Raw genomic sequence first — 144,179 nt, forward strand, 5'->3', positions numbered from 1 at the left:
TATATTGATGGGTCTTTTATGGGCTTTTATAGAGAGACCGCAAAAAATAATTGGGTCAAAATAAAGCAACATTGTAGGAATTGAACACAAGACCTCATGTCTAGCTCTTCGATGTAACAACCAAAAATTTATGCACCTTTCATATTTACTAATCCCAACTCACTCTAAATATACGAATTAAGCAAATCATGTTTAGGGCACGCTAATTAAGCGAATGAGCTAATAAAAGAAGGATTGTGGGCTTAAATATAATATTTAAATGGATGTGACTAATTAAAGAAAGTATTATGGGTAAACCAATGGAATAACTATTAAAAAGATTATGGTCTTAATAAATTCTACATGAAGGATTTGAGGTAAAAAGGAAGGATCTATAGGCTTCAATATGTTGGGGCTACTAAATTACTCCCTCTGTTCCTAAATATTTCTCTTTCTAGATATTTTAACAAGTGATTATGTACAGAGTAAAATGAGTGAATCTACACTCTAAAATATGTCCATATACATCCATATGTGATAGTCCATTTGAAATATCTAGAAAAAAATAAATATTTAGGAACAAACGGAGTAGAAAAGGAAGAATTTGATTCCCGACTAAAACGGGTGAGGACATCATGGTAATTAATGAAAGGATTTATACTTAAATGCCATTAACAAAGGATTGTATTTAAATGGAATCAGTGGTAGATTATGCCCCGCGAAGAAAATATGAACACGGCTAAATTGCAACGTAGTTTTTTATGTTCATTTCGTAAAAGGATGTTACATTGCAAAATGTTCTTCATAGTGAATCCGATGTTGTGGGACATTATGCTTGCATAAAATTTTGCCCGTTGCAACGCACGAGCATATGTGCTAGTAAATTGTAAAAGCGTATTATGACTGGACGAAAGTGTATTGTGACGGTGAACCCGACAAACTCAACCCGTGCTTTATTATTAACTAGCACAAATGCCCGTGCGTTGCAACGGGAGAAGAACAAAACCATACTTCCTGAACCCAATAGCTCAAGACCCTTCCCCCTCCTCCTCCTCCCACGACCGACTACCACACATGATGACATCAGTAAACTCTTTGAAATCTTGCACACTGCCACATGATAAACACACATGAAAAGATGTGTTGTGCAAAAACATAACCATGAAAGGATTTTTTGACGTTGCTTAGTGATGCCCCAAAAATATCGCACTATAATAAAAATAGTAAAGTCTTAGTATAATATTCTTGCTTCATTACGGAGGCAACAAAGATTTCCATGAACTAGTGTTGGCTAGGTTTAGGGACCGGGTAGCATAGCGCTATTTGTGTCCAATGATATTAGAAGCATTTTTTGCGGGGCAATGATATTAGAAGCATTGTACAAAGATCCTCCATCAGTGCAGAGTTTGTGTTACACACAACATGGAGTCCAACTGCTTGTGCTTTGGTGACCAAAATTATTTTTATTAGGAGCACTCTAAGAGTTTGTGATGAGCGCTAGCGTGTCGAGCAGAAAAATAAGAGCAAATGTTTTGTTCTCAGAAAAATATTGTACATGACCAACAAAGAATGAGTCATGTTTATTATGATTTAGACATAGTATTTTTTTTTGCATGTTAAACAACTCCAACATAATTTGCTTTTGAGTTATAGTTTGACGTGTCAATTCAGATATAAAAAGTAGTTCAACTTGCCTGATGCCGTTGTATTGGCATGCACGGAGACGTTTAGTGCCATTTGGAGATCCTCTCTTTCCTTTTTTTAGTTTTATATATTTTCCTTCCTTACCTTATTTATGGGACAGTTTCCATTTTTTCTTTGTCTAGAGATGAAATACCGACCCTCTTTCTTTCCTTATTCTTTCCATCAACCCGCCCTCTTTCCTTCTTTATTTTTCTCTCTTTTCTTCCTTATTCTGTCTTCTTTCCTTCTTTGTTTTTCTCTCTTTCCTTCCTTATTATGAAAAGACTTATTTCCTTCTTTATTGGTTCCTGAGATGGCTCCTTGATACCGAGAGAACTCGAAGATGTATATAAATTACAAAGGATTATACTTAAATGTCATTAACAAAGGATTGTATTTAAATGAAATCAGTGAAAGATTATGCCCCGCGAAGAAAATATGAACACGGCTAAATTGCAACGTAGTTTTTTATATTCATTTCGTAGAAGGATGTTACATTGCAACATGTTCTTCATAGTGAATTCGATGTTGTGCGACATTATGCTTGCGTAAAATTTTGCCTGTTGCAACGCACGGACATATGTGTTAGTAAATTGTAAAAGCGTATTACGACGGCATGAAAGCGTATTGTGACGGTGAACCCGACAAACTCAACCCGTGCTTTATTATTATTAATTATAATAATAATAATATTATTAAATTATTATTATTATTATTATTATTATTAGGGAAAGATTTCAGCTTCTTGCAACGTCTTTCAGCTCCGCGACGACGCGACACCCCACGATCCCCCCGCCAACCGCGGCTGTCTCCCTGCCGCGCGGGCCCCGCCAACCGTCATCCACGGTAGGCCACCTCGTGTCAGTCACGCAACGAACGTTTCGTTCCCCGACGACGGCTGCGTTCTGAAGCGACGTGGTACCCGTCTCTCTCTCTCTCCTCACAGCGGTCACTTGCTGAGCAGCTTCTAGCTACCTTCCACGCTACTCAAGCTGCTGCGCGTTCCGCCGGCGATGCCCAGCTCCCGCCGAACCACCGCCCGCGGCGGCGGGGCCGCGCCTCCGCCTGCACGCGGAGACGCAGAGGACGACGCGCGGGTGCCGCCCTTCACGGGGAACAACACCGACCACAACCCCCGGGAGCTGCGTTCCTGGGCCCGCCGCACCGGCTTCCACCCCTCCGCCTTCTTCTCCGGCGAGTCCGCGGTCTCCAACTCCTCCACCGCCACCGCGCGTCCCCCGCCGCCTCCGCCTCCCCCGGCATCCTCCCGCCGCCCGCCCCGCCCTCCCGCGGCTGCGGAGGACGACCCCGATCCCGCGCCGCCGCTCGACCTCGACCGTCGCGGCCACCAAGTCCGACCTCGCCGCCGCATCGACCTCCGCGGCGAGCTCGAGATCCCGCCCGCCGCCGGCCCCGTCGAGGTGCCAGCGCAGGCAGAACCGGCGAGGAGGAGGGACGGCGTCGAGCGCCTGCTCGGCGAGAGGGCGGCGCTCAATGTGGGCAGGAGCGCCAACGGCGTGCGCGCCGACGTGGATGCGGATACGAGTGCGAGGAAGAAGGCGGAGGAGGCGGAGGCGAAGCGAAAGGCTGAGGAGGCAGAGGCGAGGAAGAAAAAGGAGGATGAGGAGAGGGACGCGGAGCTGGCCGCGTACTACCAGCAGCAGTGGGCCAACGAGGAGGACGGTGTTGCCAACGGTGTCCACGGCGAGGAGACGGCGCCTCTTAATCGGCCATCAGGGCTCCGCTGCGGCGTCTCCGAGAACCCCGGGTGGGGTGAGTTCCCTGCTCTTCTGCTTCAAGCTATTCCCTGCGTTGCACTAATTTAATGACGAATAGAGAGATGAATTTTAGTCTTTCTGATTGTGATAGTAATGTCCGAGGGGTCATGTATCATCATGTCTAATTGTTACCTAGGAGTTATTGTTAGTGCCTGCCACATAATGTATATAAAGTTACATCAAAGTCCTTCATCGAGATGATCCTTATCCTCTGGGTATGCAATCTGCTATGCCTAATTAGACAATGTATGTATGTTTGATTAACTGGAAGTCTGGAACCCCTTGTTTCTAGACACTCCACTTGATTCAAGTGTTTATTCGCTCACTGTATTTTGGAGCTTGATTGTAGCACAATGTTTATTACACAAGCTGCTTTGAGGGGTTGTGTGATCAGACAAGCACAGATTTGCAGCTACAGCTGTCCAAGTCAGCTTTATTGGACAAGTAATAATTGCTAATATATATGTTTCTGTAATCATTTTATATTCCGATATAAATATATACCAAAATGGCTGAAAATAGGGAAAGAAAACTTGCTTAGTTATTTTTGTTGTGTCATCTGTTTTTCTTGCGACTTTAACGTGATTTGCTCTATTATTTCTATTAATCTGGATACTTGTAATGCATGATTTTTACATATGAACCAAACACAAATTTAATCCATTCTCCTTTTGCTTTTGGTATCTATAGTGACATTTAGCCAGTTATCACTTTCATCAAGCTTTAAGCGGCGCACCGGAAGTGTGGGAAGCACCGCATGTTTGCGAAATGTTTACGAAATGTTAAAGTTTTGCCCAGTCTGCATCTAATAATTTTGTTACCTAATAATACTCTTGTTGGCACAGTTATCTCAACATAATGCAAGGATATCAACGGCTTATTGCTTCGGCTTTATTAATTTATCCCCTAGATATCCAAGTCAAGTAAATAAATTCCTTGGGCATCAATTTAGGTCTCGAGCATCTTCTGTGGGTTCATACTTACTTCAACTTTGAAGTGGCATTCTAATATTTAAAATCCACTTTTCCGCTAGCAGACGGCCTGATTTTACATTATTACAATTTCTAAGGATGAAACAGTCTGCATACTGCAGGGCACACATTATTTAACTTCATTTTTTATCAGATCACACAATTGAAAACCCTGTGCTGTAATGCAATTCAAATTTGGCCTGCTATTCCTTACTTTTGGGATGAGTTTTGATGTCAATCTGATGGAAACTGCAGGGACATTTATTAACTTAATTTTCTTTTTCCATTACAGCACTCCTCGTATTTTATGGCATACAACACTACTTGTCAATAGCCGGTTCGCTTGTTTTTATTCCTTTGATATTGGTACCAACCATGGGTGGATCGGATGTATGACCTCCCCTTCCTTTCTTTTATCCTTATTTGCGTTTAGCTGTAAAACTGCCTTGAAATAATATGTTCATTTCACGTGACAGGTGGACACAGCAACAGTCATTTCCACCATGTTATTAGTGTCTGGTCTTACAACAATACTTCATACTTTTCTTGGTTCTCGGCTTCCATTGATTCAAGGAAGTTCTTTTGTATATTTGGCTCCTGCATTGGTGATCGTGAACTCTGAGGAGTTCAGAAACCTTAGTGAAGATGTATGCTCAAATTCTAGACCCTCTTTACTTTATCTGCGCATTCTTCCTCAAGCATTTTCAGATAATGCAATGGACACATTACTCCAAATCTCATAGAATGAAAACTCACCTGTTCATGTTTATGATGGCAAAACATTACGTCTGTATAATACAACATTGAACCTATACATACAACCTGTGGTGGTGAAGTGATAAGGAAGTAGGCATAATTTTTCTGCCGAGCTGTTCGGCTGAGGTTGCAAAGTGAGAAGCATGTATGCTTTTGATATCCAGTTCTAAAAGTTCAAATAAAAATCACCTAAATTTGGTAAGCTGCCGTAAATGTTTGTGAGGGAGGCACATAAAAGAGTTATTTCACAAAGCATGGTGTAGAAAATTTACTGATGAATATACATTAATTGGGCACTTAATTTTGAATAATGAAAATTTGAGTACCATAAGCATGCATACTGTGGACTTAGTGGCTAGTTGCAAAGCAGGGTACCATGGTTATTTGGTATTTCCTGATATGGAAGCATATCAAATAGCTGTCACCCCTTAAATAGAACCACAATAAGGTCTAGTAGTGAGCGCCTTCTGCATATATCCACATCACCAGAAATCTAATGTGACAACCAACATTATAGCTCTGTTCTCATTTAAGGGTGTGGTCTGTGTTCTATTGGTGAGGACCAAGTCTTAATGTGAAACTACATGATGCAAGCACAGTCCACTCCAGATATCTTATTTCCACAACTTGTCTCCAAGGTAACAGAAACCACACCCTTAAAAGAGATATCTGGAGTGTACTGTACTTGCATTATGTAGGTTCACATTTAGTGGCATATGAGATTCCACACCAAGCATTTATGTGCTGGATTGGATTTTCACCTAAGTGAGGATCTAGCATTTTATTACTACAAGCAAAAGTTTCACCCTTTGATCTTTGGACCAAGGGCCTTTTATCATGCATCATCTCTCTCAATTTGGTATTCATCCTTTATGACATGCAGAAATTCAAGCACATAATGAGGGAGTTACAGGGGGCTATACTTGTTGGTTCAGTTTTCCAAATAATTTTGGGGTACAGTGGTCTCATGTCACTGCTGTTGAGGTATGTAAAAAAGGTCATCATGAAATTACCAGCCTAGAACATATGTCTAATTGTGGTATTACAGATTGATAAACCCAGTCGTCGTGGCACCAACTATTGCTGCAGTGGGTTTGGCGTTTTTCAGTTATGGTTTCCCTCATGCTGGTAGTTGTGTAGAAATAAGCATGCCCCTCATTGTATTGCTTCTTCTGTGCACCCTGGTATGCCTGCGAGATTCTCTTCTTTTTATCAAGTAACCATGCACATTATCTCATTTATTTTATTTGCTTCTGTCATTTCATATTTCTAGTGTCACCGTTGCCACCGCAGCTGGTTTGTTCTTTAACTTGTATTGCTCCCAATATCATACTGATCACTGCCCTTCTACATTGCAGTACATGAGAAAAATATCCCTGTTTGGAAACCATATCTTCCTCATCTATGCAGTACTTCTCTAATCCTATCCCTGCATGTTCATTGTTGTGCCGATAGTTTACATCCATGAACTAATGTTTTGCTGCCTTCTAACTGCACTGGAATCTGTTGTTGCCAGGTACCACTCAGTGTTGGCATTATATGGGTGTATGCATTCTTCCTAACTGCTGGTGGTGCATACAACTTCAAGGGCTGCAGTTCAAGTATACCCAGTTCGAATATATTATTGGATTCATGCAGAAGACATGCAGAGATTATGAGGCGTTGTCGAACTGATGTTTCTAATGCTTGGAGAAGTGCTGCCTGGGTGAGGGTTCCGTATCCATTGCAGTGGGGCCCTCCTACATTTCATTTCAAAACAGCTATCATTATGGTGATAATTTCAGTGGTTGCATCAGTTGATTCAGTAAGTAGTTTTTGTCAGTGGACTAATAAAAGTAGTTATCCTTCATCTCGAATAAGTAATGATCGAAGTAACACCCGCTGGTACTTCTGCAGCTTTCCTCATATCATGCTGCTTCGTTGCTAGTCAATTTAAGCCCTCCAACACGTGGAGTTGTTAGCAGAGGGATTGGCCTTGAGGGGATTTGTACTTTTATCGCCGGACTATGGGGTACAGGAACTGGGTCGACAACATTAACAGAGAACATCCATACCCTTGACACAACCAAAATGGCCAGCAGAAGAGCTTTGCAGCTTGGGGGAGCCTTGCTGGTCATTTTTTCTCTCTTTGGTATGGTCTAATATTTTTCTCACGACCATTTTGTCGTTGACTAGTTGTAGACTGCTTACATCTGAATTCCTTGGCTGCAGGAAAAATCGGAGCTCTCCTTGCTTCTATCCCTGTTGCTTTGGCCGCCTCTGTTCTTTGCTTCACCTGGGCTCTTATTGTCGCACTTGGCTTATCCACATTGAGATATACCGAAGCTGTAAGCTCAAGGAACATGATAATCGTTGGTTTTACCCTGTTCATCTCCCTGTCCATCCCCGCATACTTTCAGCAATATGAACCCAGCTCCAATCTCATTCTACCGGGCTATCTTGTTCCGTACGCTGCAGCTTCGAGCGGACCAGTTCGCACTGCCAGTGATGGGGTGAGATTTTCTCTCTGAACAAGCTGGATAGTGGTTAAACCATCTTCGCTGTAGTTAACCATGAGCTGACCTAATTCTCGGGGTTGTTCTGCAGCTAAATTATGCAGTGAATGCTCTTCTATCCATCAATGTTGTGGTGGCTCTAGTTGTTGCAATAATCCTTGACAACACGGTGCCGGGAAGCAAGCAAGAACGAGGGGTATACATCTGGTCAGATCCTAAGTCCCTGGAGTTGGATCCTGCATCTCTGGAACCTTATCGGTTACCAAAGAAGATATCATGCTGGTTCAGATGGGCCAAGTGCGTTGGCTTTTAACATAGCATGGCTCCACTCCCCTGCACTGGTAGTGCCTGCTGGGAGGTAGGGATGCAAAGATGCTATTCAGGTAGGGCCTTCTAGCTACTGCTCGTTCTGGGCTTCCGTCTGGAGCTCACTGCATGTAAATTTAAACGGTAATGATAATTGGCAACCGTTGTTCAGGAGGAAATTCCCAGTGAACGCTCTCGTAACCACAAGACCCAGATTGCACGGATGGCAGTTTCTCAAGAAATTTGCCTCAAAACAAATGAACTGCCATGCACAACAATAAAAAAGTCGTCTTGATCATTCGCAAAACGTTCCTTGGGGATTCAGGCCCAAATTTAAATTAGTTATGGATTGAAGGGAGTAGGAAACTGTAAAGCACGACTAAAATTTAGCAGGTCGATATTTTCCTGGAAGTTGCAGAGTCGATATGAATGCTTGTTCACAGGGAACAGAAAACACATCTCTGCAGTTTACAGTAAGCTTGTATAGCTAGGGTACAACAATGCTTCGATGATAGTTCTCATCACGTTTGAGAATGCTTGATGAGTCTGGCTTACTACATGAGCACCCTTTCCGATTGCACACTGTGCGGAAGGGGTAGTTCAGGTTATTGCACTCCGGACAGGTCCAGCTCCATTCTGGTGCATCTTTGTCTTTGCGAGGCGACGAGCTCGAATTAGGTCCCTGCAGGAGGACGATGAGTTAATGTACATGAGATGAGAAAAGGACAGTCTGGAGAGGAATTAGACCATAGGCCACCAATACATGTACTTGCATAATGTTTGTCTAGCGATACAATGATCAGAGCACAAACATAAAAGCACAATACCTACGAGTGATGCAAACCATATCGCTGGATTTTGTGGGATGGTTAGAAAAATAGCGTCACTTATGACCAGTCTCAAGACACAGGAAATGATGTAAAAAGGAGTATTATGCTTACAGGAGTCGGCCTTGGTTCTTCACATTTCTTCATGTTGCAAGTGTTTCTGAAGGCAAAATTTACATTACCACACTTGGGGCATTCCCAGTCACCCTCAGACAGTCCATCTGGGCCTATAAACGGTAACTTCCATAAGAAACAAACCGTGAAACAAACCAAATAATCTCGTTTGTTGCATCACTTTATGTAAACATCATGAACAAATCAGTCAAATTCAGAAATTTCATTGAAAATAACCACAAAACACTAATAAAGGTCGGAGGCAGGAAACCAGAACAGATTTGTTGCAAAAGAAAACAATCAGTAGAATATAGAGAAATGGATGGGATAACTTACCTCCACGTCGCTTTCGTGAAGCAGTGCTGTCATTATTTTCCACTAATGCTCCATCAGGCCATGGGCTAGAAACCTCCATGCACACATGGTCAGATACTCCCCAAGATCAGAACCAGTATACAAAGCATAACACGTTGTATGGTTGATAGGGAAAACAAACCGGCATTGGAGATCCTCTAAATCCATAGCCGTATCGACCCAACTCAGGTCCGTGGGCATAACCCATCCCTACAACTATCAACAAGAGGAATCATAGGCCATTCTAATTAAATCCTGAAATGACTGCAACTAACATTCATGAAAGAGATACAGACCCCCCATTGGACCAGGTCGAGGATATGGTCACCCGAAATGGAATGAACGCCATCTTTCTTGGGATGATATTCGCAATCTACATAGTAAGGGTAACCACCCCTGGGTGGTTTTGAGTGATTTTAATGAAATTTTATATCCGTCGGAAAAAGAGGGTGGTATGGCTAGACCACTTGGTATGATGAGAGAATTCCGCGAATGCCTAATGGATTGTGGGCTGGATGACCTAGGCTATACGGGTGACCTGTTCACTTGGAGGAGAGGCGAAATACGTGAACGCCTTGATCGAGCGGTCTGTAATATAGCATGGGCAAACAAATTTTCACGAGCGGCAGTGATCAACGAAGAACATGTTCATTCTGACCATCGCCCAATCATACTAGATACGAATTAGTTGGATGAAAAAAATCTTTAAACAACCAGAGGGGCGTGTTAAACAGTTTGAAGCCAGGTGATTGAAGGAAGAGACGGTCATTGAAATTGTTAAGGCATCTTGGGAGAAAGCAAAACTTGCAAGTATTGGACCTTCACTTGTTGATAGTACGAGAGCAGTACATGCCGATCTGCATACCTGGGACCAAGAAACTCTAAAGGGACCAAAGGTGAGAATTAGAAAATTAAAAAAAGAATTGGAGAGATTAAGGCGTGGCCCATTGAATATGGAGTCTCGATGTCGTCAGAAGGAAATTATTGTGCTAATTGAAAATATCTTGGATCAAGAGAAAATTTTCTGGCTACAAAAAGGACGGGCGAACTGGTTGATGCACGGGGGTCGTAATACGTCTTTCTTTCATAACGCTGCCACGGCCAGGAAAAAAAGGAATAATATAAAGAAACTATTAGACGAGTCTGGAAAATGGATAACAGAAAAGGATTTGAAGAATCACATCACTGATTATTTTACAAAGCTTTTTACTTCGGAAGTCCAGCGTCCGAATCATGAAGTTTTATCACTTGTCAGTAGGAGAGTGTCAAACGAAATGAATAATGCTTTACTTGCTCCTTATACCGCGGAAGATGTTCGCAAAGCTTTATTCGATATTGGGGACTTGAAAGCTCCAGGGCCAGATGGACTCCATGCTATCTTCTATAAAAGGTTCTGGCCCATGCTGGGGGAAGACCTAATTGAGGAGGTGCTGAAAGCAATCAACACATGTACTATCCCGAATGGTTGGAATGATACGACAATCGTGATGATTCCTAAGATTAATACACCAGAAAAGGTAACCCAATTTAGGCCGATCAACTTATGTAATGTGGTATACAAAATAATTGCTCTTCTCGACTGAAAACTTTTCTACCAGAAATTATTAGTCCAACACAGAGTGCATTTGTACTGGGTAGATTAATAACGGATAATATTTTAGTGGCCTACGAATGTTTTCACACAATTAAGAATAAAAGAGGGGGTAGAGAGGGTCTGTGTGCTATAAAACTTGACATGCACAAAGCTTACGATAGAGTCGAGTGGTTTTTTTGAAGGAAATTATGTTGAAATTGGGCTTTCATCGAGAGTGGGTTAATTTGGTTATGCAATGCGTCACAACTGTAGAATACAAAGTAAGGATCAATGTAGAGGAAAGTGAGAGTTTTAAGCCTACTAGAGGGTTGAGGCAAGGGGGCCCGCTATCACCATACCTCTTTCTGCTTTGCACAGAAGGATTGAATGCCTTGCTCTTGCATGCTGAGGAGAACGGGAACATATCAGGAGTTAAAGTCTGTAGAGACGCCCCGCCAGTCACAAATCTTCTCTTTGCGGATGATTCACTGATCTTGATGAAAGCCAACCAGCATAATGCGGCGGCCCTGAAATCAACACTAGAATTATATTGTGCGGCGTCGGGACAGCTGGTAAGCGTGGAAAAGTCCAGTATCTTCTTTAGTTCTAATACAAAGGTAGGGATCAAAGAACAATTGTGTACACCGCTGGATATAATGACGGAGGCCCTGAATGACAAATACTTGGGCTTGCCAGCAAATGTGGGTATTGATAAAACTTGCTTTAAATTTCTGATTGAATGTATTGTTAAGAAAATTAGTTGTTGAAAGGAAAAATTACTATCTGCAGGGGGAAGGAGATCCTGCTCATGACTGTGATCCAAGCCATACCTACCTATGCAATGTCGGTCTTTAAAATTCCTAAAAAAATTTGTAAAGGAATCATTGACGCGATAGCGCATTTCTGGTGGGGAGACGAGGAGAACCAGAGGAGGATGCACTGGATGGCTTGGTGGAAAATGTGTGTACCAAAAATCCAAGGAGGAATGGATTTCCGTGATATCCACTGTTTCAACCTAGCTCTGCTTGCCAAACAGGCATGGCGTCTCCTCGACAATCCTGAATCCTTGTGTGCCACTATTCTAAGGGCCAAGTACTACCCTGATGGCGACTTGCTGAATTCTAAGCCAAAACATGGTGCTTTCTTCACCTGGCAAAGCATTATGGCAGGCATAACTACTCTAAAATGTGGCTATATTTGGCGAGTGGGGAATGGTCATAATATTAATATTTGGGAAGATGTCTGGATCTCAAATTGTGCCACTAGGAAGATTGTGACTCCTAAAGGGGGACAATTGTTATCAAAAGTGATGGATTTGATTGCCCTGCTTCCAATAATTGGGATGAGGACCTGATTAGACAAACTATGTGGCCCATTGACGCACAACGGATTCTTTCAATCCCATTTTCGCAACATAATATGACAGATTTCATTGCCTGGAGTTATACGAAAAATGGTATATTCTCGGTACGATCTGCTTACTCTGTGGAGTGGAATTATCAGTTTGGGAGTCAACTAAGACACTCTAGCGGAATGGGGCGAACCACACCTAACCCTATATGGTGTAAGATATGGAAGTTGTCCTGTCCGGCAAAAGTCAAAAATTTTATATGGCGTACGTTACATGGCACCCTCCCATGCCAGGTAACACTCGTTAATAGACACATGAAGGTTTCGCCCCTTTGCCCTCCTTGCTCTCAGGGTGTAGAGGACACGAAACACATGCTTTTCCTATGTACTAAAGCAAAGGAGGTCTGGAAGAGACTAGGGATGGATGACATTATTGATAGAGCTTGTGAGGTTGATCATGCTGGAGAGGCGATATTGGAATACCTTTTACTTCTTCTTGATCAAGATTTGCGTATTCGAGAAATGATAGCTATTTCAGCTTGGTATCTATGGTGGGAGAGACGGAAATTAGTGCACAAGGAATTAACTCAGAATGCAACTCAGATATCAATGGGGATCATAGCCCTTACATGCAATTTTGCAAATGCATCATCTTCAAAGGCGTCCATAAAAAAGGAGGGTTGGCATTGCCCTCCTAGGGGTTTCGTGAAACTCAATGTTGACGCCTCTTTTGACTATAACATGTTGAGGGGTAGGATGGGGGCAGTCTTGCGAGACGACAAAGGTAGGTTTATTGCAGGAGGAAATGGAAAGATCGACCATTGCGTGGATGTTATGATGGCAGAAGCTTTAGCTCTCAAATTTGGACTAACATTAGCACAAAGGGCGGGGTGCAATTGCCTAATCATCAACTCAGATGATCTGGAGGTGATTGAGACCATGCAGGACGTGGGACAGTCAACGGGTGTGGCGGCGGCAATTTTTGATGATTGTTTTCACTATGCATGTGATTTTGTCATGACTAGATTCAAACATTGTAATAGAGAGGCAAATAAAGTAGCACATGAACTTGCTAAATTAGCTAGATTTTCTTCAACTTCGGATTGGTTTGAGGAGCCTCTGAATGAAATTGTAATGTTCCTCACAAATGATGTACTGCTTATATCTAATGAATAAAGTTTCATTTTAACTCAAAGAAAAGGTTGGCCATAAGAAGAAATGAGACCATATGAGCCATGAGGTCCAATTGGTGGACCATAACCATACCGCATTCCAACATGCGGATATGGAGCACCATAGCTAGCTGATCCAAGAGGAATGTGAGGCGAGGGGGGAGGGGGGGCACCAGTGCTACCGTAAAATAGAGGTGATCGATCATATCCACCACCAGCAGGCGATGGCATCATTCTCTGTAAGACAAACAAAGGTGCTAAAAAAGTGTTTCTTCAATGGTACAGACATGTCAGCACAAATTTGTTCCCCTTCATGTTGCCTTTATATCAAAGACTAAGAAACCATCACAATAAAGCCAGAAATATACATCACTTCGTTAATGGTCGACGGTGCCCAAATGATAGGCCTACTAAGTAATATGAAATATCTGCCTTGTTAGTATTGATCTCTCCATCAATGGGCCCAAAGGCCCATTGGACCCTTGACTCGCTCCCTGATCAGGGGAGCCCAACCCAACTGGGTTGTGGGCCCCTGTTGCGCCGGCTATAAGATGGAGGTGGGGCCACTAGGGCATGAACGCCAAAACAGAACCGTCGCCCACCTCCCTGACCTGACCGATCGAGGAAAGCCGGAGAGCGATGGGAAGCTCCACAACGCCATCAGCCACTTCACCACTTCACCACCACCTCGCCATCTCACTGCAATCACCGCCGCCACAACACCACCATGGTTGCTGGTTCGAGCTCGTCGAGCCAAGGAGAATGTAGGACCATCGGGATCCCTAACCCTATCTGATCCAGAGGTTCTTTCAATGGTATCAGACAGGTTTGGTTATAGGATCTTCGGTACGAAGAAAAACAGAGATAGAAAGATCCCCCCTCCTCAAGAACCTAACTCCTAACAGAGAAAAGAGGGAAAAGAAATCCCAAACGTAGCGCCGCCGCACGGCCGCGCCATTCCTCTCGATCCCGAATCGCATCGGCATGCCAAGGATTCGGGAAGAAGAACTCCACCCCGACCGGGGTAAAGGGCACCGAGGCCAAACCGTTCGATGGCGACGCGCTCACCACAAGGCGAACGCGCAACCGTGAAGGGGATGGCAACGGCGCCACCACCAAGTGCTCCACCGTCGCTGTCCTCAAGCGAGGCAGAGAAGGAGCGGGCGCAGCTGCGCCTTGTTCTCTCTGAAAAAGGGGGCGATGGATGGAGAAATAGAGGAGGGGAACAAGAGCAGGCTCGCGCGGCGCGGTGGCCTCGCCGGCGACCAGCAAGACGCGGCAGCCAAGCGGCCGGAGAGAGCCGCGTGCGAGACGAATAGTGGGAGGAAAGGGAATGAGAAAGGGGGCCAACGCGGCTCGCGCGGGGCAGTGACCCGACGCGGTCGCCGGCGGTCGGCCTGGCCTTTACCCGCTGCCGGCGTGGCCATTAGCAGAGAAAGCTGCAGAGGCGAGCGGCGCGTGCGGGGAGGGGAATGTGCTAGGGTTCGATCGGGGGCGACAGGTCGCTTGGTTTTGATCCAGCGAGATGCGCGCTGGACCGTCGGATCGTCACGGACGGCCGTGATCCAAACCCTAGCCCGCAGCTGGGCCACTGGGCCGAAAGTGGAGAGCGGCGCCCTGGGTGGAGGCCAGCGGCCGCGCGCGCTGGGCCGGCGCTAAGCTGCGCTGCTGTTTTTCCTTTCTCGTTTTAATAGTTTTTTGTCCAATTTTTTTTAGGGCAAAATTTCATATAGTTTTTCTATTCAATTTTAATCCAACGAAAATTTGTTTAGAAAATAGAAAAGTAAACAGAAAAAGTTTCTGAAAATGAAAATAGAAAATTTTCAGAAAAAGAAATGTTCATGAATTTTACAAAGAAAATAATAAAGTTCATGAATTTTGATTTTGTCAAAGAAAAGTTTCTGAAAAGTAAAAAAGTTCATGAATTTTACATTAATGTTTCCGCTGCAAAGTAAAAGTTTTATCCTCATAATAGATTGGAACCAACGGGAAAATTTAATTGGCAGAACTTTTCTTAGCAATGCTTTTCCTTGTGGGTGAAATCAGATTCATATAGTTTACGCTATGACAAAAGAAAGATATTTGTTTTAAAGTTAAAAAATCGTATTGTTATTTTCTGACCAACGTTGATGATAATAGTACTATAATTCTATGAGTCTTATGTTCAAAGCTTAAATCTCTAATAATTTTTGTATCAAAGTGATCAATTTTCAGAGAACAGATAAAGATCAAGAAATGCTCTTGAGCTAGAGAAATGTATATTTCTTGTTCCTGCTGCAATAAAGTTGATGATGATGATTATTTCTTAGCTAAGTTGTTTAATAGAAATACTATCATCACATTGTTTATGAGTTATATGCATTAATTCCATTTCCGCCCAACGGTGATATGGAATTAATGTAGAAGGATGATGTTTTATTCTAATTCTGCCACAATGGTGATTTAGAATATAAAAGGAAAGTTTTAAAAGGTTTAATGTGCATATTTTTTAACCAGACCAACGTAGGGTTATTTTTTATGCTCACTATTGTTGATTATTCGCTAAGTTTTCTCAGACTAAAAGTTTTTCATGCTTTCATTCATGAAAGTGAATGATTGGATACTTGTGACCCGAAAGATGACCAAGAAAGGTCATAACGTGAGGGAGTATGTTCTCTCTAAAGAATGGTTTCAAAAGAAAAGAGATAGATCATTGAGAGTCTTGGTTGACGAATGTCTTTCATGTACTCTCTATGGAGAAGATTTTTGAGTCAACATGATTTGATATGAAACAAGCAACATGCGTGTTTAATTTGACCAACATTGGATCAAGCATGTGTGTCAAAGAGCATTCAGATTTATTCCTAAATTTCGTGCTTGAATATAGAGTCAAAAGAGCCAATTCTGGCATTTATGTCCCTTACAGGGAATTACCCGCATGGCGGGAAAAGATAATTATGATAAAACCCGCATGACGGGAAAAGTCTAGGAAACTACCTGCGTAATGGGATAAAGTTGACATAATATTTTGTCAAAAATCCCGTATGGCGGGAGAAATTTTGACAAAGGACTTATCCTATATGATAGGAGAAAGATATGATGACTCGTGTGCTTTTAATGTGTCCTACTCTGGGAGAAAAGTATGGAGTAGCTATTATGCTTTTCTAGTATCGACCGTACACCTTATGTGTAACGGTTATTAAGCACTCAATAAATTCAAAGAGAATAAAAGTTACAGACGAACCTAAAGATAAGAATGATATGCAAGTGTGACTTGCAAAACTACTAATGATAAAGAACTCTGTTGAGTTTCTAAAATGGAATGAGGAAAATTTACTCCATACCAGTTAACAGATAACTTCATTCAGCATGAAGTAGATAATCAAAATTTCCTCAATTCACAAGAATTCTAAATGGTTTTCAAAATTGTGGCAGAAAAGTTCTTGCCACATTTCGAGGGGGAGAAAGTATTGTGAATGATGAAACTCCCCTACATAATGTGCACATGATTCATCTAAATTGATCTATAAATGATGAATGTGATCGTCGGGGGAGTACGATGGTCACAATAATGATACACAATAACGATACCCCTAAAGTAAAGAGATAGCTATATTCCTTGAATCTTATAGTTTCCGATTGGAAGATAGCATAGTCAACCAGTATTCATACTGAACGAGATTCAAAAGTAAAAGATGGTGCTTATGAAGAAAGTTTTGACAGAGCAAACCCAAAATAAGAAATCTGGGGGAGCTATTTTGTTGGCTACCTAGATAAAGTAAAAGACGATAGAGTATACCATAAGGCTTGTATAGACTATATCTGGGGGAGCATGTTGTATGACCTATACAACATCTGTTGTTAGCTCTATAAAAGTATGAACGAGTAAATATAGATCTTGTGATATAGGACCCTGTAAAATCTATTGCCTCTTGGCAATGAAAGACTAGAATTAATTGCCGCTCGGCAATAACTGAGCAACAACATCCCCATATGAAAGAAGTACCAGTACCTGAATGAGAAAATCAGATATGTCTGATGACTATAAAGTCCCATGTTAGAGAAATTAAAATTAGAGGTTGATACCACCTCATTTAAAGCTCAATCGAGCTTTGAGAAGTGTCTTCTTATCTAAACGATAAGAGACTATGTGAGATGAAATGAAATTGGTGAATCCCGACGATGTTTGGGACTCATGAGTAATTTCCAATGGAGCCAAATAAGTAGGTTGTAAAGAGTTTACAAGGACAATGTGACTCCAAAAGAAATATGTAAAGGTGTAAAACACGACTTAAATCGAAAGGTTTTTTTCCACGTTTTACACTGAATAGATTACAATGAGTGTTGGTAGCACATCATGATCTGAGTTACATCAGATGAAAGATATTATTATCTGAGTTACATTAGATGAAAAGTAAAGAACACAGGGGATACTGCCCGAAGAAGTCTTTTATGGACTAAAGCAATCAAATATTGTTTTGGGTTAAAGAAAATGAGAGGACAATTGTGTTTGTATAAAGTTATAGAATGGGAATTTCATTTTCTAATCATGTACATGCGGATAACATTCTACTTGTTAGTAGTGATGTTAATCTACTGCAGGAGGAAAAGAAGTTCTTGTCCTCAAAGTTCAAAAGAATGTTCTTGGTAGAATGTCTCTCGTTATAAGGATCGAGATTCACCGAGAAAAGAATAAAAGGGGTATTAGGAGTGTCGCATGGACATGCTAAGGAAAGTTTCTAAAGTATGCATGCGAGAAAACCTATGCCTGTTCTCATAGTAAAGGGTAATGATTTTGGGAACTTTAGTGTTCCAAAAGTCAAATCAAAATAGACCAAATGAATATGGTACCATATGCTTCAGCTATTGGAAGCTTAATGAATGCAAAAGTATAACATTACCCTGACACAATTCATCACTGGAATGGAGTCAAAAATATCGGCCTCATGCTAAAAGGAGCAAGTGCTCTGAGAAGGTTGTGAATACAGAGATAGAACTTGTGAAATATACAGCGAAATCCACAATTGTCGCTGACTTTCACACTTGGAGTTTTTGTGTGGAAAAACTTTAAAGAATGAATCAATTATCATTAATATGATGTAAATTTAATGTACAGCATGATATGAGGCTGAGGGACAGGCAAAAAGGTTAAAGAAACGTGTACCCGGAGTTGATAATGGTTGACAGCAGCAATAACCATTAAGTAATTCGCTCCTATGACAACGAGTCAAGCGTGGTGACAAACACATTGACACAAAGTTATGCGTTGTTAAGGAGAAAGTTCGGAATTATGTTGAAATGCTTGGAACATGAAAGCAACAGACAAGTGTTTGCAGATCTGCTTAATGAAGGCTTTGCGTTCAGAGAACACACAGTCGACATGGGTTTATGGTATAGTCTATGTTTTCCGGACAATAAAGGGCCCAAAAGTTAATGTATATATTTCAAAACAGAGAGGTGTGTTGTAGCTGTCAAGTCCATCGGCGATTGACCGCGACGACAGCGAAGCTCATACGCATTAATCTGTGATGAAATGAGTACTTTGAAAAGAGTTATTTCAAACTACAAAGTTATAAATTTGAAAGATGAGATCAAGGGGGAGAATGTTAGTATTGATCTCTCCACCAATGGGCCCAAAGGCCCATTGGACCCTTGACTCGCTCCCTGATCAGGGGAGCCCAACCCAACTGGGTTGTGGGCCCCTGTCACGCCGGCTATAAGAGGGAGGTGGGGGCCACTAGGGCACGAACGCCAAAACAGAACCGTCGCCCACCTCCCTGACCTGACTGATCGAGGAAAGCCGGAGAGCGATGGGAAGCTCCACAGTGCCACCAGCCACGTCACCACTTCGCCACCACCTCCCCATCTCACTGCAATCACCGCCGCCACAACACCACCATGGCTGCTGGTTCGAGCTCATCGAGCCAAGGAGAAGGTAGGACCACCGGGATCCCTAACCCTAACCGATCCAGAGAAATTTTTCTTCTGAATTTTACTGCTATAGAAGGTTGGGGGGGGAAACCCAAAACGACCAAGACCAGTATGTTGTTACATACAGACCTGAGCCTATATGCGCTCCACCAAAGATAAAAGGAAATAAGCTGAAGCTCTAATGTTGGCCTATTTTCCATCAGTAATGACATTACTTGGGGAATCTACAACTTACTGGGCTTGGACTCGGTGATGGACGAGGTGCACCACAGGCTCCACGGTTGCAAACATTTCTAAAACTGAAGTTGACATTACCACACTGAAGACAATTCCAGTCACCCTCCCTTACAGACACTGAAAATAGTAGAACTTTCTTTTAACCAACAAGACTCAAGTAAACCATGACAGCATGACAAGTTTCCTCTCTGAAAGAGAGAAAAAACTCTAGACGGTAAAATATACAAAGATAACTTAAAGACAGTATACAAACACAAGGACATTTAACTCTAGGAGTGTTCCTCCAACAATGCAAGTAAATCATGGTACCGGCGATGAAATAACAAGTATACCAGACTGCAAGCCTGCTGGCCAAGGAAAGTCTATTTTTTGTATGTGATGCCGCTTTACATTCTTTTTTTTTACGTAAGGATGCTTCTAATCTTCCAGAGACTAACTTAGACAGGTACAACCTTCACCCACACAAGGGACCAAAAGTCTAAAACTGCACAAAATCTGTGAACATAATTGGTGGTAACAAACAACAGCTATAAATGTGAACTGATCCACCCGAGAACTCGATGCAGTAGATGGGGCACAAACTAATATGATGAGCAATGAATTCATGGATGGTCTTAAGCTAATCATACAGTTGAGTACTACAGTGAAATAGCACGACATATAACCCCAAAAAAATCCTGTACCGTTACAGAAAACTACAGTGTTCCCTGCACAGTCCATGCGTGTGTGGGTCAAGGGTATCAATCATCAGTACTTGCTATGCTCTTGACTTGGTATACAAACTAAAAAAAAATCATGAACCAAACTAATTTTCGCATCCATTCTTCTTTTTTCCTAATCTTTCCCTAATCCCTTCCTAATTTTTTTAATAATAAAGTACGGATAGGGTCTCTGGGTTCACCGTCACAATACGCTTTCTTCTCGTGTCATAATACACTTTAATGATTTGTGTAGACAAAATCGTAATATAAATGAGGTGGTACTAATTTAGGGTCCACACGTCCTTGTGGAATTTTTCGTTTGTCCGTCGTGATAAGCATACCCGATTGGGCCTCTGGCCCATCAGCAGCCTGCGTTGTGGCCCAACAACGAAGCAAAAAATAGGTGCTGATGTCAGGTATCGAACTCACCACCTACCATTGGTATTCCTTAGGTAGATCCAACTGATTTAAGTCATGCTTATGTAAAGAGAACAAGTTTCATGTGTATTGTATAGTACCACCTCGCCTCTTTGCGTATAACTTCACCAATTTATATATGAGTACAAGTTGAAATCAATAAGCTTCTTGAGAGTAAGCCTCTTTGCGTATAACTTCACCAATTTATATATGAGTACAAGTTGAAATTAATAAGCTTCTTGAGAGTAATAAGGAGAGGGAATTAGCCGATTAAATTGGCTGAAGCACAACGGCCACTCCATTCATGGAGCGATTAGTGGAAAAAATTTAAGCGATTAAATCGGCTGATGCACACAGCCATGCCGCTCTTGTGGTCAATTAGAACAGAATTAATTGAGAGAGTCCAATAATTAATGAGAGAGATAGAGAGAGGAATTCACTTTTATGTTAATTCTAGGACCACTTCTCGAGCAAATATACAGACTCATTCACTTTTAATATAATTTGAAGGTCTTGTTGCAAATTATTGATAAATCACATATAATTTTGCACAACGGAAAGTTTCAGGGAAACTCGAGCTACACGGTACCTCTTATCCTTGCAGCGAAGCTCGAGCTACACGGTACCTCTTTCTATTTAGAGAAAAGGCCAGAGCCCGACTTTATAAATAAAGCCACATGGCAACGTCACAGGAAACCGAACAGGAGCGAAACCAGCTAACATGACAACGCACAGAGTGCACGGAGCGAAAAGTTGAGAGTAACCAAAGAAGGAAGGATACGGGCAACTGACATACACGGCGCGCAGGCCGGAAAGAAGAGAGACCTAAACTCCGCAAACAGCACCACCAGGATTAGACGACGGGATCCCGCCCGGAGATAAGAGATGCCGAAGCCCGAATTTTGACGATGAGCAGGTCCAGGGCATCCCGATCAACCTCCTTAGTCAATGATCTCCACTGCTGCAATAATATACATGATTTGAAAAGAACGTCAGCAGGCTTAGATGGGAAGATATGCTCAATAGTAAATTTGTTCCTAATGGTCCAAAGAGCCCAACATAAGGCTCCCAGGCCGACCCAAAACACCCTCTTGGTGACCCCAACCAAAGCTTTGGCTAGGGTTCGAATATGGGAAAAAGAGGAGGGGTTCCAAGAGACCTGAAGCCAAGATCTGACACAACACCAAACCAACTTGGCCAGCGCGCAATTGAAAAAGATGTGATCAGAGTTCTCCAAGGCCCCACAGAGATGACAAAACTCCGAACTAGGCCCATTGCACTTTTTGATCTGGTCAGCAGCCGGAAGGCGACCACGAAAGGCTTGCCAAAGGAAAATTTTAATCTTAGGAGGGACTTTGGACTTCCAAACGCAAGAGAGTCTGGACGAAGGAATACCACCGATAAGTCTAGAATAAAGCGACTTAACCGAAAATCTAGCTGAGGCCGAATGAGGCCAAACCACAGAATCGGCCGACTCCGAGAACACGGGGAAGAGGGCAGAGAGACTTTGCCAATCTTCCAACTCTTCAGGAGACAGGGCCCGACGAAAAGCCAAATCCCAGTTATTAGCTGCCACCTCCGTGATGGAGATATTCAGATTAGGACAATAAGGAAAACAGAACCGGAAAGCTCGCAGCTAGGGGGGCATCCCCAGACCACCAGTCCAACCAAAAGCGAACAACCATCCCATTACCAACATTAAATTTAACATGTTCCAGAAAGATCGGTCTGACTTTGACAAGGGATTTCCAAAATTGAGACCCACGCCTGGCGGTGGCAAACAGAGGGTTGGAGAGTGGGAAGTATTTAGCCTTAAGAATCGAAAACCACAGCGAATCGGCCCCACTAGTCAAAATTTTCCACCACCACTTGATAAGCAAACATATGTTCATTACCTGAGTATTAATAATGCCTAACCCCCCAAGGTTTTTAGGCTTACACATATGTTGCCACTTGACCAGCCTATATTTCCGTTTGTTATCCGTGGAATTCCAGTAGAAAGCTCCCCTATGTTTGTCGAAACCAGCATGCACGCCATCCGTAAGAAGATAAAAGCCCATAAGAAACATGGGGAGAGAGGATAAGCAGGAGTTAATTAGAGAAACTTTGCCAGCATTGGTATTGTATCTGCCCCTCCAAGGGAGCACCCTGTTCCCCACTTTAGCGACCGCCGGAGCGAAATCTTTAGCATGGAGCACGCCATGAGAAATAGGAAGGCCTAAATACTTGAAGGGAAAGGAACCCAAAGAACAGTTAAGAAGCCTGGCAACCCGCAACGCTTCCGCCCCATCCACACCCGTCACCAGGACCTCACTTTTAGCGAAATTAATCTTAAGACCCGAAACAGCTTCGAAACACAGCAGGATGAATTTCAGGTTAGCAATGCAGGCGTCATCCAACTCCACCAAGATAATAGTATCATCCACATATTGCAAGTGGGAAACACCCTCCGGAAGTAAATGGGAGACCACAGGAGCAATGTGCCCACAACGGGCCGCCCTGGAGAGCATGCACGAGAAGGCATCGGCCATAAAATTAAAAAGAACAGGGGAAGCAGGATCCCCTTGGCGCAGGCCCCTACCATTTGCGAAGAAATTGCTAACGAAACCATTACCGAAACGGCAGTATGGCCACCCGAGACCAGCTGCATGATACGATGAACATAAGCATCATCGAAGCCTTTAGCAAGAAGGACCTGCTTGAGGAAGGGCCAGCTAACGGAGTCATAAGCTTTCTCAAAATCTAACTTAAGGATAATCGCTTTAGCTCTCCGAGCGTGAAGATCGTGAACAATCTCATGAAGGGATAGGATACCATCGAGGATGAAACGCCCTTTGATGAAAGCAGATTGATAAGGACTAATAACTCTATGAGCAACCGATGACAAACGATTCGCAAAGCCTTTAGCCGGGAATTTGGCAAAGTTGTTAATCAAAGCAATAGGCCGAAATTGGGAAATAACATCAGCACCCTTAACCTTGGGGATCAGGGATATCACAACGTAGTTCAAGCGAGAGATATCGACAGTACCAAGACAAAAACCCTGGATAACATTACAAACCAGCTGTTTCAACTGGGGCCAAAATTTCCGAAAAAAGGAATGGAGAAGCCGTCTGGCCCAGAAGCAGCATTAGGATTGGCAGTGTTAACAACATCCCAAATTTCCTGATTAGAAAGAGGAATCATCAAGGAGGCATTCTCCTCGGGTGAGATTTTAAGACCTAAGTCCCAAAGGGAAGAGAGATAGAGAAGCCCAATTGAGGTTTAGCCCCCAACAACGAAGAGAAAAAGGCCACCACATGAGCCATAATAGCAGACTGCTCCGAAGATCGCACACCATTAATCAACAAGCTATTGATACTACAACGCCTACGCTTACCGTTCGCAATCGCAAAGAAATACGCTGTAGGGGAGTCACCTTTTAGAGTCTAGTTTAGAGTACCCCGCTGACGCCAATAAATCTCAGCCTGGTGGTGCAACTGCAATAAAGCGGCCTCAAGATTATAACAAACCACCCAACCATCGTCAGAAAGCCCAGTAGAATCGGCCGCGTGATCCAGCGACAAAATCTGGTCCTCGAGGAAAGATTTGGTACAACGATCCTCCGCCGCACGATTACGAGACCAACCTCTGAGGAATTTACGCAGGGTATAGGAGCACGAGTGCCAATCATCCAGAGGCCCAAAAGAGCAAGCATTGGAGGAAAGAGAAAGGGAAATCTTCGCTGCAACCATGTCAACAAAGCCATCCACAGACAGCCATGAGGCATCGAATTGAAATCTAGCCGGAGGCCTAAGGCTAATGGAACTGTCGTCAAGAATTAAGGGGGTATGATCAGAACCGATAATGCATTTGGCGTTAAGAGAAGCCCTAGGGAACAAGGAATCCCACCTGGGACAAAGGAAGACTCTATCAAGCACTGATCTAATAGGATTAGCCTGATGATTGGACCATGTATAGCGGGCTCCCCTCCCCGGGGAAGCTCACGAATAGCATTGGCACTAATGAAGTCGTTAAAGGCATTAGCTAGAGGCCAGGAGAAGTTATCATTACTCTTTTCATTAGGGCACCGCAGAAGATTAAAGTCTCCCCCGATAACCATCGGTAAGTTACAAGAATCGATCTTCAACGAAAGTTCATTAAGGAATACAGCCGACAAAGAATGGTCTGCAGGCCCATAAACAACGATAAACTCACAGAGAATATTCATATTTTTATGAGATGGAACAACACTGGCCCAAAAGATCCCATGATCAAAAGCAACAAAATCAAAAATATCTTTATTGGAGCCAATCAAGATCCCACTAGAGTGACCCGAAGCAGGTAAAAATTGCTAATTGAATCTGTCCATGCCCACAATAGCAGAGAAATCATTGGGGGAGAAGGAATCCTTGAAGGTTTCAACCAGCCCCACAAAGTCAATAGAATTAGAACGAACCAACTCTTTAAGTTGGTCACGGCGCCCCCTAGCACCGACCCCCCTAATATTCCAAAATAACGCCCTCATTTATAAGAAAGATTCTTGATTCGGAGACTCGACCTGCAAGGGGCCATGCAGGATTTAGCTCGCTTATTAGTGCCCCTCTTAGATAAGTTGGATTGGGGCTGGCCACTACCAGCACCCGTGTCCACACCCGGACCACAACTAGCATCCCCTACCGAAGAGGCAACGACCTCTTTGGCTTTAGCAATGGCTGCCTGAGCTATCTCGTTAGCCCGAATAATAGCAAGTAGCGAACTAGGAGAACCAACAGAGGAATCAACCACCACACCCACATCCGACATGATATTTAAAAGGTGATCATTGGAAAGAGAAGGTAGAACCAACCGAACCGGAGAAGCAACAACAGAGGGGACGGGAGAAGTACCTGGGGGAGGGAGATCCTTCGCCGCAGCCCGCTTCTTAGCCCGCTCCAGGATAGAGCCACCAGAATTCGCCACCCGCCTTCCTTTGCGAGTCGTGGACACCGGAGATCGAACCGCAGGCGACCGCGCAGCAGGAGAGCCACCATGGGGACCCGAGCGGGACATAGATCCCAAATCTTGATCCAGACGCTGATAGACCCCCGCCATGGATTGCTTCGAGCCCGACGAGTTCCGGCTCTTAGCCGAGAATTTGCGCACTGAGGATTTCTTCTTCCGGAGGGACTGGGATTCCACCACATCACGAGCCGGGAAGACAGGGAGATCTTCAATTCCCGAACGAGTGGGGGAGAGTGGGCGGACAGGAAGATTGGAGCAAGCACCAGAGACGGGGGTAGCAGAGCAGGGCGGGAACTTCGATAAATCAGCATCAGCAGTATGAACAGTCAGAGCAGCAGGCGGGATCACCGAGTCATCACGAGGAGCACCACCAGAAGGAGCTTGGGATTGAAACAGCTCACGTTCAGAATATGCCAGACCATCCCATTCAGATTGGGTGAAGCGGAGGTTAGACCCAAAACTCTGATTAGGGCCACCCAAAGATCCGTCCCCCTCCTTATCATGCTTGTCCTTAGGGTTAGAAGGAGGAGGAGGGGGAGGTGGGGCCTGAAAAGCGGCCGCCCCCTCCACCCACACCCGAAGCCTAATACCATTGGGAGAGGGAAAGATATCAATTGAGCCATGCACCTGTTCAGGATCCACACACCAAACCTTCATCCTTGCAGGGCCAACCTTGTTCAGAGATTCCTCATCCACCTCAATGGGCTTCCCAATCAAAACCCCGAAGGACATGAGAAAAGCAGGCGAGCGGAGACCGGCAGGCAAATCATCAATCAGAACCCAAACTTGGGATAGAGGACCAACTGTCGTACCATTGCAAGAAGCCGCTTTGACAGAAACCACCTATTGATTGAGGGGCAAGGTGAAACTAGTGCATGAGGCAATCATCCGCAAACATTCTTTGGAGGGAAACACCACAGAGAACTCATATTCAGACATCTGCACAACTTGCCAGTCCCATCCAGCCTCATCCCAAATGCGGATCCCTTCCAGAAGAGTTTGGGGCAAAATCTTTTGGTCCTTGACCGAGACAGTCGCAGCATTAGACAAAGCAGGAGCCACCTCCCGGACAGGCAGATCACCGTCGAAGGCGAAAAAGGCGCAACCAGGGAGGCCCGAGCCGAACTGGAGGACAGCGGGAGGTTTCTGCCTAGCCATGCAGTTGACCGTGAGGTGACCATCAGAGCGACAAATCAGGCAAAAAGGGGGGTTGGTGCAACGAGACTGGAAACGGCTAGGCCTGTGGCAAGCGAAGCAGGTGAGCGCCGAGGGGTTGCTATTGGAGGCAGAGGACGGGCGAGATTGCGGAACCGACGGAGGAGGAGGCAGGATCCCATCCCCCATCCCCGGAAAAGGGGGAGCCCCAGAGGCCGGACCGGGCGGCCGACGCGCCGGCCCCGCGAAGGACCGAGGCGGCGGACGAGAACCAGCACCAACCCCAATGGAGCGAGGAGGAGGAGGAGCCGGAAGACGTGACGGAGCAGACGAGCCACGCCCCACACCCGGAGCCGGAAGGGAGGCAGAAGACGAGGAAACTCCACCGCCAGAGGCCACCGCCGCCTCCCACGGATCCAGCACCGGAGAGAGAGAAGGGCCAGATCCAGAGCCCTGCGGGCCGGATCCAGGCACACCGTCCCTCTCCGAGCGCTGCAACCACTCCGGACCCGAAGCCCAGGCCTCGCGGTCACGAGCCACCTGCTCGCGCGCCGCCTGCTCCGCCTCCAACTTGGAGCGGAGCGAAGCCTCGAGCTCCAGATCCACCGCGGAGGCAGGGGAGTCCTCATGGCGCCGCTTGCTGCCCGAGAGCGCCTCGCAGGAAGAGCCCCATGACTTGTCCATGGAAAGCACCGCAGCAAAAGGAAGGAGGTGTTGGAAATATGCCCTAGAGGCAATAATAAAAGTATTATTATATTTCATTGTTCATGATAATTGTCTTTTATTCATGCTATAACTGTATTATCCGGAAATCGTAATACACGTGTGAATACTTAGACCACACTATGTCCCTGGTAAGCCTCTAGTTGACCAGCTCGTTGTGATCAACAGATAGTCATGGTTTCCTGACTATGGACATTGGATGTCGTTGATAACGGGATCACATCATTAGGAGAATGATGTGATGGACAAGACCCAATCCTAAGCATAGCATAAAAGATCGTGTAGTTCGTTTTGCTAGAGCTTTGCAAGTGTCAAGTATCTCTTCCTTCGACCATGAGATCGTGTAACTCCCGGATACCATAAGAGTGCCTTGGGTGTATCAAATGTCACAACGTAACTGGGTGACTATAAAGGTGCATTACAGGTATCTCCGAAAGTAGCTGTTGGGTTGACACGGATCGAGACTGGGATTTGTCACTCCGTATGACGGAGAGGTATCTCTGGGCCCACTCGGTAATGCATCATCATATTGAGCTCAATGTGACCAAGGTGTTGGACACGGGATCATGCATTACGGTACGAGTAAAGTGACTTGCCGGTAACGAGACTGAACAAGGTATTGGGATACCGACGATCGAGTCTCGGGCAAGTAACGTACCGATTGACAAAGGGAATTGCATACAGGGTTTGATCGAATCCTCGACATCGTGGTTCATCCGATGACAACATCGAGGAGCATGTGGGAGCCATCATGGGTATCCAGATCCCGCTGATGGTTATTGACTGAGAGCGTCTCGGTCATGTCTGCATGTCTCCCGAACCCGTAGGGTCTACACACTTAAGGTTCGGTGACGCTAGGGTTATGAAGATATGTATATGCAGAAACCCGAATGTTGTTCGGAGTCCCGGATGAGATCCCAGATGTCACGAGGAGTTCCGAAATGGTCCGGAGATAAAGAATTATATATAGGAAGTGCTATTTCGGGCATCGGGACAAGTTTCGGGGTTATCGGTATTGTACCGGGACCACCGGAAGGGTCCCGGGGGTCCACCGGGTGGGGCCACCTGTCCCGGGGGGCCACATGGGCTGTAGGGGGTGCGCCTTGGCCATCATGGGCCAAGTGCACCAGCCCCTATAGGCCCATGCGCCTAGGGTTTCCCCCTAGGAGGAGTCCTAGTGGTGGAAGGCACCCCTAGGTGCCTTGGGGGGGGGAGGGAAACCTCCCCTAGGCCGCCGCCCCCCTTAGTAGATCTCATCTACTAGGGCCGGCGCCCCCCCTGGCACCCCTATATATAGTGGGGGAGAGGAGGGACTTCATACACCAGCCCCTGGCGCCTCCTCCTCCCCCCGTTACGTCTCTCCCTCGTAGTCTCGGCGAAGCCCTGCTGCTGTGACGCCCTGCATCCACCACCACGCCGTCGTGCTGCTGGATCTTCATCAACCTCTCCTTCCCCCTTGCTGGATCAAGAAGGAGGAGACGTCTCCCGTCCCGTACGTGTGTTGAACGCGGAGGTGCCGTCCGTTCGGCGCTGGTCATCGGTGATTTGGATCACGTCGAGTACGACTACATCATCACCTTGCAAGCTTCCGCACGCGATCTACAAGTGGTATGTAGATGCAAACTCTCTCCCTAGACTCGTTGCTTAGATGAACTCATAGATGGATCTTGGTGAAACCGTAGGAAAAATTTTAATTTTCTGCAACGTTCCCCAACAGTGGCATCATGAGCTAGGTCTATGCGTAGTTCTCTTTGCACGAGTAGAACACAACTTTGTTGTGGGCGTGGATTTTGTCATCTTACTTGCCTCTACTAGTCTTTTCTTGCTCAACGGTATTGTGGGATGAAGCGGCCCGGACCAACCTTACACGTACTCTTACGTGAGACTGGTTCCACCGACTGACATGCACAAGTTGCATAAGGTGGCTGGCGGGTGTCTGTCTCTCCCACCTTAGTTGGAGCGGAATCGATGAACAGGGCCCTTATGAAGGGTAAATAGAAGTTGACAAAATCACGTTGTGGTGATTCGTAGGTAAGAAAACGTTCTTGCTAGAACCCAATTGCAGCCACGTAAAAGATGCAACAACAATTAGAGGACGTCTAACTTGTTTTTGCAGCGATTGATCATGTGATGTGATATGGCCAGAAGTTGTGATGAATGATGAATTGTTATGTATGAGATCATGTTCTTTGTAATAGGATTCACGACTTGCATGTCGATGAGTATGACAACCGGCAGGAGCCATAGGAGTTGTCATTATTTTTTGTATGACCTGCGTGTCATTGAATAACGTCATGTAAACTACTTTACTTTATTGCTAAACGTTAGTCATAGAAGTAGAAGTAGTCGTTGGCGTGACAACTTCATGAAGACACGATGATGGAGATCATGATGATGGAGATCATGGTGTCAAGCCGGTGACAAGATGATCATGGAGCCCCGAAGATGAAGATCAATGGAGCTATATGATATTGGCCATATCATGTCACAACTATATAATTGCATGTGATGTTTATTATGTATTATGCATCTTGTTTACTTAGAACGACGGTAGTAAATAAGATGATCCCTTATAAAATTTCAAGAAGTGTTCTCCCCTAACTGTGCACCGTTGCTACAGTTCGTCGTTTCTAAACACCACGTGATGATCGGGTGTGATGGATTCTTACGTTCACATACAACGGGTGTAAGACAGTTTTACACAGCGAAAACACTTAGGGTTAACTTGACGAGCCTAGCATGTGCAGACATGGCCTCGGAACACGGAGACCGAAAGGTCGAACACGAATCGTATAGAAGATACGATCAACATGAAAATGTTCACCGACGATGACTAGTCCGTCTCACGTGATGATCGGACACGGGCTAGTCGACTCGGATCGTGTAACACTTAGATGACTAAAGGGATGTCTAATCTAAGTGGGAGTTCATAATTTGATTAGAACTTTATTATCATGAACATAGTCTAAAACCTTTGCAAATATGTCTTGTAGATCAATGGCCAACGCTAATGTCAACATGAACTTCAACGCGTTCCTAGAGAAAACCAAGCTGAAAGATGATGGCAGCAACTATACGGACTGGGTCCGGAACCTGAGGATCATCCTCATAGCTGCCAGGAAACAATATGTCCTAGAAGGACCGCTAGGTGACGCTCCCGTCCCAGAGAACCAAGACATTATGAATGCTTGGCAAACTCGCGCTGATGATTACTCCCTCGTTCAGTGCGGCATGCTTTACAGCTTAGAACCGGGGCTCCAAAAGCGTTTTGTGCATCACGGAGCATATGAGATGTTCGAAGAGCTGAAACTAGTTTTTCAAGCTCATGCCCGGGTCGAGAGATATGATGTCTCCGACAAGTTCTACAGTTGTAAGATGGAGGAAAATAGTTCTGTCAGTGAGCACATCCTGAAGATGTCTGGGTTGCACAACCGTATGACCCAGCTAAACATTAACCTCCCAGATGAGGCGGTCATTGACAGAATCCTCCAGTCGCTCCCACCAAGCTACAAGAGCTTTGTGATGAACTACAACATGCAAGGAATGGAAAAGACCATTCCTGAATTGTTCTCGATGCTGAAGTCAGCAGAGGCTGAAATCAAGAAAGAACATCAAGTGTTGATGGTCAATAAGACCACTAAGTTCAAGAAGGGCAAGGGTAAGAAGAACTTCAAGATGTTGCCGCGCTTGGTAAGCCAGTTGCCGGGAAGAAGTCAAAGAATGGACCCAAGCCTGAGACTGAGTGCTTTTATTGCAAAGGGAAGGGTCACTGGAAGCGGAACTGCCCCAAATACTTAGCGGATAAGAAGGCCGGCAACACCAAAGGTATATTTGATATACATGTGATTGATGTGTACCTTACCAGTAATCGTAGTAACTCCTGGGTATTTGATACCGGTGCCGTTGCTCATATTTGTAACTCACAGCAGGAGCTGCGGAATAAACGGAGACTGGCAAAGGACGAGGTGACGATGCGCGTCGGGAATGGTTCCAAAGTCGATGTGATCGCCGTCGGCACGCTGCCTCTACATTTACCTACGGGATTAGTTTTGAACCTCAATAATTGTTATTTAGTGCCAAGTTTGAGCATGAACATTGTATCTGGATCTCGTTTAATACGAGATGGCTACTCATTTAAGTCTGAGAATAATGGTTGTTCGATTTATATGAGAGATATGTTTTATGGTCATGCTCCGATGGTCAATGGTTTATTCTTAATGAATCTCGAGCGTAATATTGCACATGTTCATAGTGTAGATGCCAAAAGATTTAAAGTTGATAACGATAGTCCCACATACTTGTGGCACTGCCGCCTTGGTCACATTGGTGTCAAGCGCATGAAGAAGCTCCATGCCGATGGACTTTTAGAGTCTCTTGATTATGAATCGTTTGACACGTGCGAACCATGCCTCTTGGGCAAAATGACCAAGACTCCGTTCTCCGGAACAATGGAGCGAGCAACCAACTTGTTGGAAATCATACATACCGATGTGTGCGGTCCAATGAGCGTTGAGGCTCGCGGAGGATATCGTTATGTTCTCACTCTCACAGATGACTTGAGTAGATATGGGTATGTCTACTTAATGAAACACAAGTCTGAGACCTTTGAAAAGTTTAAGGAATTTCAGAATGAGGTGGAGAATCAACGTGACCGAAAGATAAAATTCTTACGATCAGATCGTGGAGGAGAATACTTAAGTCACGAATTTGGTACACACTTAAAGAAATGTGGAATCGTTTCGCAGCTCACGCCGCCTGGAACACCTCAGCGAAACGGTGTGTCCGAACGTCGTAATCGCACTCTATTGGATATGGTGCGGTCTATGATGTCTCTTACCGATTTACCGCTATCATTTTGGGGATACGCTCTAGAGACAGCTACATTCACTTTAAATAGGGCACCGTATAAATCCGTTGAGACGACACCGTATGAATTATGGTTTGGAAAGAAATCTAAGCTGTCGTTTCTAAAAGTTTGGGGATGCGAAGCTTATGTCAAGAAACTTCAACCTGAAAAGCTCGAACCCAAGTCGGAAAAATGCGTATTCATAGGATACCCTAAGGAAACTGTAGGGTATACCTTCTACTTAGGATCCGAAGGCAAGATCTTTGTTGCCAAGAACGGATGCTTTCTGGAAAAAGAGTTTCTCTCGAAAGAAGTAAGTGGGAGGAAAGTAGAGCTCGATGAAGTACTACCTCTTGAGTGGGATAGTGACGCAGCACAGGAAACCGTTCCTGTGATGCCCACACCAACTGAAGAGGAAAACCATGATAATGATCAAGGTACTTTGGATCAAGTTACTGCTGAACTTCGTAGGTCCACAAGGACACGTTCCGCACCAGAGTGGTACGGCAACCCTGTCCTGGAAATCATGTTGTTAGACAACAATGAACCTTCGAACTATGAAGAAGCAATGGCGGGCCCGGATTCCAACAAATGGCTTGAAGCCATGAAATCTGAGATAGAATCCATGTATGAAAACAAAGTATGGACTTTGACAGACTTGCCCGATGATCGGCGAGCGATAGAAAACAAATGGATCTTTAAGAAGAAGACGGACGCGGATGGTAATGTTACCATCTATAAAGCTCGACTTGTCGCTAAGGGTTATCGACAGGTTCAAGGGATTGACTACGACGAGACATTCTCTCCCGTAGCGAAGCTAAAGACCGTCCGAATCATGTTAGCAATTGCCGCATACTATGATTATGAGATATGGCAGATGGACGTCAAAACAGCATTCCTTAACGGGCATCTTAAGGAAGAACTGTATATGATGCAGCCGGAAGGTTTTGTCGATCCTCGGAACGCTAACAAAGTATGCAAGCTCCAGCGATCCATTTATGGACTGGTGCAAGCATCTCGGAGTTGGAACATTCGCTTTGATGAGATGATCAAAGCGTTTGGGTTTATGCAGACTTATGGAGAAGCCTGCATTTACAAGAAAGTGAGTGGGAGCTCTGTAGCATTTCTCATATTATATGTAGATGACATACTCCTGATGGGAAATAATATAGAATTTCTGAACAGCATTAAGGCCTACTTGAATAAGTGTTTTTCAATGAAGGACCTTGGAGAAGCTGCTTATATATTAGGCATCAAGATCTATAGAGATAGATCGAGACGCCTCATAGGTCTTTCACAAAGCACATACCTTGATAAGATTTTGAAGAGATTCAGAATGGATCAGTCCAAGAAGGGGTTCTTGCCTATGTTACAAGGTATGAGACTGAGCTCAGCTCAGTCACCGACCACGGCAAAAGATAAAGAAGAGATGAGTGTCATCCCCTATGCTTCAGCCATAGGATCTATTATGTATGCCATGCTATGTACCAGACCCGATGTAAACCTTGCCGTAAGTTTGGTAGCAAGATACCAAAGTAATCCCGGCAAGGAACACTGGACAGCGGTCAAGAATATCCTGAAGTACCTAAAAAGGACAAAGGACATGTTTCTCGTTTATGGAGGAGACGAAGAGCTCGTCGTAAAGGGTTACGTCGACGCTAGCTTCGACTCAGATCTGGATGACTCTAAGTCACAAACCGGATACGTGTATATGTTGAATGGTGGAGCAGTAAGCTGGTGCAGCTGCAAGCAGAGCGTCGTGGCGGGATCTACGTGTGAAGCAGAGTACATGGCAGCCTCGGAGGCAGCACATGAAGCGATTTGTGTGAAGGAGTTCATCACCGACCTAGGAGTCATACCCAATGCGTCGGGGCCGATCAAACTCTTCTGTGACAACACTGGAGCTATTGCCCTCGCAAAGGAGCCCAGGTTTCACAAGAAGACCAGGCACATCAAGCGTCGTTTCAACTCCATCCGTGAAAATGTTCAAGATGGAGACATAGAGATTTGCAAAGTGCACACGGATCTGAATGTCGCAGATCCGCTGACTAAACCTCTCTCGCGTGCAAAATATGATCAACACCAGAACTCTATGGGTGTTCGATTCATCACAATGTAACTAGATTGGTGACTCTAGTGCAAGTGGGAGACTGTTGGAAATATGCCCTAGCGGCAATAATAAAAGTATTATTATATTTCATTGTTCATGATAATTGTCTTTTATTCATGCTATAACTGTATTATCCGGAAATCGTAATACACGTGTGAATACTTAGACCACACTATGTCCCTGGTAAGCCTCTAGTTGACCAGCTCGTTGTGATCAACAGATAGTCATGGTTTCCTGACTATGGACATTGGATGTCGTTGATAACGGGATCACATCATTAGGAGAATGATGTGATGGACAAGACCCAATCCTAAGCATAGCATAAAAGATCGTGTAGTTCATTTTGCTAGAGCTTTGCAAGTGTCAAGTATCTCTTCCTTCGACCATGAGATCGTGTAACTCCCGGATACCGTAAGAGTGCCTTGGGTGTATCAAACGTCACAACGTAACTGGGTGACTATAAAGGTGCATTACAGGTATCTCCGAAAGTAGCTGTTGGGTTGACACGGATCGAGACTGGGATTTGTCACTCCGTATGACGGAGAGGTATCTCTGGGCCCACTCGGTAATGCATCATCATAATGAGCTCAATGTGACCAAGGTGTTGGACACGGGATCATGCATTATGGTACGAGTAAAGTGACTTGCCGGTAACGAGACTGAACAAGGTATTGGGATACCGACGATCGAGTCTCGGGCAAGTGACGTACCGATTGACAAAGGGAATTGCATACAGGGTTTGATCGAATCCTCGACATAGTGGTTCATCCGATGACAACATCGAGGAGCATGTGGGAGCCATCATGGGTATCCAGATCCCGCTGATGGTTATTGACTGAGAGCGTCTCGGTCATGTCTGCATGTCTCCCGAACCCGTAGGGTCTACACACTTAAGGTTCGGTGACGCTAGGGTTATGAAGATATGTATATGCAGAAACCCGAATTTTGTTCGGAGTCCCGGATGAGATCCCGGACGTCACGAGGAGTTCCGGAATGGTCCGGAGGTAAAGAATTATATATAGGAAGTGCTATTTCGGGCATCGGGACAAGTTTCGGGGTTATCGGTATTGTACCGGGACCACCGGAAGGGTCCCGGGGGTCCACCGGGTGGGGCCACCTGTCCCGGGGGGCCACATGGGCTGTAGGGGGTGCGCCTTGGCCATCATGGGCCAAGGGCACCAGCCCCTATAGGCCCATGCGCCTAGGGTTTCCCCCTAGGAGGAGTCCTAGTGGTGGAAGGCACCCCTAGGTGCCTTGGGGGGGAGGGAAACCTCCCCTAGGCCGCCGCCCCCCCTAGTAGATCTCATCTACTAGGGCCGGCGCCCCCCTGGCACCCCTATATATAGTGGGGGAGAGGAGGGACTTCATACACCAGCCCCTGGCGCCTCCTCCTCCCCCCGTTACGTCTCTCCCTCGTAGTCTCGGCGAAGCCCTGCTGCTGTGACGCCCTGCATCCACCACCACGCCGTCGTGCTGCTGGATCTTCATCAACCTCTCCTTCCCCCTTGCTGGATCAAGAAGGAGGAGACGTCTCCCGTCCCGTACGTGTGTTGAACGCGGAGGTGCCGTCCGTTCGGCGCTGGTCATCGGTGATTTGGATCACGTCGAGTACGACTACATCATCACCTTGCAAGCTTCCGCACGCGATCTACAAGTGGTATGTAGATGCAAACTCTCTCCCTAGACTCGTTGCTTAGATGAACTCATAGATGGATCTTGGTGAAACCGTAGGAAAAATTTTAATTTTCTGCAACGTTCCCCAACTCCAGGGGTGGAGGTGGGGAAGATCTAATGAGGCGACGAATGGGGAGATGGTGACGGCGCAGGTCGGAAGAGGAAGCCGGAAACCCTAGCAGAGGGGTGAAAGAGCCGTGGGGGATCCATAAATATCCCATCTGAGCCGTGCCCACCTGGGCCCGACTCACCAAATGGGCCGCAAGAGGTTGAGGAGCAGGAACCCGGCCGGTGGGCCCGACTGGGCCAGATGAGACAAGAGGGGGAAAGTCGACCACAGACGAGAGAAGGGGAGGAGAGGTAGGCCCACTGGGCAACGCCAAACCGCAAGGGCCAGCAAGCCCACACGAGGAAGCGGCCTGCGGCCCAATGGCCACCGCAGAGAAATCAAGATCTAGGTTTAGGTTACACGATGCCACCAACGGCCCCGCCGTCGTCACCGCCGGTGACAAGGCCGCCGCAGAGGAAGCCGGAGAGGGAGATGGGAGGCCTCCAAGCTCCCCATCTGGCGCACTGCCCAAGACACCGGGATCAGGAGACGCAACAGCAAACTTGCCAGACTTAAGCCGCCGCCGCGAGATCCGGATCCAGCCATCGACTGACGAAGACGTAGCCACCGGCCGGCCCCGGCCACCAGGGGCGAACTTGCGGAGGCGAGGAGCGGCGAAAGACACCACCGGCCCCAGCACAGGGCACGGGACCACAAGGGGAGGAGGCCGACGACCGCGACTCCTCCACATCGGACGTAAGGGCCCAAAAGCGAGACCCAAGCACCGGAAGCGGAGAAGAAGGAGGGGAGAGCCCCACCCGTGGGGAGACAGGGGAGAGGGGAGGGAGAGCACCTGCACGCGGAGAGGAGGACGGCCGGGCACCGGCCAGCGGGACAAAGCGAGGAGCGGAAAGCCTAGGGCGAGGAGGGGAGGAGGGGGGCATTGGGGATTTTTGACTGCCCACACGGTACCTCTTATCCTACCCGTCTACTCGCATCAAGATCTATGCTTCACTTGAGCATCTCCTGCCCGCACCAGCGTCATTAGGCAGAGTTGACCGGCCCCACTCTTCCTCTCTCTCCGATTTGGGAACAGACTGTTAGAAGGGAAAGAGGGGATTGGTGAAATAGTTGATGTTATTGCTTGAGCCTCATGGGCATATATATAGGAGTACAAGGTCGTCTTGGAGTACAAGGCAAGGTGGAATAAATCCTACGCTATCCTATGTTTCCATAATAACAATGATACTCAACATCCCCCCGCAGTCACAACGGGAGCGACACAGACGGTGAGACTGAAGAAGAATCCGAAGGGAAGCCGACGGAACCCCCCCACACACACACACACAGTCGTAACGGTCGATACATCGCGAAGTCGTGGCTGGAGTGGAAACCGACGAGGTTGCTCAAGCAAGGCGGTAGCCCTTTGTGCCGTTTGTTGAGGTAGCCCAGAGCGTAGGTAGTGTAGCCGTAGTCGAGGTAGCCGTGCGAAGAACACCGTGGTCGGTGTCGAGTCAGGGGTCACCGGTGTCAAGGAAGTCGTCGTGGAGCCGCGGGCGCAAGGGGGCGCCGTGGAGACGCGGAAGAAGAGCAGCGACTGCGGCGGCTAGAGAAGGAGCGTGGCGGCGGTGCTCGGAGTAGGCGATAATGACCCCGACAGCGTGACGAAGACCGGCGCGGACGGTGACGTTTCTGCGCCAAGGAAGGTGGCGTGGCACATATCAAAGTCAACGCGCGTGGACGATGGTGGACCGCGGGCCGCAACGTTACGACCCGAAGGGGCGACGCAACGGCGGCGGGCAGGTCGGGGCGACGACGGAGAAGACCTCAGGGCGGTTGCAGGGATCACGTGCCATGCTCGCTATGGCCCGACGGGACGACGCAGCGGCGGCGCGAGGGTCGGTGCAGCCTCAGGGACGGTCCCAAGCAGACGACCTCGGGGCGGCGGTTGACCGCGGGCCGCGGCACTATGGCCCGAAAGGGTGACGGAGCGGCAGCGCGCGGGTCAGTGCAGCCGCGAAGAGAACCACGGGGCGACGACAGGGACCGCGTGCCACGCTCGCTACGACCCGATGGGGCGACGCAGCGGCATCGCGAGGGTCGGTGCAGCCACGAGGACGGCCTGGAGCGGACGGCATCGAGGCGACGGTAGACCGCGGGCCACGGCACTACGGCCCGAAGGGCGACGCAACGGCAGCGTGCGGATCAATGCAGTCGGGGAACCATAAGCGGCGATGCTGCGGTCCAAAAGGACGACGCAGCTGTAACCTGTTGCTCAATCGGTGAAGGCGCGCTGTACTCGGAGATGATCTTCAATCTTAAAGAGATCCTGCACGTCACACAGCGTGGGACAGACCTGGAGTACGCGAGCAGCCGCCGCGAACACGCTGCATCGCTGTGTACAGGAGGGCTGATGGGCATGTACGCTCGTACATGAGCAATCACACATACATGGGACACAACATATGCATGCAGAGGCGTCACACGGAAGGATTGGCCGGCCAGGGTCAGCGCTCGCAGGCAACCATGCCAGCGCGGGCACGTGATGAGGACTAGAGGCCGGCGCTCGACCGCTAGCGGCCGCCTATCCGGGCAGCTGCATGCGTGAAGCCTGGGCATTATGCGGCGATCAATCTAGTCCAAGATGATGAAGATGTCAACAAAGCAGACACGCGTTGAGACGACGAATGGCAGCGGGTGACGCAAACCGATCTATAGATCGGAGAACCAAAAAAAGAAGCGTCGATCAAGCGACCGGTGTGAGAGAGAAAACCTAGATCAAGGATCGGGAAGAAGACTCTCTAGGACAGCTGATCAACAAGATCGGCGAACGAACCCTAGGTACGGGTCGCGCGGCCCCCGGCGGCAGTCATGGAGACCAACCGCACCGGGGGCGGCGCGTAGCGGAAGCGGCGGCGACGACTAGGGTTGGATCGGTTAGGCTGATACCATGTTAGAAGGGAAAGAGGGGATTGGTGAAATAGTTGATGTTATTGCTTGAGCCTCATGGGCATATCTCTACTCCTAATGAAGCAGTTGGTAGTCTCGCTTCCAGGTTTTTTTTCGTCCCACCACTTTCGTCCGGTTTTTTTCCGTAGGTTAACCGTCGTAGATTTTTTTCGATGATGGTTTCTTATTCGCCGGTTTATTTACCCCTCAGATCTTTCCTTGCAAATCAGGACTTTTCAAACGTGCACGCAATCACGGATCTAAATTTACTAACTTATCCAAATCAACCGATACCTTTCATTATTGCAAATTTCTTTAGGAAACAAATAATAGATTTTAAGGAAACAAATAAAAGATTTTAAAGACACATCATACTTTACTAATAATCACTAAAAATCAAATCTAAATTAATTAACCTTACCTTAAATCACTCAATCACTTTAATTAGAAAACATTTTCTTTCCTAACTGCACCTCGCTTAGTGTGCACATAACAATCCGAAGTAACTAGAGTCACATGATTGAATCCATTTATTTAGAGCGACATGATTGCGTTCCGGGATGGAGGCCATGATTTCGTCGAGGTCGTTGCTGCCTCCTACACTCAGGGTGTGTCGCCGAGATCGAGGCGAGCATGAGGAGTTGTGGCCACCGCCATGGTCACCTCATCGCAGGGGATGGAGCACGCCGTCGGCCTACAGCTTGTGGAGATCAGCACTTTCCAAACGTGCACGCAATCATGGATTTAAATTTACTAACTTATCCAAATCAACCGATATCTTCCATTATTGCAAATTTCTTTAGGAAACAAATAATATATTTTAAGGAAACAAATAAAAGATTTTAAAGACGCATCGTACTTTACTAACAATCACTAAAAATCAAATCTAAATTAATTAACCTTACCTTAAATCACTCAATCACTTTAATTAGAGAACATTTTCTTTCCTAACTGCACTCCGCTTAGTGTGCACATAACAATCCGAAGTAATTAGAGTCACATGATTGAATCCATTTATTTAGAGCGACATGATTGCGTTCCGGGATGGAGGCCATGATTTCGTCGAGGTCGTTGCTGCCTCCTACACTCAGGGTGTGTCGCCAAGATCGAGGCGAGCATGAGGAGCTGTGGCCACCGCCATGGTCACCCCATCGCAGGGGATGGAGCACGCCGTCGGCCTATAGCTTGTGGAGATCACTGTTGCTTTTCAGGTCGCGTGGTGACCGGATCTTGCCGATGTGTCCCTCCCCGACGACCTCCTCTTCGCCCGGTTGGCCGGCATGGATCTCGCCACTACTGCCCTCAACTTCTCTGCCTCGAGCTCGACGGTCAGCCACCATGGATCCCTCAGCTGGAGGGTCACATGAACCAGCCGTCCTCCCATGCTGCAGCGGCGAGAAGGTGACATGGCTCTCCGTACACGAAGAGTGGAGTGTGGAGTTCGGTCAAGTACTTATATACTTGGCCTCTACTGCTGATCCATGTACATGGAGAAGAACAGACAACCGCTCATTCATGCTTCGTTCCACTCCTTTGTGCTACATTACTGGAGGTGACATTTTCCTATCTCTTTGTGTTGTAACAAGCCTGTTGCCTGCATAGTTAATGGATTTTTTATTTAAATTTATCGCTGCTAAGTGCTTTGTTGCAATTGTTCACGCAAGATTCTTATATATAATCTGAGCGTATGTAGGCATACTTAGTTTTGCTATTCCAGTTTTTTTTTGGCGCATAGAAATAAGAGTATTGTCCAGGTTAGGTATTCAATTGAGTATGGTATTTGGATTGCTATCAGAATGTCTTTTCTCTGCATGTGATTTCTCACATCTGGTTATAATATTTGTGAAGACATGCATTGCACGTGCACTTGGAAGCGGGCCCGTGGCCCGCGCTGGACGGCGGCGACGCCGACCCGAGCCACCTCGTTCGCGTATTCTTGGAGCTGTGGCTGGTCGATTTACATGAAATTAATTCCCTCAGTTCTGGTGGCAAATATAATACACATAATCCATATTGTTATGCACTAGCTTGTATGTGTGAAATAGATGGATTATGGTCCCGTACCCAATAAGATGGATATGTGTGTGTGTTAGATAGAGAGGGAGAGGGGGATAGAGAGTGAGGAAGACGGAGGGAGAGTGTGTGTGTGTGTGTGTGTGAGGATTTGATGGTAAAAAAGGTCGCCAATGTCGTAATATTGAACTCTTAAAGTTAATGTGGCCCCGTTGCAACGCACGGGCGTTCTTCTAGTATATATATAGGAGTACAAGGTCGTCTTGGAGTATAAGGCAAGGTGGAATAAATCCTACACTATCCTATGTTTCCATAATAACAATGATACTCAACACGGACAAACATCTACCCTGGTGTGCATGGGCCCGACCACATGCATGCTCAGTCTCTCTCTGAAACTCTCTTTCCTCACGTCTCTGTCTCTCTCGGAATCTCTCACATGCTGCACATCATGTGTAGTCTCCTGTCAGACACATGCACTGATAGAACAAGAGGCTTCCGTCCAGCCCCATTAGTCGCGAAACTGTAGGAACCGCGACTAATGAAGTCTTTAGTCGCGGTTCGGCAGATGAACCGCGACCAAATGCCTGGGCCCAGGGCGCTCGCGGGCTTTAGTCGCGGTTGGCCAGGCCAACCGCGACTAAAGGTGCCCAAAGGCCTTTAGTCGCGGTTGGCCAGGCCAACCGCGACTAAAGCTCCTCCCTTTTAGTCCCGGTTTGTGGCACGAACCGGAACTAATGGGGTTGAGACCTTTAGTCCCGGTTCGTGCCACGAACCGGTACTAAAGGTCCCATTTTCAAACTCTAACCCCCCCCCGGGATCGCCTTTTCAGTTTTAAAAAAAATAAAAGAAAATAATGGAAATGTCAAAAAAATAAAAGAAAATAAGTTTCTCATGTGATATGTGGTCTAGTTGTTGGGAAAATTTGCAAATGTGAATTTTGACTTTATTTGCAAAATCTCTCTGAAATTTGTAAAAATGGGCATAACTTTTGCATACTAACTCGGATGAAAAAGTTTTTTATATGAAAAATCATCTACTCGAAAAGTTACATCCAAATTTAACGGGGGGAACCCCGTTAAACATTTTCAAAATCCTCAAAAACCTAATAGAAAAAAAGTTACGGGGCTTGTAAGATCTAGAGTGGAAAAAATTGAAAAATATTCAAACAGTGGGCAAACTATGGTCAAACAATGGTCAAACTAATTATTCTAGAATATTAGTGTTACTAAATAATTATTTTAATTATTTCAATTTTGGTCAAATCTGGTCAAACTGTGGTCAAACAATGGTCAAACTAATTATTCAAGAAATATTAGTGTTACTAAATAATTATTGTTTTTTAAAACAATAGTTTCAAACTCAAACAGTGAAATGTGTCACTTCATGCTCAAGCAAAATTCCTGAAGGTTAATAGGATTGACATCTTATTATTGTCAGGAAAACAACAGTGCAGACTTGGAGCGTGGGAGAATAGAACCCGGAAGTTAAGCGTGCTTGGGCTGGAGTAGTGAGAGGGATGAGTGACCGGTTGGGAAGTTAAATGATTTGGAATGATGAGGGGTGATAAAAGAATAAATTGAGAAGTGATGAGGGGTGGTGATTAGAGACTAGAGGTTAAAATAATTCAGAAATTTGAAAAAAAAAATTCAATTTTTTTTTCAAAAACCTGTGGCGGCCTTTAGTCGCGGTTAGCCACAAGAACCGCGACTAAAGGTCCTCCGCCCCGACGGCCACCTGGCGCCCACGTGGACGGGCCTTTAGTCGCGGTTCTTAAGCAACCGCGACTAAAGGGGGGGGGGGCCTTTAGTCGCGCCCGTTCGGTCGCGGTTGCGCAACCGCGACTAATGGCAGTTGCGAACCGCGACCAAAGGCCCTTTTTCCACCAGTGAGGTTCTTTTCTTTTCTTGCGTGTGGAGACACATGTTTTCTCTCTTACTTCTTTAAAAGAAACTCCTTCACAGCTCTCTCTCTCTCTCTCTCAATCACTTCTTAAAAAACCACATACTATGTTAAAGAAAAGTATTCGAGTACGAAAGTGTTCTTTCTCTCACAAGCTTTTCTCTCTTTCTTCAATTTCTCAAACTATAATTTATGGTATTGAGAGAGAGCTCGTGTGAGAATTTTTAAGAGAGAAAGGACGCGAGGAAAGAGATAAGAAAGGAATGTTGCATGCATGTGAGACAAGCTGGACGTGAATTGACATGGATGTGCAGGGGAGTAAACTAATCTTTGCAGGCCTACCATATATTACTCAACGCAGTAGGTGCGCCAGCGCTGGGTGGGGCGGCAGCGCACTGTTCCTGTTCCTTCCCTGTTAATTACCGATAAAGTCTGCTCACATGGCACATATCCTCATGCAGAGTGTTGCAGAATGGACAGATATGATATGAGGTTCTATGAAGCTCGAGCTACAAAAAACTGTACTTCTTTTCCACAAAAAAGACCACACATATAATACAAATGGACTCAATTTTTTGACAAAAAATTGCAGGTGTCTACTATCCGACTCTATCACGTTGAATGTTAAGGAGACCGTGGTGCAGGATACCTGTTTCAAATACAGCCGGGGCTCCGCCCATTCGTGCTGACACCGTCGAGATAGAGGTCAGAATCATGGATGGCGACGGACGACTTATCAATACCAGGAACCCTATCTTGCTCGTTCTGTCAATTGCATACCTGGCGTCGAGATCACATTTGCACTCACAAAGTTCTCGGGTTTTGCGTGGAAATTGGAATTTCATCAACAGTTCACATTGTTGTGTAACTTTCCTAACTTTCAAAGAAGAACTCCAAAATTCACAGCCAATAGACCATGCGTTGTCTACCTACTACAACCTTAGCATGGCTAACACATTTTTTACTACGACCAATCTTAACAAGGTTCATCATCCATTCACCAGGAGGGCCTTGACTTCCTTCACTACTTATAAGTTTAGTCATTTAACTACACTGTTATCTACTTCACGGTAATTGGTGATTTAGTTCGTAACGATGTATGCATCAAGTTTGGTAATTGGTGATTTAGTTTGGACTTGGGAGGATGCATGCATCAAGTTTAACAGAGACTGGTGTTGAATAGATGTATAAGTTGGCCACCATTTGTGATGGTAGAAAACATTAGAATTGACGAGTTGCACATAGGAGCTCTCGAGCGTTTGCTCAATAGTCAACACCCTCCACAGGAGGGAGTAATCCAATAGGTTCCTAGGGCTTCTCAACCCTTCTTGTGTCTACAGTACAGAGGAGCCGAATCAGCGGCGACTCCGGCGTGCTCGTTCTTCCGCCGGCCCTCCTGAGCGTTTCCCTCGCCCCCAGCGGCCCCCAGGGCTGCTGGAGGTTAGGGGAACCTTGGATCTGGGCGCGACATGTATATAGGTGCGGGGCGTCGTCCCCAGGTTCGGTTTTCGACGCTGATGTATTGACGGAGCAATCGTCGGTGCGCCATCGAAATAATGTCCCCCAGCTCTGTCTCCGGCTCGTCGGCGTTGTGGCAGATGCTGGCGAGGGGCTTGTGGGATCCTGCCTTTTGGCGCGATGGTGGTCTGGCTCGTCGGCCTTCTCCAGCAGTGCCGGCTCTTCGCGCAGGGACAAGGGCGGCTTAGTCTGTCAAGGCTGGTGGCTTGTGGGAGAGGGATCCGGTCATGTCTTTCGAGCTGATTTGGCATCGTCCCTGGATCCGGTGCAGGAGCAGCTTGGGGAGCATCCCTGGCATGGGGATTGCCTCCGACCGATGTCTGATTTGGTTTTAGATCCGATTTGCTGGAATCGGTGGATGATGCGGTTCATCAACGCCTATGTGGCAAGGAGCTTCTCCTGCTCCAGGTTTGCTCAAGATCTGGCGTCTGCTCCGGTGATTCATCGTCAACAGGGATTTGGGGCGCCGAGCATGCAATTTCGAGGAAGGTCTCCATGGACTATTTTCCCTATGTATGGGGCTTTGTTTTCTGGCTGCGACAACACCGCATGTATCCTTTGTGTCTTTCTGTATCTGTATTTGTACGTATACTCGCATGGCTGTACTGTTTTCCTACTCGTATGAATACAAGTAACGTATGCCTTCGGGTGTACGGTTTCAAAAAAAAGAAAACATTAGAATTGACAACTTGGATGGGTCGGGCGTGCAAGCATTTGTTTCTCCTGTTGCAACCACTTGCACATTTGCTAATGAAAAATATATGGAGCGCTCTTGAACATAAGGAAATTTTATCCCGTTGCAACACATGGGCATGTGGCGGACTGAGACGAGGAAGGGGGGAATAAGTGGAGGCATGAGACGTGTAACAATCTCTCCCGTTGCAATGCACGGGCATTTGTGCTAGTCTCCACCTTACTAATAAACCAGCTATCGCTTCTGGCCATCCGTCGTGGCCGATTTTGCAAAAAAGCCGCTGTTGTTTGTTGAATTCAACCCGCGGTCCTATATTAAGTGAGTTCCTAAGAAAACGTTTCATTTTTGCAAAAGAGCCCCTGCATTAGTTAGAATTCAGCCCGCAGTCAGTCCTTATCCATTCCCAGACTCCACCGCCGGTCACTCGCCGGCGTCCACGACGCCGCTCCGACGACTCCTCGCCGGCAGCCACCAGCAGGCCACTGTTCCGTTTCCTCTCATCCCCCCCTCGCGCCTGCTTCCCTCCATCGTCGGCGGGGACCACCTCCGGCCTCCCCTTCCTCTGCTCCTCCTCCTCACCTCGCGCCTGAGTGCCGCTCCTGCAGCACCTCCGCCGTCCGCCTCTGTTTTACGGTGCCCCGTCGCCGCGAGACCTCCCCTCGCACCGCGTGCTGCTGCTTCACCTCGCCCAGTCCCGTGCGCCTCATGCCTCCGCGCGAGCGCGCCGCGCCCCTAGCTCCATCATCCCCGCTTCGCCCGCGCCTCCTCCTTCCGTTGCTGTCCGCGACCTCCTCTGCTAGCGCATGACAATCTCGTTGGCCTCCCCTGCTCAAGCGGGCCAACCACCAGGGACGACCGGGCTCCTATGGCCGCCGGTGTCAGGGGAAAGAAAGGTGGTGGCGCTCCTGGCGACGAGCAGCAAGCGGAGGCGAGGAGGTGGCGGGGTTCTTGGCGGTCACCGGCGTGGCGAGGGCCGGAGGAGTCGCCGGCCCGGGCGTCGGGCGCGGTCGGAGCAGAGGAATGCAGGTCGTGCTCGCGCGCAAGTCCGGTGTCCAATTTGGATTGATTGTAGACCGTGTCCTTCTCGAAGACAAGTCAATGGAGTGCCGAACCCGGATTGCTGTTTTTTGGTATGAGAAGGAAGGGTACTCGTCCGTAATCTCCATCAGATCAATTTTGGAGGAACATCTAATGTCGCCGCCGAGTTCGCCGGAGGAAGAAGCGCTGAGTTTGCCGGAGGTACAAGAACATTCGTCCAGCACTGCGATGTCGCCTGCGTCTTCTACATCAGAGGTATGTATCCCCTTGACCCTTGTTCTTCTGTGCCGAAACTATCAGGCTACCAATGGAAGTTCAGCTTAATCAGGCATCCTCAATCCTCCATGGAGGCAGTGATTAGTCAGGCATCTGATCTTGGTTAGTTTTACAACATCACAAAAAGAAGATATGAAAGTTCTTGTTACACATCGAGATACATAGTACTAAGGTCAACTGACTATTATGTTGCCAGAGATGCTCGCCGGAGCACCTCCTACCTCTCTCTCGCTCTTGTTCTCTCACTTTGGACACAGACGAAAAAGAACATAGACAAGTGGTTTTTGTGCAGCCCAAATTCTGCTGTTTTTCTGCTTATCCTTTTATTCAGCGATCTAAAGTGATGTGGTGATGCTCACAACAACCCCATCGTGCCCGCACCATCCCACAGGCGAAGTCATGCAACTGGCTTCCTACATATTCGCACGGAACACAAAATGATCGTGCCCTCGTGCTCTAACAGAAAAACTGAAACTGAAGAACTCTGAAACTACTGAACTTTCTGAAGAAAACTTACACCTATCGACTAGACTGCTCTGGCAGTACTCAAAGAGGGAATCTGAGCATAGCATTACTTCCTAGCAGGCAGCAGGGGCTGCAACTTTTTTTCGCTGCTTGCTTGTCACTGTTTGAATTTTCTTGGTTATTCTTCAGTCATAGTGCTTTGTGGATTTCATAATCTATCAACGCCCTACTAATACAGTACTAATGAATTCTAATTGCATGCTGAAATCATTCTGATGTTGCTCCTGACTGAAATTGGTTCAGTCATAATTGGCTTATTGCTTCAGTTTATAGGTCTAGCTAAGAATTTGTTTTCTGCTAATGGTCTAGCATTGTATTAATTTGTTGTATACATGCTGATTCTGAATTTTGGCATCGATTGATAGAATTTCGTCCAATTCTAGAATATCATCATCCAATTCTGAGTATATAGTTTTTAGCATATATGTAATAATTTGCAGTAGAATGTCCAGCAAACACATAGATGTGTATCAGGTGGCATATGTATTTGGATTAGGTAGTATTACATATTAACAAATGCCACACTTCAGTCAATAAATGAACTAAAAAGGTGGTTCTGATCTTTTAGTCAGTTTTTCATCAATGAGTAAATTAGTGCCCATGAGGTCACGGGTTCAAGTCCTGGAAACAGCCTCTTACAGAAATGTAGGGAAAGGCTGCGTACAATAGACCCAAAGTGGTCGGACCCTTCCCCGGACCCTGCGCAAGCGGGAGCTTCATGCACCGGGCTGCCCTTTTTTAGTAAATTAGTGCCCAAGATTAGTTCTGCATCATATATAATACAAAATATATTTGCTTCCCTTGGTGGTGGCAACAGTAGCCTATTCTATTTGCTCCATATTTGATACAATTCCCTGTTGACTCTATCTTTGCACAATCTGACATATTCTACAAACAAAATAATGGTTTGAGGCTTACCTTTTGTTTACGTTGTAACTGCAGAAAATAGATGACATCGCTGAAATGAACATTGCAGAGGATTTGGATAACTGACCTTCAAAAAAAGCAAAAAATTCTGAAACAGGTGTTCTGGAGCCATCACCAATGTCACCAACTATGTCAGCATCTCTCCAATTTCTGAATGTTTTGAATCAATTGTGCCGGAATCAGTTTTACCATTACATGATGTTAAGGAACCAGATTCAAATAAAGAGATCATAGTTGAAAAGAAATATGATTATCTACCACAAGGTATTTGTTTGATTTATTCTGTGTACTTTTGTATTCAATATATTATTAAAGTATTTGATTTTTTGCAGACTATACATTGACCGATCATGATCTATGTGCTCATATAGCAATAGAATCATCTTTTAGAAAACAATTGTTGGTTCAGATCTATGTGTCTGCTAGATGAAGAAGAGTGGGTAAATGATGATGTAAGTAGTCAAACAGGAAAATGTTATTAATCACTAATATCTATTACTAATGTATTTAAAAATAATCTTAATTATATAGGTGATCAATGCATATATATGTTGTATGAAGGACCAAATACATGTCCAGAATGACAATAAAGTATATTTGAAGATATGATGGTGGTCCTGTGTATTGCTTGAAATTATCATGTAGTTTACTAGCAATTGCAGTGCTCTTATTATTTAATTTCCACAAATATGTTTTGCTCAATCTGAAGATATGAACTATGCTGCTCCTCCTGGTTTGTGTGTTGCTTCCGATGGATGATCTCTGTTTCTTCAGTGCGTGGAACTCTTCATTAAGATTGGGAATAAACAGAGAATCACGACCACGTTGTTTTGGTGCTCCGGCGACCTACCCTATCTCCCTCGAGGCATCTTCGCGCATCGTTGTCCTCCCTCCATGCCAACCATGGTGGTCTTCGTGCGTAGTTTGTCCTCCCTCTGCGGCAACTGTGGCGGAAAGCAAAAAATAAAACCAACTCAAAGACTATTCCATGAACCACTACTCTTGAATCAAACAAAGAACGCTATGGTGGCTTCTTAATGACCAAAAACTTAAAAAGAAAACAATAATCAGTGTAACATTAATTATCAGATTTGAATAAGTGTAACATTAATTATCATATTTGAATAAAAGAAAATGTTGCGTTAGGACACATGGAGCAGGTTTTGCAAGATTGTACTTGTTGCAACTCACGGGCATTAAAAAAAAGGAACAAACTCTTCCCAAGCAAACAACCATCTGTAAAAATTTCCTAGCAAAAATGCTATAAAAATTATATGTAAAAAAATCTTTTTCCTAAAAAACTATTCTTTTTTAGGAAATGTTCCAATTTTCATAAAAATGTTAATTATTAAGTGTTCCATTTTTATGAAAATCTTAACTTTTATTTAAAATAAGGAATTTTCCATGTTGAAACTTATTATGGGCGTGCATTAAACTGAATATAAAAATGATGCACAATCGCACATGTGTCTTTTTCTCGCCCGGTGCAACGCACGGACATTTGTACTAGCCTCTCCCTAATAATAATAAAGCACGGATTGGGTCTCCGGGTTCACCGTCGCGGTGTTTTTTAGAAAAGTCACTCTCATTTTAGGTAATTGAACCCGCAATCCTCGTGATAAACACCCCGAACCGGTAGGGGGGAGTCACACCTGCACGACCCTTCCTGCATCCTGCGGTCCTGCCACGCCCCACCTCACCGAGCGTCTCCGGCCACCCCCTGCCGCCGAGCGTCGCCCCCGCGCCTCTGCCTCACCTAGCGCCCGATCCAGCCGTCGTTCATCGCCAGCACACGTGGATCCGGCCGCCCCTCGCCTTCCCCATCGGCTGCACCTCCTAGCGCCACCGCCCCTGCCATACTCCGCCGCTGGAGGATCTCCGCCCTGCCTGGATCCACATCCCCGCGGCGACACCGGCAGTCGGCGACGATGGACGACCACGGTGTAGTGCCCTTGGTCCTCGCCGTCCCCTTGCCTGTATGTATATCTCTGTCAGATCGATCACTATTTTGATAGGAATCCACTTCCCGGTGATAGTTCGTTCCTTCCTGTACCTCATTCATGTGTGCAGATATGCAAGTAAAAGCGACCATGGTTCAGGCATCTGTTGGTTATTGAAAAATCTGACAACCGCAAGAGAATAAGAGCTGCAGACTCAGAGTGTATGTGATATCCCTGCCAGATTGCTACAGCATATTCATGCAGGTACCCTTCTTGCTGCCTTTTGCACAGTAGCAGGCAATGCAATCACAGGCTTGTAATGCTCTGTTTCTACCGTGTCTTCACTTTCATCTCAGTGGAGATTGAAAATCGAAACCATGTTATTCATGTAGTTACTGAAGTTTCAAATCCCTCCCTTAGTCATCATGTCTGTTTGTATCCACAAGGGAGCATGCTCCCGCCAGATGGTCTCCATGGCACTGCATAAATTTTATATTGGAATGATGTGTTGGTCAATTCATAGATGGTTTGTGATATAATCATATAAAGATTCTCGCGTTACTTTTCTAGCTCTATGCTCTCTTTTGTACAGGGGGTCAATGTTTCTCAGCCTAATGTTATTCTTATCATTATGTATGCTCTATGATACAGGTGTTGAGGCAGGGAAAAGGCAGCAGTAGAGGCATGGGCACTTCAGAAAAGGGTGTTGACTGTTCTGATTGAGGCCAGGCATGAAATCTCTTATTTCATTGTTTGTTCTTTGTTGAAGTTGTACTTATTTTGCATAGTATTTCAGGCAATGTTTAGACTTTAGGTAACACATGTCCCTAGATTACATAGTATGCATGCCCTCTGTTACCTGCTGAATGTCTCTGGGGTAACTAAAAATGTTCAGAATAATCTAAATTTCAGAAATTCTTCGTGGATTATGATTGGCAGTTATATGCCACCAAATAGCAAGACTGCTACTTGAACAGTTTGTTATCCATGAAGCTTAGGCGTGTACACGGACTAAATTTGCTATAATTTTCCACCATTTTTTCCTAAGGCCATCAGAGCCATTGGCACAGTTTGGCTGCCCTAAGGGAGTACTTTTACCCTTTTTAGTCAATCATACACCAGTCACCACAAGTGCAAATAATAATAAAGCACGGATTGACTCCGTGGGTTCACCGTCACAATACGCTTCTTCTCGTGAATTTACGCTTTTAGTTTTTTTATAAGATAATAAAAAGGTTCTCACTTCTAACTAAACATTTTGTTAATTTCCAGTTGAAGGCTTCCACGTGCCACCTCCTTCGCCTCCTACGCCGCGTCGAGAAAGGCGGACACGTGCGGTAGGAGCCAAGGGGGAACAGGGAAAGGCGGACACGAGATTCGTGAACCCAGAGAAGAGAATGTATGCGAGCTTGTCCACCTCGGCGGTGTCAGCCGCCAGTGCCACCGTGTCCCGCCTCCGCCTGGCCTGGTCGCAACAAAAGTATGACTGCAGGTGTGGTTCATTCAGTTTTGAAGTTTGATTTACTTGCTTGTGCATGTGTGTGTGTATTCTAAGAGAGAGGGAGAGATTATTCTGTTCTAGCCAGTCGTATTTCTGGACAAATCTGCTCCCCTCCACTCCTTTTTTATTTGCCTTAAATCTGAACATGAAAAGCAGTTACAAATTGAGAGCAACAGAGTAAACGTTCAAAAGTTCAGAGCGGGTGCATGCTTTTGAGATTCAAAGGATGTGTAAGCTGGAAGATGGGTTGCCATGCTTTGTAAGTACGATTAGTTGGAGTACTATTCCATCCAATGGCAGTGCAAAGTCGAAGTAGGCGCTGACGAAGGACGTTAGGGTCTGTTCTTCACATCAACACTTCATTGTCCAAACAACGGCAATTGCTTTCCCGTACGGGAAAAGAAAGTTACATTCAAATCTCTGGGGGAGCCAAGCTCTTGTTCCTCCTGCATCCCTCTGAGCCTCTGCCTTGACGGATCGAACTTTTTTTCAACCCAGGGACTTGTGGAAGCAGCGGCCGAGAAGATGTTGTTGTAGACCAGGAGTGTGGTCGGTTGCAATTTGTGAAGCAAATCGCTTGCTCGGAGAAGAAAATGTGAGAAGGGCATGTAGAAACTGAAAGACCACGAAAATGGATCGAATCCGAACAGATGTAGCCCCCTTCTCCAATGACCAGGCTAGGTTGGGCCGCCACTGAAGGTAGCCACATGCTGAGGCTAAGACGCCAGCCCAGACCACCCACGACCCACCAACGCACGCGCAGCAGCCGGCCCTCCTACCAGGGCACAACATCTCCGAAGGACCTCCTCGTCGCCTTCACCAGGGCACAACATCTCCGAAGGACCTCCTCGTCGCCGACGACACTGTGCGGGCTTTGCCCGGCGGTGTACCATGGCGGCGCGGAGAGGAGAAGAGGTGATCTAGGTTTTCTTATGGAGGCGGGTGAAGAGCAGAATCATACCTCAACCTAAAGCATAGCTTAGCGACAATTCAACCGCGGCAACACAAAGGCATATTCACCTTATAGCGAATGAAGGTAACCTTATTTTTGACATTTGTTTGGGATATAAGAAGTGGAGTGTAGTGGAACTTGGAGCAGGAGCAGGGTTTACAAAAAAGATCTCCCGGTGCAACGCACAGGCATTTGTACTATCTCTCCCTAATAATAAAGCACGGATTGGGTCTCCGGGTTCACCGTCACTTGTTCACCGTATAATGTATAGTATTATTTCGTTATCCAAGGTGGTACTAAAACTATACATGAAACGTTCGGCTCAAAAAACGCTTCTAAACTCCCGCTTGGGCCACGTTCGTAGCGCCCTTCCTCCCCGGTGCGCCCACAACTGGCTGGGCCTCGGCCTCTCAAAAAGGACTCGAACCTAGGAACTACAGGCTTATTGCTCAAAAAAAAGGAACTACAGGCTTGGGCCTTGGTACGATTGAAAGACGAAGCAAGTTATCAATCCGAGATAGTTCCCTTATTCCTCTTCCCATTGATCCCCGTACGCACGTCTTCCCTCAAGACGCGGACTCTGTGTCCAACTCTGCATCGCTGCCTCCTCTAATTCCTCCCATAAATATGGATTGATTCCCGTGGAGGTAGAAGAGCTGCGCTAGGGTTTCAGGGATCGGAAGTGGTTTTGATGGCAGGCCCATGGCATCGAGCGCGACGGCGAGGGGATGTGGAGGCTGTGGCCCTCTGACAGAGGAGGCAACGAAAGCCGGCTTGGCTGAGTTAGAGTGCGGCCTCGCGTCCCGCTCCGAACACATCAACGCAAGCGCCGTGCTCCGCCGCCGCGATCTCTATGTATCGCGATCACGAGCAGTCTGACTCCCTTGCTGCTGCAGGCTCTAGGAAGGGTCTAGGACGCCGTGGGCATCAATGAGAGCCTGAGGGCGCTATGTGCCAGGATGGACTCCACGGCATTCTTCTGGTTCGTTGCAGCGCGACACAAGAGATCGACGCAGCCTGCGCTTAGGTGTTGCTTGGATCCGGGCAAGTCCGTCATGAACACGATCGCCGACGTGTTCCCGATGGACCGACTGGAGTTGAAAAACCTGCAACCCTTGCCTGGGGCCTGGGCATGCATGCTCATCCAGGAGGAAACCGTGCAGACGCTGCCCAGCCCGCCCAGACCCGGAGATCATGCTGGCACGACCCTTGCGGCGGGCTACGCTAACCATGCGCAAGGACCTAGGCCGTCTCCCTCGCGTGACCCACTCGCCAAACTCGACGGCTCCCGCTCCGGCTCGCAAAGGTCGCTGCTCCTGCTGGCCGGCAATTGTCCGCTCGCCAACCTCGCAATCAAGGCCGCAGCTTCCCGAAACAAAGGTCCCCACTCACGTCTCCTTTGTGCTGCAGACAGGACTGGATAACCCTGCTGCCATAGATGTGTTCTATATTCCGAATGTGGCAGTGGCACAAGTAATGCAAAGCAACGTCCAATCTCTGTAGTTTTTCATCCAGTGACCAGTAAGTTAGCACGGCAACAGGTAATGACGGATGTCAGTTGAGCTTCCAAATTCTCCGGCTTTTAATCCTACGTGAATGATTATGCTGAAATAACAACACAAAGCATTGTTGAATTTTAAGAGAATTCATATATAGTAAAAACCAAAAATCCCACGGATATGAGAAGTTGTCTATAGAATTTTATGCTGAACATGTTAGTTTGATCTCCTCCGACTATCAGTTATATGAATGTTCCATGATTTAATCATCGACGGACAATATTGAGCATTTAACATTTTAATTATCATTTATACACCTCCGGAAGTGCGTTCAAGCAAAGAAGAAACTTAATTATGCTAATAGTTTTTGTAAATTAATTACATTGTGTCAGAACTTTTTATTAAATGTTTTTCCCAGGCGTAACACCAAAATATGGAGTCACAATAAGCCCTTATTTTAGTTTTGAAGATACACTAAGTGACACAGAAAAAATACGAACAAATAACATGTCTGCATGTATTTCTGGCTTTTCATTGCCACGGTTAGATTACCTGAAACTGTTGAATGAGAGGCTTTTAATTTTCAGTTATCAAATTCTAAAGCTGGATCCCTTCATCAGTTGGTGATTTTGTACATGTTGTGCCACATATCTCATTCACGATTTAGTGTCTTCGGTTCAGTAAATCAGTTTTTCTTCTCTCACACAGATGCTCCATGTCATAAATAGTTTACGAATCATTTTGGTATTCCTACATATTTATGCAATAATGTTGCTGCGAACATATACTAATCTGTTAGGAGCTCTCAAGTTATAAACCTGAGTTAATCATCGACGGACAATATTGAGCATTTAACATTTTAATTATCATTTCTTTACCTAATAATAAAGTAAATTGGATTTCTTTCGTCCGTCATGGTATTTTTCAGAAAAGTCCCTCTATTTCAAAAAATTCAACCCACAGTCCTGTTTTAAGTTAAAACGAATTTTTTTTCACATTTTACACAAAAGTCTCTGTGTTTTGTTGGAATCAACCCGTAGTCCGGATTTAAGTCACACCCGAACTGTTATTTTACATTTTTCGAAACCCCCTTGCTGTTTTAGGTAATTCATCCGCGGATCATATTTATGTCAAACAATGTTTTTTTAAATCATCCATATCTTTTAAACCATAACTCCGATTTGAACATGTTATATATGAAATTTGATTAGAAAAATATATAGAATATGAATATGAGATCATTTTCACCTGTTAAGTATTTTCAAATATTATTTTGGAATATATTTAAGTCAAACCAATGATTTTCTAAATTATCCGTATCTTTTAAACTGTAACTTCGATTTTAACATATTATATATGAATTTTATTCGAAAAATATGTGGAATCTAAATATGATGTTAATTTTACCTGTTAAATATTTTTAAAATATCATTTTGGGAGCAAACTTATAATTTATAACGTAATATATGTTTTCCTTTCGTACCGGCGGTGACCCGGATTGCAAATAAACACCCCACTATAACAATATAAGGAAGAGAAAACACCGATAACTACACATGCATACCTCTGAAAAATCTCGCAGGGGAAAACAACAGATTTCTCATTGAGAGAGAGAGAGAGAGAGAGAGAGAGAGAGAGAGAGAGAGAGAGAGAGAGAGAGAGAGAGAGAGAGAGAGAGAGAGGGGATAAGCGGCAACACAAATACACGTTTTTGTTTTGTTTTCTGTGAACACCGAGGCCATCGCCGGCCGGCGAGGGTGAGAAGGAGGATAAGCGGCAACACAAATATGATGCCTCGCAAAAATAAAGGAGATGGACCTATTGTGGTCTTAAGTGATGGTTGTTGGGTTAAGAATGTATGTTATGTTTTCTCTCCCGTTGCAACGCACGGGTCTTTTTGCTAGTCTTTCCCTACTAATAAAGCAAATAGTGCTTCTGGTCGTACGTCACTAAAATTACCCTTGGAGTTGTAAATAATTACCCACCATGCCACCGATAAGTGGGAAAAAACGGTTCACTTAAATCGCGGATGGCTTATGTTTATTTAAGGTAAGCCCATATCATTCATAACGCGAGGTAGAGTGGCGTGGTGGTATTAGCCTCACGTCTCAATACCTGAGACCCGGGTTCGATTCCTGGTTTTCTCCTTCTCCATTCTCTCCTATTTAGCAGATGGGCCACATGATGTTTCAGTTTTGGCCCAGCCACTTTATTTTTATTTTTTCTATTTTCGGGCACATTCAATTTTTTTTAACTCATAACTTTCAAACCCAAAATCTAACATGTCATATATGGAAATCTCTCAAAAAATCATGCAGATTTTAAATATGCTATTATATTAATCATTTCTAAAATCTTGTTTACGATACAACCTTAATTAATATCTTCTTTACATGTGGTATTTTGGAAATGTCGGTTTACCATTGATATTTATGTTGTTAAATAAATTTGAAACATCTTGAGTATTCAAAAATCATCCAATCTTATGCTTTTTGCGAAACACCACTTATCATGTTGTTTGTTGTGTGGCATCGTGAAAGATTTCAAAGGATTCGCCGATGTTGTAAAGTGTGAGCATGATGGATGGATATTTTTTTCCCGTTGCAACGCACGGGCATGTTTTGCTAGTAATAATAAAGCACGAATTGACTCCGTGGGTTCACCGTCACAATACGCTTTCTTTATGTGAATTTACGCTTTCAGTTTTTTTCTTCAACACGTCTATATTTGTTTTTTATATCCAAGGTGGTACTAATCTATCTATATATCCCCGCTGCGTTGTTGTTTTCGTCCGTCCTGTTTATGTGATTTTTTTGTCCTACACACGGGCAAGGGAAAAAAACACAAAAGCACTACAGACAAAGTCTACACGTTTGGCTTGGTGAAGAATAAAGGAAAAACGAACTATGCACGTCGACTGGATGAAAAAAAGGAAAACAACTCTTGACGACTCGAATTGGAATCCTACCGTGTAATATCCCTTCCTTAATCTGACCGTCTCTGTTTGTATCTATTTGAGTCGAAAAGGAGATCACGATGGGTTAGGTCATTGGCGATAGCTACCTCCGATGCATCTGACGAGATCCGTGTCTCGCCTACTCAAGGTTCCGTCGATGAGGTCGATCGGCTCAACCGCCGATGCAAGCCCCCGCGGCTCGATCCTACATCGACTACAATCTGAGGCCTGCACGATCACAGTCCCGCGCGAAGGAACGACGGAGCTCCATCACCGACAGATTAGAGGTGGCCGCAAACCAGCAGCGCTTGGTTGATTCATTGTGTCCTGCCGATGATGCTGGTCAGACTGGACCTGGAGAAAGAACACTCAGCTAGGATGAACATCCAGCATGACTGCATGATGACGACGATCCCTGATTTACTGAAGATTGCGTACGAGTGGATCATCACCACCTCCGAGGCCAACTCGCTCATCTTCTCTAACTATGAGTAGCTCCTCTACGAGTTCAACATAGATATTGTCAGGTAAATACATCGTACAGGTATAGTACCGCCATGGTATTGAACCCGATTCTCGTCGATATGCCTAGACGCACTTTTTATTTGCATGTACTGTCCTTACTCTGTTGCCCACGGTCTTCATCCTCAGTCATGAATCATGATCAGTGCTGGTCAGATGATTACTTAGGCCATCGAGTTGCCTAACGGCGAGGCGAGGAAGCCATGTTCCTATGTCAAGCTGGTGTCGACCTTGCTAGAGCGGAGCCACGGTGGACATGTTCACCAACACCATTGACGAGGAGGCATATAACAGGCACCACCGGAGCACCTACACTCACCCCCTCCGGCCATCGAACCGGAACTCTATTTGACAGCCCCAGTGTTTCATCAGGTACATGCAAAAGACAGTCATAGGACGCTTCCTGATCAAGTCGTGGTGTTGATGAACGTCTCTTTGGCACTTAATTACCGAACGAAAGGTGAAGCGTTCGTGAGGCGCATGCATGCGAGGAGTCGACGACAAGTAATTGTTGGCGGCAGCTTCATCACATCATCATGTTTGGTTTGTTCTTTACACGTACGTATGCAAGGAGTTGAAAAAGTACTTGCCGGCGGCAGCTCATCATCTGCTAATGTTTGCTTTGGCCTCTGCATACATACGTATGTATCTCCTGTTGCACGCAAGTTAATGTTGGAAACATGCAGGTTTGATCTACACCCATCCTTAAAAACCCGATGTTTGATTATTACTCAGTATGCTTTAGATCTTCTTTTCAAAAAGAAATTATACTGATTTTTTTCTGAACCAAGTATATTCATACGACTGCTGGCTTAATAATTGAAAGCACGAGGGTACATATTGTTTGCTAACATCAACCCTAGATCGAAACCTCTTGTGAATTGGTCCATGCTGTAGTTTTTTTCGTGCTCTTACAATTTAGGTCAGGTCTTGTGAGGTGATAATCTTTGCCAGACAAAATCGTCCGGATGTGGCCGTGGTGGAGTGCGTCTTCGACACGATGAGTCATAATCCAAATGGAATCAAAAGCGAAGATAGCGGATCAGATCAAAAAAATCTCTCCTGTTTCTGACACTAACTTCTCACTCTTCCCTATTATATTATACTAGATAACACCCTGCGCGTTGCTGCGGGAAATTAGTATACCAAGTTCTAAAACAACCTGAGGTATATTCCTGAAGGACAAATAAGATATGAGAAAGAATTAAAATTTACCACCAATGTTGGATGCTTGTGACTTTGTGAGCTCAGACAAACTACATTTGCAAAATGATAAATCTCTATTGTTTCAATCTCGCAAATTACAAAAAGCTTGTCAACCAAAGAGAAAATCTAGTAAGACATTCATTCTTCTAAGTATCATCACAAAGTTCCAACAGGGCATCATTCTAAGGAACAACTGAGACGTGAATTGTAATAAGACATTCATTCGTCCAAGTATCTTTTTTTTTGCGAATTCCAAGTATCATTCTTACAACTACCTGAGTTACAACATACATCATGGGCAAAAGCACAGGGACTAAAACTTGCAACCATCATTACATCAAGCTCTTCAGGAAGCCACTATCCTCATAGATAGTCTATCCCTTGCCTAGGCCGCAGCTGCTAGATCGCACATGAGAGAACCTGGACACTGGGAAAAGCCTTCTAGTAGATTTTTGTGCCATTACAAATCTTACTCTGTTCAAGTATTTCATATCACCAGGGGCCACGCCTCTGAAGCTCATAGATCAGCTAAGATTGCATTTGAGGACAATAGTTTAAATGCTCCAAGGTTGAGTTGTAACAATCCCGATCATTATAACAGGCAATGCCCCTTTAGTTAGGTTATCACTCACATACATCTATAGGAAATTGTTATCACTGATGTATGACTATGAAATCAGATTAATCAAACTTTATATATTAATTGTACAAAGATAGATACAGACCCAAATCAAAACAGGATGCGAAGTTAAAAAAAACTAAATGGGATAACCAAATTCCATAGATAGAAATCAATTTAATATGCATAATTTGTTGAGATATTGCTTAGATCTTAGGATATAAGTATATATAGAACAAACAACCAGAACAACAAAAAGAATAGGGACTGTTGAATCACCGGTCGTCCAATGGTGCAATGACGTGTGTAGCTTGCTATTGAGTCCGGCTCCATGGTCTCAATCGTTTTTGCTTCTTTTTTTGGCCTGTTCTGCCCTACCTGTCCACCAACTACTTTTTCGTACCCACCCCAAGGCTATTTTCTCTGGAGAGTAAACTTCCAACACAATTAGGTGAAACAGCCACCACTTCAACATCACTACCAAAGACTGAAAAACTGACTGGAACATGATCGAAGCATAGAAGTGTAGGATTGACATGTTCCACATCACTGAAAAAACTGGTGTTAGCGTGAAGTTGATACAGGATAGCTGATACAAAAGAGAGACGACTTAATACATGATGTTACTGTGAAGAAGATATTATAAAAAATAATACTGAACATAAGACCCCAGTGCGTCAATATATTTAGCACTGGGGAAACAATCTTGAAATCACACGTTTCCTGGATGTATGCATCGGGAAACAATGGCAGAAGCCAATACGAGTAGTATATAGTGAATTATGATAGCTGCCCTACTTTATTTTTCATCGTACAACTTGTCCTTAAACATTCAAACGGAATCTGCACATAGGACAGGTAGCAATTCTAGAAGTATAAAACAACAGTTTTCTCAACAAAATCCGCTATTGTATAAATAATGAACCGCGACAGAACTGGTCGTGCAATCTATGAAATGCCAAAGATTATGAAGATAGCAGCAATATACCATACCTGTCAAGAAGAGACAGCGGATATATTATTCTTACGGCACGTAACTCGGAAGTCTTGAGATAAATATGATCATAAACTTATTGAATTGATTTTTTCCACAAAAAAAGCAAATAATAGTCTGCTATATGAACCAATGATGCTATCAATGTCTGCATCAAAGTTTCAAAAGACATGTTGGCAGTAAAGCATAAAGATTACCTTGATTTATTTCGAACGGCAATTTGCTAGCATTTTCATCAAAGACCTTGCCCAGATAGATTAAAAGGTCTGCACAAAGAAACATTAGATGGAGAGGGGGGGGGGGGGGGGGGGGGGGGTGGAGTTAATTGGCAAGCCACGGCAGCCTGAGATGTTGTGGAAGTTGCCCCACAAATAAAAGGTTAATCAAAACTTCTCCTAAGAATAAGAGTCGAACGTATCTACATCAACAGCAGCAACATATATGTCCCATGTAGGAGACGGGAAACTGAGAAGGAGGAGGGTTGCTTACCTACAAAAGGGGCAAAGGGGCCAAGGTCATTAGGTATTGATTAGTTTCTTCCGTATTTGTTTAGCAGGATTCACTTCATAATAGATGGATAAATTAGAAATCACAGAAACAAAAATACCTAGAACACAAATCACTCAAAATCCCGTTACATGGAGCCATCCATATATGGATTGTCACATAAACAAAAATACATAGAACAGAAATCACGATTTTGGATCAAAGGCGCAGATACCAACCTGATGTTGGAGAAGATGGGAGAGGGGTCGCTCCACTGTTTGGTACTTTAGCCGGGGCAGGGGAAGTCGTCTGAGATTCGGTGGCGTCGTCGCTTCTGGGTAGCGGGGCGGTGGTACATGTCGTTCTTGAGGAGGCAGAGTCGTCGATAGTAGATGGCCGAGGTTGAGGCTGCAGGGTCGCGTCGCGGTCGAGATACGTGTGTTGCACCTCTCGGCGAAGGATCTGACTGTCGCACCTGGATCAGTGGAGGGCAACATGCTGCACTCCTCGACCTTGTCGGCTAGAGGCGGCGGCGATCCTGCACCGGATCTGGCAGGGACTATCGTGGCTTGCGTGAGGAGGTTATTGGTTAACGCCGGAGCGGTGGTTTGCAGGACAAAGTTCGGTGGTGTGTGGGTGGGTGGAGGTTGATCGGATCGGATCGCCTGGTCCGCTAGGATGCATATGGAGGAGTAATAGAGACACGAAAAGATGGGACCGATGGGCTTCTCTTTGTAATGACCGATGGGTTTCTATACAGTGACTCATCGGTAATGGAGGACGAAAGAGGTCCGCTTTGGTTAATTATCAGAGTTAATCACACAATTCGTTAGAAATGCTGAGGTGGCAAGGCTGATGATGTGGATAGGCTGCATGTCAAGAGAAATAGGATAGTGGGGATGAACTATTTAGATATTATAGATTAGCGGCAGGATGGAGGAAGGTGGAAAATTATGCAAGGAAAATAATCTTTGTTAAAAGTTTCTATTAGGCGTTCTCAATCTCGTCGACTGTGAATCTTGACCCTTTAACCCGGCCAATTCTAATTTATGGTAATTGATGTTGGCTCCGTATCGAAGCACTGATGAACCATGTAGTGGTTGTAGAAATATGAGCTATTGAGATTCCTTCCCAGTGGGCGAGTGCCTCGAGAACCAGAAGGTTCAAATAGGGTGGACAATTGATTTCGGCTTCGGTTTTTTTGCATTGAGGGATGGAGCAACGGAGGAGAGGACATGTGAGGGAGTCCTGTATTAGGGGGTGTCCGGATGGCCGGACTTTGACCTTTGGCCGGACTCCCGGACTATGAAGATACAAGATTGAAGACTTCGTCCCGTGTCCGGATGGGACTTTCCTTGGCGTGGAAGGCAAGCTTGGCGATACGATATAAAGATCTCCTCCCATTGTAACCGACTCTGTGTAACCCTAGCCCTCTCCGGTGTCTATATAAACCGGAGAGTTTTAGTCCGTAGGACGAACAACAATCATACCATAGGCTAGCTTCTAGGGTTTAGCCTCTCTGATCTCGTGGTAGATCAACTCTTGTACTACCCATATCATCAATATTAATCAAGCAGGAGTAGAGTTTTTACCTCCACCGAGAGGGCCCGAACCTGGGTAAAAACATCGTGTCCCTTGTCTCCTGTTACCATCCGCCTAGACGCACAGTTCGGGACCCCCTACCCGAGATCCGTCGGTTTTGACACCGACATTGGTGCTTTCATTGAGAGTTCCACTGTATCGTTACCTTTAGGCCCGATGGCTTCTTCGATCGTCAACCACGACGCAGTCCAGGGTGAGACTTTTCTCCCCAGACAGATCTTCATATTCGGCGGCTTCGCACTGCGGGCCAACTCGCTTGGCCATCTGGAGCAGATCGAAAGCTACGCCCCTGGCCATCAGGTCATGTTTGGAAGCTTAAACTACACGGCCGACATCCGCGGGGACTTGATCTTCGACGGATTCGAGCCACGGCCGAGCGTGCCGCACTGTCCCGATGGGCATGATCTAACTCTGCCGCCGGATAGCGCCTAGAGTGCCGCTCAGGTGTCCGCTCTGACCATTAGCTCGGAGCCGACTGCGCTAGTCGGGGACGGACGGTTGGACGCCGCCCCAGGAGCCACAATCCCTACGGCGATAGAGCCGAATACCAGTCTAGTCCTTTGCAAGGCCCGTGACTCCAAGGTGCCGGACTCTGTTCCGGACTCCGAATCTTCTGCACCCCTTCCGATCAAACCCGATTGGGCTCCGATCATGGAGTTCACCACCGCGGCCATCTTTCAGCACTCGCCCTTTGGCGATATCCTGAACTCCCTAAAGTCTCTCTCTTTGTCAGGAGAGCCCTGGCCGGACTATGGTCAGCAGGGTTGGGATGCGGACGACGAAGAAATTTGAAACCCACACACCACCCACTTTGTAGCCACTGTCGACGATCTAACTGACATGCTCGACTTCGACTCCGAAGACATCGACGGTATGGACGCCGATGAAGGAGACGACCAAGAACCAGCACCTATAGGGCACTGGAAGGCCACCTCGTCATATGATATATACATGGTGGACACCCCCAAAGCAGGGGATGGCGATGAAAAAGCGAAGAACGACCCCTCCAAGAAGCAACCCAAGCGTCGACGTCAGCGGCGCCGCTCTAAATCCCGCCAAAGCAAGAATGGCGAATCCGGCACCGGAGACGTCAACACCCCGGACAGTGCCGAAGACACCCCCCTCCAGCAGGATTCAGCGCAGGAGGACGAAGGAGCCAGACCTCATGAGAGAGCGGCCGACAGAGAGGTCGAGGACGACAATTATATGCCTCCCTCCGAAGACGAGGCAAGCCTCAACGACGACGAATTCGTCGTGCCAGAGGATCCCGTCGAACAAGAGCGTTTCAAATGCAGGCTTATGGCCACGGCAAGCAGCCTCAAGAAAAAACAGCAGCATCTTAGAGCTGACCAAGACCTGCTAGCCGACAGATGGACTGAAGTCCTGGCGGCCGAAGAGTATAAACTCGAACGCCCCTCCAAGAGTTACCCAAAGCACAGGCTGCTACCCCAACTAGAGGAGAAAGCAACTAAACCTACATCACCAGCGTACGATGCGCCCGATCGGCCACACCGTGGCCGTGACAGAGAGGCCCTTTGGCCCTCAATCCAAGCCGCACCCCGGCGCCACTCTAAGAATACCAGAGCACGGGGAAACGCAACAGACCTGCGAGACATATTGGAGGATAAGGCAAGGCAAACAAGATCGATCTACGGATCGCTCGGGTGCTCCACATCACGTGACGATAACCGTCACACCGGATATGATAAATACGACCAGGCCGAATACAACAGACCAAGCTCATCCGAGCTGCGTCGCGATATAGCCCAGTACAGGGGCGCCGCACACCCACTATGCTTCACAGACGAAGTAATGGATCATCAAATCCCCGAGGGTTTTAAACCCATAAACATCGAATCATACGATGTCACAACTGATCCCGCGGTATGGATCGAGGATTATCTCCTTCATATCCACATGGCCCGTGGTGATGATCTACACGCCATCAAATACCTCCCGCTCAAGCTTAAAGGACCAGCTCGACATTGGCTTAACAGCCTGCCAACAGAGTCAATTAGTTGCTGGGAGGACCTGGAATCCGCATTCCTTGACAACTTCCAGGGCACTTATGTGCGACCACCAGACGCTGATGACCTAAGCCACATAATCCAGCAGCCAGAGAAATCGGCCAGCCAATTCTGGACACGGTTCCTAACCAAGAAAAATCAAATAGTCGACTGTTCGGACGCTGAGGCCCTTGCAGCCTTCAGGCACAACATCCGAGATGAATGGCTTGCCCGACACCTAGGACAGGAAAAGCCGAAATCTATGGCAGCCCTCACGACACTCATGACCCGCTTCTGCGCGGGCGAAGACAACTGGCTAGCTCGTAGCAATAACATAACCAAGAGCCCTGGCAATTCGGATACCAAGGACAACAATGGCAGGTCACGTCGCAACAATCACATGCGCCACATTAACGGCGACAATACTGACGATACGACAGTCAATGCTGGATTCAGAGGCTCTAAACCCGGTCAGCGGAAGAAGCCATTCAAAAGAAACCCTCCGGGCCCATCCAGCTTAGACCGGATACTCGATCGCTCGTGCCAGATACACGGCACCCCCGAACAACCAGCCAACCACACCAACAGGGATTGTTGGGTGTTCAAGCAGACAGGCAAGTTAAGTGCCGAAACCAGAGACAAGGGGCTGCGTAGCGATGACGAGGAGGAGCCCCAGCCGCCGAACAACATAGGACAGAAGGGATTCCCCCTGCAAGTGTGGACGGTGAACATGATATACGCAACCAACATCCCCAAAAGGGAGCGGAAGCATGCTCTCAAGGACGTCTATGCGTTGGAGCCAGTCGCCCCAAAGTTCAACCCATGGTCCTCCTGCCCGATCACTTTTGATCAAAGGGACCACCCCACTAGCATCCGTCACGGCGGATTCGCCGCATTGGTCACCAGAGTCCTCATGGACGGCGGCAGTAGCCTAAACCTGCTTTATCAGGATACAGTGCGAAAAATGGGTATAGATCCCTCAAGGTTTAAACCTACAAAGACAACCTTTAAAGGCGTCATACCAGGTGTAGAGGCCAGATGTACAGGCTCGGTTACACTCGAAGTGGTCTTCGGATCCCCGGATAATTTCCGAAGCAAAGAGTTAATCTTAGACATAGTCCCATTCCGCAGTGGCTATCACGCCCTGCTCGGACGAACCGCATTTGCAAAATTCAATGCGGTGCCGCACTATGCATATCTCAAGCTCAAGATGCCAGGCCCTCGCAGAGTGATCACGGTAAATGGAAACACTGAACGCTCTCTCCGAACGGAGGAGCACACGGCAGCCCTGGTGGCGGAAGTACAGAGCAGCCTCTCAAGGCAACTCCCCAATCCAGGTGTTAAGCGTTCGGACAACGTCAAGCGCGCACGAAGCAACCTACAACAAAGCCGACTGGCGCGTTCCGAGCAAGCATAGCAGTGCGGCACCAACCCCAGCCCCCGCCAGACGGTGATAAAGAATGCGGCTCAACCGCACTTAGGGGCTCCCTATTCCGCCATTTCTTTTTTTATATACTTTCAGGACTCAACTAGTCGGAGGGCCTGTCCGGCAATACACTCGCCGAACACACGATGCAACAGCCAGGGCAAGAACAAGCCGCGTCGAATGTCCAGGTGGTCTCTATAACGAGTTAAATACCTGTTTTTACTTAAAGTCCCGCAGCTTGCCCCTGAAGGGGGACATGTCAAATAATCTCACCTCTTGCTTATCGCACTATTTGTATTGTTCTGCTTTCATAGCAGCCCTTTTTAATAAACAAGACATAGCTCTTATCTATTATTGTATTCATCTATTTTTATACATATATGTTCAATCATGACATTATGCAACCGTACACTTTGGTATGGCCAATACACCAGGGGCTTAAGCACCCCATAACGTGGTGTGAGAAGACCGAACACTCTTCTGAGTGCGGCACCCCGAACTTATAGCACTATATGCATCGGCTCCGAATCATGTCTTGGGTCAGTAGTTGGGTTTGCCCGGCTCCCATGTTTTGGTACTTTACGTTCCGCAATGTTGGCTAAGGTAGCGCTGGGAGAACTAATGCGATTGTGCCCCAGTTGAGCTAGGTTAACACCTCAGTAGAGAAAGCTAAAACTGACCGTCATGATAGTGCGAGAGACCGGTCGCTGTTCGCGAGGTTTTTCGAGTCCTTAAAGTCTTATGCCGCTTAGAGCAAGGAGCCGGATTTATCTGGCCTAGGCGTGGATAGCACCCCGAACTCGGTCTTTCGAATACTAGGGGCTTCGCCGAAATTTAAAATTATAGAATTCTATGGCTAAGTGAAAGTGATAAAGCATTATAAGTCCGATGGCCTGGTTCGTTGTGCTGAGCGCCTCCCTAGATGGACCCAAGAATGGGAACAAGAGCGCTCAGGTTTATCCTGAACACCCCAGCACTCGTGGCATGGGGGTAGAAGCCGACGACTTGCATCTCTCAAATTTGATAAACGGCCGCACAGAAGGTAATATTTTAAATTAACAAAGCGTTGCTTAACGCATATGAACAAAGTTTTCAGCGTACAGGATAACAGATGCGAGTCTACTAAAAAATTACATCTTTGGAGCATTCACCCGCTATAAGGCGGGCACCCTTCAGGACGCCCTTATAATACATCTCGGGCGTGCGATACTCCTTGCCCGGCGGTGTCGCGTCCGTCAAAAGCTTCTCCGCGTCCAGCTTGCCCCAGTGCACTTTAGCACGGACGAGGGCCCGAAGGGCACCTTCAATACAGACGGAGAGCTTGATGACCTCAATCCACGGACACGCGTCCACCAGCCGCCGCACCAGACCGAAGTAGCTCCCAGGCATGGCTTCCCTAGGCCACAGCCGAACTATGAGGCCCTTCATGGCCTGTTCGGCCACCTTGTGGAGCTCGACCAGCTGCTTCAGCTGGTCGCTCAGGGGTACCGGATGTTCGGCCTCAGCATACTGAGACCAGAACACCTTTTCCATCGAGCTCCCCTCCTCGGCTCGGTAGAACGCGGCAGCATCAGACACACTACAGGGCAGATCGGCGAACGCTCCTAGAGAGCTCCGGATTCGGGTAAGTAACAAATAATTTACTTTTATATTCTTGCTTTGCATAAAGAATGCCTTACCCGCCGCTATCTTCTTCATCGCCTCGATCTCCTGGAGGGCCTTCTGGGCTTCGGCCTTAGCGGTCTTGGCACTCTCAAGAGCCAAGGCGAGCTCGGACTCTCGAGTCTTCGAGTCACGCTCCAAACTCTCGTGTTTTTCCACGAGAGCCTGGAGCTCTTGCCGCACCTCCACCACTCGCGCCTCCTGCTTCTCTCGCTCGGTGCGCTCCAAGGCCGCACTATTTTCGGCCTTGGACACCGCTTCCTTCAGGGTCGCCACCTCGGCCGTGGCCCCTACAACATTTACGTTGGTCCTGTCATTATTTGCAACCAAGTATTTCTATATACATTCACATACGGTATTACATACCCTCCTTGTCCTCGAGCTGCTTCTTGGCACGGCCGAGCTCGTTCTCGGACCGCTCGAGGCTCTTCTTCAATATATTGACCTACGCAGTCAGTGCGGCAAAGGTCAGCAGCGCAGCCTGCATTCCCATATTGACATATTTATGTTAGACTCCTGTGTATATCTTTTTAAGATCCTCAGCTCGGCTTTTCTTTCCGAATGCCGAACTGAGCATCAGGGGCTACTGTCTATGCGGTAACATTTTCATATGTTTTGAACACATACCTCAAAGCCTGTTAACAGACTTGTGCATGCTTCTGTCAGCCCGCTCTTGGCGGACTGAACCTTTTGAATCACCGCGCTCATAACAGTGCGATGCTCCTCGTCGATGGAGGCGCCGTTAAGCGCCTCCAGCAAATCATCCGGTGCCTCCGGTTGGACGGAGGCCGCTGACGTAGTAGGCGTGCCCTTCTGGCGAAGGCGCTGCCTACCGGTCTCGGGAACCATGATGGTTCCGGAGCAGTGTCCGGCCCAGGGCCGGATTTAGATCCCTCTGGGGCTTTACCCCCTTTGGGCTTGAAGTCCGGGAGGTCGCCTTGCGGCGCCTCCAGGACCACCTCCTCCTGGCTCGGTCCCTTTTGGGACTCCACCTCGGCGTCGGCCGTAGTGAGAGGGGAGGAGGCCGTCGGAAGTGAAGCGCTGTTCACATCCGACGAATTCAGGGAGCCGCTCGACGAATCGCCGAGCTGAGCTTTGGGCGGACTGCATAATTGAATTCGGCGTCAGAGTATACCGAATAATAGAGGAGCGCCAGAAGTTATTCGGGTATCCGGACACTTACGATTTTGCCAGGGGCTTAACCCTGGATGACCATTCCTCCCCGCCATCTTCGGCATCGGAGGCATAGTCCGGGAGAAGGGTCTTCCCCTTCTTGGACCCTCCGGCCTCCCCAGTTGAGGCGGCCTTCCTTTTCTTTCCTCCCCCCGTTGGAGGGGGAGAGGCTTCTTCTTCTTCTTCCTCCTCCTCCTCGTCTTCAGAGGCAGAGGGTGCTTCGGGGTTGTCGGGTGATGAATCTGACACCACCAAGCGCCGGGAGCTCTTTCGAGTCCCTGTGGCCTTCTTCTCTGGCACCACGTGAGGTGCCGGAACCAGCAGCCCCGTCAATCGGGCGTCCGCTGGTTCTTCTGGTAAGGGCGCCGGACAGATAACCTGCCCGGACTTCTTCAGCCAGTCCTGTCAAAGGTAGGGGAGTTTAGATCCCGCATAGAGTCAGACTATGAAAGACAAGAGACCCATAAAGGGTAGAATAGCTTACCTTGTTGGCCTGACGCCGCGAGCTGAATCCGCGATCTTCGGTAGCGGATGCGGGGGCCTCGGCGCCCTTAAACAGCACCTTCCAGGCATCTTCGTACGTGGTGTCGAAGAGCCCGCTCAAGGTTTGGTGCTGTGCCGGATCAAACTCCTACAATTTGAAGGCCCGTTGTTGGTATGGGAGGATCCGGCGGATAAGCATGGCCTGGACTATGTTGACGAGCTTGAGGTTCTTGTTCACCAGCTTTTGGACGCAGGTTTGGAGTCCGGTCAGCTCTTCCGAATCTCCCCACGTTATGTCCGTCTCTTTCCAGGAGGTGAGCCGTGTGGGAAAGCCGGATCGGAATTCGGGGGCCGCCGCTCATTTGGGGTCGCACGGCTCGGTGATGTAGAACCACCCCGATTGCCACCCTTTTATTGTCTCCACAAAGGAGCCCTCGATCCATAGGACGTTGGCCATCCGGCCCACCATGGCACCTCCGCACTCCGCTTGGCGGCCGCCCACTACTTTCGGCTTGACATTAAAAGTCTTCAGCCGTAAGCTGAAGTGGGGCTGGATGCAGAGGAAAGCCCCACACACGACGATAAACGCCGAGATGTTGAGGATGAAGTTCGGGGCCAGATCATGGAAGTCCAGGCCATAGTAGAACATGAGCCCCCGGACGAACGGGTGAAGAGGAAAGCCCAGTCCACGGAGGAAATGGGGGAGAAAAACAACCCTCTCATGGGGCCAGGGGGTGGGGATGAGTTGCCCCACATCTAGAAGCCGGTGCGCGATGTCGTCAGACAAGTATCCGACCTTCCTCAACTTTTTGATTTGCCCCACCGAACGGAGGAGGCCATCCATCTACCTCCCGCTCCGGACATGATTGGAGTAGGTTGAGGTGGAAAGTGCTGGCTTGGGCGTTGGAGCTCGAGCGGGCAGGGACATATAAGCAAAGGAGGAAGAAGACGTAAATGGAAAGGGTAGATCCTTATCCCCTTATATGGGCGGCCGAAACTACGAGCCCCCACCGGCCTAATAAAACTCGCTTATCTCCTAAGCGCCGCGGTTAATGGCGCGGTTGGGTTACCCACGCCCGTATTGATGAGAATCCCGGAATAAGGGGACACGATCTCTGCTTTGATAAGACGTGCCAAAGAAACCGCCTCGCTAAACGCGCTGAGGTGGAACAGTAAAACGACTCGAATAAAGGCTTGGCCGTGGCGTGATGTCACGTTGCGGAATACGTCAGCAGATTAGATTTATGCAGATATTATTCTCTCTACGGTGGTATGTGGAACTTATTTTTGCAGAGCCGGACACTATCCTTGTGTTCAAACATCTTCTATGAAGTATTCGGAGGAGGAATCCGCCTTGCAATGCCGAAGACAATTTGCGCGCCGGACTCGTCGTCATTGAAGCCTGGTTCAGGGGCTACTGAGGGAGTCCTTGATTAGGGGGTGTCCGGATGGCCGGACTATGACCTTTGGCCGGACTTCCGGACTATGAAGATACAAGATTGAAGACTTCGTCCCGTGTCCGGATGGGACTTTCCTTGGCGTGGAAGGCAAGCTTGGCGATACAATATGAAGATCTCCTCCCATTGTAACCGACTCTGTGTAACCCTAGCCCTCTCCGGTGTCTATATAAACCGAAGAGTTTTAGTCTGTAGGACGAACAACAATCATACCATAGGCTAGCTTCTAGGGTTTAGCCTCTCTGATCTCGTGGTAGATCAACTCTTATACTACCCATATCATCAATATTAATCAAGAAGGAGTAGGGTTTTTACCTCCACCGAGAGGACCCGAACCTGGGTAAAAACATCGTGTCCCTTGTTTCCTGTTACCATCCGCCTAGACGCACAGTTCGGGACCCCCTACCCAAGATCCGCCGGTTTTGACACCGATAACATGCCAAAGAGAGAATATTTGAGCCTCCTTTGAGAAAGTCATCTTGAAATAGAAGACATGGACATGTGTGTGTTTGGGAGGGAGGGGTTAAGGCATGCTTATAAGCTATGAGTGTGTGAGTCTCCCGTTGCAACGCACGGGCATGTTTGCTATATATATATATATATATATATATATATATATATATATATATATATATGTATATATATATAATAATAATAATAATAATAATAATAATAATAATAAAGCACGGATTGACTCCGTGGGTTCACCGTCACAATATGCTTCTTCACGTGATTTTACGCTTTCAGTTTGAATTATAAAATTAAGACATATGAACTCTACCCTCGATCCACAAAAAAGCCCGCCAGGCCCCTTCTGGGCCGTGCGTGAGAAAAATAGCTGTTGGGGATCGAACTCATGACCTCCTGTCCCGTGGAACAGCACAACAACCAACTAAGCCAAGTTATTTTGTTTGAAGTTAGTACCACATCGTCACTTTAAAAAAATTTGTACCAATTTATATGCAAGCAAGTCCCCTGTATTATCAGCAAGTCGCCTAAAAAGAGGGCCGTGAGAGAGCGGACAAGAGGGAAGGCTGAATTTGAGAGCTGATTTATGGGTATTAAAGGAAAGAAAGAACACTTGTGTATTAAAGGAAGGAATTGAGGACGGATTTGCATGTGGTATTAAAGGAAATAATTGAAGGTTACTTTGTGGGCTACGAAATTAGTAGTATAAAGGAAGGATGGATGGATTTCAGGATTGTGGGTTGCATGGATAATTATGAATATTTGTGTATTAAAAGGAAGGAATTTGAGGCAGATTTGTGGGTATAGGAAAGAATTTGAAGGCTACCAAATTATATAAATGAAGGAAGGAAGCATTTCGGGGGATTGTTGAGCTTGGCAAGTGGGCAAGGTGTGAAACAAATGTGGTTTGGTGTGAAAGAAATGAAGCAAAAAATAGATTAAAAGAATTACCACTGAGGACGAGGAAGTAAGGGAGGAGCGCAAAGACCACGCCAGAGTTGACATGGACATGCAGCTTTTTTAGTTTCGCCGGCAATCATGGGCGGCACTCACTTCCAGCTTGACGATATTTGTCTAAGCATTATCTTGCGCTGGCGCGGTTCAATGATAGATGAGCGGTGCAGTGGCCGAGCTTGTTGCCTAGGGATTGACCACATTCAGACATTTTTACGATCATATGGACACTGCTCGACGAGTTCATGAAAAAGGATAAACGACAACTCGAATGGGACGTCATGTTAAAATAGAGGGCATATGCATGTGGGGTCTTCAGAAATAATTATTGAGTAGAGGTCTACATTTTTTCCCGTTGCAACGCACGGGCATATTTTGCTAGTCTTTCCCTAATAATAAAACACGGATTGACTCCATGGGTTCACCGTCACAATACGCTTCTTCCCGTGAATTTACACTTTTAATTTGAATTTAAAACATATAAGCGAGGTGATACTATTCTATAGAAAAATAAACAAACGGCTGAAGAAAAATAGGGTACAACCCTCTCTACACGCACACAAACCAAACCGGAGATAAACCTTCCTGTACACGCACGCGAAACTGGTACTGAAAGACAAAAGCCCAATAGAAGCCCACAGGTAACTAGCCAGAGTCCAAACCGCCAAGTTAATCCGGACGCCTCACGATTCCTTCCCCTACATACCCACACGCATCGTCCCCAATTATATTTCCTTTTTGTTCGGGTGTTGGTGGAGTCGAGCGCTGGGACGGCGAGCAGCAGCCAGAGCTGGAAGAAGGGCCAGAAGCCACCCGCGATTGCCTGCACCTGCGGACCGGGCGTTGGGGTAGACGCGGTCTGCATGGCGGGCGCCCTGAACCGCGCGGCCCGGCGCCGAGGCTGAAGCCCGCGAACGGAGCCTGCATGGTTGTTGCCGAGGACGATAGCGGCATGATGCAGCTCAGGTCGGAGGAGGATCCGGTTGCGGTCGGAGTGGAAAGAGGACCATCAAGGCCAGCAGCGGCGAGCAGCGTGCTGCGCTGGCGAAGGAGCGCACTAGCTAGGTGGGACGAACGGACGAGGCCGAGATCGGCGAGGCCCTATGATTAGGGTTGCCGCCCAGATCAGTCCCTCAACGGTGGTTTCTGGAGGCCTCCAAGTCGCCCTCTACGTTGACTAAGCGACGCCGCGGGTGGCTATCTCCACGACGAGACCGCTCCGCCTCGAATCCCATATTCCCATCTCTTTGGAAGTTCCATGCCACGACAGTGCAATCACGCCTACACAAGGACTCTCATGCAGCCGAACGTCCGCACCGTGTCATCTTCCTTGTGCTGATTGTCGTGTTGCCGCTGCCGTGCTCCCGGTCCATGCCTGGACACATCGATGCCTATCTGTTAATCTGTTTCCACCGCCTCGCCCCCAGCGGCCCAGCCTCCTGTGCGCCGCCCTGGAGCTGGGTCCCATGCTGCTTGGCTGACCTATCGTCGACTGACCTGGGAAATATGTTGCCCCGCCCATGAACCCTGCGCAGCCCTGGCTGGATAGGCTTCGGTCAAAATCTCCGTAGATGTTTGGTGTTCAACTTATTTCAACCATGCACTGCTGGTGCAGCGGACGCTTCAAATTCCTGGTGCATCGGAAAGGATCATGAGTACAGTGATGAGAGGAGGATGCAAAAGAGTTACAGAGTAGTTCTTAGACTTTTCTCATCTTGCCGTTGTAATGTTATATATTCTGTTTGGTTAAATAGACTAACATTGCCTTGGTTTTGTCACGTATCCATCCAGGCACTGAGACTTAGTACTGTGAGGATGAGGCTGCTCCCATAGGCACATGTGATGTCTGTGTTCTTGGTGGCGTAAGGTCTCCATCTATGAGGGCGAGGCTGCTCCTACAGGCTCTTACCAGCTATTGTGTTAACTTCTATTGCTTTTTGGCTTTATAATTTGTATATGAAATCATCTTTAACCATTTATATTATTTGTAAAGTTTATTTGCTTGGTACTTCGCTTGATTAAACCCACCACATCACCAGAGAACTTACAATATATATATATGCTCATGATTTTGTCCTGCTATTGCGAATAATGACGGAATATGTACATTCAGGTCCTCTTTAAATGTTACTCCCTCCGTTCCAAAATAGATGACCCAACTTTGTACTAACTTTAGTATTCTCTGTGCAGCTCTCTCTAATTAGAAGACTAATGTTAGCAATCAAATAGAAACATATGCATCCTCTCTATTGAACAATTCAACTACCCCTGATGCATGTCATATTGGTTCTTGGTAAACTGTTTGTTTTTTCGTTAAATACTCTTAACCTACGAGTGTGAATGCATGTGGAACAACTGAAATCCCAACAATCAGAATATGCTTTGTGTTGTCATCAAGTGTCCTAGATCTTCAAATCTTATAAGTACTACTCCCTTGGTACCAACTTAGGACTAAATCAGCGACAATTTGAGACGAAGGGAGTACTTGATTGTGTGATGTTGGATGATGATAACTGACATGGACTCCCAAAGAAATTCTCAGGTTGCCGGTGCTGCAACAATCTACTAGGTGCAAAGAAGAAAATCTAAGAATGTGATGTATCTTTATGCTAGCTTTGAAATGAGGCCGCCGATAGAAAATATAAGTTCCGATCATATTGTATTCATACTTCCAGGTTCAAAGATTGGTGATGCCATATGCAAATTGCACTAATAACTTGGGTGGCTATTGGCGATGATTTGGCGACCGCCACCAAGACGCTCCTCTCTTCGGCGTTATGAGCAGGAAGCATGCCTTCGTCAGGCTACCAGCGCTGATTAATAATGCATGAGGAGTCGGACTCGGAGTCCTTGGTGTGTCCGACATATGAACTCTCGCTTTTCTCTGTTATATTACACGAGACATGAAGGATCTTTGTGCAATACTCCTGATTTCTTCCTATAGAAATGAAGCTCCAAGGCTTGAGTCTGTGACTTTTTTCTCCGTTGCAATGCGCGGGCATGTTTGTTAGTAATAATAAAGCACGGATTGACTCCGTGGGTTCACCGTCATAATACGCTTCTTCCCGTTAATTTACGCTTTCAGTTTTTTTCATCTATATTATTTTCTACATCCGAGGTGGTACTATTTTACCTGCGTAATTTTGTCCGCTTCAACTGTCGTCGTCCGTTTGTCCGTTTCGTCCGTTTGCCAAGTACGCAGTGTTTAACATGGGCCAACGAAGACAAGCTGGGCCTGGTAGAAAAGAAACAAAAGAAACAACAGACATCTCCTCTCGCTGACCTAAAAAAACATCTCCTCTCACTCGATCAGCGCCGCGGCCGACCCGATCTCTTACCTCGGCCGCCGAAGGCACGTATAAAAAGACATGGAGTCCCAAGTTTCCTGCATCCAATCTTGCCGTTCCACCCGTGCTCGACATTGCCGCACCGAAGCTATCAATCTCATGGTTCTGCCGACTTCACCGGAACACCGCTACACCCAAGCAATGGTTTCTTCATTCGTTGCCTACACAACCCAGCGAAAGGCCTCCTCCGCCCTGCTTGCTCAATGCCATGGAAATTGGTGCAACCTCTAGAATCCCTCGAAAACGACCGCTGCCGTCGACTGGGGAATAGCAGCCCTGCCAAGGAGCATCGGTCGCCATCACGACCATCGTCCACAAACAGGGTGAGATATTGGTGCTGCGGGACAGGCTGTGATCCCCTCAACTGCAAGCTCAGGTCAGTTGCATCGCAGGTTGCAATCTCGCCTAGGACGCTTCCACACTAGTAGAAAAGGGGGCATTTGTCCCAATTCGTAAGGGCCTTTAGTCCCGGTTCATGAACCGGAACTAATGGGTCGTTACTAATACCTCCCTCCTTTAGTCCCGGTTCTAACACGAATCGGAAGTAATGGGTCGTTACTAATACCTCCCCCCTTTAGTCCCGGTTCTAACACGAACCAGGACAGATGGTCCTCCACGTGGCCGGTGGGCCGAGCCCAGGCAGGGGGGCCTTTGGCCCCGGTTGGTGGCACCAACCGGGACCAAAAGGAATCCACGCGTCAGCATTCCAGTGGCTGGGTTTTTTGTTTTTTTGAAAGGGAGGGGGGGGGGGTTGGGGGTTTTGGGGGGTTAATTTAGGTGTTTCATATATTGTGTTAGCTAGCTAATTAATAGAGAGAAGTGTCCTCTCTTATGTCCGTGCTTGGTCGACGCTACGTACTATAATAGAGAGGCCCTCGACACGCTAGCTAGTAAGAAAATGAAGGGAATCATTAAGTATAGAAGTTCGTCATGCATACCGAGAGAAGTGATCGATCGACCTCTCCTTCTCCGAGAGATTGGTCGAACAACAAGTTTTCGTATTATGTATCCGACGCTACTGGCTACATACATGTACAATATGTAAGATCTCTTAATTACAATCCTCTAGCAATTGAAATCAACTTTCACATGGTATTCTCCGGCTTTATTGATGACGTGGTCAAGAAAGAATCTCGCCAATTTCTCTTGAATTGCTTTCATGCGATCTGGTTCTAGGAGTTCATTCCGCATCTGCCACGTCTAATTTGAAGAAGGGGGTTAATTAATACATATATATGAATGAAACTCAACAGAAATGATGGTGTAATAAAATAAAATTGTGAATATTATTGCTTGCACACTTCATATTGTCTTTCAGAGTAGCCCTGCTTATTTTTCAAAGTCGCGTTGTGGATAAACTCGCACACGTAGTATCCACAGAAATCATTCCCTTGTTCCTGCCACAAGCACTTTACGAGAAATAGAGGTCAATCAAACTGATAATGAATCATTATAAATGGCATTGATGAAAGTATAGCTATAGAATCAACGGGAGATGCGCGCAACTAGCTAGCCAGTAGTACTTAATTTCGGGTATGTATATCGCAGCTCCTTCGGCAGTCCCGGAGCTTCTGCGGTGAACTGTTTCCAAACCCTGCAAGATAAAGAAAATAATTATTATTACTTGAGATATCAGGAAATGAACAAAAAGTTGCCGATATGGTGCGATAATGATCGATTGAACTTACTTGTTGAGCACTTCAGTCATGTTCGCATAGGTTTCGGGATCTTTCCGTCTCGAGTCTAAGACGGTTATTAGTCCCCGCTCAAGCTTAATCTCCAGAAGAACATAGTGGAAGCTGCGCACGCATGCATAACTCATCAATTACATTACTATAACCTCGCTCGAGTAATAAGGGAAACCGAATATGCGCACGATAGTAACACTCACTGCCATTGTAAGGAAAGAGTATGGTATCTTTGTTTTGATTTTTGATCAATGATTGTAGCAAGTTGGCCTCGACCTCTTCGGCGTGCTTTGTAACCTGATTATCATCTATGATATTTGTTTTAATGAACCCAATATCATAGATTTCTTGTTTTCTGCACTCGACGATCTTCAATCTACATAATATAGTGAGGATAATAGATTATAAATACATGCAATGAAAGAGCCGAGCTATATATAGAGACTTAATGACAGAAATAGTACTTACAGACAGTAGCAAAAGACCGTTAATTTATCGAGGGCCTTTTGATTGAAGAACGCGAAGAACTCCTCAAATGGAACACACAACAGATCAGTTCCAACGAGGTCGTGCTCCTCTTTAATGTGCAGATACAAACTATTCGCCCCCCCAGACTCTCTACAGGTTTTCATGTACCAATTATGGAATCTTCGCATCATCGTTGTTAGAGATTTTTCATCTTTGACGAGAGGCTTCCCGTACTCGTATCTGTGTTCGTCCACCTCTATAAAATCAGGAAGTTGATCGTCAGGCAGGTAATCTTGTAGATTGCCATAACTGGCCACCATCCCCGAAGCATTAGCGACGATGTTGCCGCTAGACACATTGAGCGGGGGGCACGATTGATTTGCTTGTTCGCCGAGCTGGGCAACTTTTTCGCAGCTGCTCGTTCTCTTGACTATCTGACAGTACTTCCCGGCCGCTCCGCTTGGAGATATGTATGTTCAGTAATGCGGTCATAGTTGGTTCTCGGTGGAGACTTTGCCGGTTTCCTCAGGGCATCAAGAGTGCGCTTTGCTTTCACCAGATCTACCTTCTCCTCCGGAGGTGGATGTCTCTTTGCTTTCACCCCTTCAAAGAACTCCTTCACGTGGGTCCGCACGATCGTCTCGTTTTTCTCCTCGGTCCTCTTGTACGGTAACTTCTCTAGAGGCTTGAGAGGTGGACCGTATCTGTATTGCCTCCCGCCTCTGGTTGTGCTGCTAGACGCCGGAGCAGACGGAGCGGCTGCAGCGTTTGTCTTCTTTCGTGCTTGCTTACGAGGCGGAGGAGAAGGACTAGGACGCGCCGGAGCAGCCGGGGCGGCGGTGGGTCTCTTCCGCCCTTGCTGGGGAGGCGGAGAGGGAGGAGGCTGCTGGCTGCTCGGGCGCGCCGGCGCAGGCGGAGAAGGAGGCGGAGTGCCGCCACGCGCCGGAGAAGGAGGTCCAGTGCCCTGATCATCACTCGCCGGAGGAGGAGGCGATGGAGGAGGCGGAGTGCCCTGACTCACCGGAGGAGGAGGAGGCGGAGGGCGTCCAGTTCGAAAGGTTGATGAGCTCCTTTCGCCATATGCATGGAGTCTTCAGAGCAGAACCCAACCTAGTCTCCCCTTCACCGGTAGGATGGTCAAGCTGGAGGTCCTCAAATCCCTCCGTTATTTCATCCACCATCACCCTAGCATATCCTTCTGGAATCGGCTGGCAATGATAAGTTGCGCCGGGTCCAGTAGGATAAACAGAGCCAACAGCCGCCTTGACCTTCAAATTCATCCATCGTGTCATAATGTGGCAATTTTGAGACTCCATGATAGCATCCACGGGATAGCTGGCAGGAGCCGTCAAGACATGCTCCGGCTGAAGCAGCTCGGTGGAAGCCACGCTGCTTCTTCGCTGAGATGGCGGGGTAGCTTTGGGAGAAGCTTCGGCAGGTCGTTTGCTGCGATCTGTTGCTGCTCGTTCCTCTTCTCGTTCCTCTAGCCCCATTACCCTTTCGTGCAGCGCCTGCAGTTGGCCCTGCTCCAGTTTCTTCCTCCTCTCGTGGCTTTTGTAACCCCCTGCGTCCGGGAAACCAACCTTCCACAGAATGGTGCCTAGCGTGCCTCGTGTCCGTCCAGGGTGCTCAGGATTCCCGAGGGCCATTGTGAGTTCGTCATTCTCCCTGTCTGGAACGAACGTCCCTCGCTGCGCTGCATTGATATAGTGCCGAAAGTTCTCGACTGGTATTTGCAGTTGCTCGTCCATCCAATGGCACTTCCCTGATACAGGGTCCAAGGTTCCGCCAGCCCCGAAGAACCAAGTCCGGCAACGGTCTGGCCAGTTCATTGTCTCTGGTTCAATCCCTTTATCAAGCAGACCATTCTCAGCCTTGGACCACTTAGGCCGGGCTTTGAGGTAGCCACCTGACCCCGTGCGATGGTGAAACTGCTTCTTTGCAACATTTTGCTTGTTTGTCACCGACATCTTCTTACTATTTTCCGATGTCTTGTGGGCCACAAATGCGGGCCAGTGATCTTTGATCTTCTCATATTCGTCGATGAATTCTGATGTCTCTTTTTTGTTGACAAACTTGTTCAGCTCTTTCCTCCACCTCCTGAATAGGGTTGCCATCTTCTTAAGAGCACAAGACTTGATTAATTGCTCTTTAACTGGCTTCTCCGGATCCTCCTCTGGCGGTAGGGTGAAATTTGCCTTAAGCCAAGTTCAAAGATCTTCTCTCTGCATATCATTGACATAAGACACCTCAGGGTCTTCCTCCTTAGGCTTATACCATTGCTGGATGCTGATCAGGATCTTGTCCCTAACAAGAACCCCGCACTAAGCAGTAAATGCGTTCTTTGTCCGGGTGGGTTCAATCGGTTCGCCGTCGGGCGCGATTTCTATGATCTCAAACCTTTCATCCGAGCTCAACTTTTTCTTTGGGCCTCGTCTCCTTACCGAAGTTGTGCTCGATCCGGAGGGCTAGAAAAAGGAAGAAAGACGAGAGTTAATTAGTATGTGTACATATACCAAAACAATGAATGCATCAATTAACTAGTCAGCACGGGCTTAACTAATATATATATATACCTGGCCGGACTCGGTTCAGTCACCGGAGCAGTCAGCACGGTCTCCTTCATGTACCTCCATTGGGTCACCGGAGCCATCATGAACATAGCCCTCTTCTTGTACCGGCATTAATGGGACAGAGCCATCTTGAACATAGCCCTCTTCTTCACCCAGTCCTTCTTGACCATCGGTGTCGTTGAGAAATGACGCAACGACATCACTTCCTTGTGCGATTATGTCCCCCAACATCGCTTCTGTTGCTTCGTCTCGGGAGTGCTCCATAGTTTCTGCAAATATTTACAACATGTCAATTATTATTCAAACATGGTACAGATGGATATATATTAGTGGCAAACATAGAACTAGCTAGCTAATCACAATAAGGAATCATGTTAGTGGCCTCGACGCTGCTTCTCTAGGGTTTGGGGTGGCCTCGACACAACGCTTCAAGGGTTTGGGGTGGCCTCGACGACAACGCTCTTTTAACTTGGTAAATTTGGGTGGCCTCGAGAGTGTTAATTTGTCGGGTAGGGGCGCGGCGGGAGGGGGTAGGAGACCAACATCGTTTTCTCTCTAGGGTTTGGGTGTCCTCGAGAGTTTTGGTCGAGCGAGAGGGCCGAGGGGGGTGCTGCCGTGGTATAAGTTATCACGGTCGAGAGGGGGTATATATATCGACCGCCCCTCATGTCGAAGTTATCTCGCGGGGTTATATCGACAACGAAGCGACATATATATACATGGGAAAATAATGTTATCGGGGAGGGGGTATCGGTACCCCCCCTCGTGTTGAAGTTTCTTCTTTCTCCTCTATTCCTTTCTTCTTCTTCTCCTCTTCTTTTTCTTCTTCTCCCTCGAGAAAGGAAAATAAGGAAAAGGAAGAAAAGAGGAAGAAGGAAGAAGGAAGAAGAAGAAGAAAAAAGAGAAGAAAAAAAAGAGGAGAAGAAGAAAGGAATAGAGGAAAAGAAGAAAAAATAGAATAATTCTTCTCCTCTATTCCTTTCTTCTTCTCCTCTTCTTTTTCTTCTTTTTTCCTCTTCTTATTTATTTCTCCTCTTCTTCCTCTCCTCTTCTTCTCCTTTCTTCCTCTTCTTATTTTCCTTTTTCCTCTCATTCTTTTTCTTCTTCTTCTTCCTTCTTCCTTCTTCCTCTTTTCTTCCTTTTCCTTATTTTCCTTTTTCCTCTACACTAACCTAAAATGCACTAACCTAAAATCGATATCTACTAACAACCTAAATAAAAAATTAATACATATATGAAAAAACATACATAAACAAAAAAATGCTATGAACATTATATTCATACATACATAGCCACATCCATTCATCATATATATAGCTACCACATACATATATACATTATATATATGAAAAAAATGAAATGAACAAAAAAATACACTTATGAAAAAAAAATACTATGAACATGTACACATATATACACATACAAACACATATACACAAAAAAATGCAAAAAAATGCTATGGAAATTGCTATGGAAAATGCAGGGCAGGGGCGGGGGGCGGCGCGCGGCGGCCGCGCAGGGGCGCGGGACGGGAGGGGCGCGGGAGCAGGCTTTGCTCACAGGAGGCGGCGGCGACGACGAAGGCGAGCAGCCTGACGGCGTCGGTGGCGGCGGCGACGACAAGGTGGAGCAGGGGCGTCGGACAGCGGCAGCGACGAGGAGGAGCAGGGGCGTCGGGGGAGAAGTGGGGGATTTGGTCGAAACTGCTAAGTGCTGTATATATAGTAAGAGCATTGGTCCCGGTTCGTGGCACTAACCGGGACTAATGCACCCCTTTAGTCCCGGTTGGTGCCACCAACCGGAACCAAAGACCTCTTTTCAGCAGCCCAAAGGGCGGGAAGCGGCGGCCTTTGGTCCCGGTTGGTGGCACCAACCGGGACTAAGGGGGGGGGGCATTGGTCCCGGTTGGTGCCACGAACCGGGACCAAAGGGTAGCATTGGTCCCGGTTCGTGGCATCAACCGGGACCAATGGCCTTGCACAGCGGCGTGGTGGTGGGAGTTTAGTCCCACCTCGCTAGTTGAGAGCGCCCCGCACCTGTTTATAAGCTCCGTTGTCTCTTCCCACTCGAACTCCTCTGAACTACAGGCCAATGGGCCTAATCTGACACTGCTTTGCCTGTGGGTCTGCTGGGCTTCTGCGGGCCTGAATCCTGGCCCATGGTAGGGTTTCTAGTCGTATTCAGGCCGTGGGTGCCCAGTAGGAGGCACTTTTTTTGTTTTTTTGTTTTCTTTACTTATTGTTGCTATTTTTATTTTTTTCCCAGTTTTTTTGTTTTGTTTTCTGTATTATTTATTTTCTTTTGTTTTTTGCTTTATTTTTTTAATTCTTTTTGCTTTTAGTTTTAGGAAAATTATAAACTTTCTGTTAGTGCCATTAGTTTTCCAATTTGAAAACACTTTTTTTTTGTTTTTTTCTTTTCTTTCTTACTTTATTTATTTTATTTTGTTTCTACTTACAACAAAATACTTATTGTTGCTATTTTTAATTATTTTCCAGTTTTTTGTTTTGTTTTCTGCATTATTTATTTTCTTTTGTTATTTGCTTTTTTTCTTTTTTGCTTTTAGTTTTAGAAAAATTATAAACTTTCTGTTAGTGCCATTAGTTTTCAAATTTGAAAACACTTTTTTTTATTTTTTTTGTTTTCTTTGTTGCTTTATTTATTTTCTTTTGTTTTTTGCTTTATTTTTAATTCTTTTTTTAGGTCAGCAAAATTATAAACTTTCTGTTAGTGCCATTAGTTTTCAAATTTGAATAGTTAAAATTTGAATTCTTTGAAATTTGTGTGAATCACAAGTTTGTGATTAACTTTACTAAAAAATGAACATAGAGGCGCCTATAGAGTGTTCTTGGTGAGAACATAGTTGACAAGGAGCGAAAAGGGATTAATGGTATTACGAGGGCCGAACCATAAGACATTAAATCATTTCAAATAAACTCTAAAAAATTGAAAGTTGGCATGGTATCATAAATTCACCCACATAGCATGTGCATGTACAAAACGGACAATGGTATCATACTCGTCTGTTACAAAGTTGGCATTGTATCATCATAATAGTTGCGGGAGAAAGTCTTCACTTTTTCTTCGCTTGTGTCATTTGCTTATTGCGCCGTAACCATGGATAATCTTCATCGTTTATCAGGATGCTGGGGTCAGCGTTGACTTTGAAGGGAGGAATTTCATGAAACTTTTCATAATCTCCAAACATATCTGTCTTGCCCTCCACTCCCATGATGTCCCTTTTTCCTGAAAGAACTATGTGGCGCTTTGGCTCATCGTATGATGTATTCGCTTCCTTATCTTTTCTTTTTCTCGGTCTGGTAGACATGTCCTTCACATAGATAACCTGTGCCACATCATTGGCTAGGACGAATGGTTCGTCAGTGTACCCAAGATTTTTCAGATCCACTGTTGTCATTCCGTACTGTGGGTCTACCTGTACCCCACCTCCTGACAGATTGATCCATTTGCACTTAAACAAAGGGACCTTAAAATCATGTCCGTAGTCAAGTTCCCATATGTCCACTATGTAACCATAATATGTGTCCTTTCCCCTCTCGGTTGTTGCATCAAAGCGGACACTGCTGTTTTGGTTGGTGCTCTTTTGATCTTGGTCAATCGTGTAAAATGTATTCCCATTTATCTCATATCCTTTCCAAATCGTAACAGTCAAAGATGGTCCCCTGGACAACAAGTATAGCTCATCACAAACAGTGTTGTCACCTCTGAGACGTGTTTCCAACCAACTGCTGAAAGTCCTGATGTGTTCACATGTAATCCAGTCGTCGCACTGCTCCGGGTGTTTAGAGCGCAGACTGTTCTTGTGTTCATCGACATACGGGGTCACCAAGGTAGAGTTCTGTAGAACTGTGTAGTGTGCTTGAGACCAAGAATATCCGTCCCTGCATATTATTGAGTCCCTTCCAAGCGTGCCTTTTCCAGTCAGTCTCCCCTCATACGGCGATTTAGGGAGACCTATCTTCTTAAGGCCAGGAATGAAGTCAACACAAAACCCGATGATATCCTCTGTTTGATGGCCCATGGAGATGCTTCCTTCTGGCCTAGCACGTTTACGGACATATTTCTTTAGGACTCCCATGAACCTCTCAAAGGGGTATATATTGTGTAGAAATACGGGGCCCAGAATGACAATCTCGTCAACTAGATGAATTAGGACGTGCGTCATGATATTGAAGAAGGATGGTGGGAACACCAACTCGAAACTGACAAGACATTGCACCACATCACTCCTTAGCCTTGGTATGATTTCTGGATCACCTTCTGAGAGATTGCATTGAGGAATGCACATAGCTTCACAATGGCTAATCGGACGTTTTCCGGTAGAAGCCCCCTCAATGCAACCGGAAGCAGTTGCGTCATAATCACATGGCAGTCATGAGACTTTAGGTTCTGAAACTTTTTCTCTGCCATATTTATTATTCCCTTTATATTCGACGAGAAGCCAGTCGGGACCTTCATACTAAGCAGGCATTCAAAGAAGATTTCCTTATCTTCTTTGGTAAGAGCATAGCTGGCAGGACCTTCATACTGCTTTGGAGGCATGCCGTCTTTTTCATGCAAACATTGCAGGTCCTCCCGTGCCTCAGCTGTATCTTTTGTCTTCCCATACACGCCGAAGAAGCCTAGCAGGTTCAAAGGTTCTTCGTCACGTGCATCACGTTGATCGAAGAGCGGACCTCTAGGTCTTTCCAGTAGGGTAGGTCCCAAAATATAGATTTCTTCTTCCACATGGGTGCGTGTCCCCCAGCGTCACTCGGCACAGCTAGTCTGTCGGGACCCTTTCCAAAGATTACGTGTAAATCATTAACCATAGCAAGTACGTGATCACCGGTACGCATGGCGGGATTCTTCCGGTGATCTGCCTCGCCTTTGAAATGCTGGCCTTTCTTTCGACATTGATGGTTGGTCGGAAGAAATCGACGATGGCCCAGGTACACATTCTTCCTGCAGCTTCCCAGGTATATACTATCGATGTCAAGTAAATAGTGCGTGCATGCGTGGTATCCCTTGTTTGTCTGTCCTGAAAGGTTACTGAAAGCGGGCCAATCCTTGATGGTCACGAACAACAACGCCTTTAGGTCAAATTCCTCCTGTTTGTGCTCATCCCACGTACGTACACTGTTTCCATTCCACAACTGTAAAAGTTCTTCAACTAATGGCCTTAGGTACACATCAATGTCGTTGCCGGGTTGCTTAGGGCCTTGGATGAGAACTGGCATCATAATGAACTTCCGCTTCATGCACATCCAAGGAGGAAGGTTATACATACATAGAGTCACGGGCCAGGTGCTGTGATTGCTGCTCTGCTCCCCGAAAGGATTAATACCATCCGCACTTAAAGCAAACCATACGTTCCTTGGGTCACTTGCAAACTCATCCCAGTACTTTCTCTCGATTTTTCTCCACTGCGACCCGTCAGCGGGTGCTCTCAACTTCCCGTCTTTCTTACGGTCCTCACTGTGCCATCGCATCAACTTGGCATGCTCTCCGTTTCTGAATAGACGTTTCAACCGTGGTATTATAGGAGCATACCACATCACCTTCGCAGGAACCCTCTTCCTGGGGGGCTCGCCGTCAACATCACCAGGGTCATCTCATCTGATCTTCTACTGTAATGCACCACATACCGGGCATGCGTTCAGATCCTTGTACGCACCGCGGTAGAGGATGCAGTCATTAGGGCATGCATGTATCTTCTGCACCTTCAATCCTAGAGGGCATTCAACCTTGTTTGCTGCGTATGTACTGTCGGGTAATTTGTTATCCTTTGGAAGCTTCTTCTTCAATATTTTCAGTAGCTTCTCAAATCCTTTGTCAGGCACATCATTGTCTGCCTTCCACTGCAGCAATTCCAGTACGGTACCGAGCTTTGTGTTTCCATCTTTGCAGTTGGGGTACAACCCTTTTTTGTGGTCCTCTAACATGCGATCGAACTTCAGCTTCTCCTTTTGACTTTTGCATTGCGTCCTTGCATCAACAATGACCCGGCGGAGATCATCATCATCGGGCACATCGTATGGTTCCTCTTGATCTTCAGCACCTTCGCCCGTTGCTGCATCATCGTGCACATCGTCTGGTTCCTCTTGATGTTCAGTAGCATCACCGTATTCAGGGGGCACATAATTGTCATCGTACTCTTCTTCTTCGCCGTCTTCCATCATAACCCCTATTTCTCCGTGCCTCGTCCAAACATTATAGTATGACATGAAACCCTTGTAAAGCAGGTGGGTGTGAAGGATTTTCCGGTCAGAGTAAGACTTCGTATTCCCACATATAGGGCATGGACAACACATAAAACCATTCTGCTTGTTTTCCTCAGCCACTTCGAGAAAATCATGCATGCCCTTAATGTACTCGGAGGTGTGTCTTGAACCGTACATCCATTGCCAGTTTATCTGCGTGCATTGTATATAATTAAGTGTGTCAAAAATCATTACAGAACATCATGAATAGATATTTAAGTGACCAAATTAATAGAAGTTCTGAAGGAAATATGCCCTAGAGGCAATAATAAAGTTATTATTTATTTCCTTATTTCATGATAAATGTTTATTATTCATGCTAGAATTGTATTAACCGGAAACATAATACATGTGTGAATACATATACAAACAGAGTGTCACTAGTATGCCTCTACTTGACTAGCTCGTTAATCAAAGATGGTTATGTTTCCTAACCATAGACAAAGAGTTGTTATTTTATTAACGAGGTCACATCATTAGTTGAATGATCTGATTGACATGACCCATTCCATTAGCATAGCACCCGATCGTTTAGTATGTTGCTATTGCTTTCTTCATGACTTATACATGTTCCTATGACTATGAGATTATGCAACTCCCGTTTGCCAGAGGAACACTTTGGGTGCTACCAAACGTCACAACGTAACTGGGTGATTATAAAGGAGCATTACAGGTGTCTCCAAAGGTAGATGTTGGGTTGGCGTATTTCGAGATTAGGATTTGTCACTCCGATTGTCGGAGAGGTATCTCTGGGCCCTCTCGGTAATGCACATCACATAAGCCTTGCAAGCATTGCAACTAATGAGTTAGTTGCGAGATGATGTATTACGGAACGAGTAAAGAGACTTGCCGGTAACGAGATTGAACTAGGTATTGGATACCGACGATCGAATCTCGAGCAAGTAACATACCGATGACAAAGGGAACAACGTATGTTGTTATGCGGTCTGACCGATAAAGATCTTCGTAGAATATGTAGGAGCCAATATGGGCATCCAGGTCCCGCTATTGGTTATTGACCGGAGACGTGTCTCGGTCATGTCTACATTGTTCTCGAACCCGTAGGGTCCGCACGCTTAAGGTTTCGATGACAGTTATATTATGAGTTTATGAGTTTTGATGTACCGAAGGTTGTTCGGAGTCTCGGATGTGATCACGGACATGACGAGGAGTCTCGAAATGGTCGATACGTAAAGATTGATGTATTGGAAGCCTATATTTGGACATCGGAAGTGTTCCGGGTGAAATCGGGATTTTACCGGATTACCGGGAGGTTACCGGAACCCCCCGGGAGCCATATGGGCCTTCATGGGCCTTAGTGGAAAGGTGAAGGGGCTGCCCACAAGGGCTGCGCGCCTCCCCCCTTCCCCTAGTCCTATTAGGACTAGGAGAGGTGGCCGGCCACCCTTCTTCCCCTTTCCCCCTTGGGAATCCTAGTTGGAATAGGATTGGGGGGGGAGTCCTACTCCCGGAAGGAGTAGGACTCCTCCTGCGCCTCTCTCCCTGGCCGGCGCCCCCTCCCCCCTTGGCTCCTTTATATACTGAGGTAGAGGCACCTCTAGACACACAAGTTGATCCACGTGATCTGTTCCTTAGCCGTGTGCGGTGCCCCCTGCCACCATATTCCTCGATAATACTGTAGCGGAGTTTAGGCGAAGCCCTGCTGCTGTAGTTCATCAAGATCGTCACCACGCCGTCGTGCTGACGGAACTCTTCCCCGACACTTTGCTGGATCGGAGTCCGGGGATCGTCATCGAGCTGAACGTGTGCTCGAACTCGGAGGTGCCGTAGTTTCGGTGCTTGATCGGTTGGATCGTGAAGACGTACGACTACTTCCTCTACTTCGTGTCATCGCTTCCGCAGTCGGTCTGCGTTGGGTACGTAGACAACACTCTCCCCCTCGTTGCTATGCATCACATGATCTTGCGTGTGCGTAGGAAATTTTTTGAAATTACTACGTTCCCCAACAGTGGCATCCGAGCCTAGGTTATTTATGTTGATGTTATATGCACGAGTAGAACACAAGTGAGTTGTGGACGATACAAGTCATACTGCCAACCAACATGTCATACTTTGGTTCTGCGGTATTGTTGGACGAGACGACCCGGACCAACCTTACGCGTACGCTTACGCGAGACCGGTTCCCTCGACGTGCTTTGCACATAGATGGCTTGCGGGCGACTGTCTCTCCAACTTTAGTTGAACCGAGTGTGGCTACGCCCGGTCCTTGCGAAGGTTAAAACGGAGTCTATTTGACAAACTATCGTTGTGGTTTTGATGCGTAGGTGAGATTGGTTCTTACTTAAGCCCGTAGCAGCCACGTAAAACATGCAACAACAAAGTAGAGGACGTCTAACTTGTTTTTGCAGGGCATGTTGTGATGTGATATGGTCAAGGCATGATGCTGAATTTTATTGTATGAGATGATCATGTTTTGTAACCAAGTTATCGGCAACTGGCAGGAGCCATATGGTTGTCGCTTTATTGTATGCAATGCAATCGCGATGTAATGCTTTACTTTATTACTAACGGTAGTGATAGTCGTGGAAGCATAAGATTGGCGAGACGACAACGATGCTACGATGGAGATCAAGGTGTCGCGCCGGTGACGATGGTGATCATGACGGTGCTTCGGAGATGGAGATCACAAGCACAAGATGATGATGGCCATATCATATCACTTATATTGATTGCATGTGATGTTTATCTTTTTATGCATCTTATCTTGCTTTGATTGACGGTAGCATTATAAGATGATCTCTCACTAAATTATCAAGAAGTGTTCTCCCTGAGTATGCACCGTTGCGAAAGTTCTTCGTGCTGAGACACCACGTGATGATCGGGTGTGATAGGCTCTACGTTCAAATACAACGGGTGCAAAACAGTTGCACACGCGGAATACTCAGGTTATACTTGACGAGCCAAGCATATACAGATATGGCCTCGGAACACGGAGACCGAAAGGTCGAGCGTGAATCATATAGTAGATATGATCAACATAGTGATGTTCACCAATGAAACTACTCCATCTCACGTGATGATCGGACATGGTTTAGTTGATTTGGATCACGTGATCACTTAGAGGATTAGAGGGATGTCTATCTAAGTGGGAGTTCTTAAGTAATATGATTAATTGAACTTAAATTTATCATGAACTTAGTCCTGGTAGTATTTTGCAAATTATGTTGTAGATCAATAGCTCGCGTTGTTGCTTCCCTGTGTTTATTTTGATATGTTCCTAGAGAAAATTGTGTTGAAAGATGTTAGTAGCAATGATGCGGATTGGATCCGTGATCTGAGGTTTATCCTCATTGCTGCACAGAAGAATTATGTCCTTGATGCACCGCTAGGTGACAGACCTATTGCAGGAGCAGATGCAGACGTTATGAACGTTTGGCTAGCTCAATATGATGACTACTTGATAGTTTAGTGCACCATGCTTAATGGCTTAGAATCGGGCCTTCAAAGACGTTTTGAACGTCATGGACCATATGAGATGTTCCAGGAGTTGAAGTTAATATTTCAAGCAAATACCCGAGTTGAGAGATATGAAGTCTCCAACAAGTTCTATAGCTAAAAGATGGAGGAGAATCGCTCAACTAGTGAGCATGTGCCCAGATTGTCTGAGTACTACAATCGCTTGAATCAAGTGGGAGTTAATCTTCCAGATAAGATAGTGATTGACAGAATTCTCTAGTCACCATCACCAAGTTAGTAGAACTTCGTGATGAACTATGATATGCAAGGGATAACGGAAACGATTCCCAAGCTCTTCGTAATGCAGAAATTGACGAAGGTAGAAATCGAGAAAAACATCAAGTGTTGATGGTAGACAAGACCACTAGTTTCAAGAAAAGGGCAGAGGGAAGAAGGGGAACTTCAAGAAGAACAGCAAGCAAGTTGCTGCTCAAGTGAAGAAGCCCAAGTCTGGTCCTAAGCCTGAGACTAAGTGTTTCTACTGCAAAGGGACTGGTCACTGGAAGCGGAACTACCCCAAGTGATTGGCAGATAAGAAGGATGGCAAAGTGAACATAAGTATATTTGATATACATGTTATTGATGTGTACTTTACTAGTGTTTATAGCAACCCCTCAGTATTTGATACTAGTTCAGTTGCTAAGATTAGTAACTCGAAACGGGAGTTGCAGAATAAACAGAGACTAGTTAAGGGTGAAGTGACGATGTGTGTTGGAAGTGGTTCCAAGATTGATATGATCATCATCGCACACTCCCTATACTTTCGGGATTAGTGTTGAACCTGAATAAGTGTTATTTGGTGTTTGCGTTAAGCATGAATATGATTTGATCATGTTTATTGTAATACGGTTATTCATTTAAGTAAGAGAATAAATTGTTGTTCTGTTTACATGAATAAAACCTTATATGGTTACACACCCAATGAAAATAGTTCGTTGGATCTCGATCGTAGTGATACACATAATCATAATATTGAAACCAAAAGATGCAAAGTTAATAATGATAGTGCAACTTATTTGTAGCACTGCCGTTTAGGTCATATTGGTGTAAAGCGCATGAAGAAACTCCATGCTGATGGGATTTTGGAATCACTTGATTATGAATCACTTGATGCTTGCGAACCATGCCTCATGGGCAAGATGACTAAGACTCCGTTCTCCGGAGCGAGCAACTGACTTATTGGAAATAATACATACTGATGTATGCGGTCCGATGAGTGTTAAGGCTCACGGCAAGTATCGTTATTTTCTGAACTTCACAGATGATTTGAGCAGATATGGGTATATCTACTTGATGAAACATAAGTCTGAAACATTTGAAAAGTTCAAAGAATTTCAGAGTGAAGTGGAAAATCATCGTGACAAGAAAATAAAGTTTCTACGATCTGATCGCGGAGACAAATATTTGAGTTACGAGTTTGGTCTTCAATTAAAACAATGTGGAATAGTTTCACAAACTCATGCCACATGGAACACCACAGCATAATGGTGTGTCCGAACGTCATAACCGTACTTTATTGGATATAGTGCAATCTATGATGTCTCTTACCGATCTACCACTATCGTTTTGGGGTTATGCATTAGAGACAGCTGCATTCACGTTAAATAGGGCACCATCTAAATCCGTTGAGACGACACCATGTGAACTATGGTTTGGCAAGAAACCTAAACTGTCGTTTCTTAAAGTTTGGGGTTGCGATGCTTATATGAAAAAGTTTCATCCTGATAAGCTCAAACTCAAATCGGAGAAGTGCGTCTTCATAGGATATCCAAAGGAAACTATTGGATACACCTTCTATCACAGATCCGAAGGCAAGACTTTTGTTGCTAAATTCGGAAACTTTCTGGAGAAGGAGTTTCTCTCGAAAGAAGTGAGTGGGAGGAAAGTAGAACTTGACGAGGTAACTGTACCTGCTCCCTTATTGGAAAGTAGTACATCACAGAAAACTGTTTCTGTGACACCTACACCAGTTAGTGAGGAAGCTAATGATGATGATCATGAAACTTCAGAAGAAGATACTACTGAACCTCGTAGATCAACCAGAGTAAGATCCGCGCCAGAGTGGTACGGTAATCCTTTTCTGGAAGTCATGCTACTAGATCATGATGAACCTACGAACTATGAGGAAGCGATGATGAGCCCAGATTCCGCGAAATGGTTTGAGGCCATGAAATCTGAGATATGATCCATGTATGAGAACAAAGTATGGACTTTGGTGGATTTGCCCGATGATCGGCAAGCCATAGAAAATAAATGGATCTTCAAGAGGAAGACGGACGCTGATAGTAGTGTTACTATCTACAAAGCTAGAATTGTCGCAAAAGGTTTTCGACAAGTTTAAGGTGTTGACTACGATGAGAGTTTCTCACTCGTATCTATGCTTAAGTCTATCCGAATCATGTTAGCAATTGCCGCATTTTATGAAATCTGGCAAATGGATAAACAAAACTGCATTCCTTAATGGATTTAGTAAAGAAGAGTTGTATATGATGCAACTAGAAGGTTTTGTCGATCCTAAAGGTGTTAACTAAATATGCAAGCTCCATCGATCCATCTATGGACTAGTGCAAGAATCTCGGAGTTGGAATATACGCTTTGATAAGTTGATCAAAGCATATAGTTTTATACAGACTTGCGGTGAAGCCTGTATTTACAAGAAAGTGAGTGGGAGCACTACAGCATTTCTGATAAGTATATGTGAATGACATATTGTTGATCAGAAATAATGTAGAATTATTCTGCAAAGAATAAAGGAGTGTTTGAAAGGAGTTTTTCAAAGAAAGACTTTGGTGAAGCTGCTTACATATTGAGCTTCAAGATCTATAGAGATAGATCAAGACGCTTGATAAGTTTTTTCAATGAGTACATACCTTGACAAGATTTTGAAATAGTTCAAAATGGAGCAGTCAAAGAAAGAGTTCTTGCCTGTATTACAAGGTGTGAAGTTGAGTAAGACTCAAAGCCCGACCACGCCAGAAGATAGAAAGAGAATGAAAGTCATTCCCTATGCCTCAGTCATAGGTTCTATAAAGTATGCCATGCTGTATACCAGATCTATTGTATGCCCTACCACTGAGTTTGGCAAGGGAGTACAATAGTGATCTAGGAGTAGATCAGTAGACAGCGGTCAAAATTATCCTTAGTGGAATAAGGATATGTTTCTCGATTATGGAAGTGAAAAAAAAGGTTCGTCATAAAGGGTTACGCCGATGCAAGTTTTGACACTAATCTAGATGACTCTAAGTCTCGGTCTAGATACATATTGAAAGTGGGAGCAATTAGCTAGAGTAGCTCCATGCAGAGCATTGTTGACATAGAAATTTGCAAAATACATGCGGATCTGAATATGGCAGACCCGTTGACTAAGATTCTCTCACAAGCAAAACATGATCACACCTTAGTACTCCTTGGGTGTTAATCACATAGCAATGTGAACTAGATTACTGAATCTAGTAAACCCTTTGGGTGTTGGTCACATGGCGATGTGAACTATGGGTGTTAATCACATGATGATGTGAACTATCGATGTTAATCACATGGTGATGTGATCTAGATTATTGACTCTAGTGCAAGTGGGAGACTGAAGGAAATATGCCCTAGAGGCAATAATAAAGTTATTATTTATTTCCTTATTTCATGATAAATGTTTATTATTCATGCTAGAATTGTATTAACCGGAAATATAATACATGTGTGAACACATAGACAAACAGAGTGTCACTAGTATGCCTCTACTTGACTAGCTCGTTAATCAAAGATGGTTATGTTTCCTAACCATAGACAAAGAGTTGTTATTTGATTAACGAGGTCACATCATTAGTTGAATGATCTGATTGACATGACCCATTCCATTAGCTTAGCACCCGATCGTTTAGTATGTTGCTATTGCTTTCTTCATGACTTATACATGTTCCTATGACTATGAGATTATGCAACTCCCGTTTGCCGGAGGAACACTTTGGGTGCTACCAAACGTCACAACGTAACTGGGTGATTATAAAGGAGCATTACAGGTGTCTCCAAAGGTAGATGTTGGGTTGGCGTATTTCGAGATTAGGATTTGTCACTCCGATTGTCGGAGAGGTATCTCTGGGCCCTCTCGGTAATGCACATCACATAAGCCTTGCAAGCATTGCAACTAATGAGTTAGTTGCGAGATGATGTATTACGGAACGAGTAAAGAGACTTGCCGGTAACGAGATTGAACTAGGTATTGGATACCGACGATCGAATCTCGGGCAAGTAACATACCGATGACAAAGGGAACAACGTATGTTGTTATGCGGTCTGACCGATAAAGATCTTCGTAGAATATGTAGGAGCCAATATGGGCATCCAGGTCCCGCTATTGGTTATTGACCGGAGACGTGTCTCGGTCATGTCTACATTGTTCTCGAACCCGTAGGGTCCGCACGCTTAAGGTTTCGATGACAGTTATATTATGAGTTTATGAGTTTTGATGTACCGAAGGTTGTTCGGAGTCCCAGATGTGATCACGGACATGACGAGGAGTCTCGAAATGGTCGAGACGTAAAGATTGATATATTGGAAGCCTATGTTTGGACATCGGAAGTGTTCCGGGTGAAATCTGGATTTTACCGGATTACCGGGAGGTTACCGGAACCCCCCGGGAGCCATATGGGCCTTCATGGGCCTTAGTGGAAAGGTGAAGGGGCTGCCCACAAGGGCTGCGCGCCTCCCCCCTTCCCCTAGTCCTATTAGGACTAGGAGAGGTGGCCGGCCACCCTTCTTCCCCTTTCCCCCTTGGGAATCCTAGTTGGAATAGGATTGGGGGGGGGGGGGGTGGAGTCCTACTCCCAGAAGGAGTAGGACTCCTCCTGCGCCTCTCTCCCTGGCCGGCGCCCCCCTCCCCCCTTGGCTCCTTTATATACTGAGATAGAGGCACCTCTAGACACACAAGTTGATCCACGTGATCTGTTCCTTAGCCGTGTGCGGTGCCCCCTGCCACCATATTCCTCGATAATACTGTAGCGGAGTTTAGGCGAAGCCCTGCTGCTGTAGTTCATCAAGATCGTCACCACGCAGTCGTGCTGACGGAACTCTTTCCCGACACTTTGCTGGATCGGAGTCCGGGGATCGTCATCGAGCTGAATGTGTGCTCGAACTCGGAGGTGCCGTAGTTTCGGTGCTTGATCGGTTGGATTGTGAAGACGTACGACTACTTCCTCTACGTTGTGTCATCGCTTCCGCAATCGGTCTGCGTTGGGTACGTAGACAATACTCTCCCCCTCGTTGCTATGCATCACATGATCTTGCGTGTGCGTAGGAATTTTTTTGAAATTGCTATGTTCCCCAACAAGTTCATCATCACATTAAAACCTACATACATAGTTCTCATCTAACAACATAAAGCTCTGCAGACCATCTAAATTAATTAAACCATACATTGAAACTATGTAAAACATTTCAATGCGAAAATAAATGCGATCATAATCGCAATCAATGTAACAATTGATCCAACGGCATAATGATACCAAGCCTCGGTATGAATGGCATATTTTCTAATCTTTCTAATCTTCAAGCGCATTGCATCCATCTTGATCTTGTGATCATCGACGACATCCGCAACATGCAACTCCAATATCATCTTCTCCTCCTTAATTTTTCTAATTTTTTCCTTCAAGAAATTGTTTTCTTCTTCAACTAAATTTAACCTCTCGACAATAGGGTCGGTTGGAATTTCCGGTTCAACAACCTCCTAGATAAATAAAATCTATGTCACGTTGGTCGAGATAATTGTCATAAACAATAAATGAACCAATAGTTATGAAAAAATAATACATACCACATCCGAATCATAGACAGGACGAGGGCCGACGGGGGCGGATACCAAAACCATCGCACTATATAAGATGCAATAATAAAAGTAAGAAAATTATACAAGTATCTATATAAACATACGAGTAAGATTTTTTTTTCCTTTCAAAAAGAAGATAAGAACAAGAGGCTCACCATGGTGGTGCCGGCGACGAGATCGGCGCGGGCGATCGACGGCGGTGAAGACGGGAACATGACGTGATGGACCGCTAAATCTAGACAAATATTGAGGAAAATGGAGCTCGGAGGTCGAGCTTGGAGAGGAGAAAGCTTAAGTAGTGTGGCTCGGACATTCCACCGAACACCTTGTGTGCATAGGAGGTGAGCTAGAGCACAATAAAGCTCTTTCCTCGCCGGGCACGAAAAACAGAGCAATGGGAGTGCTCTGCTCGCGGGCGAGGGGTATATATAGGCAATTAATTGGTCCCGGTTCGTGGCATGAACCGGGACTAAAGGGCAGCCTTTGGTCCCGGTTCAGGCCACCAACCGGGACCAATGATGGTTGGCCAGGAGCAAGGGACATTGGTCCCGGTTCGTCCCACCAACCGGGACCAAAAGGTCCAGACGAACCGGGACCAATGACCCACGTGGCCCGGCCGGCCCCCGGGGCTCATGAACCGGGTCCAATGCCCCCATGGGTCCCGGTTCTGGCTTGAACCGGGACTAATGGGCTGACCTGGCCTGGACCATTGCCTCCTTTTCTACTAGTGCCAACACAACCCGCTTCACCTTCGGCGCTAACTTCGATGACGACGCACGATGGAATTGGTGCCTGGTCGCGTCCCCGTTACTATTTGTGGTTGCGTCCCGGTCATGGTCGCTGCCTCGAGCCAGCGCGCCGCTATAGGTTCTGGTGGGTCTCCTCCCAGGTTCATCTACCACTGAATTGGAGAATCGGAGACAGCTACTTGAGGATGTTGAAGCCCCCTCTATGATCAGTGCAGATTGTGGGTTTGATGTTTTCTTGGGAAAACTAGCTACTACAAGTAGTTACTACGGCCTCCTTCCTTTCAGAGGGATTGTTTGGGAACCGACTGCACTTATTTGGGTTACGATCATCCTCAAAAGATAGAGAATTTTTCTTTGGCTTACATGCAAAGGCCGGCTAAATGTGTGTTTATCCATGGCCAAGAAGCAACGGAGGAACATTGAGCACCACTTTTGTGATTTGTGCCCGGGAGCTGAATGTGTGGATGACTAATAGTGAGATGTGCTCCAGCCCACTATATTTGGACCAAATTTGGTGGCGTACACCACGCGGCGAACTCCCGCTTGCTGCTGGTGTTTAGCAACACCCTACAAACCGTTGATCGTCATTGATACGTGCTCTTGGCGTGCGTGTACTAGGCTACTAGCAAGTGACCTATTCTACACCAAGCTTCCTGTACGGAACAAGAGCGTTCCCTTGCATCACCCCTTTAATTTTGTTTTTCAATAGATTAATTTGTTTTTTATTCCAAGCAAGAACGATTCCATCTGAATCTGAAATTGAACTATGTAAGTTTTCTCAATTTATTTTGTTTCTTCTCCGATTATCAACCACTCCCCTTTTCAATTTCAATTTTAATTTCCTCACTTTGTTTGCTATTTTGTAGGCCAACAACATTCCACAAAAAGGAAAACCAAGTAAACTTCCGTTAGTTAATGGGTCTTACTTTTGCTCCGTTACAGATCTGTTTTAATTTTATGGTTACAACTGAACTAGGGTTAGGGTTTAGGGTTTAGGGTTTAGGGTTAGGGTTTAGGGTTTAGGGTTTAGGGTTAGGGTTTAGGGTTAGGGTGCCCACTGACATATGCCCACCGTCATTTGGAGACCACTGACATATGCCCCATGTGTGGTTTGGAACGCGAGGATGGGTTCCACGCGATGTGTAGGTGCCCCCGCGCGGTGGAGCTTTGGAGGGCGATGGCTAAGGATTGGAAGCTCCCGGATATAAAGTCAGTTCGGCACACAGGCCCGGAGTGGCTTTTTGATGTGCTTGAGCCCCTCTCGGACACGTCCCGCATGGTGCTCTTGATGACCATGTGGCGCACGTGGCACGTCCGCAACGAGATCACCCATGATAAAATTCCTCCACCGACTGAAGCCTCTCGACGGTTCCTGCATAGCTACCTGACGTCGCTACTTTGCATTCAACAATTCCCTAAGGATGATCAGAGGAAAGGGAAAATGGTTCTGATGGACCCAGCACTAAGGACGGCGCCTTGTAGCAGCAACAACGACACACTCGGAAACGAAAGAAACAACGAGCGCTGTGCACGAGAACGCACAGCGGCGCGCTGGGAAATAGCAGCAGCAACGGCGCACTGTGCATAAGCATGAACCATGACGAGCTATACACATGCATGAACAGGGGCAAAGTAGCTTCTGTGCACAAGCATTCGTGTGTGGGCTGGCGGACACCTGAGCCTGGGTGGCTTACTTTAAATGTCGATGGATCCTATATGGCGCATACTGGAAATGGGGGCATCGGCATGGTGCTCCGTGACAGCTTCGGTGGTATTATCTTTACCTCGTGCCGACATCTTTTCACATGTGATAATGCACTAGCTGCAGAACTTGAGGCTTGCAAGGAAGGAATTGCATTGGCGCTAGAATGGAGCTCACTCCCATTCACCGTCGAAACGGATAGTGTTGAAGCTGCTACTTGGTTGATAGATCACAGTACACTGCCCTTGTCCAGGAGATCTCTGCTATGATGAGAGGGGACAGATAGATTAAGGTTAAGGCGATAAAGAGGGAGTGCAATCTTGTTAGCCATGAACTAGCTAAGATTGGGAGGGTTGAGGTTAAGACGGCCGTCTGGTTACGGTCGGGTCTTGAGAGGGTTGTAAAACTGTGTGCACTGGATCATACTGATCCGGGTTAATTAATACAGAACCTTTTCCCCCGCAAAAAAAACTGAACTAGAGGATTTGATTAACACTTCCATTAATGCAGATGGGATGACAAGGTTGACCTCATGAATTTTTCTCATTACAGTGCAGCGGTCCTTTGTTGAAGGACCCATCTCAATAAATTCTAAGGTATATGATTTTGGGTGTTCCTAGATACCCATGCAGGGGAGATAAAAACTGCAGTTAAAGCTAGGCATATTCCAAATCCTGTCTTGCATGGTCCAGTTATCAGGAAATTTATTCCAAATACACATTTTTTTTTGCTTTCTAGCTAAGTTTCCTTAGGATTTTTTGTTTGTGAAGTAATATAGGTTGCAATTATGCATATATGATTCTACTCTTTTTTTTAGGTTTATGTTATTGAGATGTAGATCTGCATTTAAGCTGTTTCACATGTATGTTTTAACTCAATGCACACATGTAGATCAGTCCATGTGTTTAGAATCAGAGGTGCAGCAGGTTGGACGTCCTTGTAGGAGCAGTCGAGCGGAGGATCTTCATACCAACTTGGATGTATGCGATTTTATGACACATAGACCTATTTCATGATTTGAACATTGTAATCTTACTGTGTGTTTGGTGCTAAATCTGTAGAATATTATGTTCATAAAAATAATAACACATGCATATTGCTGACTAATTATAGTATGCCTTGCAGCATAGTATGGAACATGTAGAATACCAACTTTTGAGTGGACCACTGATCATACCTATCTTAGAGCAAGGAGAAATCAGGTGAAACAGAAGAGTACTGTGAGTTTCCTACACAATTGACAAATTATGCATACAAGCCCTATGTGCTATAACTAGGTACTAATTGCTGCATCCTAATCATGCATGTTGGGGAAACAATATGATGACAATTGATGCACTGCTTGTGACATATGTTGGGCAGTAATACAGTGCATTTTAAAAAAATCACTATTTTGAAAACAATGTTTGTAAAATCAAGAAAAGTCTGTGAATTAAAAATTGTTAATGAAATTGAACAAAATGTTTGCTAATTCAAAAAAAAAAGTTCATGAATTTAAAAATCTCCTAAAAATTTAAAAACAGTTCATGAATTACAAAAGAGTTATTGTTTCATAAAGTGTTTGCTGATTCAAACAATGTTCATGCATTTCAGAAACTGTTCATGAATTTAAAAAAAATCCACCAACTCCGGAAAAAAATGTTCGCCTATTCCATAATTGTTCGCCGATTGAAAAGAAAATGCTTAAAAAATGTTTGCAAATAGTAAAAAATATTCATGATTTTTAGTAATGTTCCCAATTTTGTAAAAAATATTCATGAATGATCGAAGGTATGTAGTTAAACCAAAATGCTTCTGATTCTTTGTGACTATATACCCACGTGATTTTTGAAGAATTCTTACCCGGGTGTAGATCAGAATATTATAGTATGTTTTATGAAAATCATTTCTTGAAATGCCACAACTGTCTTGGAGCTCGCCGTCTCGGAGCCGCAGTAGGTAGGGCGCCAGGTCTAGCAGCTATGGCGTGGTGCGGGCGGAGGAGGGCGCGGGTCCGATGCGGCGCTGGGAGGCAGGCCAGCCGGCATGCCGACGGGAGGCCGCTATGGCAGAGGCACGAGCTCGGGCCAGCAACTCGTCACGATGGAGCGGAAGGCGCGAGCTCGGGCCGGCAACTCGCCGCGATGGAGTGGAAGGCGCAAGGGAGAAGAGGAGGCCGGGGGTGAAAGAAAGGGAGGCGGAGGCTGGTCGCCGGCAGCGTGTGCCGGTGGTCGTTGGCGTGGGGGTGATCCTGGTGCTGCCGGCGTGTGAGGGATGGATGTCATGAGGAAGTTGGCGATCGATTTTGACCGATGGTTTCACCACGTGAGTCTCTACTCCTAATGGAGCAGTTGGTGAATAGTCTTCACGGTTTATTTTTGTTGGTTTTTTTCGTCTCTCCTCCCACCACCCCCTCCCATTCTGGTCCATTGGTTTATTTTTCTCTCCACGCTTTATTACAACCAGGACTTTCCTAACGTATAACAAATCACGGATCTAACTTCCTTAAATTATTCATATCAATCGATTCCTTTTGTTGGTTCAATTTGTCTTAGGAAACAAATAACAAAATTTTAAGAAACAAATAATAGATTTGAATCTAACTTTCCTAACTTATCTAAATCAATCGATTTCTCTATTAGTGAAATTTGTTTTAGGAAACAAATAACAGACACGCCACAAACTTTCCTTCCAATAAATAGTTTCTTAATATTTGCAAACTTTCCTAATCAGACACGTCACAAACGGGCAGGTACTGATATCATGTTACCAAACAATAAAACCCCATTTCCATAGAAATCAGTTCAAAATCCTAACTTTCCTACATTTTTTTACCTTTCCTTGATAACATCCAATATTTCCTATGTTTTCCACCTATTGAAGGAAATCACCCCTCCATCGATATTAGCATTTTTTTTGGAATGAGATCTCCGGGTTATGACTTTTTTGCGATTCTTTCCAATTGTGACCTCTCCTTCCGCTCCGGCTCCTTCTCGCATAATCATCTCCACCACAGCCAGATGACGCCACCCTAGACCTCTTGCCTCTCCACACCTTCTCCGCCACCTCCTCCTCGTACTCCATTGACAATCCCTCTGCCACGTTTGTCCACGGCGGTGTCGAGGGCATGGCGCAACAGTGTACCAGTGGTAGAGCAGCGCATAGCAGCAGGAAGAAGCACGCAGCAGGCGAGGCGAGCGGCCAACGGTGGAGGGCAGAGATGCGGTCGGCGTGTTTGAGGGGGCGAACGACAGAAGATGGCCGCGACAGGAGGCGGCGCGAGGCAGGGGCGCGACAGCGAGGCGAGCGAAGGGATAGGCGGTAGCATACGGGGCCAGCGCAGCTAGCGAGAGTGTGACACGCGGCCAGGGTGTGCATCACGTGGGGCACAGTGGTGCGGTGGCTGTGGAGAGCGTGATGGCAACAACGGGCGTGACGACGGCGGTGTGGGACGTGCGTGGGCATGGAGAGCCAGAGAGGGAGTGGCCCCGCGAGCGTGGAAGAAGAGCTGAAGGCTCGGGCATGGACGCGCATAGGAGCGGGCATGTGCCACGGGGTCAATCCGAGGAGCTCAGTGGCTACCCCTGCAATGGCCATGGCGGACAGCGGTTCTCGGCCACGGCGAAATACTTAACGAGAGCAAACGAGAGGGGAAACTGGGGAAACGCAAGAGGAGATCACGGCGGTGTCAATGGCACCCTAGGGGAAGACAGGGGAGCTCGGGGCGGCACGGATCGAACGACAATGTCGCGGTGGCCGAAAGTTGAGGAAGACGGAAACAACGTCGATCTGGGGGTGCTGGACTTGATGTCGTTGGCGCAGACAAAGTAGCAGAGGCATTCAGAGCTCCTCGACAAGCTTCTAGCTAGCAGGGAGGGCAGTGGTCGTGTGGACGGGGTCGGTCATGGTGGCCGTGGCATCTGACTTTGTCCAGATCACCGGGATCGAGTGAGCGAGGAGGAGAAGTGGATCTGGGAGGGGCGTCGAGGAGGAGTGAGGCCATGGGGGCAGGGGAGGCAGGGTGTCACCCTTATCCATTCCCCTTCGATGCCGGCAAGGTGGTCGGGTGGGAGCCTGGCTCTGTAGCGACGGGCTCGGGGAACAGGAGAAGACGACCGTGCGGGGACTGGACCACTGGGCCGGTTCGGTGGCAAGGCCCGGGGGTAGGGGGAATCCCCCTTTTCATCGTCCTTTTGGTTTTTAATGTATTCTAATCCGTTTCTCCTTTTTAACACCGTTTTCTATTTATTCTTATATCAACTAAATGGATTTTGTTAATTGTGAAACTATGCACACAATTCAAGCACAATATTTTTAGGTGGCACAAAAAGTTTGGGGCCGAAAGGAAATACATAAAATTATGTTTATATTTAATTGGTTATTTTAACTACTGTTGGACCTCTTATTAATTTGACAAGATTTAATTTTTAGGTCAAATAATGTTGGGCTCAACATGTCAAAGATCAGTGGAATTTATAGAATATGGTGAACATTTTAGTTTTACTGTTTGACAAAATAATTTACTTAACTTTATTTTAAATTTGAATTGGGGCTTTGATTTTTATCAAGTGGCAGTTTGGCTTAGCAAGCCTGATGACATGACATCATTAGGGAAAGGTCACTGTAGCTAACGACTTGAGGTGTTACATAATCTTCCCATTTCTGAAATTTCATTGTTAAATGATTGAGGAATATATCACACTATCCATTAGTTCAGTCAAGCTCACCAGAAGTCCACACATTATTGCCAATTGAGTAAGTCTTATTGGCGGGAAGAATAGGCTATGTGTGTGTGTTAGAGAGAGGGAGAGAGAGTGAGGAAGAGGGAGGGGAGAGAGTGTGTGTGTGAGAATTTGATAGTAAAAAAGATCGCCAATGTCGTAATATTGAACTCTTAAAATTAATGTGGCCCTGTTGCAACGCACGGGCGTTCTTCTAGTTTTCTTTAAGTTCTTCACCTCGTGAGCTAGGTTAGGAAAAACTCATGGGGGTGGCCCCGCTAGGGATTGGACTTAGGTGGCCTCGGGTGTAGATGGGCTTGTTATATGTGCAGACCCTTTTTTTGAGCCCGTATTATGTGCAGAACTAGAGTACCGCATGCAGCCGTCCCACGTTGGAGATCAAGGGAAGATGTGCGCAATATACGTGGTAGAAGTCGTGAACAAAGGGGCCAAAAATATATAAAAAATGAGACCAACCCAAAGGCTAACCCTCATTGGCTTTTCTTTATAGGAGAAACTCCGTGAGCACCACGCGTCCGTGCCGGGACTCGAACTTGGGTGGACTGGCAGCAACCTCAGCTGCCCAGCCAACAGATCCACGCCCTGTCCTCGGGCCAAAAATATAGAGGAGATGGCGAACGGCGACGCGCCAGCCACTGCCGGTGAGATAGGCCAAGGAAAGAAGGCATCTAACTGTAATGCACTTTTTCCATGCATGCAGACCAAACCAAGGAGGAAACGGAGACAGCTGGACAGCGTGCCCAGCAGCAACAGCTCATGTTGGCGAGATCAAGCACGAACCGTCTTGATGGATTCATCCACGTCTAAGCCTGCGTCGAATATGGGGTCATAAAATCTATTTTATATGCTGTCGGCCATTCTAGCCAGCCTTGCGTGGGATTTGGTGATGGCAAAGACGACCGTGAATCCATGATGAGGTCAGTAATTTTCTCCTACGGGCATTTTAGTCTATGAAGCATACTCCCTCCGTCCTTTAAAGAGTGTACTTCCAACTTTGTTAGAAAATCAAATCTTTTTATGTTTGACCGTATTTATACAATAATGTATCAACATTTATGCCATCAAATTAGTAGCATTAGATTCATGATAAAATATATTTTCATCATATACCTATTTGGTTTCATAAACATTGATATATTTTTGCACATGACCCTCCAACAAAGTTGGAAGTACACTCTTTAAAGGACGGAGGGAGTATGTTACACTATTTTCATACACTTAAATAATTTGTAGTTATTTACAGTCGTGATTTGGAGTTAAAAATATGATAATATTTTTTGTTCATGCATAGGGCAGAAGGTTGCACTGTGACTTGTTTTATTAAAACCTTAATTTAGTGTTCAAAGGAAAATGCAATGCTATTATATATAACTTTATTTATTGGAGCTATATAAATATATATAGCTACAAGTCGTCGCAGAAAAATATCTACAAGTCAAAAGTTGACATATGTTCAAGCAAACAATTAAATATGCAATGTCACCTTTTTTAGATACGCATTACTAAGTTTCCCCTACTATAGTTGACTTCTCATGTTGTTGCACTCAATTTTTATAGCAGGAGTGTCTGCCTAAGAACTTGTACTCATGGAAAATTCTTAACAAGTAATAGGTGTGTGAAATCAAATTTATAAGGTCGACTGGCCAAAGCTTACCAAGACAGTCAAATTTATTAGGTCGGCTAGCCGAAGCTTACAAACATAATTGGAAGAATATCCACTGTTGAGAATACTCGTAAGTTCTTATATTTCTACCACATATGTGCCGCTCGATTCTCACATTTTGCAGTTGTGCTCTTTTATTAAAAATATGAGTGTTTTTTCTCCCGTTGCAACGCACTGACACTTTTGCTAGTCTTAAAAAAATTGTATTCAGATTAGACTACCAGCGGAGGGGGAGGTGGATCAGAAACGGGTAGCCTCAAAATTTCTCTACAGGTGGACAACCAGTCGCAAGAAACAAAGTTATGCATACAGACAATAAAACAATGGAGGACAGCCCTACAATCCATTCATTCATGTAGTACAATTAAAAAAAAGACCCTGATAAATCCCGAACGTTCGGATTTTAAGCATTTCATTCCGAACATTTTTTCATGGCAACTTTAGTTGTTAAGACATGGCAACTTTGTCCCAGTTCATTTTTTGTCAGAAAATTGTCATGTTTGCCAACCTCGCGTGAATTAAAGTTGTCATAAAAACGTTCGCGTTGCCATGCTTAAAATCCGAACGTCCGGAATTTATCATTTCCAAAAAAAAAAAACCCTCAAGGATACAAGCTCGGCATTCTATCCCATCTATATGAAATGAAAAACGAAGAAGAAAGAAAAACATCCGCACGAATCTCCATGTAAAATCAATGACATGGGACTTAGATGTGCAATACTTTACTTAGGGTACATCTAGATGTGTTTTCGCAAAACCGTTATTAATACACTCCCATAATACACAGAAATAATTTCCTCTTAACCAAACCCTACCCCGGGAGGGAGATCCCCGGTTTCCTAGTTAACGCAACCCAAGCGAAAAGACAGGTAATAATAACAAGCTGCAACATAGATCAGGAGTTTGTCTAACCGTCATTGCGCGACCTCTTGGTCCCGAACGCTCCACGGTCCTTCATCTGCTGGAAAACACCAAACTAGTAGCAAATCATCATAAGCAAGGCATCTAGAATCGAACCGACACCAGAACCTAAACGGAGCGGGATCGAATGCAACCGAAGCAGCGCGTACCCTAGCAGAAGCCATCGGATGGGGCGGAGAATTTTAGTGGCGGCGGCGGGTGGAGGGGAGAGAAGAATGGCAGCGAGCGAAGGGGGGAGGAGACTGCACAGGCAAGAGAAGGGGGAGGGGGCTGCACAGGCGAGCGAAATTATTTATTTATTTTTGGCAGGCATGAATTATTATGAGCTGTGGATTCGCTGGGCAGCGTGGTGCGGCGAATTTTATTTAGAGCAAGTACAATAGGCCTTTTATATTTTGATCTTTGGATGAGTTGGAGAAGAGAGAGGAGGAGAGAGAAGGGAAGCGGGCTACTGATTAACAATTAACAGCCGGCTGCAGCACGTGCTTCTAGCATTTTGTGAGAGAGGGAGATGGGCCACGTATCAAAAAAGTAGTACATATTTACATGCAACTATTGTACTTGCCGGCTATAAGCTTGGCTATAGATGACATGGCAGGATCATATAGCTAACAACTGGCTATATTATTAACCATGCTTATGTTGCTACCACCTGGTGGTTCTGCGGGACCTGAAATGGCGTCGGGCTCTCCGTGTTTGGGCTGTCACGTTGGAGCCGCGCGGAACCGTAGAACGAAGAATATGCAGGCATGGCCAGCCACTTCAACTTTTTTATCATAGTAGTACATTCACGGATCCTCACATACGTGCACACCATGGGTCTTTTGATTCGCATGATTCTCAAAATGCAGAAATAGAATGGCATGTTCTATAATACTCCTTCTGTAAACAAATATAAGAGTGTTTAGATCACTATTTCAGTGATCTAAACACTCTTATATTTCTTTACGGAGGGAGTATCCAACAAGATTTGAGAGTATATTTACGCTCTCTCAAACCCTCTCCTTCCCTCTCCAGAAAAAACAACAGGGGGCAAAGTAGAGGCTGGTGGCTCCTGCCGGCGAGGCCGCGGTTCCCTCTCGTCTCCATGCGTCTTGTAGCTAGGGGAGGAGTCGAGGAACCCAGATCTCTGCCTGGCTGGGTTGTATAGTTCTAGGATTTTCTAGAATTCTGGTTCTTGGCGGTAGTGGTGAGGCGAGGGCAGCGCTGCCGTTCAAGAATAAGTCCCTCCAGTCCTCTCCTCACGCGAGCGGCGTCAACTCCGGCGTCGTTGGCAGATCAGCGGGGACGAGGTGCACGGGTTCTGGTTCTCCAGCTACTCGGTGCCCTGGTTGTGGAGTTTGGGGATGGGCGTCCGTTGTTTCTACATCCTGCGGTGATGACGACACCTCCCTCTTGAGGGATGTTAAAGGTGACTGCGTGGGACTTGGATGCACGGCGGATAGATCTGGTCGTCTCGGCCAACATGGCGTGGCTCCATGCCCAGATCTGAAGCTGGAGAGGCTTGAGGAGTGTTTCCGCTCGGGAAATTGCCTCCGGCTGTTGCGCCTAAAGGTCTCAAATCTTGCTTTTTGAGTAGGTGGCTATTGTGGCTCGCCAAAGCTTCAATGCAAGGGGCTTCTCCCGTTTCGAGATTTGAGGTCGTCGACGTTATACTCCTCCTCTGTTGGAGTAGCAGGTGGTGGAGGTCGTCAACGTGTGGTCATATCCATGGTTGAGAAGAAGACCTATGTTTTCTTTGCTTTTCTTTTCTTATTTTGTCTTCTTTGCAAGTTGGCTCAGGCAGTTACTTCATCTGTATCCCTTTAGTTTATTTGTATTTGTAATCTTTTTGCATTATTTTCCTACTCATATAAATGCAGATAAGCATATGCCTTCAAGCATATGCACTTGAAAACAATATTTGAGAGAATATTTGATAGCATAGGGAAGACAAAGAAATCCTACAAAGAGATTTGAGTGGATGGAAATTTTACTTCAAAATGTAGTACAAATGGATCCTAAGAAGAAACCTTAAGGATTCCAATTCTACAAATCGAATGGCCATCACAGAAAAAATTCTTAAGGGTCCAAATGCCCAAAAAGGTCCTATAAATTTCTTTTGAATCAAAGGAGCCCTTACCCATACAAACACACACTATGGACACAATATTTTAAAATTGATAAAGTCACCACAACCATTTCGAGTACATGGGCATCTTAGAAGTCCTACTACTCAATTTTAGAGTGGACAGAAAATATGTTTCAATAAGAATCTTCTCTTCAACTCACGATAGTTCCATATCAAAAACCATCTTCTTCATGTGTGTGTGACTAAGGGCATCTCCAATACAGACCCCAAATCGGATACTATATTCGTCCTTGGATCGATAGGGACTAGTCTTTGAACAATGATACGGGAGCCATTCATCCAACCTTATCCCTTAAATGTTCGCCTATGACTTTTTTCAACCTTGACCAGTATGATACGTACATATTGGTCTCTCTCCAACGATGATTGTGGCCGAGTAAGGTGTGGCACATGTCGTACTAGGAAATTTGGCCCCGGGCGTAGCAGATCATGAAGTCCCGTCTAATCATGTACACATACATACAACCATGCCACAAAAATACGACCAAGTATGTTGTACATACGTACGACCGAGGCCTCGAACAATCGCGCAACACATACTCACGCAGACGGTCAGCGCTCCTTTACATCGAGAGGCAACATACGCAACAACGGGGCTGAGGCAACGAACGACTGCACAGGACGGCGGGGGTACACAGCAACAGGGTCTTGTTAATCGATCACTAATAGGTTGGAGCGTGATGGCCGAAACAACAAGAGCGAACGACCTACGGCCACCATGGGGTCATGTTCATCCAGTGCCAACCGGTTTGGGTGGGACGACCCAAACTGGGTCTTGTTCATTGAGAGCAAATGTGCCAGGGTGGAGCATACCGCGGAACAGCCTTCACGGGGTCTACTACGTCTTGAGCTTGCGTTGGTTTTCCTTGAAGAGGAAAGGGTGATGCAGCAATAGTATCGTAAGTATTTCCCTCGGTTTTTGAGAACCAATGTATCAATCCAGTAGGAGGCTCCTCAAAAGTCCCACGCACCTACACAAACAAACAAAGAACTCGCAACCAACGCAATAAAGGGGTTGTCAATCCCTTCAGAGCCACTTGCGAAAGTGAGATCTGATAGAGATAGTATGATAAGATAAATATATTTTTGGTATTTTATATTATAGATGCGAAAAGTAAAGATGCAAATAAAAGTAGATTGAAAGCTTATATGATAAAAGATAGACCCGGGGCCATAGGTTTCACTAGTGGCTTCTCTCAAGAAAACATAAGTATTACGGTGGGTGAAAAAAATTATTGTCGAGCAATTGATAGAAAAGCGAATAATTATGAGATTATCTAGGCATGATCATGTATATAGGCATCACGTCCGTGAAAAGTAGACCGACTCCTCCTGCATCTACTACTATTACTCCACACATCGACTGCTATCCGGCATGCATCTAGAGTATTAAATTCAGAAGAACAGAGTAACACATTAAGAAAGATGACATGATGTAGAGGGAAAAACTCAAGCAATATGATATAAACCCCATCTTTTTATCCTCGATGGCAACAATACAATACGTGCCTTGCAACCCCTGCTGTCACTGGGTAAGGACACCGCAAGATTGAACCCAAAGCTAAGCACTTCTCGCATGGCAAGAAAGATCAATCTAGTAGGCCAAACCAAATTGATAATTTGAAGAGACTTGCAAAGATAACTCAATCATACATAAAAGAATTCAGAGAAGATTCAAGTATTTCTCATAGATAAACTTGATCATAAACCCACAATTCATCGGATCTCGACAAACACACCGCAAAAAGGGTTTACATCGAATAGATCTCCACAAGAGAGGGGGAGAACATTGTATTGTGATCCAAAAAGAGAGAAGAAGCCATCTAGCTAATAACTATGGACCCGAAGGTCTGTGGTAAACTACTCACAACTCATCGAAGGGGCTATGGTGTTGATGTAGTAGCCCTCCGTGGTCGATTCCCCCTCCGGCGGAGCGCCGACGAAGGCTCCAAGATGGGATCTCGCGGATACAGAAGGTTACGGCGGTGGAAATTGTTTTTCGTTGGCTCCCTGGATGTTTTCGGGGTACGTGGGCATATATAGGAGGAAGAAGTACGTCGGTGGCCGCCCAAGGGGCCCACGAGACAGGGGGTGCGCCCTCCTATCTCCTGGCCGCCTCGATCGCTTCTTGACTTGCACTCCAAGTCCTCTGGATCACGTTCGTTCCAAAAATCATGCTCCCGAAGGTTTCATTCCGTTTGGACTCCGTTTGATATTCCTTTTTCTTCGAAATACTGAAATAGGCAAAAAACAACAATACGGGCTGGGCCTCCGGTTAGTAGGTTAGTCCCCAAAATGATATAAATATGTAAAATAAAGCCCATAAACATCCAAAAGGGGTAATATAATAGCATGGAACAATAAAAAATTATAGATATGTTGGAGACGTATCAAGCATCCCCAAGCTTAATTCCTGCTCGTCCTCGAGTAGGTAAATGATAAAAACAGAATTTTTGATGTGGAATGCTACCTAGCACAATTCTCAATGTAATTTTCTTTATTGTGGCATGAATATTCAGATCCAAATGATTCAAAGTAAAAGTTCATATTGATAAAAGAAATAGTAATACTTCAAGCATACTAATCAAAGCAATCATGTCTTCTCAAAATAACATGGCTAAAGAAAGTTCATCCCTACAAAATCATATGGTTAGGCTATGCTTCATTTTCGTCACACAAAAATGTTCCCAAATTCTACACCCCCGATGATAAGCCAAGCAATTGTTTCATACTTAAATAATCTCAAACTTTTTCAACTTTCACGCAATACATGAGCGTGAGGCATGGATATAGCACTATGGGTGGAATAAAATATGATGATGGGGATTGTGTGGAGAAGACAAAAAAGGAGAAAGTCTCACATTGACGAGGATAATCAACGGGCTATGGAAATGCTCATCAATTGATGTCAACATGAGGAGTAGGGATTGCCATGCAATGGATGCACTAAAGCTATAAATGAATGAAAGCTCAACAAAATAAAACTAGTGGGTGTGCATCCAACTCGCTTACTCACGAAGACCTAGGGCATTTGAGGAAGCCCATCGTAGGAATATACAAGCCAAGTTCTATAATGAAAAATTCCCACTAGTATATGAAAGTGACAACATATGAGACTCTCTATATGAAAAATATGGTGCTACTTTGAAGCACAATATATGAGACTCGCTATATGAAGGACATGGTGCTACTTTAAAGCACAAGTGTGGAAAAAGAGATAGTAACATTGCCCCTTTTTATTTATTTTCTTTATTTTCTTTTCTTTTTTTCTTTTTTTCTTTGGCCTTTTTTTTTCTTTTGGCCTTTTTTTCCTTTTCTTTTTGGGGACAATGCTCTAATAATGATGATCATCACACTTTTATTGATTACAACATATGAATTACAACTCGAAACTAGAACAAGATATGACTCTATATGAATGCCTCCGGCAGTGTACCGGGATGGTGCAATGAATCAAGAGTGACATGTATGAAAAATTATGCATGGTGGCTTTGCCACAAATACGATGTCAACTACATGATCATGCAATGGCAATATGACAAAAGTAATGTATATCATGATGATAAACGGAAGGTGGAAAGTTGCATGGCAATATATCTCGAAATGGCTATGGAAATGCCATAATAGGTAGGTATGGTGGCTGTTTTGAGGAAGATATAAGGAGATTTATGTGTGATAGAGCGTATCATATCACAGGGTTTGGATGCACCGGCGAAGTTTGCACCAACTCTCAAGGTGAGAAAGGGAAATGCACGGTACCAAAGAGGCTAACAATGGTGGAAAGGTAAAAGTGCGTATAATCCATGGACTCAACATTAGTCAAAAGAACTCATATACTTATTGCAAAAATTTAGAAGTCATCAAAAACCAAGCACTACGCGCATGCTCCTAGAGGGATAGATTGGTAGGAAAAGACCATCGCTCGTCCCCGACCGCCATTCATAAGGATGCACAATCCAAGTACACTTTATGTTTCAAATTTGTTACACAACTTTAACCATACGTGCATGCTACGAGACTTGCTAACTTCAACACATGCATTCTTCAAATTCATAATCACCCAACTAGTATGACTTTAATATCACTACCTCCATATCTCAAAACAATTATCAAGTATCAAATTGATCATAGCATCCAATTCACTTCCTATGCTAGTTTTTATTATACCCAACTTGGATGCCTACCATTCTAGGACCAATTTTTTAACCATAACAAATACCATGCTGTTCTAAAAGACTCTCAAAATAATATAAGTGAAGCATGAGAGAGTAGCAATTTCTACAAAGTTAAGCCACCGCCGTGCTCTAAAAGATATAAGTGAAGCACTAGAGCAAAAACTATCTAGCTCAAAAGATATAAGTGAAGCACATAGAGTATTCTAATAAATTTCAATCAAGTAGGCTTATCCCAAAAAGTGTGTAGAGCAAGGATGATTGTGGAAAACTAAGAAGCAAAGGCTAATATCATACACGACGCTTCAAGTAAAACACATATCATGTGGCGAATAAAAATATAGCTCCAAGTAAAGTTACCAATGAACGAAGACGAAAGAGGGGATGCCTTCCCAGGGCATCCCCAAGCTTAGGCTTTTGGCTATTCTTGAATATCTTGGGGTGCCATGGGCATCCCCAAGCTTAGGCTTTTGCCACTCCTTATTCCATAGTCCATCAAATCTTTACCCAAAACTTGAAAACTTCACAACACAAAACTCAACAGGAAATCTTATAAGCTCCGTTAGTGAAAGAAAACAAAACCACCACATAATGTATTGTAATGAACTCATTCTTTATTTATTTTGGTGTTAAACCTACTGTATTACAACTTCTCTATGGTTTATAAACTATTTTACTAGCCATAGATGCATCAAAATAAGCAAACAACACACAAAAGGCAGAATCTGTCAAAAACAGAACAATCTGTAGCAATCTGTAACTAACGCAAACTTCTGGAACTCTAAAAATCCTACTAAAATAGGAAGTCCTGGACAATTTTTCTATTGATCAGCATCAAAAATAATCAACGCAAAATCACGTTTCTGTGATTTAACAAAACTAATTTCGTGCGCGCAAAGTTTCTGTTTTTCAGCAGAATCAAATTAACTATCATCATAGGTTATCCTATAGGTTCTACTTGGCACAAACACTAATTAAAACATAAAAACATATCTAAACAGAAGGTAGATGCAAAATTTATTACTAAACAGAAACAAAAACAGAAAACACAAATAAAATTGGGTTGCCTCCCAACTAGCGCTATCGTTTAACGCCCCTAACTAGGCATAAAAGCGAAGATAGATCTAAGTAGTGCCATCTTTGGCACTCAATTCATAAGTAGCTCACATGATAGATTCATAAGGTAATTTGACTTTATTTCTTGGAAAGTGCTCGATCCTTTCCTTAATGGAAATTGGAATCTAATATTCCCTTCCTTCATATCAATAATCGCACCAGTCGTTCTAAGGAAAGGTCTACCAAGAACAATAGGGCAAGAAAGATTGCAATCTATATCAAGAACGATAAAAATCTACGGGCACCAAATTTCTATTTGCAACAATGAGAACATCATTGATCCTTCCCATTGGCTTTTTAATGGTGGAATCCACAAGGAGCAAGTTTAAAGAGCAATCATCAAGATCATGGAAACCTAGAATATCACATAAAGTTTTCAGAATCGTGGAAACACTAGCACCCAAATCACACAAAGCAAAACACTCATGATCTTTAATTTTAATCTTTATAGTAGGTTCCCACTCATCATTAAGTTTTCTAGGTATAGAAACTTCCAAATTAAGTTTTTCATCATAAGATTGCATCAAGGCATCAACGATATGTTTGGTAAAGGCTTTATTTTGACTATAAGCATGAGGAGAATTAACAACGGATTGCAACAAGTAAATACAACCTTCCAAAGAACAATTATCATAATCAAATTCCTTGAAATCCGAGATAGTGGGTTCAATGCTATTTAAAGTCATGACCTCTCCAATCCCACTTTTACCAAGTTAAGCATCAAGATCTAAAAACTCCAAATTATTGGGACGCCTTCTAACTAAAGTTTACTCATCTCCAATCCCATTATTATCAAGATTCATATTGCAAAACAAAGATCTAATAGGGGACACATCAATAACTTTAAGATCTTCATCATTATTTTCATTGAAACTAGAAGAACATGCCTTTACAAAGCAATCTTTCTTAGCACGCAATCTAGCGGTTCTTTCCTTGCACTCATCAATGGAAATTCTCATTGCTTTGAGAGACTCATTGATATCATGCTTAGGAGGAGTAGATCTAAGTTTAAGAGAATCGACATCAAGCGAAAGTCTATCAACATTCCCTGCCAAATCATCAACTTTTAGCAATTTTTCTTCAAGCAAAGCATTAAAATTCTTTTGAGAGATCATAAATTCTTTCACAATATTCTCAAAATCAGAGGTCATCTTATTAAAATTACCATAAGAATTATTGTAGGAATTTCCATAATTATTAGAGGAGTTACTAGGGAACGGTCTAGAATTAAAGTTTCCTCTATAAGTGTTGTGTCCAAAACTATTCCTACCAACAAAATTCACATCCATAGATTCATTATTATTCTCAATCAAAGTAGACAAAGGCATATCATTGGGATCAAGAGGAGTATTTTTAGTAGCAAACAACTTCATAAGTTCATCCATCTTTCCACTCAAAACATTGATTTCTTCTATAGCATGCACTTTTTTACTAGAAGATCTTTCGGTGTGTCATTGAGAATAATTAGCCATAATATTATCAAGAAGTTTTGTAGCATCTCCTAACGTGATTTCCATAAACATGCCTCCCGCGGACGAATCTAAAAGATTTCTAGAATCAAAGTTCAAACCGGCATAAATTTTTTGTATGATCATCCATAAATTTGAACCATGAGTAGGGCAATTACGAATCATCAATTTCATTCTTTCCCAAAATTGGGCAACATGCTCATGATCAAGTTGTTTAAAATTCATAATATCATTCCTAAGAGTGATAATCTTAGCAGGAGGAAAATACTTAGAGATAAAAGCATCTTTGCACTTGTTCCAAGAATCAATACTATTTTTAGGCAAAGTCGAAAACCAAACTTTAGCACGATCTCTAAGTGAAAATGGAAATAACTTCAATTTAACAATATCATTATCCGTATCTTTCTTCTTTTGCATATCACACAAATCAACAAAGTTGTTTAGATGGGTAGCGGCATCTTCACTAGGAAGGTCGGCGAATTGATCTTTCATAACAAAATTCAGCAAAATAGTATTGATTTCACGAGACTCAACATCATTAAGAGGAGCAATCAGAGTACTAAGGAAATCATTACTATTGGTATTGGAGAAATCACACAATTTGGTATTATCTTGCGCCATGGCAACAAGTAATCCAACACACAAGCAAACAGAAAAAGGGCAAGCGAAAAAGAGAGGAGAAGATTGGGAAAGAGAGGGCAAATAAAACGGCAAGGGTGAAGTGGGGGAGAGGAAAACGAGAGGCAAATGGTAAATAATGTAAATGCGAGGGAGATGAGTTTGTGATGGGTACTTGGTATGTCTTGACTTGAGCGAAGACCTCCCCGGCAACGGCGCCAGAAATCCTTCTTGCTACGTCTTGAGCTTGCGTTGGTTTTCCTTGAAGAGGAAAGGGTGATGCAGCAATAGTAGCGTAAGTATTTCCCTCAGTTTTTGAGAACCAAGGTATCAATCCAGTAGGAGGCTCCTCAAAAGTCCCACGCACCTACACAAACAAACAAAGAACTCGCAACCAACGCAATAAAGGGGTTGTCAATCCCTTCATGACCACTTGCGAAAGTGAGATCTAATAGAGATAGTATGATAATATAATTGTATTTTTGGTATTTTATAATATAGATGCGAAAAGTAAAGATGCAAATAAAAGTAGATCGGAAGCTTATTTGATAAAATATAGACCCGAGGGCCATAGGTTTCACTAGTGGCTTCTCTCAAGATTGCATAAGTATTACGGTGGGTGAACAAATTACTATCGAGCAATTGATAGAAAAGCGAATAATTATGAGATTATCTAGGCATGATCATGTATATAGGCATCACGTCTGTGACAAGTAGACCGACTCATGCCTGCATCTACTACTATTACTCCAACATCGACCGCTATCTAGCATGCATCTAGTGTACTAAGTCCATAAGAACAGAGTAATGCATTAAGAAAGATGACATGATGTAGAGGGATAAACCCAAGAAATATGATATAAACCCCATCTTTTTATCCTCGATGGCAACAATGCAATACGTGCCTTGCAACCCCTGCTGTCACTGGGTAAGGACACCGCAAGATTGAACCCAAAGCTAAGCACTTCTCCCATGGCAAGAAAGATCAATCTAGTAGGCCAAACCAAACTGATAATTCGAAGAGACTTGCAAAGATAACTCAATCATACATAAAAGAATTCAGAGAACATTCAAATATTTCTCATAGATAAACTTGATCGTAAACCCACATTCATCGGATCTCGACAAACACACCGCAAAAAGAGTTTACATCGAATAGATCTCCACAAGAGAGGGGGAGAACATTGTATTGAGATCCAAAAAGAGAGAAGAAGCCATCTAGCTAATAACTATGGACCGGAAGGTCTGTGGTAAACTACTCACAACTCATCGGAGGGGCTATGGTGTTGATGTAGAAGCCCTCCGTGGTCGATTCCCCCTCGGGCGGAGCGCCAGCAAAGGCTCCAAGATGGGATCTCGCGGATACAGAAGGTTACGGTGGTGGAAATTGTTTTTCGTTGGCTCCTTGGATGTTTTTGAAGGAAATATGCCCTAGAGGTAATAATAAAGTTATTATTTATTTGCTTATTTCATGATAAATATTTATTATTCATGCTAGAATTGTATTAACCGGAAACATAATACATGTGTGAATACATAGACAAATATAGTGTCACTAGTATGCCTCTACTTGACTAGCTCGTGAATCAAAGATGGTTAAGTTTTCTAGCCATAGACATGAGTTGTTATTTGATTAAACGAGATCACATCATTAGGAGAATGATGTGATTGACTTAGCCATTCCGTTAGCTTAGCACTTGATCATTTAGTATGTTGCTATTGCTTTTCATGACTTATACATGTTCCTATGACTATGAGATTATGCAACTCCGTTTACCGGAGGAACATTTTGTGTGCTACCAAACGTCACAATGTAACTGGGTGGTTATAAAGGAGCTCTACAGGTGTCTCCGAAGGTACTTGTTGAGTTTGGCATATTTCGAGATTAAGATTTGTCACTCCGATTGTCGGGGAGGTATCTCTGCGCCCTCTCGATAATGCACATCACTATAAGCCTTACAAGCAATGTGACTAATGAGTTAGTTGCGGGATGATGCATTACATACCGAGTAAAGAGACTTGCCGGTAACGAGATTGAACTAGGTATTGAGATACCAACGATCGAATCTCGGGCAAGTAACATACCAATGACAAAGGGAACAACGCATGTTGTTATGCGGTTTGACCGATAAAGATCTTCGTAGAAAATGCGAGAGCCAATATGAGCATCCAGGTTCCGCTATTGGTTATTCACCGGAGACATGTCTCGGTCATGTCTACATAGTTCTCGAACCCGTAGGGTCCGCACGCTTAAGGTTTCGATGCCAGTTATATTATGAGTTTATGAGTTTTGATGTACCGAAGGAGTTCGGAGTCCCGGATGAGATCGGGGACATGACGAGGAGTCTCGAAATGGTCGAGACGTAAAGATCGATATATTGAACGACTATATTCGGACATCGAAAAGGTTCCGAGTGATTCGGGTATTTTTTGGAGTACCGTAGAGTTACGGGAATTCGTATTAGGCCTTAATGGGCCATAAGGGAAAGGAGAGAAAGGCCCCAAAGGGTGGCCGCACCCCTTCCCATGGACTAGTCCGAATTGGATTAGGGAGGGGGGCGCTGTAACGCCCTCGATGCGGCTATATCTCCCACGTGTCGAAGCACGACTTAGAGGCATAACCGCATTGAAAGCAATGTCGCAAGTGAGGTAATCTTCACACAACCCATGTAATATATAAGGGAAAGAGATACATAGTTGGCTTACAATCGCCACTTCACACAATTACAGGAATAAAGCATTACATCATCCAGATACAATCAAGGTCCGACTACGGAACCAAAATAAAAGAAGAACCCCAAATGCGACAAAGGTCCCTGATCGACCCCAACTGGGCTCCACTACTGATCAACTAGAACGAAACAACACAAAGGGCAAGATCTTCATCGAGCTCCTCCTTGAGCTTGGTTGCGTCATCTGCACGGTAACATAGGCACCTGCAAACTGGTTTTGGAAGTATCTGTGAGCCACGGGGACTCAGCAATCTCGCACCCGCGAGATCAAGACTATTTAAGCTTATAGGAAGGATGGAGTAATGAGGTGGAGCTGCAGCAAGCGACTAGCATATATGGTGGCTAACATACGCAAATGAGAGCGAGAAGAGAAGGCAAAGCACGGTCGATAAAAGTATGATCAAGAAGTGATCCTATAGCAACCTACGTCAAGCATAACTCCAACACCGTGTTCACTTCCCGGACTCCGCCGGAAAGAGACCATCACGGTTACGCACACGGTTGATGTATTTTAATTAAGGTCAACTTCGGGTTTTCTACAACCGGACATTAACAAATTCCCATCTGCCCATAACCGCAGGCACGGCTTTCGAAAGATAATACCCTGCAGGGGTGTCCCAACTTAGCCCATGACAAGCTCTCACGGTCAACGAAGGAATAGACCTCCACCCGAGACGTTCCGATCAGACTCGGTATCCCGGTACAACAAGACATTTCGACAGGGTAAAACTAAACCAGCAACACCGCCCGAATGTGCCGACAAATCCCGATAGGAGCTGCACATATCTCTTTCTCAGGGCACACTCAGATGAGCAATCCGTACAACTAAAACCAAACCTCGAGTTTCCCCGAGGGGGCGCTGCACAGGGCTCTAGTTCGGACCAACACTCAGAGGAGCACTGGCCCGGGGGGGGTTAGAATAAAGATGACCCTTGAGTCTGCAGAACCCAAGGGAAGGTGGTAGGTTGTTAGTGCAAATGGTAAAACCAATGTTGGGCATTGCTGGAAGAGCTTTACTTAAGGCGAACTGTCAAGGGGTTCCCATTATAGCCCAACCGTGTAAGGAACGCAAAATCCGGGAACATAACACCGATATGACGGAAACTAGGGCGGCAAGAGTGGAACAAAACACCAGGCATAAGGCCGAGCCTTCCACCCTTTACCAAGTATATAGATGCATTAATTAAGTAAGCTATATTGTGATATCCCAACAAGTAAACATGTTCCAACAAGGAACAACATCTCCATGTTCCAACAAGGAACAAACTTCAATCTTCACCTGCAACTAACAACGCTATAAGAGGGGCTAAGCAAAGCGGTAACATAGCCAATCAACGGTTTGCTAGGACATGGTGGGTTAGAGGTTTGACATGGCAATTTGGGAGGCTGACAAGTAAATGGTAGGCATCGTAGCATTGGCATAGCAAAAGAGCGAGCAAACTAGCATAGCAAAGATAGTAGTGATTTCGAGGGTATGATCATCTTGCCTGAGATCCCGCAAGGAAGAAGAACGAGTCCATGAAGAAGACAAACGGACGTAGTTGAACGGATCCTCACAAACGCGACGTTATCGGAACCAACCCGAAGAAGCAATCACCGGAAAAGAAGCACACAACATAGTAAACACACAAGCATAAACAAGTCATGATGCACAAACACGTATGATGCATGTCCGGTTTAATGAGGCATGGCATGGCAAAGTGCAACAAACAATACTACAAGTTAAGTGGAGCTCAATATGCAACGAGGTGCATGTTGACGGAACACCACATCAATTATTTAGTTATCTCTCGTTTAAGCTACCCAACAATATTAAATGTTGTTAAGCATGGCAAGAGGGTGAAGCAAATGAAAACTACCTATCTAGTCAAGGTTAAATGAGGCCGGAAACAACGAACAACAAGTCCGGAAACTCCTCATATGCATATATTAGGTTTGGTACTGTTCTGCCCTAAACATAATTTAAAGTTGTTAAACATGCAAAGTGATGTCACCATGATAAACTAGGCAAAATTCTACCCCATTTACATATATAATTTATTAAAATCGGAGTTACGGTTATTTAGTTATGAATTAAATCATTTTAGCATGCCATAGGAGTAAATTAATGCAAACAACATTTTTAACATTTTAACATGGCAAGAAATTGACATATTATTAATCTACACATAATTTTAAACAAGTTTCATATATAAATTATTTTGAACCGATGCATGGTTTGAGAGTTATTATATGCATGAAGTGCAAGGGTGTTTCTGCAAAACTGGCAATCTCTGGAAAGATCGTTAAATCGCAGATCTGGGAAAAAAAGGCTATGGGCCGAAACTGCACATGGGTCAATAGTGCAAAAGGAGAGGGGGCGGCTCACCCATGGGCCTCGGCCCGGTCGGTGGTGAGGGACACAGGCAGGCCGGCTTGCGGCTGGGCCATGAAGAGGAGACCGGTGGAGGCAGATCCAGGCCTCGGGTGCTGCGGTGGCCCACGCGGAGCTGGGCCCTCCCTTGCGCTGGAGCTGGGCCGGATCTACAGGCGTCGGAGGGGTGGCAGCCCAGGCGCGCGCTTGCGCGAGGCGCAGTCAACGGGGCGAGCGGCTGCGCTCGTCTTTGATTCAGAGGAAGCGGGGCGCGGCGCTAGTCTTCTCGTTCGAAGCAGAGGAAGCAAGCGGCAAGAACTGCAGCAGCAGGCTTGGCGCGAGACGAACCCAGGCGGACACAGCAGGCCTCCGGTGAGGTCAGCAGGGCAAGGACGGCGGCGACCGGACGCGGGAGCGGGCGAGGGCAGCAGCTGGGTTCGGATCCGGCAGCCGGTGCCTCGTTGGGGAGCAGAGGACAACCGTGGCCTCGGGTGCTGCGGTGCGATTACGACGGGGAGGCAGCGGCAAGCTCCGTGGGACGGCGCCAGATCAGAAGGAGAGGAGGGCCTCGGCGTTGTTCTCCGACGAAGCGGCGGCGCGGAGATGGTTCTGGCGAGGATGAGGAGGCAGGAGGCGCTGGAGGACCACTTCAACGGGGACGCGGCGGATCTCGCCGAGGAAGGAAGAATTGGAGGCGAGGCGGCCGGGTCCGGTGGGTGGCGGCACCAAGGCTTGCCAGACGGGACGGGCTGGCGCGACGGTGACCTGCAGGAGCTTGACGGCGACTGCTGCTACAGAGAAACAGAGAGAGATATGAGCGAGGGACAAGGGGAAAGAAAATACACGGGAAGATCCAGAGGAGGGGGACGCGACGTTCCTGCTAGTTGCCGGCGAGGAGTGACTTGGGGGCCTCGGGCACGAGGAAAATCAGCGAGCGGCGCGGGTTGGTTGGCTGCAGAAAACGAGGTGGATCTGGATCGGGGAAGAACCCGATGAGAGAGTGGCGGCGGCTGGGAGGATCCCTAAAAATTAGGGTTGTCCAAAATGGACTAGGGAAAGACTATATATATAGTAGGTGGGTTGACTTAGGGGTATATCGTCCCTCCGATCGCAATCGAACGATCGCGAATAAAATAGCTAGGAAGTCCAAATAAGAAAATGGTGACGTTTTGTAGACGTTTGGGGATGATCCGGATACAACGGTGGTGACAGCTCGGTTCGGGTCCGGGACAACTTTCGGACGCGCACGAGGATTGCCGCGGGCTGACGAGAGAGGTTAGGTTGGACCTGGCGGTAGATAGTGAGCTGTGTAGACGGTCTCGAGCTGAGAGAAGAGAAGAGAGGGAGGCCCGGCGACTGTTTTCCGGAGACCGAAAACGTCCGACGTTAGACCGGCTATACTGCCGCTATATTTATTCGTTGGGGCGTCAAACGAACTCCGATTGCGATGAAACTGGACAGGCGGTCTGTCTACACTATAATAAGACCACACACCAAATTTCAACCCAATCCGAGAACATTTTCCGGCCACTTATAAAATAATATTTCGGACGTGCCGCGGGCGCGTGCAAGTGTGTCTGGGCTCAGAACGGACAACGGACGGAACGAGGAGACCGGGACAGATGCAAGTTTTGAAAACATGATGATGCAATGCACATGATGACATGATGAAATGCAACACGCAAGCCAATGACAAGACAACAACAACGAATAACTGAACGACACCTGGCACATCGGTCTCGGGGCATTACAACACTCCACGACTACAAGAGGATCTCGTCCCGAGATCTAGATGGCACCGGAGAGAAACGGAAGAGGAAGAGAAGAGGTAAAACTAAGTTGCTTCTTTGACCAATGAGTGAAACCAAAGAACCTTGAAAGGTTAATCCATTTCGAGAAAAGAATACAATGGAGATGACAAAGCTGAAAACACTCCGTTAGAAAAGAGGAACAAGGGAGAACAACTTCGGGCAGCACTCCGATTGAAAAGAAAAAGAATTGAATAAGAACTTGATAAGATGAGAAGATACTTGATGAAATCACAATACACTGCCTCCGGGAGAAAGAAATAGAAGATTGATAATTGAAATAAAAGAATGTTGAAGAAAATGCCAACTTCTGCCACAAATGAGTTTGGAAAGCATCCTTGCAAACAAGAATTGAACGGAGTTGTTGGAAAATCAACAACGAAAAGCACAAGCTTGTAGTGGGCTTATGGAAAACATCTCAAAATTATGAGGTGACAACCGGCCACTAACGGAAACAATTGCTTGCTTGAGATCAACGAAGAGATGAAGACTTCTTCCACCAAGATGATAAAGAGATAACTTGGATCATTGGCAAGCACCACAAATAGCAACATTCCCAATGGAAGGCTTTTAGGTGAAATATGACACAAGATAACTCCAACAACGAGGTTGATGGATTTAAAAATAACTCATTCTTAACAACATGTGAATCATGGAACATGAACTCAAATTATCAAGAATGACATAATACCACCTCCAAAATATGGTAGAAAGAATTGCACTCCGGATTACCATATGAAGAAAGCTTGAGCTCCTTAGGAAAGAATCTCGATGAAAACTTTGAGAAGGTCTTCAACGAACCACCGTTAGGATTGGAACAACAAAGGAATTGATATGATGAACAAGGAAGAGAGATCTTGAAAGAACCACCGTAAGAATTGAAAATGAAAGTAGCAAAGGCACAATTCACCGGGAATAATTGAAAAATGAATGAAGATACTTGAGGGGATTTAGATACCTGAGAACGAAGAGATCAGGAACTGATTAGAGGATATTTGAACGATTCACCGGTAAGATTTGGAGAACGATAGGTACACGCTGAGAATGAAGAATTATGACATGATGGCCTTTGGAGGAAAGAAATTGAAACAACTCATGAAATGCTCCAGATGGGTGAAAAAAATTCTCAAAATCGAAAACAATTATGAGAGGATGGCAACAAGCTAGCACCATGAATCTTGAAGAGTATAGAGCAAGATTAAAGAGAAACTCTTCTTCGGTCTTCAAATGATGATAATGACAACGAGAAACACCACCAAGAATTATTGAGGCACACCGGAAGAATCAAAAGCGAAGAGGTTGAGCCAACTATGAAAAGAATTTGAAAGATCTTGGAGAAAAAGCATTTGACTGATGATAACTCATTCTTACGTCAAACTTGGAGAAGAATTTAGGATAGCTCTGGGAAAATAGAAGAGTCAGTTAAGATCCTGGGAAAAGACCTGTGGGTTAGGGCCCACTCAAAAGAACACCGTTGAAAAGATTTAAAAGAGATGTTGCACCGGTTGAATTAAATGACTTGAATGAGATACCAATCTCGAAAGAGCTTGAACGAATGCAGAGTGGAAACACGAATCTTCGAGATATCTTGAGCACTCCGGAACAATTTAATAGCGAGAGATGGATGATTAAGAGGTGCACCGGCATAAGAAAAGCATTGGAAAAAAAAGAAAAGGAGTATGCTTAATACCAAAGCTTGAATTAAATCCACCGGAGAAGAAAAGAATGAGGAATGACGAACTTGAAGCTCCATTAGAATCTTCATGAGAATCACCGGATAAGAATATTGACGGAAAAGAATGGAGAAACTTCCCATCAATAAAATGGATACTTGAAGAAGAAATCTTAGCCCTTGAAGAAAAACAAAAGGGAGGGAGGGTGGGAAAAACAAAGGCAACTTGGAGACGGATGAAACAAACACCGTTGAGAAGAAGTGATAAATGATCTTGCAAATGTTGACGTGAACGGAACCACTTGAGGAGAGACACACCGGTTTAAAAAAAAGGATTGACAAGACAGACTCAATGATCAAGAAGGATTAGTATTCACATAGGAATATGAGAACACCATTTGGAAAAGGTATGGAATCAACATTTGACTTCGAAGCAACTCGAATACCACAACTCAAAACAAAACAAAGGATTGGCTTGCAAAATAAGCCAGAACAAACATATGATAGAGATTTCGTCCGAAGTTTTCATGGTGGGGCCTACACGGGCTCGATCGTACAGCACCATCATGTACAAGGCAGTGCACATGACATACGAAGCGTCCCCGAGTCGGCATAGCCAAGGACTCTTTAAGACACAACGAGACCACTGTAAAATCGACCGTGAATAGGCGGACCACTAGACGTCGAACCCCAATTTCATATCATACATCCGTCGGAAAGATATCCTAAGAGCTACTTGAATTCCCACCTATGAAACTCCCGAAATTTTCCGGTTATGCAATCAGGTGTTGGGGATACAGGGGAAGCATAATATCTCACCCAAAACTAACAAATCCTACATCCAGCTGTATCCATCCTTCAACACATAACCAAGAAACCTTCAGAAATCGTCTACCTCAACCTTCGAAAAGCATCCGTTATACAAGTTATGGCAATACTCCCGTACTCACCTCAGTACTGGGTTATCGGGGTTATCTCACCAACAACTGCATAAAAGAGATTTTCGATGTTGGTGTACTAAACTCAGGTATTCCAGAACTGCAACGATAAAATTATGACGACAACACCTCAGAGCTCAACTCCGCGGGACACTTCCACTAAACCCCTGACAGGAGGCACCAAGACAATGTTCTCATCATAAAACCATCGGAACGATTCCAAGATACCCGCGTGATCCTAAAAAATTTTTAGTGAAATTCGAGAAGAGAAGAGTCAAAACTCTACGTCAGGATGCCTTACCAGAGCGATTAAGAGACTGGGGAGTAAAAAGAATTCCTAACTCTCCAATATATATAATCCTAAATGACTCAAAATATTTTTCTAGACACAACTCGGCCGCTAAAAACGATCAAGCAATGGGGCTCCTAAGGTCGGGGAAGGCTCTGATTACCAACTTGTAACGCCCTCGATGCGGCTATATCTCCCACGTGTCGAAGCACGACTTAGAGGCATAACCGCATTGAAAGCAATGTCGCAAGTGAGGTAATCTTCACACAACCCATGTAATATATAAGGGAAAGAGATACATAGTTGGCTTACAATCGCCACTTCACACAATTACAGGAATAAAGCATTACATCATCCAGATACAATCAAGGTCCGACTACGGAACCAAAATAAAAGAAGAACCCCAAATGCGACAAAGGTCCCCGATCGACCCCAACTGGGCTCCACTACTGATCAACTAGAACGAAACAACACAAAGGGCAAGATCTTCATCGAGCTCCTCCTTGAGCTTGGTTGCGTCATCTGCACGGTAACATAGGCACCTGCAAACTGGTTTTGGAAGTATCTGTGAGCCACGGGGACTCAGCAATCTCGCACCCGCGAGATCAAGACTATTTAAGCTTATAGGAAGGATGGAGTAATGAGGTGGAGCTGCAGCAAGCGACTAGCATATATGGTGGCTAACATACGCAAATGAGAGCGAGAAGAGAAGGCAAAGCACGGTCGATAAAAGTATGATCAAGAAGTGATCCTATAGCAACCTACGTCAAGCATAACTCCAACACCGTGTTCACTTCCCGGACTCCGCCGGAAAGAGACCATCACGGTTACACACACGGTTGATGTATTTTAATTAAGGTCAACTTCGGGTTTTCTACAACCGGACGTTAACAAATTCCCATCTGCCCATAACCGCGGGCACGGCTTTCGAAAGATAATACCCTGCAGGGGTGTCCCAACTTAGCCCATGACAAGCTCTCACGGTCAACGAAGGAATAGACCTCCACCCGAGACGTTCCGATCAGACTCGGTATCCCGGTACAACAAGACATTTCGACAGGGTAAAACTAAACCAGCAACACCGCCCGAATGTGCCGACAAATCCCGATAGGAGCTGCACATATCTCTTTCTCAGGGCACACTCAGATGAGCAATCCGTACAACTAAAACCAAACCTCGAGTTTCCCCGAGGGGGCGCTGCACAGGGCTCTAGTTCGGACCAACACTCAGAGGAGCACTGGCCCGGGGGGGGTTAGAATAAAGATGACCCTTGAGTCTGCAGAACCCAAGGGAAGGTGGTAGGTTGTTAGTGCAAATGGTAAAACCAATGTTGGGCATTGCTGGAAGAGCTTTACTTAAGGCGAACTGTCAAGGGGTTCCCATTATAGCCCAACCGTGTAAGGAACGCAAAATCCGGGAACATAACACCGATATGACGGAAACTAGGGCGGCAAGAGTGGAACAAAACACCAGGCATAAGGCCGAGCCTTCCACCCTTTACCAAGTATATAGATGCATTAATTAAGTAAGCTATATTGTGATATCCCAACAAGTAAACATGTTCCAACAAGGAACAACATCTCCATGTTCCAACAAGGAACAAACTTCAATCTTCACCTGCAACTAACAACGCTATAAGAGGGGCTAAGCAAAGCGGTAACATAGCCAATCAACGGTTTGCTAGGACATGGTGGGTTAGAGGTTTGACATGGCAATTTGGGAGGCTGACAAGTAAATGGTAGGCATCGTAGCATTGGCATAGCAAAAGAGCGAGCAAACTAGCATAGCAAAGATAGTAGTGATTTCGAGGGTATGATCATCTTGCCTGAGATCCCGCAAGGAAGAAGAACGAGTCCATGAAGAAGACAAACGGACGTAGTTGAACGGATCCTCACAAACGCGACGTTATCGGAACCAACCCGAAGAAGCAATCACCGGAAAAGAAGCACACAACATAGTAAACACACAAGCATAAACAAGTCATGATGCACAAACACGTATGATGCATGTCCGGTTTAATGAGGCATGGCATGGCAAAGTGCAACAAACAATACTACAAGTTAAGTGGAGCTCAATATGCAACGAGGTGCATGTTGACGGAACACCACATCAATTATTTAGTTATCTCTCGTTTAAGCTACCCAACAATATTAAATGTTGTTAAGCATGGCAAGAGGGTGAAGCAAATGAAAACTACCTATCTAGTCAAGGTTAAATGAGGCCGGAAACAACGAACAACAAGTCCGGAAACTCCTCATATGCATATATTAGGTTTGGTACTGTTCTGCCCTAAACATAATTTAAAGTTGTTAAACATGCAAAGTGATGTCACCATGATAAACTAGGCAAAATTCTACCCCATTTACATATATAATTTATTAAAATCGGAGTTACGGTTATTTAGTTATGAATTAAATCATTTTAGCATGCCATAGGAGTAAATTAATGCAAACAACATTTTTAACATTTTAACATGGCAAGAAATTGACATATTATTAATCTACACATAATTTTAAACAAGTTTCATATATAAATTATTTTGAACCGATGCATGGTTTGAGAGTTATTATATGCATGAAGTGCAAGGGTGTTTCTGCAAAACTGGCAATCTCTGGAAAGATCGTTAAATCGCAGATCTGGGAAAAAAAGGCTATGGGCCGAAACTGCACATGGGTCAATAGTGCAAAAGGAGAGGGGGCGGCTCACCCATGGGCCTCGGCCCGGTCGGTGGTGAGGGACACAGGCAGGCCGGCTTGCGGCTGGGCCATGAAGAGGAGACCGGTGGAGGCAGATCCAGGCCTCGGGTGCTGCGGTGGCCCACGCGGAGCTGGGCCCTCCCTTGCGCTGGAGCTGGGCCGGATCTACAGGCGTCGGAGGGGTGGCAGCCCAGGCGCGCGCTTGCGCGAGGCGCAGTCAACGGGGCGAGCGGCTGCGCTCGTCTTTGATTCAGAGGAAGCGGGGCGCGGCGCTAGTCTTCTCGTTCGAAGCAGAGGAAGCAAGCGGCAAGAACTGCAGCAGCAGGCTTGGCGCGAGACGAACCCAGGCGGACACAGCAGGCCTCCGGTGAGGTCAGCAGGGCAAGGACGGCGGCGACCGGACGCGGGAGCGGGCGAGGGCAGCAGCTGGGTTCGGATCCGGCAGCCGGTGCCTCGTTGGGGAGCAGAGGACAACCGTGGCCTCGGGTGCTGCGGTGCGATGACGACGGGGAGGCAGCGGCAAGCTCCGTGGGACGGCGCCAGATCAGAAGGAGAGGAGGGCCTCGGCGTTGTTCTCCGACGAAGCGGCGGCGCGGAGATGGTTCTGGCGAGGATGAGGAGGCAGGAGGCGCTGGAGGACCACTTCAACGGGGACGCGGCGGATCTCGCCGAGGAAGGAAGAATTGGAGGCGAGGCGGCCGGGTCCGGTGGGTGGCGGCACCAAGGCTTGCCAGACGGGACGGGCTGGCGCGACGGTGACCTGCAGGAGCTTGACGGCGACTGCTGCTACAGAGAAACAGAGAGAGATATGAGCGAGGGACAAGGGGAAAGAAAATACACGGGAAGATCCAGAGGAGGGGGACGCGACGTTCCTGCTAGTTGCCGGCGAGGAGTGACTTGGGGGCCTCGGGCACGAGGAAAATCAGCGAGCGGCGCGGGTTGGTTGGCTGCAGAAAACGAGGTGGATCTGGATCGGGGAAGAACCCGATGAGAGAGTGGCGGCGGCTGGGAGGATCCCTAAAAATTAGGGTTGTCCAAAATGGACTAGGGAAAGACTATATATATATAGTAGGTGGGTTGACTTAGGGGTATATCGTCCCTCCGATCGCAATCGAACGATCGCGAATAAAATAGCTAGGAAGTCCAAATAAGAAAATGGTGACATTTTGTAGACGTTTGGGGATGATCCGGATACAACGGTGGCGACAGCTCGGTTCGGGTCCGGGACAACTTTCGGACGCGCACGAGGAGAGCCGCGGGCTGACGAGAGAGGTTAGGTTGGACCTGGCGGTAGATAGTGAGCTGTGTAGACGGTCTCGAGCTGAGAGGAGAGAAGAGAGGGAGGCCCAGCGACTGTTTTCCGGAGACCGAAAACGTCCGACGTTAGACCGGCTATACTGCCGCTATATTTATTCGTTGGGGCGTCAAACGAACTCCGATTGCGATGAAACTGGACAGGCGGTCTGTCTACACTATAATAAGACCACACACCAAATTTCAACCCAATCCGAGAACATTTTCCGGCCACTTATAAAATAATATTTCGGACGTGCCGCGGGCGCGTGCAAGTGTGTCTGGGCTCAGAACGGACAACGGACGGAACGAGGAGACCGGGACGGATGCAAGTTTTGAAAACATGATGATGCAATGCACATGATGACATGATGAAATGCAACACGCAAGCCAATGACAAGACAACAACAACGAATAACTGAACGACACCTGGCACATCGGTCTCGGGGCGTTACAACACTCCATGACTACAAGAGGATCTCGTCCCGAGATCTAGATGGCACCGGAGAGAAACGGAAGAGGAAGAGAAGAGGTAAAACTAAGTTGCTTCTTTGACCAATGAGTGAAACCAAAGAACCTTGAAAGGTTAATCCATTTCGAGAAAAGAATACAATGGAGATGACGAAGCTGAAAACACTCCGTTAGAAAAGAGGAACAAGGGAGAACAACTTCGGGCAGCACTCCGATTGAAAAGAAAAAGAATTGAATAAGAACTTGATAAGATGAGAAGATACTTGATGAAATCACAATACACTGCCTCCGGGAGAAAGAAATAGAAGATTGATAATTGAAATAAAAGAATGTTGAAGAAAATGCCAACTTCTGCCACAAATGAGTTTGGAAAGCATCCTTGCAAACAAGAATTGAACGGAGTTGTTGGAAAATCAACAACGAAAAGCACAAGCTTGTAGTGGGCTTATGGAAAAGATCTCAAAATTATGAGGTGACAACCGGCCACTAACGGAAACAATTGCTTGCTTGAGATCAACGAAGAGATGAAGACTTCTTCCACCAAGATGATAAAGAGATAACTTGGATCATTGGCAAGCACCACAAATAGCAACATTCCCAATGGAAGGCTTTTAGGTGAAATATGACACAAGATAACTCCAACAACGAGGTTGATGGATTTAAAAATAACTCATTCTTAACAACATGTGAATCATGGAACATGAACTCAAATTATCAAGAATGACATAATACCACCTCCAAAATATGGTAGAAAGAATTGCACTCCGGATTACCATATGAAGAAAGCTTGAGCTCCTTAGGAAAGAATCTCGATGAAAACTTTGAGAAGGTCTTCAACGAACCACCGTTAGGATTGGAACTGCTATACTGCCGCTATATTTATCCGTTGGGGCATCAGAAGAACTCCGATTGCGATGAAACTGGACAGGCGGTCTGTCTACACTATAATAAGACCACACACCAAATTTCAACCCAATCCGAGAACATTTTCTGGCCACTTATAAAATAATATTTCGGACGTGCCGCGGGCGCGTGCAAGTGTGTCTGGGCTCAGAACGGACAACGGACGGAACGAGGAGACCGGGATGGATGCAAGTTTTGAAAACATGATGATGCAATGCACATGATGACATGATGAAATGCAACACGCAAGCCAATGACAAGACAACAACAACGAATAACTGAACGACACCTGGCACATCGGTCTCGGGGCGTTACAGGCGCCCCCTTCCTTCCTTCTCCTTCTCCCTTCCCTTTCCTTCTCTCCTACTCCTTCTACTTGTAAGGGCTCCTAGTTATACTAGGAAAGGGGGAATCCTACTCCCGGTGGGAGTAGGACTTCCCTAGGGCGCGCCATAGAGAGGACCGGCCCTCCCCATCCTCCACTCCTTTATATACGGGGAGGGGGACACCCCTTGGAGACACAACAATTGATCATTGATCTCTTAGCCGTGTGCGGTGCCCCCCTCCACCATAGTTCTCCTCGATAATATTGTAGCGGTGCTTAGGCGAAGCCCTGCGAATGTAGAAGATCAAGATCGTCACCATGCCGTCGTGCTGATGAAACTCTTCCCTGACATTCCGCTGGATCGGAGTACGGGGAACGTCATCGAGCTGAACGTGTGCAAGAACTCGGAGGTGCTGTAGTTTCACTGCTTGATCGGTCGGGCAGTGAAGACGTACGACTACATCAACCGCGTTGTGCTAACGCTTACGCTTTCGGTCTACGAGGGCACATGGACACACTCTCCCCTCTCGTTGCTATGCATCACCATGATCTTGTGTGTGCGTAGGAATTTTTTTGAAATTACTACGTTCCCCAACAATGGCATCCAAGCCAGGTTTTATGCGTAGAAGTTATATGCACGAGTAGAACACAAGTGAGTTGTGGGCGATACAAGTCATACTGCTTACCAGCATGTCATACATTGGTTCGGCGGTATTGTTGGATGAAGCGGCCCGGACCGACATTACGCGTACGCTTACGCGAGACTGGTTCTACCGGCGTGCTTTGCACACAGGTGGCTGGCGGGTGTCAGTTTCTCCAACTTTAGTTGAACCGAGTGTGGCTACGCCCGGTCCTTGCGAAGGTTAAAACATCACTAACTTGACGAACTATCGTTGTGGTTTTCATGCGTAGGTAAGAACGGTTCTTGCTCAGCCCGTAGCAGCCACGTAAAACTTGCAACAACAAAGTAGAGGACGCTAACTTGTTTTTGCAGGGCATGTTGTGATGTGATATGGTCAAGACGTGACGCTATATTTTATTGTATGAGATGATCATGTTTTGTAACCGAGTTATCGGCAACTGGCAGGAGCCATATGGTTGTCACTTTATTGTATGAAATGCAAGCGCCCTGTAATTGCTTTACTTCATCACTAAGCGGTGGCGATAGTCGTAGAAGCAATAGATGGCGAGACGACAATGATGCTACGATGGAGATCAAGGTGTCGCGCCAGTGACGATGGTGATCACGACAGTGCTTCGGAGATGGAGATCACAAGCACAAGATGATGATGGCCATATCATATCACTTATATTGATTGCTTGTGATGTTTATCCTTTATGCATCTTATTTTGCTTTGATTGACGGTAGCATTATAAGATGATCTATCACTAATTATCAAGAAGTGTTCTCCCTGAGTATGCGCCGTTGCAAAAGTTCTTCGTGCTGAGACACCACGTGATGATCGGGTGTGATAGGCTCTACGTTCAAACACAATGGGTGCAAAACAGTTGCACACGCAGAATACTCAGGTTAAACTTGATGAGCCTAGCATATTCAGATATGGCCTCGGAACACGAAGACCGAAAGGTCGAACATGAATCATATAGTAGATATGATCAACATAAGTGATGTTCACCATTGAAAACTACTCCATCTCACGTGATGATCGGACATGGTTTAGTTGATTTGGATCACGTGATCACTTAGATGACTAGAGAGATGTCTGTCTAAGTGAGAGTTCTTAAGTAATATGATTAATTGAACTTAAATTTATCATGAACTTAGTCCTGGTAGTATTTTGCAAATTATGTTGTAGATCAATGGCTAGCGTTGTTGCTTTCATATGTTTATTTTGATATGTTCCTAGAGAAAATTGTGTTGAAAGATGTTAGTAGCAATGATGCGAATTGGATCCATGATCTAAGGTTTATCCTCATTGCTGCACAGAAGAATTATGTCCTTAATGCACCGCTAGGTGACAGACCTATTGCAGGAGCAGATGCAGACGTTATGAATGTTTGGCTAGCTCAATATGATGACTACTTGATAGTTTAGTGCACCATGCTTAACGACTTAGAATCGGGACTTCAAAGATGTTTTGAACGTCATGGACCATATGAGATGTTACAGGAATTGAAGTTAATATTTCAAGCAAATACCCAAGTTGAGAGATATGAAATCTCCAACAAGTTCTATAGCTAAAAGATGGAGGAGAATCGCTCAACTAGTGAGCATGTGCTCGGATTGTCTGGGTACTACAATCGCTTGAATCAAGTGGGAGTTAATCTTCTAGATAAGATAATGATTGACAGAGTTCTCTAGTCACCATCACCAAGTTACTAGAACTTCGTGATGAACTATAGTATGCAAGGGATGACGAAAACAATTCCTGAGCTTTTCGTGATGTTGAAATCGACAAAGGTAGAAATCAAGAAAGAGCATCAAGTGTTCATGATTGACAAGACCACTAGTTTCAAGAGAAGGGCAAAGAGAAGGAAAGGGAACTTCAAGTAGAATGACAAGCAAGTTGTCAGTCCTGCGAAGAAGCCCAAAGCTGGACCAAAGCCTGAAACTGAGTGCTTACACTGCAAAGGAAATGGTCATTGGAAGCGGAAATGCCCTGAATAGTTGGTGGATAAGAAGGATGGCAAATTGAACAAGGGTATATTTGATATATAGGTTATTGATGTGTGCCTTACTAGTGTTTATAGTAGCCCCTGAGTATTTGATACTTGTTCGGTTGCTAAGATTAGTAACTCGAAACAGGAGTTACAGAATAAATAGAGACTAGTTGAGGGGGAAGTGACGATGAGTGTTGGAAGTAGTTCCAAGATTGATATGAAAATCATCACACACTCCCTATATTTTCAAGATTAGTGTTAAACCTAAATAAATGTTATTTGGTGTTTGCGTTGAGCATAAATATGATAAGATCATGTTTATTGCGATACGATTATTCATCTAAGATAGAGAATAAATTGTTATTCTGAATAAAACCTTCTATGGTCATACACCCAATGGTGATGGTTTATTGAATCTTGATCATAGTGATACACATATTCATAATGTTGATGCCAAAAGATGCAAAGTTAATAATAATAATGCAACTTATTTGTGGCACTGCTGTTTGGGTCATATCGGTGTAAAGCGCATGAAGAAACTCCATAAAGATGGATTTTTGGAATCACTTGGTTATGAATCATTTGATGCTTGCGAACCGTGCCTTTTTGGCAAGATGACTAAAACTCAGTTCTCCGGAACAATGGAACAAGCTACTAACTTGTTGGAAATAATACATACCGATGTATGCGGTCCAATGAGTGTTGATGCTCGTGGCGGGTATCGTTATTTTCTGACCTTCACAGATGATTTGAGCAGATATGCGTATATCTACTTAATGAAGCACAAGTCTGAAACATTTGAAAAGTTCAAAGAAATTCAGAGTGAAATGGAGAATCATTGTAACAAGAAAATAAAGTTTCTACAATCTGATCGTAGAGAAGAATATTTGAGTTACGAGTTTGGCCTTCATTTTAAACAATGTGGAATAGTTTCACAGTTCACGCCACATGGAACACCACAGTGTAATGGTGTGTCCGAACATCGTAACCGCACTTTATTGGATATGGTGCGATCTATGATGTATCTTACCGATTTACCAATATCGTTTTGGGGTTATGCATTAGAGATAGCTGCATTCACATTAAATAGGGCACCATCTAAATCCGTTGAGACGACACTGTATGAACTATGGTTTAGCAGTAAACCTAAGCTGTCGTTTCTTAAAGTTTGGAGTTGCGATGCTTATGTGAAAAATATTTCAACCTGATAAGCTCGAACCCAAATTGGAGAAGCGCGTCTTCATAGAATACCCAAAGGAAACTATTGGGTACACCTTCTATCACAGATCCGAAGGCAAAACATTCGTTGCTAAGAATGTATCCTTTCTAGAGAAGGAGTTTCTCTCGACAGAAGTGAGTGGGAGGAAAGTAGAGCTTGATAAGGTAATCTGTACCTTCTCCCGAATTGGAAAGTAGTTCATCACAGAAATCAGTTCCAGTGATTCCTACACCAATTAGTGAGGAAGCTAATGATGATGATCATGAAACTTCAGATTAAGTTACTACAAAACCTCGTAGGTCTTCCAAAGTACAGTCCGCACCAGAGTGGTACGGTAATCCTGTTCTGGAAGTCATGTTACTAGACCATGATGAACCTACGAACTATGAGGAAGCGATGATGAGCCCAAATTCCGCAAAATGGCTTGAGGCCATGAAATCTGAGATGGGATCCATGTATGAGAACAAAGTGTGGACTTTGGTGGAGTTGCCCGATTATCGGCAAGCCATATTGTATAAATGGATCTTCAAGAGGAAGACAGACGCTGATAGTAGTGTTACTATCTACAAAGCTCGACTTGTCGCAAAAAGGTTTTCGACAAGTTCAAGGTGTTGACTACAATGAGATTTTCTCAACTGTAGCGATGCTTAAGTCTGTCCGAATCATGTTAGCAATTGCCACATTTTATGAAATCTGGCAAATGGATATCAAAACTGCATTCCTTAATGGTTTTCTTAAAGAAGAGTTGTATACGATGCAAACAGAAGGTTTTGTCAATCCTAAAGGTGCTAACAAAATGTGCAAGCTCCAGCGATCCATCTATGGACTGGTGCAAGCATCTCAGAGTTGGAATATACGCTTTGATAAGTTGATCAAAGCATATAGTTTTATACAGACTTGCGGTGAAGCCTGTATTTACAATAAAGTGAGTCATAGCACTACCGCCTTTCTGATAAATATATGTGAGTAACATATTGTTGATCAGAAATGATGTAGAATTTTTTTGGAAAGCATAAAGGAGTATTGGAAAGGAGTTCTTTAAAAGAAAGACCTCATTAAAGCTACTTACATATTGAGCATCAAGATCTATTGAGATAGATCAAGACGCTTGATAAGCTTTTCAATAAGTACATACCTTGTCAAGATTTTGAAATAGTTCAAAATGGAACAGTCAAAGAAAGAGTTCTTGCCTGTGTTGCAAAGGTGTGAAATTGAGTAAGACTCTAATCCTGACCACGGCAGAAAATAGAAAAGAGAATGAAAGTCATTCCCTATGCCTCACTCATAGGTTCTGTAAAGTATGCTATGCTATGTACCAGACCTATTGTATACCTTGGTCTGAATTTGGCAAGGGAGTACAATAGTGATCTAGGAGTAGATCACTGGACATTGGTCAAGAATATCCTTAGTGAGGACTAAGGAAATATTTCTCGATTATGGAGGTGATAAAAGAGCCCGTCGTAAAGAGTTACATCGATGCAAGCTTTCACACCGATCCAGATGACTCTAAGTCTCAATCTGGATACATATTGAAAGTGGGAGCAATTAGCTAGAGTAGCTCCGTGCAGAGCATTGTAGACATAGAATATTTGCAAAATACATACGGCTCTGAATGTGACAGACCCGTTGACTAAGCTTCTCTCACGAGCAAAACATGATCACACCTTAGTACTCTTTGGGTGTTAATCACATAGCGATGTGAACTAGATTATTGACTCTAGTAAACCCTTTGGGTGTTGGTCACATGACGATGTGAACTATGGGTGTTAATCATATACAGATATGAATATTGGTGTTAAATCACATGGTGATGTGAACTAGATTATTGACTCTAGTGCAAGTGGGAGACTGAAGGAAATATGCCCTAGAGGCAATAATAAAGTTATTATTTATTTCCTTATTTCATGATAAATGTTTATTATTCATGCTAGAATTGTATTAACCGGAAACATAATACATGTGTGAATACATAGACAAACATAGTGTCACTAGTATGCCTCTACTTGAGTAGCTCGTGAATCAGAGATGGTTAAGTTTTCTAGCCATAGACATGAGTTGTCATTTGATTAAACAAGATCACATCATTAGGAGAATGATGTGATTGACTTGACCCATTCCGTTAGCTTAGCACTTGATTGTTTAGTATGTTGCTATTGCTTTCTTCATGACTTATACATGTTCCTAGGACTATGAGATTATGCAACTCCCATTTACCGTAGGAACATTTTGTGTGCTACCAAATGTCACAACGTAACTGGGTGATTATAAAGGAACTCTATAGGTGTCTCCGAAGGTACTTGTTGAGTTGGCGTATTTCGAGATTAGGATTTGTCACTCCGATTGTTGGGGAGGTATCTCTGGGTCCTCTCGGTAATGCACATCAATATAAGCCTTGCAAGCAATGTGACTAATGAGTTAGTTGCGGGATGATGCATTACATAACAAGTAAAGAGACTTGCCGGTAACGAGATTGAACTAGGTATTGAGATACCGACGATCGAATCTCGGGCAAGTAACATACCAATGACAAAGGAACAATGTATGTTGTTATGCGGTTCGACCGATAAAGATCTTCGTAGAATATGTGGGAGCCAATATGAGCATCCAGGTTCCGCTATTGGTTATTGACCGGAGACATGTCTCGGTCATGTCTACATAGTTCTCGAACCCGTAGGGTCCGCATGCTTAATGTTTTGATGACAATTATATTATGAGTTTATGAGTTTTGATGTACCGAAGGAGTTCGGATTTTCGGATAAGATCGGGGACATGACGAGGAGTCTCGAAATGGTCGAGATGTAAAGATCGATATATTGGACGACTATATTCGGACATCGGAAAGGTTCCGAGTGATTCGGGTATTTTTCGGAGTACCGGAGAGTTACGTGAATTCGTATTAGGCCTTAATGGGCCATACGGGAAAGGAGAGAAAGGCCCCAAAGGCTGGCCGCACCCCTCCCCATGGACTAGTCCGAATTGGACTAGGGAGGGGGGCGCCCCCTTCCTTCCTTTTCCTTCTCCCTTCCCTTTCCTTCTCTCCTACTCCTTCTACTTGAAAGGGCTCCTAGTTATACTGGGAAAGGGGGAATCCTACTCCCGGTGGGAGTAGGACTCCTCTAGGGCGCGCCATAGAGAGGGCCGGCCCTCCCCTCCTCCACTCCTTTATATATGGGGAGGGGGCACCCCTTGGAGACACAACAATTGATCATTAATCTCTTAGCCGTGTGCGGTGTCCCCCTCTACCATAGTTCTCCTCGATAATATTGTAGCGGTGCTTAGGCGAAGCCCTGCGATGGTAGAACATCAAGATCGTCACCACGCCGTCGTGCTGACGAAACTTTTGCCCGACGTTCTGCTGAATCGGAGTACGGGGAACGTCATCAAGCTGAACATGTGCAAGAACTCGGAGGTGCCGTAGTTTCGGTGCTTGATCGGTCAGGCCGTGAAGACGTACGACTACATCAATCGCGTTGTGCTAACGCTTCCGCTTTCGGTCTATGAGGGTAGGTGGACACACTCTCCCCTCTTGTTGCTATGCATCACCATGATCTTGTGTGTGCGTAGGATTTTTTTTGAAATTACTATGTTCCCCAACAGTTTTCGGGGTACGTGGGTATATATAGGAGGAAGAAGTATGTCGATGGCCGCCCGAGGGGCCCACGAGACAGGGGGGCGCGCCCAGAGGGGGTGGGCGCGCCCTCCTATCCACTGGCTGCCTCGATCGCTTCTTGACTTGCACTCCAAGTCATCTGGATCACGTTCGTTCCAAAAATCACGCTCCCGAAGGTTTCATTCTTGGACTCCGTTTGATATTCCTTTTCTTTGAAATACTGAAGTAGGCAAAAAAACAGCAATACGGGCTGGGCCTCCGGTTAGTAGGTTAGTACAAAAAATGATATAAATATGTAAAATAAAGCCCATAAACATCGAAAAGGGGTAATATAATAGCATGGAACAATAAAAAATTAAAGATACATTGAAGACATATCAGGGTCTTGTTTATCGAGCGCCAACTGCCTACGACAACAGCGGGGTCCCGTTCATCGAGCCCCAACCGATTAAGGTGGGGTGTGATAATCCCCAGGTGCAAGGAATGTAGATTTGGTATGTTAGGATAGTTTTTTTGGTCTTGCCTAACAAGCTAGGCCACCTCTTTATCTACATATATGCCTATGACATCATCAATCATATTGTGCATTGCAAAATATTCCTAGTCTACATGGTATCAGATACAACACCGATCCTACCCTAGACCTTCCACTGCAACACCTGCACCACCGCTGCTCCACCCAGCTGCCGCCGGGCCATCCTCGTTGCGCCGCCGTTGCGCCACTCCGTCCCTACCATCCCAGCCACCACACCCCTCTGCCACCGCTTCTCTTCTTCTTTTTTTTGCCGCTGCCCTACTCCTCCTCCAACCCGAGCCGCTACCCTCCTTCTCCTCCAACCCGAGTCACTGATCTTCTTCTCCAAACCGAGCTGCTACATCCATCCCTACTCCTCCTCCAACCCGAGCCGCTGCCCTCCTTCTCCTCCAACCCGAGTCACTGCTCTTCTTATTCTCCAACCCGAGCTGCTACATCCACCCCTGCTGTCGCTTTCCTTCCCAACCCAGCCACCACCCCATCTCCCTTCTACCACCATCACCATGTCTGCTCCTACCAACTCCTTTGTCTCCGGTGCCTCCAACCCATTCGTCGGACCCAACCCACCCTCTGCCAACATATCCGTGACTTAACATCTTCGACCGTGTCCCCGCCCATCTTGATCAGTCCACCTCCACATACTATGCCTGGAAAACATACTTATCCTTGTTCTTCCACGAGTATTACCTCCACGACCACATTGACGGCTCCGTTGACCCAAGTCTCATGAAGGGTGATGCTGAGTGGATGGCCATCGATGCCACGCTTATTTGCTGGTTCTACATTACCGTCTTGAAGGACCTCTTCCACACCATTGCTGGGAAAGGGCTTATAGGTGAACCCTAATGAGTGGCGGGTGAGGGGGCACCCGCCACTGTTATTATTCAAAAACAGTTGTGGCGGGTGAGAGCGCCTACCCGCCACAGCTAAGGCCATTCCAGTGGCGAGCTATACTTTCTGCCCGTCATAGGTAGGCTCTTCCAAATAAGCCCATTGGCTCGACAGTGCAGTGGCGGGATGGTCTGTGGCGGGTGGCGTGCAGCGCTCGCCACAACTCTAGATTGGCAAACCGCGCTAAACACATCCAAATTTTGTTAATATTTGTTGTGACGGGCACACTTATACACCCGCCAGAGCTATTCTTCTTCGCGCCAGGCGAATCGCCATGCCCGCATCTATTTTTGGTTTCCTCTCGTTCACTCACTCAGTCAGTTCCTCTCCCCCCTCTCCCACTTCTGCGCCATCGTGCGCCTCGCCCGCTAACTCCGTCGTGCCTCCAGCCCGTCCTTCTTCGCGTCCACCGCCCGATCTGCTCATCGTTCGCTGATAGGGGATCTCATCAGTTTTCGAGGGTAGAGTATTCAACCGAAATTTATTGATTTGACACAAGGGGAGCTAAAGAATATTTGTAAGTATTAGCAGTTGGGTTGTCAATTCAACCACACCTGGAGATTAAATATCTGCAGCAAAGTGATAAGTAGCATAGTAGTATGATACTTTGATAGTAGTAGTAGCGACATCAGTGGTAAAGGTAACAACAGTAACAATTTTGTAGCAGTTGTAATAGTAGCAATAGCAATAGTAAATTATCAAGAAAAAATATGTGAAAAGCTCGTAGGCATTGGATAATATTCATCATGTAACAGTCATAACCTAGGGCGACACAGAACTAACTCCAGTTCATAAATATAATGTAGGCATGTATTCTGTAAATAGTCATACGTGCTTATGGAAAAGAACTTGCATGACATCTTTGTCCTACCCTCCCGTGGCAGGGAGATCCATAAGAAAACTAATGGATATTAAGGCCTCCTTTTAATAGAGAACTGGAACAAAGCATTAACACATAGTGAATACATGAACTCCTCAAACTATGGTCATTATCGGAGAGTATCCCAATTATTGTCACCTTGGGGTTTATGGATCATAACACGTAATAGGTGCGTATAACTTGCAAGATCGGATCACGAACATAGATATAATGGTGAAAACATAAACGGTTCAGATCTGAAATCATGGCACTTGGGCTCTAGTGACAAGCATTAAGCATAGCAAAGTCATAGCAACTTCAATCTCAGAACTAGTGGATACTAGGGATCAAGCCCTAACAAAACTAACTCGATTACATGATGAATCTCATCCAACCCACCACCGTCCAGCAAGCCTATGAAGGAATTAATCACTCCTGGCGGTGAGCATCATGAAATTGGTGATGGAGGATAGTTGGTGATGACGAAGACCAAAGATTCCCCTCTCTGGAGCCCTGATTAGGCTCCAGATCTGGCCTCCCGATGAAGAACAACTCTGTATCGTAAAACGTGATGAAACTTCCTCTCCTATTTTTTTCTCCAAAAATAGCATTTTATAGAGTTAGAATTAGGGTCAGCGAGCCTCATGGGCTCCACTACTCACCAGGGCGCCAGAGGGGGGTGGCGCGCCCTATTCCTAATGGGCAGCTGCCCGCCTCCGGTGGTCTTGGCTCCAGAAATTCTTATATATTCCAAAATAATTCGCCAATTTTTTTTCCAATTCTGAGAACTTTTATTTCTGCACAAAAACAACACCATGGTAGTTCTGTTGAAAACAATGTCAGTCCGGGTTAGTTTCATTCAAATCATGCAAATTAGAGTGCAAAACAAGAGCAAAAGTGTAAGGAAAAGTAGATACGTTGGAGACATATCAACTCCCCCAAGCTTAACCGATTGCTTGTCCTCAAGCATTTCAGTTGACAAACTGTCACATCCCTAGTCTGGTATGACCTAGGCTAGCTAGTCATTTGTGCATCATGTTTATATTCCATTTAAATTTGAAATGAGGATTGGTGGAACCCTCAGAGTCATTTTTGAAAATGACCCAAATAAAAATTTCTCCAAAAGGGTCCAAGAAAATGCTCATGTTGCTCTCTGAAAATATTGGACAGAGATAAAAATCAAACCAATATTTTTAAGAGCTCATAGGTATTTATTTTGGGCATTTGGAATTAATGCATAAATATTTGCATTGGAAATATATTAGTTATATATATTAATATATGTCCAAAAATTATGCCACCTGTTGGGGAGCTCTGGAATAATATAGTTAGCTCCTGCAAAAAATTGGCATAAGGTAATAAAATGATTTAATATTTTAATTAAATCAAAACAAATGTCAGAAAAATAGAAAAGAAAACAGAAATAAAGAGGAGAAACTTACCTGGGCCTCCTCCCTGTGCGGCCTGGCCGGCCCAGTAGCCAGCGCCGGCCCAGCCCACCTGCCCCCCCCTCTGTCGTCTTCCTCCCCGACAGGAGGACGGGCGCGTGCCCGACGCGCGCGCGCTCCGCCGCGCCACGCCACCTCCCTCTCTGCCTGCCTGCCCTCTCCCCTCCTCGTCTGGATGCCCCGGAGACACCACGCGCCGCCCCGACCCCTCTCACTCTTCCCCCCCCCCCCGTGCTCCTCCTCTCCCCCTGCTCTCTCCCTCGCACACCCGAGCGCCATCACCGCCGCCGCTCGCCGTTGCCGCGGCCACCGGCCTCCCCTCGCCTCTCCGACACGCGCAGGAGGTCCGCCCCCTCGCCCTGAAGCTCTCCGTCAAGCCATAAGACGCCGGACGCCCTGTGGAGCCGTCGTCGCCATCGTCTTCCTCCTCGGACGCCGCCGACCGCCGACTCCGATTCGCCGTCTCCAACGCGTCCCCGGCCACAACGAGCAGCCCTGGAGGTCCGCGGTGAGCTCCGCCACCGTTCCCCTCTCTCCATTTAGCTGCCCGCTCGCCGTAGCCCTCCTCCCCACCACGGCCGAAGCTTCCTGCCGCTGTTCACGTCGCCGCCGTCGCCCTGGCCACCGCAGCTTGCAACCGAGCACCCCATCGTGCTCCCGGTGCCACGAGGGTGCCACCGAGCCCCTCAGGTGGTCTCCCCGTGCCCCGCAGCCCGTTCCCGATCGAAGCCGAGCTCCGGCCGCCGCCGCGAGCTTTGCTCCGGCGAGCTCCGGCGTCCCCGCGGCTTCCCGTCTGCTTCCCCGGATGCGGACGAGCCCGGGCTACGCCCCGGTGCTCTCGAACGCCGTCCCCGTGGCCTGTGGCGCGGACTCCGCCGCGTCCAGAGGTCGCCGGCGGCGAGCCCCGTCGCCTGAGCCCCGCCATGTGGGCCCGGCCCGTCAGGTGATTAGCTTAGTGCTAATCACCGCTTAATTAACCCCCTGAGGCTGACATGTGGGCCCCGCTGCCCTCTAATCTGTTAATTAAGTTAATCTAACCCCCTGTTTAACCCCCTGTCACTGACGTGTGGACCCCACACGTCAGGTTTGACCCCAGTCAGCCGCAGTTGACTGCTGACGTCGTGCTGACGTCATGCTGGCGCAATATATATTTTCTGGAATTAAAATAATTCAGGAAATTCCAGAAATTGATTTAAACTTCAAAAATTCATATCAATTCAACCGTAGCTCAGATTAAAATAATTTATATATGAAAAATTATCAGAAAAATGTAATCTATCCATCTGTACTAGTTTCATGCATGACAAACTAACTTATACATGCTGTATATGAGAAAACACATTATGGCATATTAAGTGACTTAATTTAGAATTGCATTTGAGCTTATGGTTCAAATGGACTTCAAACCAAATGAGTACTAGTTGCATTAGCTCAAACAGCATCACATCTTCATGCCATGTTCATGCATCATATTGTTGCATATGTTTGTGTATTGATTGCCGACACTGTTCCTTCTCGATAGGACTTGCTCCGGAGACCGTTCCAGAGTACCTGTCTGTGAAGCAGTGCCTCCTCTGTTGATCTACCAGGCAAGCAAACCCCCTTGTTCATTCCGATACAATCCTACTCTCTCGCTCCTGCTCTCAGTTATTGCATTAGGACAACAACGATTCATCTGCTACTTTGTGCTGCGGTAGTTGAACCCATTCCTCTGCATGACCTGTCATTGCCACAGTAAATAGTTGAAACCCACTAGCATGTGTAGGAGTTGATTGAGCCATGTTGTGTTCCTACCATGCTATGCCTGCTATTGCTTAGAGTTGTGTCAGGTCTGGTTCATTGGGAATGAATTGGAGTGTTACGATATGTTCTGATGCTGAGAGTGAAGTGTGTGAACACGATTTGGTAAAGGTAGCGGTGAGAGGCCATGTAGGAGTACATGGTGGGTTGTCTCATTGGAACCGTCCTTAAGCACCGAGTTCTATGTATGTTGTCCAATGACTCGATACTACCACACATTGGAATGCTTAAGTGCCCCTCTCGACTTATTAACCGACCTGATCTCTGTCCAGGAGTCGCAACTAGTTTCTGGTGTTTGTAGGTAGTGCTATTTTTCTACCAAGTGGCACCCGGCAGGGTGGGCTTGGGACAGACTAGGCACAGGTGGCACGGTGTACCAAGTGGCACCCGGATGGTGGGCTTGGGAACCCTGCTCACATCGTTTGGGGCCGTGAGCGACACCCCGGCCGGATCTCCTTGCGGATGGAACCCGAATAGGCGATAAACCTGGACTGGAGTCTTGTGTGGTTAGTCAGGTCATGGCCGACACCCTCGCCAGGCTTCCGCTTGAAGGTCGCCGAGATACATGACGTGTACATGGCGGTAAGTGGCGAGAGCGTGTGTGAAGAAGTACACCCCTGCAGGGTTAACATGATCTATTCGAATAGCCGGGTCCGCGGTTATGGACTTCTTGGATGCTTACATGGTACATAGACAACTTGAAGTGGATACTCTAAAATGCTCAAGACAAGTGTGAGTGCTATGGATGGCCTTCTCGTAGGGAAACGGGGATGAATCCATACTAGTGTATTGTGTAGTGACTAGTGGACTCGTGTGCGCCATATCACCTCAAGAAGTTCTGGTAGTCGTAGAACAGGATAGCCACAGAGTCAAAGCTGGCTTGCTGCTAATAAACTCCACATTACTCT

The 144,179-nt window shown here is 45.6% G+C and overlaps 2 protein-coding genes and 1 long non-coding RNA gene across 4 annotated transcripts; 2 read left to right on the top strand and 1 right to left on the bottom strand.

The window, feature by feature from the left end:
- The first annotated feature begins 2,594 nt into the window (after positions 1 to 2,594).
- LOC123044767 (nucleobase-ascorbate transporter 11) lies at positions 2,595 to 8,502 on the top strand. Of its 2 annotated transcripts, XR_006420335.1 has the most exons (11): positions 2,595 to 3,435; positions 4,704 to 4,801; positions 4,888 to 5,058; positions 6,051 to 6,151; positions 6,216 to 6,351; positions 6,526 to 6,576; positions 6,684 to 6,971; positions 7,064 to 7,298; positions 7,379 to 7,659; positions 7,754 to 8,045; positions 8,141 to 8,502. XR_006420335.1 is itself a non-coding variant. In XM_044467658.1 (10 exons), the coding sequence occupies exons 1-10, from the start codon at positions 2,676 to 2,678 to the stop codon at positions 7,973 to 7,975; spliced, it is 2,343 nt and encodes a 780-aa protein (XP_044323593.1). In that variant the 5' UTR covers positions 2,595 to 2,675; the 3' UTR covers positions 7,976 to 8,147. The 2 variants fall into 2 exon arrangements, 1 of the variants encoding a protein (XP_044323593.1); XM_044467658.1 differs by having other exon boundaries at positions 7,754 to 8,147.
- On the bottom strand, positions 8,456 to 105,465 carry LOC123039200 (ranBP2-type zinc finger protein At1g67325-like). The gene is made up of 9 exons (XM_044462463.1): positions 105,451 to 105,465; positions 105,293 to 105,338; positions 19,504 to 19,622; positions 13,390 to 13,595; positions 9,560 to 9,576; positions 9,406 to 9,473; positions 9,246 to 9,318; positions 8,910 to 9,022; positions 8,456 to 8,650 (listed from the first exon to the last, which is right to left on the bottom strand). The coding sequence occupies exons 1-9, from the start codon at positions 105,463 to 105,465 to the stop codon at positions 8,456 to 8,458; spliced, it is 852 nt and encodes a 283-aa protein (XP_044318398.1).
- LOC123044768 (uncharacterized) lies at positions 49,644 to 50,674 on the top strand. Its single transcript, XR_006420337.1, has 3 exons — positions 49,644 to 49,981; positions 50,076 to 50,209; positions 50,597 to 50,674. It is a non-coding gene; the product is annotated as an uncharacterized lncRNA (long non-coding RNA).
- Positions 105,466 to 144,179: the final 38,714 nt, after the last annotated feature.

Source organism: Triticum aestivum, chromosome 2B, assembly GCF_018294505.1.
Source record: "Triticum aestivum cultivar Chinese Spring chromosome 2B, IWGSC CS RefSeq v2.1, whole genome shotgun sequence".
NCBI lineage: Eukaryota > Viridiplantae > Streptophyta > Magnoliopsida > Poales > Poaceae > Triticum > Triticum aestivum.

What these genes read in the sequence shown, in the direction of transcription:
- LOC123044767 (XM_044467658.1), top strand. Translation starts at nt 2,676, where the DNA reads ATGCCCAGCTCCCGCCGAACCACCGCCCGCGGCGGCGGGGCCGCGCCT. An exon ending in CTCCGAGAACCCCGGGTGGG is followed by an intron (nt 3,436 to 4,703) that starts GTGAGTTCCCTG and finishes TTTCCATTACAG; the next exon opens with CACTCCTCGTATTTTATGGC. An exon ending in TGGTTGCATCAGTTGATTCA is followed by an intron (nt 6,972 to 7,063) that starts GTAAGTAGTTTT and finishes GTACTTCTGCAG; the next exon opens with CTTTCCTCATATCATGCTGC.
- LOC123039200 (XM_044462463.1), bottom strand. An exon ending in CATCACCGAGTCCAAGCCCA is followed by an intron (nt 13,596 to 19,503) that starts GTAAGTTGTAGA and finishes TTTGTCTTACAG; the next exon opens with AGAATGATGCCATCGCCTGC. An exon ending in AAGAACCAAGGCCGACTCCT is followed by an intron (nt 8,651 to 8,909) that starts GTAAGCATAATA and finishes GTCCTCCTGCAG; the next exon opens with GGACCTAATTCGAGCTCGTC.